The sequence below is a fragment of the Hibiscus syriacus genome, unplaced genomic scaffold (assembly GCF_006381635.1).
Source record: "Hibiscus syriacus cultivar Baekdansim isolate YM2019G1 unplaced genomic scaffold, ASM638163v2 tig00111318_pilon, whole genome shotgun sequence".
Taxonomy (NCBI): Eukaryota; Viridiplantae; Streptophyta; class Magnoliopsida; order Malvales; family Malvaceae; genus Hibiscus; species Hibiscus syriacus.
This window is the reverse complement of record NW_024063058.1, coordinates 359,481-476,882: the sequence shown is the minus strand read 5'-3', so window position 1 is coordinate 476,882 and position 117,402 is coordinate 359,481. Positions and strand designations below refer to the sequence as shown.

The 117,402-nt window shown below is 35.5% G+C and overlaps 5 protein-coding genes and 1 pseudogene across 6 annotated transcripts; 4 read left to right on the top strand and 2 right to left on the bottom strand.

The window, feature by feature from the left end:
* The first annotated feature begins 32,281 nt into the window (after positions 1 to 32,281).
* Positions 32,282 to 35,471, top strand: LOC120158499 (annotated as a pseudogene).
* Positions 35,472 to 49,202: 13,731 nt separating this feature from the next.
* On the top strand, positions 49,203 to 50,033 carry LOC120158513. The gene has a single exon (XM_039169332.1). It carries the CDS (start codon positions 49,203 to 49,205, stop codon positions 50,031 to 50,033), a length of 831 nt encoding a protein of 276 aa, XP_039025263.1.
* A 1,707-nt stretch (positions 50,034 to 51,740) lies between these two features.
* On the bottom strand, positions 51,741 to 52,754 carry LOC120158512 (proliferating cell nuclear antigen-like). Its single transcript, XM_039169331.1, has one exon. The coding sequence runs from the start codon at positions 52,752 to 52,754 to the stop codon at positions 51,813 to 51,815; it is 942 nt and encodes a 313-aa protein (XP_039025262.1). The 3' UTR covers positions 51,741 to 51,812.
* Positions 52,755 to 72,147: 19,393 nt separating this feature from the next.
* LOC120158503 (putative glucose-6-phosphate 1-epimerase) lies at positions 72,148 to 74,424 on the top strand. The gene is made up of 8 exons (XM_039169323.1): positions 72,148 to 72,701; positions 72,785 to 72,859; positions 73,009 to 73,065; positions 73,158 to 73,318; positions 73,416 to 73,550; positions 73,637 to 73,739; positions 73,995 to 74,094; positions 74,207 to 74,424. Exons 1-8 carry the CDS (start codon positions 72,591 to 72,593, stop codon positions 74,407 to 74,409), a joined length of 945 nt encoding a protein of 314 aa, XP_039025254.1. The 5' UTR covers positions 72,148 to 72,590; the 3' UTR covers positions 74,410 to 74,424.
* A 1,610-nt stretch (positions 74,425 to 76,034) lies between these two features.
* On the bottom strand, positions 76,035 to 77,161 carry LOC120158504 (NDR1/HIN1-like protein 6). 2 transcript variants are annotated; one of them, XM_039169326.1, is made up of 2 exons: positions 76,376 to 77,161; positions 76,035 to 76,243 (listed from the first exon to the last, which is right to left on the bottom strand). In XM_039169326.1, the coding sequence occupies exon 1, from the start codon at positions 77,114 to 77,116 to the stop codon at positions 76,382 to 76,384; it is 735 nt and encodes a 244-aa protein (XP_039025257.1). In that variant the 5' UTR covers positions 77,117 to 77,161; the 3' UTR covers positions 76,035 to 76,243; positions 76,376 to 76,381. The 2 variants fall into 2 exon arrangements, with proteins under 2 accessions (XP_039025257.1, XP_039025255.1); XM_039169324.1 differs by having other exon boundaries at positions 76,386 to 77,161.
* A 29,056-nt stretch (positions 77,162 to 106,217) lies between these two features.
* On the top strand, positions 106,218 to 107,296 carry LOC120158505 (ethylene-responsive transcription factor CRF5-like). Its single transcript, XM_039169327.1, has one exon. The coding sequence runs from the start codon at positions 106,352 to 106,354 to the stop codon at positions 107,294 to 107,296; it is 945 nt and encodes a 314-aa protein (XP_039025258.1). The 5' UTR covers positions 106,218 to 106,351.
* The last annotated feature ends 10,106 nt before the right edge of the window (positions 107,297 to 117,402 follow it).

Sequence of the window (117,402 nt, the reverse complement as noted above, 5' to 3'; positions counted from 1 at the left end):
AAAGACGAAATAAAACACAAACTTTCGGTGGGATTTTGGCAATGATTCTTTCGGTGCAAGTGGTGCAAATTGCAGCATGATTTTGATGACTTTAGGTATGGGTAAAATCTAAATTTTAGTCATTGTAATATAGGGTATTTACAAATTATTCCTTAAGCTTCAACTATAAATATCCTAGCTCATTTAGCTTCAAAACTATCCCAAATCATTCTAGCTTTCTCCCAATACTAGAGAATTTAGAGAGTTTCTTGAGAGCTGTTTTCCCCTATTTATTAAGGGAGAATTATCATTGTTTTCTCCTTGGTAGATCGAGAGAAGTTGTAATTCCTATTTTCCCATAGTGAAATTCTTCTACCGTTGCTCGTAGTTATTACCCTATATTATTTAGGAGTTTTCCACGTAAAATTTTTGTCTTCTTTATCTTTATTTTATTTTCTCAAATTATCAATTGCGATTTTGCTCTATTGTCTTTGTGGTTGCCACCAAAAGGTAGATCCTCCAACATAAGAAAGTAAGAAGGTATTACCCATTCTTTTAAGGTTCCAGAGAACTATTCACGATAGTGAAATAGTGGGATCTATCCGTAATAGAAGCTATGGCAACGAAATTTGATATTGAAAAGTTAAATGGGAGAAATTTCTCATTGTAGAAATTGAAGATGAAGGTCATCTTGAGGAAAGACGGTTGTCTAGCAGCTATCAGTGAAAGGCCAGTAGATTTCACAGATGACAACAAATGGATCGAGATGGACGGGAATGCTATGGCAAACTTTCATCTAGCATTAGCAGATGAAGTATTGTCAAGCATCGAGGAGAAGAAGACAACTAAGGAGATATGGGATCATCTCACCAAATTGTAAGAGGCCACATCGTTGCACAATAAAATTTTCCTTAAGAGAAAATTGTACACTCTCCGAATGTCAGAATCTCCTTCAATGACGGAGCACTTAAACACGCTGAACACTTTATTTTCTCAGCTTACATCTTTAAGATGTACAATAGGAGAACAATAACGTGTTGAACTTCTACTTCAAAGTCTACATGATTCGTATGATCAACTCATCATCAACTTGACAAACAGTAATGTCACCAGTCTAGTTTTCGATGACGTTGCAGCTGCTGTTCTACAAGAAGAAAATCGGCGCAAGAACAAGTAAGACAGACAAGTAAATCTGCAACAAGCAGAAGCGTTGACAACAATGAGAGGGAGATCAACATAACGTGGTCAAAGTAGTAGTCACAAACATGGTAGATCGAAGTCGAGGAGCATGAAGAATTTAAAGTGTTACAATTGTGGAAAGAATGGTCACTTGAAGAAGGATTGTTAGTGTCTAAGTAAAAACTCCAATCCACAAGGCAATACCGCATACTTCAGATGATGGAGATACTCTATGCTATGAAGCGTCAACCACCGTGGAAGATAGAAAGAGATATGCAGATATATGACTCATTGATTCGGAAGCAACATATCACATGACCCCAAGAAGAGAATGATTTCATCATTATGAACTTATCTCAGGAGGATCTGTGTATAGTTGCAATGATCATGCCTTAGAGATCGTTGGCGTGGGAACCATCAAATTGAAGATGTATGATGGAACAATTAAAGTTGTTCAAGATGTGCGACATGTGAAAGGCCTGAAGAAAAATTTATTATCCTACGGATTGTTGGATAATAATGCGAGCAAGATTGAAACACAGAAAGGAATCATGAAGGTGTTCTGTGGAGCGCTTATGGTGCTGAAAGACGAAAAGATAGCTGCAAACTTGTACATGCTGAAGGGAGAGACTTTTCCAGAAGCAGAAGCCTCTGTTACCTCATGTAGTTCAGATTCTGCAATGCTATGGCATCAAAAACTTGGACATATGTCAGAACAATGAATGAAAGTCCTTGTGGAGAAAAAGCTACTTCTAGGCATAACAAATGTATCACTTACTTTGTGTGAGCATTGCATAACAAGTAAGCAACATCGGTTGAAATTCAACACATCAAATTCTAGAGGCAAAAGTGTTCTAGAATTGGTTCACTCTGACGTATGGCAAGCACCAGTTGCATCCCTAGGCGGAGTAAAATATTTTATCTTATTTATTGATGACTACTCCATGAGATGTTGGGTGTACCCTATTAAGAAGAAGTCAGATGTGTTTTCAACTTTCAAAAACTTCAAGGCGCGGGTGGAACTTGATTCTGGAAATAAGATCAAGTGTTTCAGAACAGATAATGAAGGAGAATACACAAGTGAAGAATTTGATGACTTTTGCAGGAAAGAAGGCATCAAAAGACAGTTCACAGTGGCGAACACTCCTCAACAAAATGGAGTGACAAAGCGGGTGAACATAACCTTGTTAGAAAGAACAATAGCAATGTTGAGGGATGCAGGCCTAGAAAAATCATTTTGGGCAGAAACAGTCAATATCGCCTGTTATTTGGTGAATCGAGCTCCATCAATTGTAATAGAGCTGAAGACACCAATATAGACGTGGACTGGTAAATAAACTAATTATTCAAACCTCCATGAATTTTGGAAGTGTTGTGTACGTGATGTACAACTCCCAATAAATTTCAAAGTTTGATCCAAAATCCAAGAAATGCAAATTCTTGGGGTATGTTGATTGTAACACCCTCAACTCGTATCCGACCCGGATACAAGTCTGAGGTGTCACATTGACTTTCCAAACTTTTAACTTTTAACAAAAACCAATGAAATTTAAAACTTTTATTAAAATAACATTGTCACTGTACACGAGTTAACCAAAACAAGACAAAACTAATCAGAGCATTTGTAACTAACACTTTTCTTACATGCCAACACACTACATACAACAAAATACCTACTGTGACTTTACTTCTGATCTGATCGCTGAGTAGAGATATATTGATCTGCAAATTCCTATTCTTGATTCTCCTGCTCTTCGAAACCTACGTGTAAAAACACTTACACGCTAAGTCATAGACTTAGTGAGACATAATTACATAATAAAGAATTACTAAAAATATAAACATGTCGTCTACTATCCAAACGCAATTATACTATCATACCATCATTTATTATACCACATATGAGCCAATATAAATCATAATAATACCATATTAAGAAACAATTATATACATCCTCGTTATGTCTTATTTAAGCCCATATACACTATTGAGAACCCAAGATATACGAGCATTATGAGGTTGTGCACACGTATGATGTCACCACAGCTCAATGAATGTTCTGAAGGACCTATCCAGATGTCACAAAGATCATCGGTAACTATCCAGAGGTCATGAAGATCCTCGGTAACTATCCAGAGGTCATAAAGATCCTCGGTAACTATCCAGAGGTCATAAAGATCCTCGGTAACTATCCAGAGGTCATAAAGATCCTCGGTAACTATCCACAGGTCATAAAGATCCTTGGTAACTATCCAGAGGTCATAAAGATCCTCGGTAACTATCCAGAGGTCATAAAGATCCTCGGTAACTGTCCATAGGTCCCGAGGAACCTAGGTAAACTATATATATGTTCCTTAGAACATAGGTATACTGTCCATATGTCTCGAAAGACATAGGTAGTTCTTTGACTCTTGGCATGCCAACTATACCTACAGTTCTCATAACTCATATCATGGGCATTGTCTTTTACCTTATTACATATTCACACATCATATCACATTTTTCTTTTTCTATAGCTCTTTATCACATGTTCATATGATCATCTTATTACCTATACCTTTTCATATAACCATTACATACATACATACATACATGTCATCATTTATGTTTTTATCATACTCCTATAGTATTATCCTTCATCTCTTTTATCTCTTGTTCATTTTTCATCCAATAACTTATATATATATATATCAAGTATACTAGTTCCTAGGTCCCATCACACTAGCATATTTTCATATATTTGTAATCACGTAGTTTATTTTTCATATAATTCATGTCACCCCTCATATGATTTCATATTCATATGTTATATATTTCATATTCTTTCTTATGTCATTTCCATACTTTTTATTTCATATTCTTATGAAATCATATTGATCATTTTAACTATTTCACATATTTAACACATTTATCTACCTATTTACACAACTCATATAATATATATATACTGTAACATGTCAATACATATGCTCATTCATATAAACCATAACAAACACACACACACTTCATATACCTAATATAGATATCTCGTAACTCATTCAATCCCATATGACAAATACATTCATATATAAGCTCTAATCTGAAAAATAGACTTACCACAATCTGCATAGTATATCCCATAATGCATATGGTATGAATTCATATCATATTTAATAATGTTGAATGAATCATGTATCAAGATATTAAATATAAACTTATCACAAGTCTAGAACTGAATATACTAACATAATCATGTTATGCATATGCACTCACCTTAGCCTTTTTTGAATTGAATCAATTCTAACCCTTCGATTACTTTGAAGCAAAGGCACGTTCAATATCTACATAATAATACATTGATACATATCAGTATCCAATTAATATACTCTAATATATCATTTCTTAGACCAAAAGAAAGGTTTATTTCTATTTCTCTTGAAGTGAATCGATGCATTCAACAGTGCATCGATGCATTCTTTAGCATGTGCATCAATGCAGTACCTGTGCATCAATGTACAAATCATCTTCGATGTTTTCATTTTAAGGGGATGCATCGATGCACTCCTTATGCATTGATGCACCAATTGCATTCGATGTTTCCATTTTAATAGGTGCATCGATGCACTTCCTGTGCATCGATACACACTGAACAATTTCTAGAGATTTACCCTTGATGCATCGGTGCACCTTGAATGTGCATCGATGCACATAGCTCAGAATTCATTTTAAATCCCGAAAATCAACTCAAAACAACTCAAATGCTTCATATTTCATCCCCTTTCATGTTCTTAACTCTTATACACTTATTTAAACTAATTAATACCCATTCAATATCTCTTACACTTCAAAATCCATTCCTCCACATAGAATTTAAGAATTTCACTCAAATTCCCATATTATATAATTCTGATTCTAACCCTTCATATCCCTTAATCAAGTTAGGGACAAGTTAAATTCAACTTCCAATTCTCAATATAAACTTTATTTCGATATTTCATTCAAAAACTCCAAATCTTTAAATCCTCATAAACTCTTCATCTTGTTGTTCTAAAGAAAATTAATCTTTCCTTAATCGTACTTAGCATCTAATAATCAAAGCTAAACTTAAATTTCAGCACATAATCAGCTCAAGAGAAAACTCACCTTTGATTGGCTTCACACGTGAAAAAGAAGAATAAGAAAAAAGAAGAAAACTCTGGAAACCTCTAAACTTTGTTTCCTTCCTTCCACGTGTATCTATATATACCATATATTATTATTATATTTTTCTTTTCTTTGCAAATGAACATACTATCCTTTCATTCCTCATTCTTTTCAATTTGATCTTACACCTCATTTCTCATATAAGTTTTTAAACCACTCAATTATTCTAATTTAAATCACCAAATTTTAAAACCTTACAATTTAGTCACTAACCCGGTATTGAGGATGTTACAAATCTCCCCACCTTTTAAGAAAATTCGTCCTCGAATTTTCATTACACATACCAATAAGAACATATATTTCAATGTTCTCATGCTCCTTTCTCTACTTTATCCCATTGCAATTTGTAATCAATGATTTGCTTTCACTTCCCAAAGAACCCAATCCATTTCTAATTACCTTATAACCATACCCAATCTCTTATTCCATCATTCTATAGCTCAGAATACAACCCTAAACCTCTTCAAATGTTATTAAACGTATACTTTACGAAATCAATCAATCTTTTCATAACATTATCTACCATTTCCTTACCCCATATCAACTTATAATTCACACTTTACACCCTTTTTTTCATTTAATTCCCTATATATATACTCCTTTATAAATCACTATCTCCTTACTTATCCCTTGAGGAATATCTCCATTAGATTAACAGAGAATTAAATTCCCTGAATTCGAATGTAACACTTCTAATATATCTTGTTTACTTTAGACTGTACCTTAATGGAATTGTCACTTCACTATTTCTAAAAATGACTTCTAACTAAATTCTCAATTCTCTTACTCATTCTCTACTCATATATGGTTATACAAGCTCAGATCAACTAATATCATAAAGCATTTACTGTACAATAGAAGATACCTGCTATTATCTCTGGATCCTCATTGTCTTCACTGATATTGAGATTATATACTCTAGTCATAGAGCGTATTTCCTGTTGAGTAGAAAATTTTGTCTGACTTCTTCCTCTACCCCGTCCTCTCTGGAATATCGAAGAAGATCGCTCCGACTGCACAGGCTCTCCTGTCCTCAATGGACAATCTCTCATGAAATGTCTTATTTCCCCACATCGGAAACAGGCTCCAGATTCAACTCTACAAGCCCCACCATGATATCTCTCACAAATCTGACAATGTCTCTGTTGTGCTCTTCCATCACCAAACTTTCCTAATTGAGTCTGTCGTAACCGGTTTTCGTCCGGGCACGAAATATTAAATTGACGGGAAAAGTGATGTGAATAAATGGTTTTGAAAATAATTTGGGAGTCGCCATCGGCCTTTTGGGTCAGGTAGGTCGAATACCTAAAAAATATCTTTTAAAAGAGTTTTTAAGAAAACATCAATTAAAAAATAAACTGATCTGCGTTTTAACCAAAAATTCGTTCTTTTTAATAATAAAAAGAGATTCGTGGTCGGTTACGTTTAGGGAAGGATTAGCACCCCTACAACGCCCAAAATTGGTACTTTTTAATTATAAATTGTCTCTATTATTAAAAATTAAAAATTAAAAATATATTTAATTCATAATTCTATTGTTTCAAATAATTTTAAGAAAATATATTAATATACATAAATAAGATATTTACTTATTTAGAAATATCAGAAAAGGGCTTCTAGGTACTTTAAGACAGCTCTTTTCTTTAATGTTTAAAAATAAATATCAAAAACCTTTTATTTTAATATAGTAAGATATTTATTTATTCAAAAATATCAGAAAAGAGCTTCTAGGTATCTTAAGACAACTTTTTTCTTTGATATTAAAATAAATAAATATCAAAATATGATTATTTTTCTTAAAGTAATTTATAAAATTAAATTTATAAATAGGAAAATAAATAAATAAATATATATATTTATAAGACTATATATATTGACATAATTAATAAAGAATAATAATAATAGTAATGATAATTTATATATGACATAAGTATATAAAAGTAACATATGATTAAATAATGTTTAAAATACAATTAAAACATGATATGAAATAAAAAATAAAGCTTGTAAATGAAAATATTAAACTTAGGGACTAAATTATAATCTGATAAAATTAAATACCTAATTCACAATTAATTATTTAAAATTATAGGGATTTAACATGCTATTTTCCTTATTTATTAATTTGGTGACTAAAATATAATTATAAAAAAATTTGAATAACAGATTAAAATAATTAAAAATATATACTCGGGATTAAAATATGATTTTTTAAAACTAAAGGACTAAATACGTATTTATCCTAAATATTTATTTAATAGAAAGGACTAAATAAATAAATCCAAAATTAAAGAACCAAATTATAAAGATCTAAATTGGGTTTGTGACTAAAATATAAAGTTTACAAATTCAGAGGACTGCAGAAAGGATTTAACCTTTCTATAATTACGCACAGGTCCTCCCTTAAACGACGCCGTTTAAGAGAGGGTATAAATACCCTAGGCTGGCTGGCCCGAAGGGCCAGCATCTCATTTCTCATTTCTTTCTCTCTCTCTCAAACTGAGAGAGAGATTTCTCTCTCGCCTCTCTCTAGGTTTCCCTCACCGGAGGGAAACCGGCAGCCATAGGCCACCGTACTCCGCCGCCGGCCACCGCCGCCGGCCACCGTAACGGTGGTCGGAATTCACCAAAAACACTCCCAAAGCGTAGATCTAAATGCCCTAAGACCGATTCCAGTCTTTGTTTTCCCTAAAAGACTCCTAATCGGAGTAAATCTACGAAAATACCTTCGGTATTTTCTGTTCTCCGGCGATGTTTAGTGCTTCCAACGGTGGTCAAGGCTCCAAGGGTAAGTTTCTTTCTTCTCTTCGTTTCTGTTTTGGTCTGGTTGTTGGTTGTTGCTCGTATCTCTTTTTTTTTTTTTTTTATTTCTTCGTCTGTTTCTCTGTTGTACTCCGTTCCTCTCTGTGGCTGTCTCTCTTTCTTGCAGGTGGGGTGGCTTTTATAGCCACCACCGAGGCTCTCGTTGGACCGGTTCCAGAGATGAAAGGCCCGGTGAGTCACCATAGCTATGGTGGTGACTCACCATAGGGCTCAACGTGAGTAGCTTCGTGACGTTCTGGAGTGTTGACAATGGCGGTGGAGGCGTCGGCAGTGGGGCATTGGACCACTTGGCAGTGAGGCGGCGGCTGGGATTCTGGAAGCATCAGAGGCGGCTGGGGGTGGCTAGGGTTTAGAAACCCTAGCTGAAACCTTACTAATCGTTTAGGGTTTCTGGTTGTCTGGACCGGTTCTGGTTGGTTTGTAACTGGACCGGTCCAGTTGTAATTATTTATTAAATAATAATAATATATAATAATAATAATAATAATAATAAATAATGATAATAATAATAATAATAATAATAATAATAATACTAATAATAATAATAATAATTTTAATAATAATAATAATAAATTTAAATGAAAAAAATGATGTCTACAGCTGCCCCTCTTTGCTCATCCTTGTGTTAACAAGAATAGAGCAAAGACGAAAAAGACAATAATTTTTTTCATTTGGCTTCTTTCGAGCAGGATGGAAATGTTTGAAAACATCATGCACTGAAGGACTTACAGATGACCCGAAGGTTTTGAAAACATTAAAAAGCTCCTGAAGGCTTTTTGGAAATATCATGCACTGAAGGACTTATAGATGACCCGAAGGCTTTGAAAACATCAAAAAGCTCCGGAAGGCTTTTTGGAAACATCATGCACTGAAGGACTTACAGATGACCCGAAGGATTTGAAAACATCAAAAAGCTCCCGAAGGCTTTTTGGAAACATCATGCACTGAAGGACTTACAGATGACCCGAAGGCTTTGAAAACATCAAAAAGCTCCCGAAGGCTTTTTGGAAACATCATGCACTGAAGGGCTTACAGATGACCCGAAGGCTTTGAAAACATCAAAAAGCTCCTGAAGGCTTTTTGGAAACATCATGCACTGAAGGACTTACAGATGACCCGAAGGCTTTGAAAACATCAAAAAGCTCCCGAAGGCTTTTTGGAAACATCATGCACTGAAGGACTTACAGATGACCCGAAGGCTTTGAAAACATCAAAAAGCTCCCGAAGGCTTTTTGGAAACATCATGCACTGAAGGACTTACAGATGACCCGAAGGCTTTGAAAACATCAAAAAGATCCCGAAGGCTTTTTGGAAACATCATGCACTGAAGGACTTACAGATGTGGGAAATAGTTTACTAAGTAAGAAAATATGGAAATTGTTTTCTTACTATTCAACAATTTCATTTTCAGAAAAGATTGAATGAGAAACTATGGAAATCGTTTTCTCATTATGTTTTTGAAATAACATGTTGATTGGGTAACATGACCCAATCTCAAGATAATACTCATTCTTGTGGATTGCGTCCATCTCTTCTTCAGATGTTTGTGTGATTCCTGTATTTTTGGTTTTGAATACCTTCTTCTTATAAGGTATTTTTTTCTTTTTCGTTCTTCCGAAGATCTGTAAAACTTCATGTTTGAATGCACTCAGATGTATCAATGTAATGCATTGTCTATTGTGTAAATGATATTCTTATGAATGCATGAATGTTGATGCAATCTTCATTTGACTTCAAAGTGGTGAACTTGGTCATCCTCTAGTTCATCATTTATTGCCAGGGTTACCTCTGGATATCAGTGTAGAAACTTATGCTATCAAGCTTGCATTCATGCAGAATCATCTGATCAACTTGTATCTTTACTGTCTTCTTTGCTTCATGAAAGTCTTAGAAGAAATGTTTCACTTGTGGAACTCTTGTCGTAGTCAAAATTATGACCCTGATGCCCCATTTTGTCTTGGATAAAACCAACTTTATTTGCTTGGACTTGTGTGTAAATCCCATAAAGCTTTCATCTTTAAAAATAGAATCTATCATCTTTGAAGAGTGTAGATGTAGATATGCCTGACTCAGCAGGGATTAATTAGGAGAGTAGAGTATGTTCTTATTTAACTTCTTGAAACACATCATAAGGAAGATTTATTCCAATTCATTTCATGTCTCCACATATAATCAGATCTCGAATAAACAACTCAAACCATATCATGTAAAGATGTTTAACAACAACCTATTGTTTGATCTTAGTGGGCTCCACTAGTTTCTTGTTGTCAAAATTTTCAGCTTTCATTGGAAAGAAATCTTCATTATATCTCACTTTTAATCTTGGGGTTGAAGAATACAAACTTCATCTTGAATCAATAAATGGAAACCATATGATAGTAACATTGGTTCAGCATCAGAATAGCAGGTTCGTAAAACATTTGACAGTGCATTCATCCTTTCCTGTAGCTTCTGCTCAGATGTTCTCAAACATTGAATCTCTTTGCCTAGTGTCCAAAGCTTTTGAATGATGTCACAAGACCATTTGAGAACAAAAAACTCAGTGGGGATTCAAGGGTAATGTTGGTATGACCAAAAAGTTGGTCAAATTCACAAGATATGCTGGTGTCGAATTGAATAGGAGACACTAACTGATCTTGATATCATCTCGGGTAAAGACAAATGTGATACTGATCACATTTCCTTCTATAATGATCTTTGTAGGAAGTAACAACACATCAACTGTAGGATCAATGTACAGAAAGATATCCGTGGAATTTTTTTTTTTTTTTTTTTTTTTGCGGCTGGGGATGAAATACAAATGATAAAACCAGAATAGATGAAAACTCAGTTCATCTTGGCTAGCAATGATGATCCCAAATAACAACAGGAATAACAGTAATATAAGTGAGAGTCGAGTCTCCCTTTTCAATGTCATTAAGGAAACAAAAACTGATGTGAAAAACAGCTTCGTAACCTCAACAGTATGGTTGAAACTAACTGGCAGAAATCTCAAAGAAATATTTTCAACTATCACCGACACACAGAAGGCCAAATTCAATGCTGAGATCTTAAGGAACTGAACCCTGGATCGAGTAGTCTGCATGGGGATCATCTTTATTCATGCAACCGTAATGTAGTTTATCAAAGAACACACTGATGAACGAAGCAATTATGTATAGTCAGCTCGACTGTCAATGTTTCACCATTTTCATTCTTCATATCTTTGTATCTCATTGGAAATATTTGTTCAAGTCAATGATCTTTACACAGGATATTGTGGGCCTTCAGCATGCCCCAACATTGGCTAATACAAGTGTTCAAAATGCATCAACAGTTCTGATTCTGATTGAAATGGGTTTTCAGCATGCCCCAACATTTTGCTGATAAATATTCAGAATATTTCAACATTTCTGATTCTGTTTGAAAAGGGTTTTCAGCATGCCCCAATATTTGCTGATACAGATGTTAAAAGTGTGCTCAACATTACTTCTTGTTGAGATGAGCCTCCAAGAATGCCCAAATATTCATATTGCTGTGAGCCTTCAAAATGCCCCAATATTCTATCTCTGGTTAAAATGGGCTTTCAAGATGCCCCAACATTTTGCTTCTGGTTCACTCTCAACGTCTGTTTGACTGGAATATCATGATCCCCACGAGGTCCAATTTTGACAATGCACTATTGTAGGTACTTGTGGATTTATTCGTGCCCCAAATCTGTTTATCTTGAATGCTCTCATTAGGGTGTCAATAAACAACAGTGTTGTCAAGTAACTGGAGGAATTCTCTTCATGTTGTCACAAACTTAAGAAGTACTCAATCATTCATTCCAGGTTGACACAGTGGCTTATCATCTTTCAATGAAGGTCATCTCTGAAATATATTTTTCTGTGGGAGAGAAACCAATTTATGCAAACAGTAATCTGATGCAATACAAGACTACATATACAGTGATACAGGCTCTTCAAAAATCCACACCCATGCAACATGTTGAGTATGATAATAACTCATCTGATTATGAAGCGATCTTTTAGGATGATTTCACAGATATTGATAGTTCTTCTGATATCGAGGAAATCCTAAATTCTGATTCTGATGAGGAGAGTAAACTGTTATACTTGACAAAAAAGGGATTCTCAGAGGCTGAGGCTTCAATAGCCATGGAGATATGTGCTCCAAATTCATCAATTGCAAAGTTAACAGATTTTATATGTGCTGATCAAATGGCTAAGGTTACTGACGCACTTCTTATGGTAGAAGATAGGAAGCTATTATGCAATGATTCCAATTACAAGCAAAGGCGAAACTTGGGCTATGATTTGTGAAAAAGGAAGAAGTAGAGGAAGCTTGAAAAGAAGCTTCTTAATGAAGATGATCATGCAGTTTATCTTTCAATTCCAATAATCGGTTCTGGGGTTCCTACCGAATCAGATCAGATAACTCAAAGAACACTTCCAGAAGATGCTATTGGGTCTCCTTATTTCTACTATGAGCAAATTCATCTTTCAAATCCAATGATTGATTTTGGAGTTCATATCAAACCAGATCAGATAACTCAAAGAACACTTCCAGAAGATGCTATTAGCACATTCCTCTTCCAAATTCAATAACTGGTTTTACCAAACCAGATCAGACAACTCAAAGAACACTTCCAGAAGATGCTATGAGCATTCATCTTTCCAGCTAATATTTGGACTGGGATATCACAATACTTATTAGATGTAGAGCCAGAATTTGTAGATTCGAAGCATTTCCATGCTACTACATTGAAAAGGGCTATATTCATAATTCTGTCAATTAAGAACATATTTTCTCTTATTCTGCTTCCTCCATGTGCTGATGCTTTTCCATTGACAAAGAAATGATGGTTTTCATGGGATCCAAGAACAAAGTTGAACTGTTTATAAACATGTACAGGAAGTGCCAAATTGACATAAAGGATCTGTAAGGCTCTTGAAGATTATGACAATGAGCCACCTTCGAGTGTCCAGAAGTATGTTCTTGATGAGTGCTGAAAATGGAATCTAGTATGGGTTGGAAGGAATAAAGTTGTTCCACTTGAACCTGATGAGGTATAAACGCTTCTAGGTTTCCCTAAAAACCATACATAAGGAGCTGCTAGAGACATGTTCTCTGGTGATATCAATGTTCTGTCTCTTTTTTCCTTTTGGGATCAATAATGCAGAGGTTGTCTTCTACTGTCTTGGCATATTTTTGAAAACAGATGTGCAAGAACTGAATGATGATCGGTTGGAGCAATTGATGAGTAGATTTGTCGAATTTGACCTTGTTGTCGGTGACATCCAATGTAACAACCTTACTGGAAGAAATAAATATCATCAGGATGAAATAGAAGATTTTTGCTGGTGCATTTTCTTGCAATGACTGCCACAGTGACTGTCTCTTTTGCTACTCCAAAATACACATTGTCATATCCCACTCTTCCTTAACCAAGGAAAGGTTTAGTTGATGGTAAAACTGGTTATCTCAACTTTTGGAATCCTGTACGGCATACAAATGTAGAATTTGTTCCAATGTCTTGTTCTGTGCCCTAAGTCCTTAAATTCAAATTCAGCAATCTTCTGAAGGACATAATGGATATCATCTTGACAAAGAAAGTGATTGACATAGAAGAAGTAGCAATGATGTATCAAGACTTAAGTCAGCATCACGGTATAACCAGAGTGCAGGTAGTGACTTGTTCATATCTCTATGATGTAATCTTCTAGAGAACATGAATTAATGGTTGGGGAAAGTAATTTATCTGGCGATGTTTATCGACCTCGGCATGAGATAAACGATAATCTTTCTTGATGAGTTGCTAATAATGTCATAGGGGAGTGTCACAAGTTCAATTCTCCATACTTTCTGGCTTCTTGGACCACTTGTCTTTTAAAAATGTGAAGTGCTTCATTATTCTAGCCTCGTTCATTCTTCTTCTACAACAAAGGTAGAATAAGCAATAATTGCTTCAAAGATCTTTCTCATTTGAGACTGTATTGTTTGAAAATGTTTTTTTTTCTCCTTTCTTTATTGAAGAATGAAAGAATTTTGCAAAGTATTACCCCTTTCAGGTTCACAATATAATCAAATTATAAACAATGAGTTTAATGAATATTAAATAAATCAACTATACTTTTAAATCATTCAAAAATCATAGTCCTATGGCAAGTGTCAAAATTATTGACTGATTTGAGGTGTAGGTTGATTTTGGTAAAGTAGGTTCTTTCAAGTTGGTTCAGTATGTCGCTTCGGGCTTCCACTAACTTGAAGAAATGGTTGTTATGCTCATCTTGTAGAGATGCTTCTCGTTTCCAGAATCTCAGGAACGTTTTTGAGATGTGTGGTGCTTCATTAAGAGCTTAAGATCGTCTCTTATGTCGTTGTTGCACCATTCAATATTCGAGCCGCCTTTTCAGGTTTTCAACTCGAATCCTCCTTTGGTTTCAAGATGTTATTTAAAAATTTATATCTTGAACCCCCCCTTTATCATTTTTCATATCATGCATTAAAGATTTTTTTAAAAAACAATTTTTGCAAATAAAAATCAATCTTAGAAGGCTGAATGAATTCTAAAGATATCATCTTTTACTTAGAAATCCATGTATGATTAAAATGGACTTTTCAGGTACGTAACGTAGGCCATGGCTTATGGTTACGAAAGAAAGGGATAAAAAGGCCCAAATAAGTGTTTAAGGGTAATCAAACCAAGGATCAATTCATTATGATGCCATCAATCTTGTTTTGTTTGACTTGGATCTGCCTTGCTGGGGAATTTTCCATCAACTGGATCCCTCTAGACTGCCAAATTTTGGATTCATTTCCATTTTCTTATATCTCCAGCATTTCTTGCTCTTCTTGTTTGTACTTGATCAACCTTGTAACTTGAGACTCAATAAATCACCCATCTTGATTCAATTTTCCTTTTTTTTTTTTTTTTTTTCTTTCTTTGCTGGATGAGTATAATACTTCAATTGCTTTGAGCACCTCCTTTTCCTTTTGCATTTTGGAGATTTTCCATTATTCTTGATTGGATTGATCTTCAAGCACTCTGTATTTGACATACTTTGTAATTCAAAACTTTCTTGACTTCATGGAAACTTGTCTTCGTAATAAAACTGTATTGACAATCTTCATTCTTGTGAGCAAATATCCTTCACCTTGCCCCCTAATGTAGAGGGTGATCCTTGGTTAGGGTTGAATTAGAAGAAAAATTATTCAGGCTCAAGTGGGGACAACAAATGATATATTTATATATATATTAAAGGATAAATGAAACAATGCCGTTCATCATCTCATACACAGAAACCTTTGTAAAAAGAAGTATCCACAGGGGGATGAATATTCAAGATTAACTTTATTTACATGAAAAAAATGTAATTAATGCATGATATATTTATTTCAATCAATCACTTTCCCCTTCTTCTTTGAGTATGCCCTAATCACTCGAAATTATCATCAATGAGTTGGTCCATGATGCCTCATCTCGTCTCTTCTTGCAGTAAGATTCTCGGATAATTGAAAGTTTGGTTCTTTTGAGGTCTTTTGGTTTATGATGGTTTTGGAAGGACAAATGTGTGACTTTTGAAGTCGTATATATGGTGGAATGTAGTATCATCAATCAACTCTACCCGAAAAGGTAAACATCTGGAGTAGGTGTCTCAAAAATAGGTGAAGACATTTCTTCGGAATATTTGTAATGTCAAGATTTATTTTGAGTAATTGGCATTGGATGGGATATTGAAGATATAATTTTACCACTTGCCAATAAATCTATAACTCTTGAAAAATTAAAAGAATATTTAATCTACTTGATACTCAATAATTTCAAGATTAAAATTTGATTCCTTGCTCATAACCATAAAAGCAATACATATTTATTTATTGCACAAAAGGTGGAGAAAGAAACAAAAAACAAGTTCAAACAAGATGCTGAAAATAGAAAAGTACTACAGTGGTAGATAACACTTCCACTTGTTTATTTTATTATGCCTTATTACTCCTATAATGGTATGTAATAGGATCAAGGTTCTTTTCTTCATTTACCCCCCATTTCTTGATCATTTCTTGTGTCAAAACCCCTTTGTCAACAAGCATCTCAATTTCTTTTAACAATGGCCTACAATTGCCTGTAGAATGCCCCTTTACCCCCAAGTGGAAATTACAAACACTATCTTGATCATAGCTATGAGCAGAAGGGTTTGATGTCACTTTAGTTGGTCTTGGTGTGATGTATTGACCTTTAACCAAATGAGGGTATAAGTTTGAAATAGAAGTTTGGAACACTTCTAAAGTTTTTCTTAATCGCATGACTTTCTTTAGTCGATCCGAACAGTTACTTACTCTTTTTCTTTTGCAGTTGCGGGGATTCTGGATGCGACATTCATTCACATGATCAGCTTTTGCTTTTTGATCCATCGGGCTCTTGGATATGACTTTTGAGTTTTCTTCATTGATTACATTCTCAATTAAATCTCCAGTTGTCATAAGATTCTCGAATTCCTTTGTCGGATTTGCCTGCATCAACTCACGGAAAGGAGCGGGAAGGGAATCACGAAACATACGTGATATCTCTTCTTCTATCATGGGAGGTTGAACTTGTGCTGCCACTCCTCTCCATCTTAGGGCATATTCTTGAAATCTCTCATTGGTTTTCTTCTTTACTCTTCGAAGATCCATACGTGTTGGAGCTAAGCCTTTAACATACCGATATTGTCCCAAAAATGCATCAGCTAAATCTACCCATTTCTTGATCTGTTCTTGGGTCAACTGATTGTACCAGACTACTGCTGGGTTAACAAGGCTATCGTGGAAAGAGTGAATTAACAAGTCATCAGAATTTAAATATCCTCCCATTTTTCTGCAAAACATTCTCAGGTGGATTAAGGGACAACTTGTGCCATCATATTTCTCAAAATCAGGCATTTTGAATTCATGGGGAATAATCAAATCTGGAACCAAGCTAAGTTTTCTTGCTTCTAATTCTTTGTGGGAAGTATCAACACGTTTCATATTTTTGATTGCTTCATCCATCTTCTTGAATCTTTCCTCATATTGCGAATAATGAACAAGGCTATTCTTTGGATTCAATTGGGATGCCCCAGAGGGTTTTACCATTTTTGACTCTTCAATCTGACAGCATGGTTGCTCTTTATCAATTATCTCTTCTTTATCAGATGTCACATACTGGATAATTTGATTTGATCCATCTGGTATTAAATCTGATGTTTCTTTCCTTATATCCGGAGGTAACCCTGTCAATTGTTCTGGCCACTGATCTTGTAGTCCCTTATAAGATTGCTCCATTGTTTTCATGATGACAGTAAAGTAATATGAATGAATGACCTTGGTTTTACTGTTACAAAACCTTTCATTAATTATTAACATGTTTTTATAATTAAAATACATGACAGTACTTAAATAAAAATGTGAAAAATGCATAAATGGAAAAATAAGAATGCAAAATGTGCAATTCAAAGATATAAAAAGTAAAAATACAAAATGAAAATGCACAGATACAAAATGTAAATGCATGTATGAAAAGGTGTTACTTTAGAGTGATCATCTTAGAACAGATTTCATTGAACACAAAAGCTTCAGTACATCAAACAAAACTTTTACATGTAGGGGATTACTTTTAGTCCTAACTTCAAAAAAAACTTTACATATAGGGAATAACTTTCCCATTTTATTCTCTAAAACCAAGTTAGTTTATCAGCTTATGGACCATATAGCTTGTCTGAACTGCAACTTCTTCCATGACATTCTGGGGTTCTTTCATCTCCTATGTCAATTCTGGGAGTTGATCATTTTCCTTTGCGAGAGAACATTTGTGTTCAAAAAGTTTTTGGACAAAATCTTCCTGTATGTTGCAACTCTTTTTTAGTTTGGTGACCCCTGCTATCCACTCTTCTGGGGTGTTTCCTATACCAGCATTTTGAAAGGCTTGACTGACCTTCTGGAAGTCTTCATGTATGGTTTCCATTTTGGTACTCAATTTATCGTTTTCAATCTTCAAATGACGTATTTGAGCTTCAAACCTGAGCAAATCTTCTTCTCTCTGGGCGCCCCTACTGATATCCTTACCTTTGAAGACTTTTGGTATTAATCTATCAGGACCCTCGGTTACCAAACTAGGTCGATTATTTACCATAAATTGTAAGGTTCCATGATCCAAAAGACTTTGGACTCGGCGTTTGAAGGCAAGACAATTCTTGATGGTATGCCCTTGAGCTCCGGCATGATATTCACAATGAACGTTGATGTCATACCAATTTGGATACGGAGGTTGGAACGGTTTTATATAATATGGATCCACTTCTCGTGCTTCAAGTAGCTTCTCATACAACTCTTTATATGATATGGGGATAGTATCAAGATGAGAACCACCTTTTGTCTTGGATTGAACCTGAGTTTTAGACATCGGGAGCAGACCAAACTTTGATGATTTTTGATTACATGATTTCTTCTCTTGTCTGGGAGCTTGTACAGTCGTCATCATTTCTTTGGTATCTCCAGACGATTTGTGAATACGAATAATGACTGTCTGTAATTTCTCAAATTGGTTAAGAATCGAAATCCCTTGCGTATCTGAAACTGCAGAGTTAGGTTTATTGAGCTCTCTCTCTTTCTGTGCTGGAATCTCTTTTCCTTTGGCCAAAATAGATATTCTATCCATCATCTTGGTCATCTGCTCTCTTATTTCTCGTATCTCCTTTTGCTCTTCAATGGTCATATGATCTTTGGGTGCATAGCTTGCTTCTATCCTCAGAATTTCCTTAGGATGTCTTTCTTTGGCCGCATCATATTTTGTTTGATCATAAAACTTTTTGTCCATTTATGATTTCTTTCCAATATGATGAACAGTCTTTCAAGTAAACACCTTTTGGTCATGATCATGCAATGCAAACAACAGAAAATAATTTAAACAAATTAGAGAAAAAATAACATACATAGGAAAATAAAAAAATAAAATGGTTAATACCAACTAATTGAAAGAAAAATTTATTTATCATGGTATATAATAAATCCTAACCTCATGCTTTCTAGTTCCATGCTTTGTTTGGAAAAATTAACCTAACCGCATGATTTCTAGTTCGCATGCATTTATTCAGGGAGAAAAAATAATAATAAAATAAATTAAAATCTAGAACTTATTTCTCCTTTGTGTACACCTATGAATATAGGTTCAGTACTGTCTTAGATTAAGTGAATTTCTAGGGTTTATTATATGCAGAGTTTCAGTTCTAGGAGTAAAGGTACTCGAATTGTCCTTGTTGATGCCCCCTTGAGCTGTCAAACCTCAATCCTAGTCCATTACAGACTTAAACGGATCAAGTTCAATTCGAGGGGACACATTTCTCTATATCTGACACGGAGAATAAATTCTCACGAAGACATAGAGCATATGAACCCCGAAAGTTACTTGCTAGGTCTGACACGGAGAATAAATTCTCACGAAGACGTCGCTTTCACTCCCACTTAAAAGGGACGAACTCAATTATAGAGTTTTATGTTATGTAATGCAAGTGTTGTGTGTGAGGAGAAATATTCAAACCTCTAACAGATAAATAAAATAATTAATAACTGAATAAAAAAACAATATTAATAATAAATAATAAAAATTTGAAAGAAAAGAATTAAAAATTAAATAAATGAATTTTTAATTTCTAATTAATAGAGACAATTTATAATTGATTTTTAAAAGTTTGACAGGTCCCCAGCGGAGTCGCCAAGCTGTCGTAACCGGTTTTCGTCCGGGCACGAAATATTAAATTGACGGGAAAAGTGATGTGAATAAATGGTTTTGAAAATAATTTGGGAGTCGCCATCGGCCTTTTGGGTCAGGTAGGTCGAATACCTAAAAAATATCTTTTAAAAGAGTTTTTAAGAAAACATCAATTAAAAAATAAACTGATCTGCGTTTTAACCAAAAATTCGTTCTTTTTAATAATAAAAAGGGATTCGTGGTCGGTTACGTTTAGGGAAGGATTAGCACCCCTACAACGCCCAAAATTGGTACTTTTTAATTATAAATTGTCTCTATTATTAAAAATTAAAAATTAAAAATATATTTAATTCATAATTCTATTGTTTCAAATAATTTTAAGAAAATATATTAATATACATAAATAAGATATTTACTTATTTAGAAATATCAGAAAAGGGCTTCTAGGTACTTTAAGACAGCTCTTTTCTTTAATGTTTAAAAATAAATATCAAAAACCTTTTATTTTAATATAGTAAGATATTTATTTATTCAAAAATATCAGAAAAGAGCTTCTAGGTATCTTAAGACAACTTTTTTCTTTGATATTAAAAATAAATAAATATCAAAATATGATTATTTTTCTTAAAAGTAATTTATAAAATTAAATTTATAAATAGGAAAATAAATAAATAAATATTATATATATTTATAAGACTATATATATTGACATAATTAATAAAGAATAATAATAATAATAGTAATGATAATTAAATATATATGAACATAAGTATATAAAAGTAACATATGATTAAATAATGTTTAAAATACAATTAAAACATGATATGAAATAAAAAAATAAAGCTTGTAAATGAAAATATTAAACTTAGGGACTAAATTATAATCTGATAAAATTAAATACCTAATTCACAATTAATTATTTAAAATTATAGGGATTTAACATGCTATTTTCCTTATTTATTAATTTGGTGACTAAAATATAATTATAAAAAAATTTGAATAACAGATTAAAATAAATTAAAAATATATACTCGGGATTAAAATATGATTTTTTAAAACTAAAGGACTAAATACGTATTTATCCTAAATATATTATTTAATAGAAAGGACTAAAATAAATAAATCCAAAATTAAAGAACCAAATTATAAAGATCTAAAATTGGGTTTAGTGACTAAAATATAAAGTTTACAAATTCAGAGGACTGCGGAAAGGATTTAACCTTTCTATAATTACGCACAGGTCCTCCCTTAAACGACGCCGTTTAAGAGAGGGTATAAATACCCTAGGCTGGCTGGCCCGAAGGGCCAGCATCTCATTTCTCCTTTCTTTCTTCTCTCTCTCAAACTGAGAGAGAGATTTCTCTCTCGCCTCTCTCTAGGTTTCCCTCACCGGAGGGAAACCGGCAGCCATAGGCCACCGTACTCCGCCGCCGGCCACCGCCGCCGGCCACCGTAACGGTGGTCGGAATTCACCAAAAACACTCCCAAAGCGTAGATCTAAATGCCCTAAGACCGATTCCAGTCTTTGTTTTCCCTAAAAGACTCCTAATCGGAGTAAATCTACGAAAATACCTTCGGTATTTTCTGTTCTCCGGCGATGTTTAGTGCTTCCAACGGTGGTCAAGGCTCCAAGGGTAAGTTTCTTTTCTTCTCTTCGTTTCTGTTTTGGTCTGGTTGTTGGTTGTTGCTCGTATCTCTTTTTTTTTTTTTTTATTTCTTCGTCTGTTTCTCTGTTGTACTCCGTTCCTCTCTGTGGCTGTCTCTCTTTCTTGCAGGTGGGGTGGCTTTTATAGCCACCACCGAGGCTATCGTTGGACCGGTTCCAGAGATGAAAGGCCCGGTGAGTCACCATAGCTATGGTGGTGACTCACCATAGGGCTCAACGTGAGTAGCTTCGTGACGTTCTGGAGTGTTGACAATGGCGGTGGAGGCGTCGGCAGTGGGGCATTGGACCACTTGGCAGTGAGGCGGCGGCTGGGATTCTGGAAGCATCAGAGGCGACTGGGGGTGGCTAGGGTTTAGAAACCCTAGCTGAAACCTTACTAATCGTTTAGGGTTTCTGGTTGTCTGGACCGGTTCTGGTTGGTTTGTAACTGGACCGGTCCAGTTGTAATTATTTATTAAATAATAATAATATATAATATTAATAATAATAATAATAAATAATGATAATAATAATAATAATAATAATAATAATAATAATAATAATACTAATAATAATAATAATAATTTTAATAATAATAATAATAAATTTAAATGAAAAAAATGATGTCTACAGAGTCTGTTTAGCTCTCATCTAATTTGATCCTCTAGCAGAGGATACCAGTGATTCAGACCTTACTTGGTATTGGAACCCAGAATCTCTACCTCTCTTGGGTGGTACAGAGCTCGACGAAACCCCGTTCTTTTGGAAGATTGAGCTTTCTGATCCCCAAACCGCTCATTCTGAGCTCTTTCTAGAGCTTTAGCACGATTTACTACTTCCTGAAAAGAGGACAAGTTCAAAACAATCAACATCTCTTTTAGCCTTGGTCGTAGTCCTTCAACAAACCACTCACATGCTTCTTTCTCTGTCTAAATCAATTCGGCCGCAAATTGACTTAACTTGTTTAATTCACACTCATATTCATACATAGTGCGATTCAGCTGTTTCAAATTCAAGAATTCTTGCTTCATTTCCCTGATGAACTGATCTCCTATATACTTGTGCTTAAACTCTTCTAAAAATAAATACCATGTTTTCTGATCATTTGGCATCCTATGAATAACATTCGTCCACCAGATTCTTGCTTGCCCACGGAGCAAAGAGACCATCCCATCTAGTTTCTCCATATCAGAGCAGTGGAGTCCCTCTAACATGATCTTTACATCATTAAGCCAAAGGTCCGCAACAACAGGATCTTCTTCGGCTTCACCTTTGAACTCTGGGGCTCTTAATCCCTTTAACTCTTTGGCTATATTAATCCTCTGCGTTGAGGATACAGTAGTTTTGAAACGTGTCAAAATAGTGCCCAACGTCCTGAAGAATACATTTTGATCTTGTACAGGCACTCCAGAGGGTGCCTGTCCTTCACCTTGTCTGGCCAGGGCAGGTGAATTACTACTTTCAGCTAATCTATCATCTCTCGCTTCACCCCAAGAGCTATCTTGTCCGGACATCTAATAAGAGATAACCAAATATTTCTATCAGCGAAACAATATACTCATTACTCGTATCAGATCAGATGTTCTTACTACTGTGTTCGCATGAACACTTTTTAAGACACTATGGACTCCGGTTTATGCCGAGAATCGACTAAACCATATCTCTGATACCATTAAATGTAACACCCTCAACCCGTATCCGACTCGGATACAAGTCTGAGGCGTCACATTGACTTTCCAAACTTTAAACTTTTAACGAAAACCAATGAAATTTAAAACTTTTATTAAAATAACATTGTCACTGTACACGAGTTAACCAAAACAAGATAAAACTAATCAGAGCATTTGTAACTAACACTTTTCTTACATGCCAACACTCTACATACAACAAAATACCTACTGTGACTTTACTTCTGATCTGATCGCTGAGTAGAGATATGTTGATATGCAAATTCCTATTCTTGATTCTCCTGCTCTTCGAAACCTACGTGTAAAAACACTTACACGTTAAGTCATAGACTTAGTGAGACATAATTACATAATAAAGAATTACTAAAAATATAAACATGTCGTCTACTATCCAAACGCAATTATACTATCATACCATCATTTATTATACCACATATGAGCCAATATAAATTATAATAAAACCATATTAAGATACAGTTATATACATCCTCATTATGTCTTATTTAAGCCCATATACACTATTGAGAACCCAAGATATACAAGTATTATGAGGTTGTGCACACGTATGCTGTCACCACAGCTCAATGAATGTTCTGAAGGACCTATCCAGAGGTCATAAAGATCCTCGGTAACTATCCAGAGGTCATAAAGATCCTCAGTAACTATCCAGAGGTCATAAAGATCCTCGGTAACTATCCATATGTCATAAAGATCCTCGGTAACTATCTAGAGGTCATAAAGATCCTCGGTAACTATCCAGAGGTCATAAAGATCCTCGGTAACTATCCAGAGGTCATAAAGATCCTCGGTAACTATCCAGAGGTCATAAAGATCATCGGTAACTGTCCATAGGTCCCGAGGAACCTAGGTAAACTATCCATATGTTCCTTAGAACATAGGTATACTGTCCATATGTCTCGAAAGACATAGGTAGTTCTTTGACTATTGGCATGCCAACTATACCTACAGTTGTCATAACTCATATCATGGGCATTGTCTTTTACCTTATTACATATTCACACATCATATCACATTTTACTTTTTCTATAGCTCTTTATCACATGTTCATATGATCATCTTATTACCTATACCTTTTCATATAACCATTACATACATACATACATATATGTTATCATTTATGTTTTTATCATACTCCTATAGTATTATCCTTCATCTCTTTTATCTCTTGTTCATTTTTCATCCAATAACTATATATATATATATATATATATATATATATATATATATATATATATATATATATATATATCACGTATACTAGTTCCTATATCCCATCACACTAGCATTTTCATATATTTGTAATCACGTAGTTTATTTTTCATATAATTCATGTCACCCCTCATATGATTTCATATTCATATGTTATATATTTCATATTCTTTCTTATGTCCTTTCCATACTTCTTATTTCATATTCTTATGAAATCATATTGATCATTTTATCTATTTCACATATTTAACACATTTATCTACCTATTTACACAACTCATATAATATATATATATATATATATATATATATATATATATATATATATATATATATATATATATATACTGTAACATGTCAATACATATGCCCATTCATACATATAAACCATAACAAACACATCACACACACTTCATATACCTAATATAGATATCTCGTAACTCATTCAATCCCATATGACAAATACATTCATATATAAGCTCTAATCTGGAAAATAGACTTACCACAATCTGCATAGTATATCCCATAATGCATATGGTATGAATTCATATCATATTTAATAATGTTGAATGAATCATGCATCAAGATATTAAATATAAACTTATCGCAAGTCTAGAACTGAATATACTAACATAATCATGTTATGCATATGCACTCACCTTAGCCTTGTTTGAATTGAATCAATTCTAACCCTTCGATTACTTTGAAGCAAAGTCACGTTCAATATCTACATAATAATACATTGATACATATCAGTATCCAATTAATATACTCTAATCTATCATTTCTTAGACCAAAAGAAAGGTTTATTTCTATTTCTCTTGAAGTGCATCGATGCATTCAACAGTGCATCGATGCATTCTTTAGCATGTGCATCGATGCAGTACCCGTGCATCGATGCACAAATCACCTTCAATGTTTTCATTTTAAGGGGATGCATCGATGCACTCCTTATGCATCGATGAACCAATTGCATTCGATGTTTCCATTTTAATAGGTGCATCGATGCACTTCCTGTGCATCGATACACACTGAACAATTTCTAGAGATTTACCCTTGATGCATCGGTGCACCTTGAATGTGCATCGATGCACATAGCTCAGAATTCATTTTAAATCCTGAAAATCTACTCAAAACAACTCAAATGCTTTATATTTCATCCCCTTTCATGTTCTTAACTCTTATACACTTATTTAAACTAATTAATACCCATTCAATATCTCTTACACTTCAAAATCCATTCCTCCACATAGAATTTAAGAATTTCACTCAAATTCCCATATGATATAATTCTGATTCTAACCCTTCATATCCCTTAATCAAGTTAGGGACAAGTTAAATTCAACTTCCAATTCTCAATATAAACTTTATTTCGATATTTCATTCAAAAACTCCAAATCTTTAAATCCTCATAAACTCTTCATCTTGTTGTTTAAAGCAAATTAATCTTTCCTTAATCTTACTTAGCATCTAATAATCAAAACTAAACTTAAATTTCAGCACATAATCAGCTCAAGAGAAAACTCACCTTTGCTTGGCTTCACACGTGAAGAAGAAGAAGAAAAAAGAATAGAACTCTGGAAACCTCTAAACTTTGTTTCCTTCCTTCCACGTGTATCTATATATACCATATATTATTATTATATTTTTCTTTTCTTTGAAAATGACCATATTATCCTTTCATTCCTCATTCTTTTCAATTTGATCTTACACCTCATTTCTCATATAAGTCTTTAAACCACTCAATTATTCTAATTTAAATCACCAAATTTTGAAACCTTACAATTTAGTCACTAACCCGGTATTGAGGATGTTACATTGATGGTGTAAAGAGGTATCGCTTGTGGGATCCCACTGCCCACAAAGTGATCATTAACAGAGATGTTATCTTTGTAGAAGATAAGCTACAAAGAAAAGAAGAAGATGGTAGCACTAAAAAGTCAGAGACTATACAGATACATGTGGAAAAGGAGTTTGAACATGGAGGTTCTTCTAAAGCAGAACCAGCACATGATGAATAATAACCAGAGAGTTCTGAAGCTCTAACAACTCGTCAATCAGATCGTGTGAGAAGACGTCCCAATTGGCACTCAGATTATGTTATAGAAGGAAATGTTGCATACTGCCTTTTAACAGAGGACGGTGAGCCATCAACATACCAGAAGGCAATAAACTGCTCAGATGTTTCACTGTGGATGATGACAATGCAAGAAGAAATTGAAGCCCTTCATAAAAATAATACATGAGACCTTGTGCCACTACCACAAGGAAGGAAGCCAATTGGAAACAAATGGGTCTTCAAAATCAAGCGAAATTGTGACGATCAAGTGGAGAGGTATCGTGCAAGACTGGTGGTCAAAGGATATGCTCAAAAAGAAGATATTTATTTCAATGAAATCTTTTCTCCTGTGGTTCGACTAACAACAATTCGAGTAGTTTTAGCAATGTGTGCTACATTGAACTTACATCTAGAGCAGCTAGATGTTAAAACAAATTTTCTTCATGGAAATCTTGAAGAAGAGATTTACATGCTCCAACCTGAAGGTTTTGAAGAAAAAGAAAAGAAGAACTTGGTTTGTAGGTTGAACAAATATTTGTACGGTCTAAAGCAGGGGTCGAGGTGTTAGTATAAGAGATTTGATTCCTTCATTATGTGCATTGGATACAACAGACTTAATGCAGACCCGTGTGCTTATTTCAAGAGGTCTGGTGATAATGATTCTGTTATATTGTTGTTGTATGTGGATGACATATTGGTTGCAGGACCCAACAAAGATCATATTGAAGAATTCAATGCATAAATGGCTAGGTAATTTGAAATGAAGGACTTGGGATCAGCAAACAAGATTCTAGGGATGCAAATTCACCGAGACAGAAGTAATAGGAAGATTTGGCTTTCACAAAAGAATTACTTGAAGAAGATCTTGTCAAGATTCAACATGCAAGATTGTAAGCCAATTTCTAACCCTCTTCCTATTAACTTCAAATTATCATCCAGTATGAGTCCTAGCAGTGAAGAAGAGAGGATGGAAATGTTTCGAGTACCGTATGCATCAGTAGTGGGAAGTTTAATGTTCGCTATGATATGCACAAGACCAGGCATTGCACAAGCAGTGAGAGTAGTTAGTCGGTACATGGCGAATCCAGGCAAAGAGCATTGGAATACAGTAAAGAGGATCCTGAGATACATCAAATGGACCTCGAATGTTGCATTATGGTACGGATGTTCAAACTTACTAATCAATAGGTATGTAGATTCTGACTATGCAAGGGATTTGGATAAAAACAAATCTACTACATGATATGTGTTCAAAGTTGCTGGTGGAGCTGTAAGCTGGGTTTCAAAATTGCAGTCAGTTGTGGCTACGTCAACAACAGAAGCAGAATATGTAGCAGCTACATAGGCAGTAAAGAAGCAATTTGGTTGAAGATGATATTGGAGGAGCTTGGGCACAATCAAGAGTATGTCTCTCTATTTTGTGACAGTCAAAGCGCCTTGCATCTAGCAAGGAATCTAGCATTTCTTTCAAGGACAAAGCACATACGAGTTCAGTACCATTTCATTCGTGAAAAGGTGGAAGAAGGGACGGTAGATATGCAAAAGATCCATACCAAAGATAACATAGCAGATTTCATGACGAAGGCGATCAATACCGATAAATTTACTTGGTGTCGATCATCTTGTGGTCTGTCAGAAACGTAAGCAACATGAAGGTACAAGGTAAAACAGATGGTGTGAAGATATGATTGTTCCAATCAAATCTTCAAGTAGGAGATTGTTAAAAAGTCAAAATAAAACACAAACTTTCGGTGGGATTTTGGCAATTATTTTTTTCAGTGCAAGTGGTGCAAATGGTAGCATGATTTTGATGACTTTAGGTATGGGTAAAATCTCAATTTTAGTCATTATAATTTAGGGTATTTACAAATTAGTCCTTAAGCTTCAACTATAAATACCCTATCTCATTTAGCTTTAAAACCATCTCAAATCATTCTAGCTTTCTCCCAATACTAGAGAATTTAGAGAGTTTCTTGAGAGTTGTTTTCTCCTATTTATCAAGAGAAAATTATCATTATTTTCTTCTTGGTAGATCGAGAGAAGTTGTAATTCCTATTTTTCCATTGTGAAATTCTTCTACCGTTGCCCGTGGTTTTTACCCTATATTATTTAGGGGTTTTCCACATAAAATTTTCGTCTTTTTTATCTTTATTTTATTTTCTCAAATTATCAGTTGCGATTTTGCTCTATCCGATAGCCGTCTTCCGCAATATATTTATGATTCAGGAACAATGATGTGGACTACCTCCTTGACTGAGGTTTTGACAGGATGGAGAGGTGGAGATGAAAGTGATAAATGGAAATGGGCGCAGAAGTGTCCGGTATCGAAGAAGTTCCGTCTTCAGCTTTTCACTGGTTTCTGCTTCGAACCAAGACTCGAATTTGCTCCTTAATTTACTTCCCACTATTCGTTTCTTTTATTCACTTGGGCTTTCGTTTTCAGTTATTATGATACCACAGATTGTAGCAGCAGGTAAAATCTGGTCGTTTATGAAAATGGAAGAGAGGCATTCTTTTGCGTTGCCGTATACTGCATACATAAATACAAAGATTTTTTATCAACTCTAGTTCTCTAAATCTATAATCCCATAGATTAAACAACTATCCAGCTAATTTACCAAAAAACCTTGCCCAACATGCTACCTCCATATTAGTTCACCAAAGTCATTCATGTCATTAAATACATCAAAATCCTCAGGGGACCCAAAATAGAGCATAGAAAATGAGATCTGATCAAGATATATTTCTCACGATGTGAGTTGAAGAGAGAATGATAAAGTGTTTTACTGAAAATAAAACGGTAAAACATTGTACTGAGTTTGTAAAAGGAAAAAACATTGACCGTGAAAATAAATTGCTTTGACTTTACCTTTTACTTATATCAAACACGGTAAAAGGTGCAAAATAAACTACTGAAGTTCATTTTCCTGCTATCAAACAGACCCTATATAGAGTGGTTTCTTCTCTTTTATCTCAAACTAATTTTCTTTTAATATTTTCATGTCGTCTTTTTTTTTTGTTTAACTGGTAGCGAAATTAATCTTAATATTAATTGCCGACCATCAGAAAATATTAGTTCTCTTATTTTTTTATTTTATATCTTTTATGTTTTTCTTCTTCTTGAATCTTTTTAATTTTTATTAAGGATTATTGTCCTTGTGATATGATTTTTCTATGCTCTTGTGGCACGATACTCGTGTTTTTTTATACTTTTTTTTCGTATACTTTTAGGGTCGTTTTGGTTCTCGCACAAAAACCATCACGACATTTATTTTTTTGATTAGTTAGTCGATGGTCAAGTATTGTAAGATCCCCTATTTTGGTAAAAGGTTGGTTGCCAATGTAATCATAATTGTGTAGCGAAACATGCTGTCATATTATTTGGTTCGCCCTCCACTCTTTTATCACTTCATCAAGTGTCTCATTCGACAGAGGTAACGAATTTGCATGAATGTTATTAAGTTTTGATATTGGTCGTCATTCTGAATGAAATGTTTGAATTTTCTTTGTATTTTTAAGTTTATTATTTATTTTTGTATGAGTATTTTGGTGACTATTATATTCAAATTTATCTTTTTTCTTGATACGTTATAATTTTAATTTCTTTCATTTTTAATAAAATCTAGTTGCTATTATTAAAAAATATACATGGTTATTTGACTGCCTTTCCTTTGCCTAGTGGTGGGTTAAGTGGCAGAATTTAAGGCCAAAGGAAATGGAAACGTTGTCCAAATGGAAAGATAGGAGAAATTTTGGATACAATTTTTGCACAAAACCCCAAACCAACTTAACTGTAATTGCCGACTGAGATAATCGGACACGAAAATTACCGAGTCCAAGCCATGGTACAGCCGAAAGCACAGGCATTTCATCTTGATCTCGTGGGTTGCATAGGGTTCACTCCGATACAAAAGCAAGTTCAAGTCGACTTCTCTTATTTGAGGGGTTTAAAAATATAATTTGTTGATATAAAGTTAAAAAATTATTATCAGTTCTAACTGAAAATTATGTAAATTGCATAACTATTATAATTGTAATCTAAAAAGATACTGTCAAGAAACCTGTGTAACAATCTTGATTGAAACTGAAATTACTATCAATTGTGTAACTTTTTAGAATATATGGGATAACATTTCAGGTTAAAATTCTTTACAATGTAAGATTAACAATCGCAATCAAAATTATTACTAATTGTATATAATTTGGAGTAAACAAAACAATATTTTATATTAAAATCGGTCGCAGATTAGCTTTAGGTTTTCTCACAGGAAAGTATAACTACCGTACTTACAGACTATATAAATATTGCATTTTGCAGGTTGAAGATTGCCTTATTGAAGAAACCAACGACCAACCGTGCAGAGGGAGAAAAACCCTAACCAGCTAGATTTAGATGAACATATTCATTGATTCATGCTATGTCATCGGGTGGCTATACAAATGAGAAAAATGATTGCATCAACATGGTTTGGTATTTTTATCATATATACATATATATATATATATATATATATGGTGGGGAATTTCAATTAATTGTGTTTTGGAATGTGGTCGTGAATTTATGTTATAAAGTGAAACTGCGTGAGCTTTGGTTAGGACCACATTCGACGGAGCAACTTTTTCAAGTGGTCCATCGTTGGTTATCAGTCCTTGTGTTGTCTCCACAAGATTAAATTATGGGATTGGATGCGTTGATTGACTAGTAAAAACGAATTTGGGCATGCAGATCTTGTAAATAATATGGAATAGCAGCAGCAAGTACAGATAAAGTGTTTGTTTAATTTGCAGGCATGTCTGCTGTTCTGAATCACCATCATCATTTTCATCCAGGGTTTTCTTCCCCCCCCCCTCCCCCTCCACGACCTGGCTTCTTTATGTTATGTCAGGTTTATTTCCATCTTTGTCTAAGAATATCTTTATATTCCAGTTTTATCGAGACTAATTGGTTAAAAAGCTTTTATAAAATGTAAAAAATAAAATAAAAAAATCCAATTTTTAGTACAATAATAAAAAGAATTCAATTAGGTGGACCACCGAATTTGGTTGCAAGACAATATGTGGCACATACAACAAAGTTTCTGGTTTCAGCTGAGTTGTGAATATTGAAGAAGAGAGAGTTAAAAGGCCTGTGTTTGGAAGAGGAGAAGCAAAGTGGAAGCACAGGTTTCATGGACCATGTGGTTATAATATTTGCTAAGCCATAGCTTAGGGGTTTCGGTAGACGATGCATGTTTTTTGTCCTTTTGTCACACATACCGCGAGCCGCATTGCTTTATTTAATAAAATGCTTATTCAACGTCCTTTGTTCTGCATATTTAACTCACCATTTCATCTTTCACCTGCAAAATTTAATCAGTTTTACCTTCAATGCTCTCGATTCCCATGGTTACTATATAAGATGCCACCTTAGCCCCTTATTTTTTTTTTAATTCCAATTTTAGCATATGATTTTTCATTAAGAATTTATTTATTATTTTAGGGTTTTCTTTACTATCATATTTTGACCTTGGAAAAGGTAACCCGATGTTGGACGCCTCTTTGTCCTACCTATATGGTATTTTGACAAAAAGCTCAATAATTAGATTATTCGCTGGCATTCTAACTTTGATGAATGAATACATTTTATTTAACTTCAAGAATTATATTAAAATTAATATTAATTATATATTTAAACTTACTTCTATATGTTTATATATAATAACTTGAATAGTACAATGTACACATGAAAATAACAAAGAAAATTACACGACAAAAGGGAAAATAGAAAAAAAGAAACGAGGATATGATTAGATGAGTGAATGTCCTAGACTTGAGGGAATCCGAAGGCAATGAGTAAATAGTTATGTCGGTCCTAAATTAAAAGGAGGAAGAAAACAGAGGAAGAGCCGCACATGGCCACAACAGGTGGCTATGGAAATTTGAGTCTTGGGAGGCTGACCAAGAGAGGAACACGAGCGAAAAACAAAGAGCCAATAATATCAGTGGAGAACGAGTGAAGAAAGAACCCACGGTTTTAAATTTTGAAAACACAGATAGAGAGAGAGAGTGTGTGTGTGTACAGTGATGGAAAGAAAAGAAAAAAGTGAAGAGAGTGAAGGGGAAAATCAAGATTTCATGGCGAAAAAGTTGAAAGGCGGGATGCTGGTAGGGAAAAGAGCTGGCCCCTCTACTCCTTCACCCACTTGGAGACTCGAGTTCTCTCCTCAAAATTCCACTACTCCAGAGTTCCTCCAACTTCCCAATGGATCCTCTGTTTCCGCCAGAAAACTCTGTGCCAATTTTTGGGACCTTCAGCCTCATTACTCACTTCCCACTTTGCACAAACGGCCTTCCAAGCTTCGCCTACACCATTTTAAACAAAAGGGTTTTGACGCTGCTGCTGATCCTCCTCGTACTCCCCGTGATCAGACGGTTGGTTTTTTTTTTAAAAAAAAAAAGAAAATGATTTAAGCTTTTGTTTAAATTTTTATTATTTGTTAAAGAAAGTAAAAGGTTTTACTTTTTCTGGATTCTGATTGTTTGGTTGCTTTGCTGTCCATTGTCTTGGTGTCCTGTTGCTCTCTGTCTGTCTCAACTCTTTTCTTTTTCTTTCTTCTGCTTGTTCTTTGCTGTGAATGCGGAATATTTCGCCTCTTTTTGACACTAATTATCAAGATTCTTAGTTGTCACTTGTCTGGTTTTTCCGGTTGCTTCTGTGGGGAGCACACGTTTGGTCTTGAGTAACATGCTTTCTTTCTTTTTTATTCTCTTTAAGTTTCACTTCCAATTGCTTTAGTCACCATTGTTGCTCATTTATGGCTAGTTTGAAGTCTACCAACTTCTGTACTAATTGAACTCTACCTGGTGTGTTTAGTGTAAAAAGAGAGAGCACAAAATTGCTTTCTTTGCTGCTTGATTGGTGAGTTGATTTGCTTAGATTTTTGTATTTTATGTGATTCTTTTGCTGATTTTATTGTCTGATTTAGATGCATTGCCATTTAGTTGCGAACCGATAATCAATTTCTCTTCTCTGAAATCTGCCTTGTTGATATAAGGGACAACTGGTTATTTGTGTCTACCGTGTTTCCCTTGTTTGGTAAAATGGATGCATAGCCTTGAATTAATATTTGCCTTGAATCTAATGTCAGCCAGCAAGTGCAAGTAGCTTGAGGAAGCATAGTGCAGCATCACCGATGCAACACCGTCGATCAGTTGAAAGGAATGGCCGAGCTCCACAGTCTGTATCTCCAGCTAGTTGCGGACGCTCACTGGAGGTCACCATCTATCCTCGGTCATTAAGGACATTACCTTTTCTTTTTCAGTAGAAACAGATAATTTACTGCAACCATATCGCTTAAATGGATTCATTTTTGTTTTATTTGCAGATAGCACCTTATGACCCTGCAGTCGCTCCGTCTACTTCTTTGGATTTCAAGGGAAGATCTGAGAGATCAAAGAAGTTGCTCAAGGTACTCAACCGAATCTGGTCTCTTGAAGAACAGCATGTATCAAACGTGTCGTTGGTAAATGCTCTGAAAACGGAGTTGGGTCATTCTCGGGGTCGGATCAAAGAGTTGTTGCGAGAACAGCAAACAGAAAGACAGGAAATGGACAATTTGATGAAGCAAGTTACCGAGGATAAATACATTAGGAAGAACAAAGAGCAAGATAAAGTCAAAGCTGTCGTTCAGCTGGTGAGAGATGAGCTGGAAAATGAGAGGAGGTTACGAAAGCGCTCCGAAAGCATGCACCGAAAGCTAGCTCGAGATCTCTCGGAGGTAAGATCGTCTTTCGCTAATGCTTTGAAAGAACTCGAGAGAGAGAGAAAAGCACGAATTTTATTGGAGAACTTGTGTGATGAGTTTGCTAGGGGAGTTAGAGAATACGAACAGGAGATGCGGTTCCTTAAGCACAAGCATGAGATCGATCATGCTGATGGAAAAAAACCTGAGCGGCTAATTCTCCATATTTCAGAGGCATGGCTTGATGAGCGAATGCAAATGAAACTAGCTCAAGGTCAAACCGATCTTGCAGAAAAGAATTCCATTATCGACAAGTTAAGCCTCGATATAGAAACTTTTCTTGAAGCCAAACGTTCCACCGGGTCAAGGAAAAGTGATCTTAAAGGGAAATGCTCACATCAACATTCTTTAGAGTCTTTTCCGTTAAATGAAGCTGTTAGTGCCCTCATGGTGCAGTTGATGAACAATATTCCAGTGATAGCGATTTGCAGTGTTATGAACCGAAAAAAACTGCCAACAGAGTTCAAAGCAAGGGGAGCTGTAAACTTCACGGGGACAATGCTTTAGTATGTCGTGGTGAAGAATTAGGAAACCGAATTTCGATAAGGAAAAAGGCACAGTCTGAGGATGCCGTCAAGAGCAGTAAATCTCGCAGTTTCCGAGGCCGGTTTGACGAACATATGGCTACTGGAGATACTAGCCACGATAATAAGGTGAAACGGAACCGGAGCAGTGGACTGAGCTCTAGTAATGTGCTTGACAACTTAATCAGAAACCATTCCTTGTCCTCAGAAGGTGACAAAGTACATCCTGAGTGTAGCCTGAGGGAAGACTCATGTGTTCAATCCGTATTCAAAGGTCGTGCTAGTCCTGTTCGACAATGGGTCTCGAAGTTGTCGTCTCCAAATTTCGAGAAAACAGATTCTTGTCTGACATTGCCTCCAGGTTATAAGGAGAACACCCTGAAAGCAAAACTACTAGAAGCGAGACTAGAAGGCCAGCAATCTCGTGCAAAAGCCGCGAAGGGTTGATGTTAAATGCGGTTGGTTGAGACACTACATGATGGAAGATCTTCCCAGAGATGAGCAGAGACCGAGACCGAGGACTGTGATTCTAGTTTATTATTGTACACAAACTTTTGTTTTTGGCCTATAACCATGGGATTAGATGTGTAATGAGAAATTAAAATGTAGAACGCTTGCCCATTTGTTTAAAGGATGATGCTATGATCTGATAACGCCCAAGAGAAGATATAATCACTGTAGATAAAATTTGCAGTAGTAAACAGCATTAAACATTGGATTTTCCGGAATTAAACAAAAGAAAGGGATAAGGCTATGAATTTTTAAACGTTTCTTTGTTATAAAGCTTATTAAAGTTTAAATCTTTTTAAAAACTTGATCACTTTGGATAAATGAAATGTTCGGTTAAGCAGTAACAATGGAGGCATCTCCTGTGGCTGTTTGAGGGATCAAAACCTCGTCAGCTGCTTAGTAATATGCACAAACGAGAGAAATATTCGGCCAAAGCAATTGTTAGGAAATGAAAAGAAATCCAACTTTTATTTTGTTAATATTTGGATATGGATGAACACTATCTATGTATTTTGCAGGTCCCTGGTATTCCTCAAACGAGAAAACTTTGTCACTCATAATAAAAATTAGAAAAAAAAAAACTTTTTTTTTTAATAATGTTAGTATGACCATATTTTCTTAGTCAAATCATATTCTATAATTTATAAAATTGGAAGTGAATATATATTTTTTGAATGGTGAAAAGTGAATTTACTTTTTTTTCCTATATAAGCACCTAATTTTATTAGAACGATAAAATATCCAAAATTAAAATGAATGTTTACTATACAAAAACTAGTCATTTAAAATCACACATTACCATACAAAGAAAATATTTAAAACTTAATCAAAGAACTCGAACAAAACATATATAAAAGCATATCTAAATGTCGTCAAACGAACCACAAAATAGATAAAACTATTAAAAGATCACCAACAAATCGTAAATCAGAATAGAGTGAAGTGAACAAAATGATTATGAACGCAAATGGCATATCCAAATTCAATCTGAGGGTCCAAAGTAGGAGAGATCGATATGATAATAATTAAGCGTCATCTTGATCAGTAGTGACAATACCAGATCCAGTCCTGAGAAAAAAATATAAACTAAAGTAACGGTCAAACGACTTAAAATATGTTATAAAGACTGATAAAATTATACCACAAAAATAAAAAAAATATATCATAAAGTAGAATTATTAAAACTAAAAAAATAAGAAAAAAATAAAATAAAACTAATGATTGTCGGTGGTAGGTGAACAACACTAAGGCTGATGCCACCACTGACGTTGCAAAGATTGTAAAAAAAAGTTCAACCACGCAAAGAAAGAGAAGAAACTAGGGTAAACTTGGGTTCCAGTTTTTAAGATGGTGGAAAGTGAATATATTTGTATACAAATATAAAATAAAGTATATCAAAAAAATATAAAATAAAGTGATGGTAATTTTTTTTTCGAATTGAAATGAGCCGTGTACAAGGCAATTAAAGACGTAGGTAGGGAGGACCTAACAGATCGCGATCAAGGACATCTTGCAACCTAGCAGGGTCAGATTCAAAGATTTTGATTTCGCCATTGGCTCCTCTGGGAGCTTCGCCAAGAAATCGGCTGTCATGTTGGCTTCCGCCGAACGAGCTTGAAATCCACGAACCAATCTCTGTTTAGATATCCAAAGATGCAATGATCCAAACTTAAATGACAACTAGCCGTCGTCGAGTTGATCAACTCAAAAACTTCAGAGTTATCAACTTGTAGAATAATAGATCGAAGCCCATTATTTCAAGCTAATTCCAGTCCCAACAGAACCCTCCCAGAGTTTAGCCTGTGTGATAGATATGGATCCTTGCTTGTGGTTGAATCTAAAGACAAAGCTTCCATCGTGAGCCTTGACGAGGCCACCAGCCGAGCTTTTCCCATGCAGACCCACTGCACCATCAGTGTTAAGCAGAAAACATCCATAGGGATGATTCCCATTGAATGACGAGCATACGAGGCTACTGCAAGTCAGTGCCAGCCCCCGAATGATAAGTTTTTGCCCAGTGGAGACTTCGAGAAAGCAAGGTTGCAGTTGAGCAGTCGTTATTCTGGAAAATGCTTTCGTTCCGATGCTTCCATTTCTGCCAAACCAGTGAAGCGAAGAAGGTATTCCATGGAAGAGAGTCTCCATGGCGTGATGCAAAAAGGTTGAAGCCAAGTTCGCATAGAGCCAGTCATGGAGATTTTGCTGGTAGAAAAGAAGATCGTTCCATACTTGAGAGATGAAATCCCACATATCTCTTGCCACCCGACAATCTCGGAGAATGTGAAGGGTTGTTTCTTCAGAATCGCCATAAAGACTACAAGAGAAGTCTTGAGCAATACCACGTTTACACCGATTAGAATTCGAGAGAATTTATCGTGCGCAACTAGCCAAAGGAAGGCCCTCAGGTGTTCTGGAATAGATTGCTTCTGAATTAGGGACCAAATAGGGGCTGGCTGGTGCTAGGAATCCGCGGCAAGTATCCGATAAACATTACGCACAGTGAAAACACCGGTGTTCTCATGCAGCCAATAAAATCTGTCCGGACCAAAGTGAGGACTTGGTGGAGACTCGAGAGACGCCATGCAGGTGAGAGATAGCGGTTGCGTCGAGTATCAAGATAAGTCGGTCACAGTTCCAGTTTTCGGCAACATCTACCAAGTCTCAGACGCGATCATCATTGAATTCAACCATTGGTGAGGATCTCCAGAGGTGAAGTGGACCAATGTCAGGTATCCAATTATCATACCAGAAACTGATTGATTCATCATTCCCAATAGACTATCCATTATTTGAGAGAAAGAAAGGCCATGTTTTTGAAAACGTTCGCCAAAGTCTACGGCTGAGCGAAAGACGGAATGTTATCCGAGATGGAATACTTTTCACGCAAAATTTTGATCCAAAGAGACTCTGGGGACATAGTTAAGGCATTGAAAATCTTCCATAAAAAGGCCAGATTGTGAAGATAAGGCTACCGGAGATTACACCCCCATTCTTATAAGGTTGGCACAAGGTACCCCATCTCACCAAAGAGAAAGCAGTATCACTAGAGTTGGACTTCCAAATAAAATGTCCCATGAGCTGCTGTATACTATTACAAACGTGTTTAGGAAGCATGCAAGATTGTATAAAGTAGGTGGGGATTGCCGATAGAACAATGTTTGCTAGTGTAATTCGCCCGACTAAAGAAATAGTAGAGGAGGCCCAATTGAAGAGCCTGCGCCGGATCTTGTCCAAAATCACTGAATGTAGACGTAAGTTTGTCCCATGGTGTCGGAGCGGGGCTCCCAAATACATTCCCAGCTCCTCCACACAATGGAAACCAAGCTGAGTGCTAATATATTGACACGCAGGTGGGGGGGGGAGAAGAAAATCTTCGTTTTCCTCTTATTAACTTGTAGGCCAGAGTAATTACTAAAGATTTCCAATACCCGAGTAATTGAAGTGAATTGATCAACGCTGACTTTTCCATAATGAAGTAAGTCGTCAGCAAAGAATAGGTGCGACAGTGGCGTTCCTGCTCTTGCAATTCGGAAAGGGATACAGGCAATTGAGTTAACTGAGTGGTGGATAAGATGGCTCAAACGCTCCATGGCCAGAATAAATAGATACGGAGATAAAGGGTCTCATTGACCGATACCCTTTTCAGGAGCGAAAGCTGGACAAAGCTCCCCATTCAATTGAACTTTCATCGTGACAGTGGTGATACAGTTCATGATAAGATGCACGAGAGATGAAGAAAACGAAGCCTCAAGTAGCGTATCTCTGATGAAGTTCCATCTTAGGCTATTGAAATTCTTTTGAAGGTCGAATTTGATTGCCATCCATCCGAATTTATCCTGCTTCAGATTCATAGAGTGCATGACCTCTTGATTAATGATGATATTTTCCTGAATATTTCTCCCGACTATAAAGCTTGTTTCGTGCGGACCCACCAATTTCGGGATAATATTGTCACAGACCGCCAGCCCAAGACCGAGCCCAGTTCGTTCAAGGCTGCCAGAGACTACCTTTGCCATGTTTTGGGCCTTCTAGAAGACCCAGCAGAGCTGGCCCATCCACCTTGGAGAGAGAAGAGGCATGATAACTATTTGAAATTATCTTAGAGATAATTCCCACTAATTATTATTTAATTTAGAGTTATAGATAGAGTAGGGCTCTTTTCTGACCGTTGATGTAATTTAATCTTAACCGTTGATTGTAGGGGGCTCCAACTATAAAAGGAGGCTCACCCCCACCTCATTTACTTACTTCAGATTGAGGAATACAAGTTAGCATTCACTCTAAACTCTATCTTCTCCATTTGAGCGCCCATCTCTCTATTTTTCCCATTTCCTTTATTTTTGCAACGTTCTAAGCATTCTCGCTTAGTGAAGGTTTGGGTTACTTAGTCGAGTTTCGACCTCGAAAACGACTAAGGCCACACGAGCTTGCTAGCAGCAGTCTAGCCCCGTGACAAGTGGTATCAGAGCCTATTTTTTTTAATTTTCGTTGGTTCGAGATGGCACCACAACATGGTGAAGCGACGGGTTCAGATGGGAATGAAACCAGCAATGCTGAAAAGAAGAGAGCACCCTCGAAAGATGTTCTCACGTCCATCCAGGAGAAGGTTACCAGGCTCGAGGGTTCCATGACGGAAGCCAAGGTAGTGCTGGATGTGCTAGAGTCCGTAGACCTTGAAAGGCTGGGATCGTTGGATCTCGATAAGCTGGAGTCCTTGGAGAGTATCAGGGAGGAGGTTCAAGATTCACTCAACGAGTTGGATGTGAAGGCAACTGATCGAGGTGATTCCTTAGAAGCCATGGTAGTGGCTTTAAGGAAGAAAGTTGAGGAACTCAAGAGTAAGGGTTCCGATTCTGAGGTGGTCGAGCTAAAGAGGGAGGTCGAGTTGCTCAAGACCGAGTTGTTGGTGTGCAAAGCTGCGTTCGGGAATAGCGTAGCCACGGTTGCACCCAAAGCCTTGGGTGACATCCCTAAGCCGGAGAAGTTCAAAGGAACCAAGTCCGTCCAGGATGTTGAGAATTTCCTTTGGGGGTTAGACCAGTACTTTGCAGCCACGGGCATCACAGAGGATGCCAAGAAAGTAAGCATCGCTAGTGTTTACTTGTCAGAGGTTACCCTCATGTGGTGGCGACGCAGATGCAACGATGTGAAGCGTGGGAACGCTGCCATCGAGACCTGGGTAGAATTCCAAGCGGAGTTCAAGGAACAGTTCTACCCAGAGTATGCTGAGGATGAGGCGCGATCCAAGTTGAGGCGTCTCAAGCAAGAAGGGTCACTGAGGGAGCATGTTCAAAAGTTTGTCGAACTAATGCTCCAAGTCCCAAATTTGAGTGAAGAGGACGGGTTCTTCACCTTCATGGATGGGTTGAAACCATGGGCGAAGAACGAGCTAAGGCGACGAGGAGTTAAGGAGCTCTCGGTTGCCTTGACGACGGCCGAGTCAATCATTGAGCTTGGCGTCAAGAAGGTGGACTCCAAACCAAAGCCGAAGTTTCGAGGTAGCGGTGGTGATAGGGACAAGGCGTCCAAATCCGACAAAGATTCGAGTGGCAATGGCAAGCCATCGAATGGTAAGCACTCGGATAAGAAAGACAAGCAAATTATCCAGTGTTACAACTGCAAGGGCCAAGGGCATTTGGCGAGGGACTGTCCGCAGAAGAGTAAACTCTCGGCCATCAAGGAGAAAGATGGGGAGGAGAGTAAGACTCTAAAGCTTGGATCCATCCTTAGCACCATGGAGGTCAAGAAGGGTCGAAAGAAGAAAGGGTTGATGTTCGTTGACATCACCATTGCTGGCCAGAAATTGAGTGCACTAGTGGACACCGGTGCCTCAGAGTTGTTCATGTCAGAACCAGTTGCCAAGAGACTTGGTCTTCATGTCGAGAAGGCATATGGTTCTATCAAGACCGTTAACGCCAAAGAGGTTCCGATTGCGGGGGTCGCAAAGGGAATTGAGTTAACTGTTGGAGGTTGGTCCGGAACGGAAGCCATCAAGGTGATTCCTCTTGATGACTTCGACTTCGTGCTTGGGTTAAGTTTCTTGGACCGGATCAATGCTTTCCTAGTACCTTTTGTCGATTGTTTGTGCATCCTGGATCCAAAGCAACAGTGCATTGTTCCAGTGAGCCGAGGGCCCGGAGTAGGGGCCAAAGTTCTATCCGCAATTCAATTCTCGAAGGCGGTGCGCAAGGAGGAACCGTCCTTCTTAGCTGTCTTGGTGTGTGAGGAGCCAGCCACAACCAAGAAAGTTTCTGACGTGGTGAGCCACGTGTTGGCAGAATTCCAAGATGTGATGCCTGCCGAGTTGCCTAAGAAGTTGCCTCCAAAGAGGGAGGTGGATCACAAGATTGAGCTTGTGCCGAATGTGGAGCCACCCGCTCGAGCTCTTTACCGAATGGCTCCGCCCGAGTTGGAGGAGATGCGCAGACAGTTGAAGGATCTCCTCGATGCCGGGTACATCCGACCATCCAAGTCCCCCTATGGTTACCCAGTGATATTTCAAAAGAAGCACGATGGTTCTTTACGGATGTGCATCGATTACCGGGCTTTGAATAAGCTCACGATGAAGAACAAGTACCCGATTCCTCTCATTGCGGACTTGTTCGATCAGCTTGGTGGTGCAAGGTGGTTCACCAAGTTAGATTTACGATCGGGCTATTACCAAGTCAGGATAGCTGAGGGAGATGAACCGAAGATAGCCTGCGTGACTAGGTACGGTTCGTATGAATACCTTGTGATGCCCTTTGGCCTCACGAATGCTCCAGCCACTTTCTGCACCCTGATGAACAAGGTGTTGCAACCTTTTCTGGATCGATTCGTTGTTGTCTACCTCGACGACATCGTCATCTACAGCAAGACGTTGGAGGAGCATGTTGAACACTTGAAGCAAGTGTTTCGGGTGTTGCGAGAGAATGAGCTCTTTGTCAAAGAGGAAAAGTGCTCATTCGCCAAAACGGAGGTTCCTTTCCTTGGCCACATTATTGGAGGTGGCAAGATCTGGATGGATAGGGACAAGGTTCGAGCCATTGATGAATGGCAAGTGCCAACCAAGGTGACGGAGTTGAGATCGTTCCTGGGGTTGGCCAACTATTACCGGAGGTTTGTCAAAGGTTACTCAAAAATCGCAGCCCCCTTAACCGAGTTATTGAAGAAAGACAAGGCGTGGGATTGGGGCCAGAAGTGTCAAAGTGCCTTTGATGAAATCAAGCTTGCTATGATAAGCGAGCCAGTTTTGGTGTTGCCAGATCACACCAAGCCCTTTGAAGTTTTCACCGATGCATCCGACGTTGCCATTGGTGGGGTCCTGATGCAAGAGGGACATCCGGTTGCTTATGAAAACCGGAAGCTCAATGAGACCGAGAGGAGATACACGGTCCATGAGAAAGAGATGACTGCAGTTGTGCACTGTTTACGCACACGGCGACATTACTTACTTGGGTCCAAGTTTGTGGTGTTTACAGACAATGTTGCCAAGAGTTACTTCTTAACCCAGAAGAAGTTGTCACCGAAGCAGGCTCGTTGGCAAGAGTTCCTTGCCGAGTTTGACTTGTCCTTGGAGCACAAACCTGGGAAAGTGAATTCTGTGGCTGATGCCTTAAGCCGAAGGTGTGATATGGAGTTTGTGAGTTTACCGATGGGACAGATGCGGGAGCGCATCAAGGAGGGGTTGTCACATGATCCGATAGCCCCTTCATTGATTGAGCTTGCCAAGGGGGGCAAGACTAGAAAGTTTTGGCTAGATGGAGGCTTGTTGTATGCTCGAGGACACCGCCTCTATGTGCCACAATTTGAAGGATTGCGAAAGGAGCTCATGAGGGAATGCCATGATTCCAAGTGGGCGGGATATCCGGGGATCCACCGGACTTTGGCCTTGATAGCGGAGCACTATTATTGGCCGCACATGGACAATGATGTCGAAGCCTATGTGAAGACCTGTCTTGTGTGCCAGCAAGACAAGATAGAGCAAAGGAGACCAGCTGGATTGTTGCAGCCTCTGCCTATCCCCGAGAAACCATATGAAAGTCTTTCCATGGATTTCATTGTTGGTTTGCCTATTTCCGATGGATTTTCTAGCATCATGGTCGTGGTGGATAGATTTTCCAAGTATGGGACCTTTATTCCAGCTTCCAAAGTTTGTCTAGCCGAGGAGGCCGCTCGACTTTTTCTCAAGTACGTGGTGAAGTACTGGGGTGTTCCAAAGACAATTATCAGTGATCGGGACACAAGGTTTACTGGGAGGTTCTGGAAGGAGTTGTTCAAGTTGATGGGATCAAGCTTGAACTTCTCGACAAGTGTTCATCCACAGACGGATGGGCAAACCGAGAGAGTGAATTCACTCATAGAGACCTACTTGAGGCACTATGTGAGTGCCACGCAACGTGACTGGCCAAAATTGTTGGATGTAGCCCAGTTTTCCTACAATTTGCAGAGGAGTGAAGCGACCAATCAGAGTCCATTTGAGATTGTTATCGGGCAGCAGCCGCTTACACAAAATGCGGTTGTGACCGGGTACAAAGGGCCAAATCCAACAGCATACCAATTTGCCAAGGAGTGGCAAGAACAACATGAACTAGCCCGAGCTTGTTTGCACAAGGCCGGGAAGCGAACCAAGAAGTGGGCAGATCGAAAGCGTCGGGATGTAAACTTTGAGGTTGGTGACCTAGTCCTTGCCAAATTAAGTGGTATCTTGCGCAACCCATATCACAAAGGGCTTGTGCGAAGATACGAGGGGCCATTCAAAGTTTTGAAGCGAGTAGGCACCATGGCCTACAAATTGGAGTTGCCTTCGACCATCAAAGCTCATCCTGTGTTCCATGTGAGTTTGTTAAAGCCATACCATCAGGATGAGGAGGATCTAGATCGAGGCAAGTCACACCGAGCGCCAGTCGGGGTAAAGGTCTCATACGAGAGAGAAGAAGAAGCTATCCACGCAGAGAGAGCCGTTCATGGAGTGGGAAAACGACCAAGGCATGAATACCTTGTTCAGTGGAAGGGACTTCTAGAGAGTGAGGGAAGTTGAGAACCTTCCGAAGCCTTGTGGCAATTCCGAGATAAGATTGACCAGTTTCACTCTAGTCGCGCAAAGAGGGCGTCGCTAGAACTAGTGGGGGAGAATGTCACAGATCGCCAGCCCAAGATCGAGCCCAGTTCGTTCAAGGCTGCCATAGACTACCTTTGCCACGTTTTGGGCCTTCTAGAAGACCCAGCAGAGCTGGCCCATCCACCTTGGAGAGAGAAGAGGCATGATAATTATTTGAAATTATCTTAGAGATAATTCCCACTAATTATTATTTAATTTAGAGTTATAGATAGAGTAGGGCTCTTTTCTGATCGTTGATGTAATTTAATCTTAACCGTTGATTGTAGGGGGCTCCAACTATAAAAGGAGGCTCACCCCCACCTCATTTACTCACTTCAGATTGAGGAATACAAGTTAGCATTCACTCTAAACTCTCTCTTCTCCATTTGAGCGCCCATCTCTCTATTTTTCCCATTTCCTTTATTTTTGCAACGTTCTAAGTATTCTCGCTTAGTGAAGGTTTGGGTTACTTAGCCGAGTTTCGACCTCGAAAATGACTAAGGCCGCACGAGCTTGCTAGCAGCAGTCTAGCCCCGTGACAATATGCTGTAAACGACGAAAATATTTTTTGTCACCAGTTTGTATAGCACAAAACAAAGGCAAATTGATTGGAAGTCGTTGAACTCTTCAGGCGAATCAGTTTTCAGAATGACCACAAGCACAATGCAATTTAAATACGGGTCCAAATTACGGGTCTCGAAGATGTTTGTAACAAGCTTGCAAACGAGTCCCCTACAATATCCCAATGTTTCTGAAAGAAGTTGGCATGAAGCCCATCAGCACCCGGTGCCTTCGGAGGAGCCATGGAATTTAAAGAAGCTCGAATTTCATCCTTGGTTGGGATAAATTCAAGATAATTCCTATCAGTGTCAGAGAGCTTCAAAAAGCAAACCAAAAGCGTAAAGGTGCCCGCCGGTGGAGATCCATTGGAGAAAAGTGTACTGAAATGTCTAGAGGCATCCTTCTATATTTCATCATTATTGTTATACCATTTATTGTCATTTAGTTTGAGCATTCTGATAGTGGTAGGACGACGTTTGGCGAGAGCTTTGGCGTGGAAGTATTTGGTGTTCTTGTCTCCAAAATCAACCCAGTTAGTCGTGGCTTTTTGCTTCTATAGAAGTTCCTTCTGGTCAAGCAGCTGTTCAAGCTCGTCAAGGAGTTTTGCTTCAATTTTTACTAAGTAACCAAATCGATGTCAATCAAGTAGGCGTTGGACTCCCCAGAGACGAGCCATGATAGTGCGTTTGCGTTTCCCAATACTGTCGAAGGTGATTCCATTCCATTGTGGATGAAGTAAACTTTGCAATGGTAGCCGAAATAGATAGGGAGGGATCCCAATTTTCACACAAAAGACGATCAAAATCTGTGTGATCAGACCAGCCGATAAAGTATCGGAAAGGTGTCTTCCGGTTGGTGGACTTGTCCGAGATGGAGCATAGCATTATTAGGCGATGGTCCGGCTTCATTCAGAGTAAGTGCATGATAAAAGAGGTCGAGAAAGTTTCATACCATAGATTATTACTGCTAGGCTCGATGAAACTCGTTCGATCAACCGAAATATACCAAGAGGGGAGAATTGTCTTTTTGAAATTTAGGGAGTAAGAAATATAAAGATAGAAAAATTTGCATAATAATTTATAGTGGTTCAACTTTCGAAATGAAGTATACTTCACTACTTAAGCTCCCCATTTACGATTTTCTAACAAATTCACTAATTTGTTATTTCTTTTTCAAGGATAAAAAGATAACATTTATAAACTCCTTAGCTTTTCAAAGGATTAGCTAGAACCAAAACCCCTTTACAAAGGAAAAAAATTGTAAACAAAAAAACTCTAAAAAATAAGGTGTTTACAAATTAAAGTTCACAGAAACACAACTATTTACAAGAGAAAGAAAATAAAGAATGAAAATGCTTTTTCTTTTATTTGATTGCTTAGATAGGTGTTGTGTAACCTTTTTCAAGTGTCTTGAATTTTTTTTATATATTGGAATAAATTACTAGCCATTTCTAGCCGTTTGAGAATGTTTGGAGCCGTTGAAAGACTTTCCGCACACAAAATTTTAAAACTCTGGGAAAGTTTCGAAACTCTTCGAAAGAGACGTTGGAAAAATATGAATGTTGGAGCCAAAGTATCAAAACTTTTTAGGAAATTATCTTGGAAAATTTCGAAATTCTTGTAGAAATTTCGAAATTTCTAATCAAAATACTCATTTTAATGTTTTGATTTGACTTTAAATTATTTTGATGAAAACTTTGAATAATTTAAATTAGTCAAAAAATATTTTACTCTCATTTATTATATTAAAATATTAATTCTACAATTACAAAGACCCCTTTTAAGAATGATATGGCTGGCGCCTCGGTACCAGGTAAAGGGGAGCCAGAAAACCCGAGATCATAGAGTTTAGAGTCGGTGATAGTACTTTGTCACTTTGAAATGCTGCATCCGGTTTACTAGAAGGAGCACGGCCTTTGCGCTCATTATCAGAAAAATGGCGTTAAAGTCGCCAATAAGAAGACACGGTTCAGAAATATGTTGAGCAATCTACCGAAGATAACTCCATAAAGGTTGACGTGTGCTCTTAGATGGGCTAGCCTAGACAATCATGACTAGAGCAGAAGACCGAGCTGATGGATCAGTCACTAGACAGAGGACAAATTGAAAATGAGAGAAAATGATATCGAGCTTGAACTTTTCAGTCCAGCAAATCCAAATACCACCTGAAAAACCAATTGCTTCCACCCTGCAGGAGTTTGGGAAATCAATAAATGCAACAGTCCAGTCAACAGTCGAACTGCTGACACGAGTTTCAACAGAAGCAAAAATGTTAAGGCGGTTATCCCGAATATATTGTTTCACCACCCGCAAAATACTATTATAAAGTGATGGTAATTTTTATTTAATAGAATATTTATAAATCATAATTAAGTAATTTATAATTTTTATGAATATATAATTATATATTTAATAAAATTTATAGTTCAATGTTATTTTTTTTACTTTTATAGATAAACTTATTTAAAATTATAATTTAAACTAAATTATTTTATGTATTATAATTTAAATATCATTTAAATATATAATGACGGATACACATTTTGTTCGGGGTAAGAAAGTGTCTGCCCTAAAATTTAATTTTTTTTATGTTAATTATCTATTTTAATGATTGTGCAAATCTTAAACTTTTATATGTGTTCATCCACATACAAAACTTATATGTTGTTAATATATATGTATTCATCCTAAAAAGTATTTTTTATCCATTTTAAATACGTCTATTTTTTTCTTATAACTTCGTGTCCAAGATAATCATTTATCTTCTTAAAAGCACTTGTTGATAGTATCACTAAGCATTTAAATCTCAAATCAAACTTTTCAAAAACTTTTTCTCACATCACGTATGATGTTTAATTTTCAAACCAAGAGTGTTGAAATTTCTACAATTTCCATCTTAATGAAAGCAAGAAAATTCCATGACCGATGTTGATGAGTTAGGCCCGCATCTAATAAGGGGAAACTAAATCTGTGGTTCATAGGTACACTTTCGGTTCAGATTCCATTAATATTGCTTTGACCCTGTTTTTTCTTGTTCGTTTCTGGTTCAAAAATGAACTCCCTTGGGTGCAAAAGGACGACATTTGAGGGTGTACGTATCTGCTGGCTCGTGGTCCGGATACCTCTGGTTTTCTCGGGCAAACACGAGATGGTGCTGATTTGTCCGCCTGTACTGTGTGGATTCTTTTGATTGTTGAATGTAATTGGCAATCATGATAGATCCAGAGATATTGGAATATGGATTTTTTTCTGTATTTATATATTCGGATAAAATCTCGAAATTCAATGAAAAATATATTAGGATATAACTTTATATTTGAAAGTTTAATTTAATTTCCATAACCAATTAACCATTACATTATATTGATGTAATACTTACATATTGGACATGTGACGAGTTGCACACAATAATTTGTTACCGATGCTCACATAGTTGTTTAAGATGTTCTTTTAAAAGTTTTAGGTTTGATCAAACTACCTCAATTCATTTTGTACTGTTGAATGCAAGGATTAAAGTGTAATAACTAATGAAGACCTTCCCCACTTTAATTTTATAATCTACATATAGACTCCAATTATTCAAAGTGTTCACCTATTTTCTATATGTAAATGAGGAGCGAGTAGTTGAAAGTTATTTTAAAATTGCTCTTTTCCATATATTGAAAACTCAACTCCAATTTCCAGGCTACAATATGTGAAAACAACAATTTTTTTAAAAAATTAAAAAAGTTTAATTTTTCAAATATGGCAAGAAGATAATGAAATGAAATAAGTACCCTTGAGGTGGTGTACTTTGTAATTCTTCTCAATACAAAGTACCCTCTTTCAAAAAAAAAGAATTAAAGAATTAAATGTGATATTTGATAAGAGATGTTAAATGTTGAGTTCTTAATCAAATCAAATTAATCGAAATTTTAAAATATTTAAGCGTTAATTAAATTGTTTATTGAAATAATCGATCGAATTATTATATAGAAAAAGAAAAAAATTAATCCCAGATGGTTTAATAATTCTGACATCATATAGAGAAAAATAATAATTCCAAGTCGACTTGGAATGTGCAAATCGGTCTAATCTTCAATTATCTTAATATTTTTAGGAATGTGCATGGCCAACTATATCTGGACTTGATCAGAACAAGTTCAGATATATAATTTTCTTCTTCGATCACGTAAATCAAATTTAACTTAAATTTTGTTGATATTGAATGCATGGCCAACAGTACAGGCAGTATCGGGCTATTGTACTCAGCTTAAGATGTATTTGGGAGTGGTGAATGTTTATGCTCCGAATTTATTAAGTGAGAAAAAGGATTTCTTTGTCAACCTAAATGAAGTAATTGGAAATTTGGGTGTTCCAATGATTGTAGGAGGCGACTTCAATTCTGTTAGAGAGAGCAATGAGCGGATAGGGATATCTGTTAATTCCTGTGATATGGGGCCTCTGAATGAATTCATCCAAGCATGGAATCTGGTAGACCTTCCCTTTTCAGGAAGCTGTTTCACTTGGTTTGAGGGAGGGTCGTCAACCTCAGCTAACAGATTGGATAGGTTTTTAATCTCGACAGATGTTTTATGCAAGATTCCATCTCTCATACAAAAAACGCTAAAGAGGAGCTTGTCGGACCATAACACAGTGGTCTTACAAGAGATAACTATTCCGTCGAGGCCGAGACCATTCAAATGGTTATGTCACTGGGCTGAAGATAGTGGATTTAGAATTCTGGTTGAAGAGATTGTCGGGAGAAGTCAAAATATTGAGATTAGTAAACTTCTCTCTGAGATCAAGATGGCCTCTAAGACGTGGGCCAAAGTCATTCGGGATGCTGAGAAGGATTCAATTAAAGTAATAGAAAGCAAAATATCAGACCTTGAACAGGAAGCGCTGGTTGGAAATAACAATAGTGATGTCCTAAAAGAAATCCAAATTTGGAAAGTAAAGTTGTGGTCGAAATACAGACGCGAAGAGCGCGAATGGCTCCAAAAATCCAGATTGAAATGGTTTATTAAGCATTGCAGTAGGCAAAGCTTGAAACAAACAGAATACCAAAAAATATATTTCATTAAGCGTGTGTTATACATCACCTAGCCTTAGCTTCTTATAGCAGGTTCATAACAAATTTTAACAAACTACTGCTTCTAGAATAGTTTCCTAACAACCTTGACACGTATGCAAACTATATGCATTAGTTACAATCCAGCTCCCATGTATGCCATGCATGAGCTACTAGACCACGTGGATAGCACCCTCAGCTTCCTTATGTATCTCAACATTCTCCCTACTTCTTCTTCCCTTCCTTAAACACACTATTAAAGCAAGCTCTAAAAAAAACTAATTACAACTAATTTTTAATATTCAACCTTCTTGATGAAAAGATAAACATTTGAATCGAAAGTGCTGATGCTTACTTCCGTTCACTTGAATCGAAAGTGTCGATGCATCCTTTCGTTCTTCTTGAATCGAAAGTGCCGATGCTTCCTTCCGTTCACTTGAATCGAAAGTGCCCATGCTTCCTTCCGTTCACTTGAATCGAAAGTGTCTATGCTTCCTTCCATTCACTTGAATCGAAAGTGCCCATACTTCATTTCGTTCTTCTTATTCACCTTCATCTCTTTCTTCTTCATCTCTTATACGAGCAATCAACAGCTTTAAAAGTCTCTTGTAACATGTAATCAGAAACATCTGCAGCTAAATCCCCAAAGAAGATTGTGTATTCAGGACCCTCTTCTTGCCTCTTTTCTCCATATCCGAGTGCAGTCCAATTCATCCTAAAATTTTGCTCAGCACTTGGCATCGGTAACCCATTATACGACTGCAAACCCTCTCAGCTGCTGCATGTGTCACAAACTCGATAAATTCGTATCCCTCTGGCAGAGCCGTTTGCTTATTATTAATCACCTTAGTTGAAACCACCTCTACTGTTTGAGAGAAGATGTTGATGAGGTAATTCTCATTCATCCATGGCTGAAGATCTCCGATCCAGAGATACCGAATTTCGCCGGATCCGGTAGCTGGGGAACCGGCTGTGTACTGTTGAATCTGAGAGGGCGAAGGGACCTGTTGTGGATTCCAACCCGCAGGTGGAGGAACCGGCTGACCGGGCTGCTGTTGTTGAGGCATCATCATCCGCGACTACGACTGCGGTTGTTGCTGGTACTGCTGAGTTTGAGATGGATCGTTTGTCATGGAAGGCGGTGGTGCTACGGATGCCGGCTACAACGGAGGAGGAGGACGACGAACTTCATGCAGCGGACGAAAAACGAAATCAGGACCGTTTGGCGAATGATACCATGTTGAGTATTGCAGAAAACAAAGCTTGAATCAAACAGAATATCAGAAGTATTTTCATTGAGCTTGCATTATACATCACCTAAGCTAATTACTTATAGTAAATTCATAACAAACTTTAACAAACTAACAACTTCTAGAATAGTTTCCTAACAGACTTGACAGGTATGCAAGCTATATCCATCAGCTACAATCCTGCTCCCATGTATGACATTACACAAGCACTCTTCATTCACGTGAGCTTACATCATTCACTCAACATTCTCCCTACTTTCTCAACCTTCTTGATGAAAAGATGAACACTCGAATCGAAAGTGCGATACATCCTTCCGTTCAACTTGAATCGGAAGTGCTGATGCTTCCTTCCGTTCGACTTGAATCGGAAGTGCCGATGCTTCCCTCCGTTCGACTTGAATCGGGAGTGCCGACGCTTTCCTCCGTTCGACTTGAATCGGAAGTGTCGATGCTTCCTTCCGTTCGACTTGAATCGGAAGTGCGATGCATTCTTTCGTTCTTCTTATTCACCTTCTTTTATCTATTCTAAACTTATCTACTGCATGATTAGCTAATGGATTAGTCTCATCCATCCATTTCATCTTCAATCTTAGGTGCCAAGTAAAACCTGATATAACCCATCTCAGCAATCTTGTACTCAACCACAACAGGCAGTTCTGAAGACAGGCTGATTGACATTGTATTCGACAACAGGGTAGCCTTTGTAAATGAATTCATGTACCTCAATGCAAACGTCAACAATACCGGATTGTTTATCTCTATGATTGTCGCTTCTTCTGGTTTATCTACACTGGTGTTTTGCCTGAGAACAATATTTGTAGTCCCAATATCACCAGCTGTGGAAAACTTAACACCTTCTTTGGTTACAGAGATAACAACAGTATCACCAAGGCTAGCAAGATCTTTACAAACCCTTGCAAACTCAGATGAAGGCATCATAACAATAGCTTGGTATTCAACATCTGGAATTCCAAGGTGCTCGCCATCAATATCAATTAGCTTCAACTCAAAAACCGCTATCTTATCTTGTTTTGGGTTCTCGAACATGAAAGTAACAGTCCCCATTGAGAGGTTCCTATCGCAGCGATAGTGCTCGAACCCTTCCGATCTGAGCAACAGAGCCACCAACGCCACTTGGCTCGAACCCATCGCCTGTAACGAGAATCCAGTCGCCGAACAGTCGAAGTTCACATCCCCACTCTGCACTTTCTCTTTCCCTAATGCCTCGATCATCTTCGCCCCTAAATCATAAATTGTATCCATATCCGTCGTTTTAAGAGTCAATTTCCCAGTTTTTGAAGCCGCCCCAGAAACTGCCGGACCGTCTATTTGGATTTCAAAAACTTCGCCTTCGATCACTTCGATTTCTTCCTTGACTCTTACGCCGATGGACTTTCGAAACGCTTGCATTAGAGCTTCTGTTTTCAACATTTCCAGAGAGAATATTTCACTGCCATAGAGCACAGAGAAAGGGGTTTCAAGGCCAAGGAACTTTGTGATGCCCATGGCGATGGCAGTTTTGCCAGTTCCAGGTTGGCAGTTTAGGAGCGTGAAACCAAAATTCCCAGGACTTTGGCGAAAGATACCATATTAAGCATTGCAGTAGGCAAAGCTTGAAACAAACAGAATACCAAAAAATATATTTCATTAAGCGTGTGTTATACATCACCTAGCCTTAGCTTCTTATAGCAGGTTCATAACAAATTTTAACAAACTACTGCTTCTAGAATAGTTTCCTAACAACCTTGACACGTATGCAAACTATATGCATTAGTTACAATCCAGCTCCCATGTATGCCATGCATGAGCTACTAGACCACGTGGATAGCACCCTCAGCTTCCTTATGTATCTCAACATGGTTCAAGGTTGGGGACAGGAATACGAAGTTTTTTCACCTGACGACCTTGAGCGAGCTAGAGCTAACCATATCTGTAGCAAGACTAGCATTCGGGTTGGAGCTTCCGTGGTCTCAGGGATAAAAGATTTAACAAAGGCTTTCAAGTCCCACTTTAGTGAAGGTTTCAGCAGAATTTCTACCTTACCTGTAAAGGATCTGGGAGTTAATTTTAAGAAATTAAGGTTGTCCGCTAGAAAATCACTGGAAGCTCCTTTTTCCGAACTAGAAATTTGGCAAGCAATCAAAGCATCAGACGGTTCTCGAGCTCCCAGTCCGGATGGATTCAACATTGATTTTTTCCAAAGGTTCTGGCCTTCTATCTGTGGAAGTATTATGAAGCTGGTTGTTGATTTTCATAATGGGTCTTTGGATGTGAGTTCAATCAGTCATACCTTTATAACTCTAATTCTCAAGAAGCCAAATCCTGATGTTATCGAAGACTTTAGGCCTATCTCGCTAATTGGCAGTTTATACAAGATCATAGTTAAGGAAGTTGTGGGTGAGAATCAGTTCGCGTTTACTGCTGGAAAACAGATAGCAGATTGCTCTTTAATTGCGAACGAAGTAATTGACGAGATCAAGAAAAGGAAAAGAACAGGCATCGTCTTCAAATCCGATTTCAGTAAAGCTTTTGATTCTGTAGATTAGGGATTCTTGGGTTTCGTATTGAAGAAGATGGGATTCGGAATAAAATGGAGAAAATGGATTAGAACGTGTATCTTGACTCCATCCGTAGCGGTATTAATAAATGGTGCCCCGTCGGATTTTCCCCTATTAAGCACAGACTAAGGCAAGGCTGCCCTCTATCGCCTTTGCTCTTTAACATTGTGGGTGAAGCACTGAGTGGTCTATTGACTAAAGCGTCCAATAAAGGGATATTTAATGAAATTTCATTGGGGGTATAGCAGCGTTTGTGTTACACACCTTCAATTCGCCGATGATCTCATTATTTTCTTCGAAGCAAATATTGGGATGGTTAAAAACATTAAAAGGGTTCTAAGGGTGTTTGAAATAGTGGCGGGCCTATCTCTAAATGTCAAGAAGACCTCAATCTATGGCGTGAATGTGAAGCGGATTATATCAGGAGGTGGGCCGATCAAATCAATTGTAGCTGGGGATCTCTCCCTACTTCGTATCCTGGGTTACCGTTAGGCCAGTCTAGAAATTTAATAGAACTATGGCAACCAATAGTGAAGAAAGTTCAGTCTCATCTAGAAAGTTGGAAGGGTAAACTCCTTTCTTATGGTGGCCGTGTCACGCTGGGCAGATCGGTTCTGTCCAATATGCCGATATTTTATCTATCTCTGTTTCAAATTCCAGCAAAGGCTGCGTCATTGATAAACATAAGTGTCGTAACCGGTTTTCGTCCGGGCACGAATTTTTTACTTGGCGGGAAAAGTGATGTGAATAAATGGTTTTTAAAATAATTTGGGAGTCGCCATTGGCCTTTTGGATCAGGTAGGTCGAATACCTAAAAATCATCATTTAAAAGAGTTTTTAAGAAAACAACGATTAAAAGATAAACTGATCTGCGTTTTAACCAAAAATTCGTTCTTTTTAATAATAAAAAGGGATTCGTGGTTGGATACGTTTAGGGAAGGATTAGCACCCCTACAACGCCCAAAATTGGTACTTTTTAATTATAAATTGTCTCTATTATTAGAAATTTAAAAATTCAAAATATATTTAATTTATAATCCTATTATTTCAAAATTATAATTATGAAAAAAATATATTAATTTATATACAGTTATAAATAAAATATTTATTTATTTAAAAATATCAAAAAATGACTTCTAGGTGCCTTAAGACATCTATTTTCTTTGATATTAAAAAATAAATAATAAATTAAAATAATTAATATATAATTTATAAAATATGATATTTATTTATTTAAAAATATCAGAAAATGAACATCCAGTTGTTTTAAGACTGCCCTTTCTTAATATTGAAAAATAAATAAATATTAAAACATGATTAAAATAAGTTAAAAGTAATTAAATAAGATTTTAATAAATAAAATAAATATTATTTATTATATAAATATATATTTATGGCTAAATAATAATAGTAATAATAATTAAAAGTAAACATATAAAATTAACATATAACTAAACAATGAATAAAATTAAAACTATATATTTAAAATAAATAAAACTTGTAAATAAATAAAAATTGAAATTAGTGACTAAATTATAACCTAATAGAATTAAATACCTAATTCATAATTAATTATTTAAAATTTGAGTGACTAAACATGTTATTCTCCTTATTTATTAATTTAGTGACTAAACTAAAATTATATAAAATTCATATATCAAATTAAAATAAATTGAAATATGTTGTTCAGGGTTTAAAATATTAATTATTAAAATTAAAGGACTAAATATGTTATTTACCTAATATATATTATTTTATGTAAAGGACTAAAATGAATATATATAAAATTCGAATACCGAATTAAAAGGATCTAAAATTTGCTTTAGTGACTAAAATGTAAGGATTACAAACTAGGATGGCTGCGGAAAGGGTTTGGCCATGCACGAAATTACAGATATACCCCTCTCAAAACGGCATCGTTTGGGAAAGGGTATAAATACCCCAAACGGCTGGCCCTCCGGGCCAGCTCTCTCATTTCTCTTCTCTCTCTAGAGAAGAGAGATATCATTTCTCTCACTTCTCTCTAAAAGTCACCGACCGGCCACCATCAACGGCGCCGATCACCACTGCCGGCCACCACCAACGGTGGCCGGAATTCCCAAATTACCCTAGAGTGTAGATCTCGACCTCCTAAGGCCGAATATGGTCTTCGCTTGTCCTAAAACGCTTTAGATCGTTCTATATCTAAAATAAATCGAAGGTTTTACCTTCGATTTTACAATAATTCCGGTGGTTCCAGACGGTTTGGAGGCTTCTACGATGGTAAGATGCTCTTTTTCCTCTTCTTTCTGGTTATTGGGTGTTGATTTGTTCTCGTATTCTGCTCTCTGTTTGGTTGCTCCGTGGCTGTTGGTCTCCTCTTTTTTTTCTGTCTTTCTGTTTTTTTCTCCTCCTCCTCCTCTTGTTTGTAGGGGAAACGAGGCTTTATAGCCTCGGTGAGGCTCTCGTCGGACTAGTCCAGAGGATGAAAGCCTTGGTGAGTCACCAAAGCTATGCTCATGACTCACCGTAGAGGCGACGTGTGTGGCTGTCATCGTGGCAGCAGAGCTTCTGGAGGCTTCAACGGCGAGGTGGCGTGGCACTGGAGGCGGCGGCGGCTGGGACGTGTCCCTAGGGTTATGATACCCTAGGGTTTCCTTGTTGGGACCATCTGGGCCGTTGGATCAAAACTAGATCCAACAGCAGCAAGTTGAGGCGGTTGGATGATGATATGTAAACCCTAACTGAATCTAGAGTTACATATTTGGGCTCTGTTGGGATAGTTCAAGTTGGGTCACTGGGATTTTTATCCGTAATAAAATAATAATATTTTAATAATAATAATAATAATAATAATAATAATAATAATAATAATAATAATAATAATAAATATAATAATAAAAACCAAATGTAAAAAAAACTAATGTCTTCAGCTGCCCCTCTTTGCTCATTCTTGTGTTAACAAGAATAGGGCAAAGACGAAAAGACAATATTTTTTTTCATTTGACTTCATTTGATTATGATGGCAATGTTGAACAAGTTCTTCTTCTTTGGGATTAGTTCTTCTCATTATGAACTTTTCCACTGGGGATGACAATTTATCTCCTTTTGTGATGTAATCTAACAAAAAGTTGAACAAATTCTCCTCCTTATGAACTTCTTCTTCTTCAGATAAGTTCTTCTCATTATGAACTCCTTCTGGAAATGATGATGATGATATATCTCCTTCTGTGATAGAGTTATGCCAAAGGTTGAATAAGTTCTTCTCATTATGAACTTTCTCTGGAAAAGTTGATCCATCAAATGATGAATTCAAACAAAAAGTTGAACAAATTCTTCTCATTATGAATTTCTTCTTCTTTCTTCAGACGAGTTCTTGTCATTATGAACTCTACCTGGCAATGTTGATCCATTAAATGATGAATTTAAACAAAAGGTTGAACAAGCTCTTCTCATTATGAACTTCTTCTTCCTTCTTCAGATAAGTTCTTCTCATTATGAACTTTCTCTGGAAAAGCTGATCCATCGAGTGATGGATTTGAGCAAAAGGTTGAACAAGCTCTTCTCATTATGAACTTCTTCTTCCTTCTTCAGATAAGTTCTTCTCATTATGAGCTTTCTGGTAATGCTGATCCATCGAGTGATGAATTCGAGCAAAAGGTTGAACAAGTTCTTCTCATTATGAACTTCTTCTTTCTTCTTCAGATGAGTTCTTCTCATTATGAACTCTTCTGTAAATGCTGATGACCCGAAGGTTTTGAAAACATCAAAAAGCTCCCGAAGGCTTTTTGGAAACATCATGCACTGTAGGACTTACAGATGACCCTAAGGCTTTGAAAACATCAAAAAGCTCCCGAAGGCTTTTTGGAAACATCATGCACTGTAGGACTTACAGATGACCCTAAGGCTTTGAAAACATCAAAAAGCTCCCGAAGGCTTTTTGGAAATATCATGCACTGCAGGACTTATAGATGACCCTAAGGCTTGAAAACATCAAAAAGCTCCCGAAGGCTTTTTGGAAACATCATGTATTGTAGGACTTACATATGTGGGAAATAGTTTACTAAGTAAAAAACTAAGGAAATCGTTTTCTTACTTTTCAACAATTTCATTTCTAGAAAAGATTGAATGAGAAACTATGGAAATCGTTGCTCATTATTTTTCAAAATAACATGTTGATTGGGTAACATGCCCCAATCTTAAGATAAGGCTATTTTTGTGGATTACATCCATCTATTCTTCAGATATTGGCGTGATTTCTATATTTGAGGTTTTGAATTCTACATTCTTCTTGTAAGGTATTGTTCATCATGAATCTTCTTTTTCTTATGAAGATCTGCAAAACCTTATGTTTGAATGCAATCATATGTATCAATGTAATGCATTGTATATTGTGTAAATGATATTCTTATGAATGCATGAATATTGATGCAATCTTCATTTGACTTCAAAGTGGTGAACTAGGTCTTCCTTCACTTCATCATTTATTTTCAGGGTCACCTCTGGATATCGGTGTAGCAACTCATGTTATCAAGCTTGCATTTCTGCAGAATCATCTGATCAATCTGTATTTTGGTATCTTCTTTGCTTCATCTAAGTCTCAGAAGAAATGTTTCATTTGTGGAACTCTTGCCGTAGTCAGAACTATGACTTTGATGCCCCATTTTGTCTTGGATAAAACCAACTTTTTTTTGCTTGGACTTATGCATAAATCCGATAAAGCTTTCATCTTTGAAAAGAGAATCTATCATCTTTAAAAGAGAATCTATCATCTTTGAAGAATGTAGATGTAGATATGTCTGACTCAGCAGAGATTAATTAGGAGAGTAGAGTTTGTTCTGATTTGACTCTTGAAATAGATCATAAGGAAGATTTATCCTAATTCCTTTCATGTCTCCACATCTAATTGGATCTCGAACAAAGCAACTCAAACCATATCATGTAGAGATGTTTAACAACAATCTATTGTTTGATCTTAGTTGGCTCCAATAGTTTCTTGTTGTTAAAATTTCAGCTCTCCTTCTGTGAAAGAAATCTCCATCATATCTCACTTCTAATCTTGGGGTTGAAGAAGACAGACTTCATCTTGGATCAATAAATGGAAACCGTATGATCACAACATTGGTTCAGCACCATAATCGCTGGTTCATAAAACATTTGATAACACATTCATCCTTTCATGTGGCTTCTGCCTGAATTTCTGGTCAATGAAGCTCTTTGCATAGTGTTCAAAAAAAAATTTGTATGACGTTACAAGACCACTTGAGAACAAAACTCAGTGGGGATACAAGTGATATGTTGGTGTGTTTCATGACCAAAACTTGATCAAATTCACAAAATATGCTAGTGTCGAACTGAATAAGAGACACTAATTGATCTTGATATCATCTCGGGCAAAGACAAAAGTGATATTGATCACGCTTTCTTCTGTAATGAGCGTTGTAAGAAGTAGAAACACGCCCACTATAAGAGCCATGCATGGAAAGATATCCATAGAATTCTTGACGCTGGGGATGAAACACACATGATAAACCAAATAGATGAAAACTCAGTTCAGTCTAGCTGGCAATGATAACCCCAGTAACATCGGGAAAGAGCAATATACATGAGCTTCTCTCTTCAATGTCATCAAGTTAAACAAAACTGATGTGAAAAACATCTTCGTAACCTCAATAGTATGGTTGAAAACTAACTGACAAGAATTTCAAAGAAATATTTTCAATTATCACCGACACACAAAAAGCCAAATTCAGAATTCGAGATCTCGAGGAACTGATCCTTGGATCGAATGGTCTACAAGGGGACCATCTTTATTCATGCAACCATGATGTAGCTTAACAAAGAACACGATGTCATGTGATACATGGTTAAGAAGATTGGGTACTTGAAACCATACTTGCTGAGTAGATATTTGTTCAACAACATGATCATAATGTAACTGCTTGATGAACAAAGCAATTTTGTATAGTCAGCTCGACTGTCATTGTTTCACCATTTTCATTCTCCATATCTTTCTATCTCATTGGAAATTTTTTGCTCAAAGCAATGATCTTTCTGATATGGGCTTCAGCATGCCCCGACATTGGCTAATACAAACGTTCAAAATGTGCCAACATTCTTGATTCTAATTGAAATGGGCTTTCAGTATGCACCAGCATTTGTTGACATGAATATTCAAAACGTGACAATATTCCTGATTATGATTGAAATGGGTTTTCAGCATGCCTTAACATTTGCTTCTTGTTGATGTGAGCTTTCAAAATACCCAAATATTCATATTGACGTGGGCCCTCAGAATGCCCCACATGAATCATTTCTGTCTGAAATGGGCTTTCGATATGCCCCAACATTTGCTAATACAAACGTTCAAAATATATCAATATTCCTGATTCTGATTGAAAGGGGCTTTCAGCATGCCCCATATGGATCTGTCTGAAGTAACCTTCAAAATGCCCTAACATTGTAATTCTGGTTTACTTTCAATATCTGTTTGACTTGAATCTCATGATCCCTACGAGGTTCAATTTTGACAATGCACTGTTATGGGTACTTGTGGCTTTATTTATACCCCAAATCTGTTTATCTTGAATACTCTCATTCTGGTGTCACTAAATAGTAGTATCGTCAAGTAACTGGAGAAATTCTCTTCATGTTGTCACAAAATTAGGAAGTACTCAATCATTCTGACAGAAACGTCTGAGATATGTGTCTTCTGAATGAGGTGACCATTTTCTGTATCTGGAGGGATCTAGTCAGACAGAGTAGTATAAATTGCTTGGTAATCCGTTTCAGGCTGACACAGTGGCTTATCATCTTTCAGTGAAGGCCATCTCTGAAATATACTTTTCTGTGGGAGAAAAACCAATTTATGTGAATAGTAATCTGATGCAATAGCAAGACTACATATACAATGGTACATGCTCTTGAAAAATCCACACCCATGCAACATGTTGATTCTGATAACAAACTCATCTGATTATGAAGTGATCTTTCAAGATGATTTCACAGATATTGATAGTTCTTCTGATATCGAGGAAATCCTGAATTCTGATTCTGATGAGGAGAATAAACTGTTATACTTGACAAAAATGGGATTCTCAGAGGCTGAGACTTCAATAACCATGGAGAGATGTGATCCAGATTCATCAATTGCAGAATTGATAGATTTTATTTGTGCTGATCAAATGGCTAAGGCTACTGACGCACTTCTTATGGTAGAAGATAGGAAGCCATTATGCAATGATCCCAATTACAAGCAAAGGAGAAACTTGGGCTATGATATTTGGAAAAGGAAGAAGCAGAGGAAGCTTGAAAAAAAGCTTCTTAATGAAGACGATTATGCAGTTCATCTTTCACACCCAATGATTGGTTTTGGGGTTTTTACTGAACCAGATCAGATAACTCAAAGAACACTTCCAGTAGATGTTATTGGGTCTCCTTATTTCTACTATGAGAACGTGGCACTTACTCCAATTAATGTTTGGACTGTCACAGTACTTATTCGATGTAGAGCCAGAATTTGTAGATTCGAAGCATTTTCATGCTGCTACACTGAAAAGGGGCTATATTCATAATCTGACAATTGAGAACAGATTTCCTCTTATCTTGTTTTCTCCACGCACTATACATAATATTTTTCCATTGACAAAGAAATGATGGCCTTCCTGGGATCCAAGAACAAAGTTGAAATGTTTACAAACATGTACAGGAAGTGCCAAATTGACAGAAAGGATCTATAAGGCTCTTGAAGCTTATGACGATGAGCCACCTTCGAGTGTCCAGAAGTATGTTCTTGATGAGTGCTGAAAATGGAATCTGATATGGGTTGGAAGGAATAAAGTTACTCCACTTGAATATGATGAGGTGGAAATGCTTCTAGGTTTCCCTAAAAACTATACATGAAGAGCTGCTAGAGACAAGTTCCCCAGTGATATCAATGTCTTATTTTTTTTTTTGGATCAGTGATGCAGAGGTTGCCTTCTAATGTCTTGGCATACCTTTGAAAACAGATGTGCAAGAACTGAATGATGATCGGTTGAAGAAATTGATGAGTAGATTTGTCGAATTCGACCTTGTTGTCAGTGGCATCCAGCGTAACAACCTTACTGGAAGAAATAAACATCATCAGGATGAACTAGAAGATTTTTGTTGGTACATATACTTGCAATGACTGCTACAACGACTGTCTCTTTTGCTACTCCAAGATATATCATACTCTTACTGAACCATGGAAAAGTTTAATTGAAGGTAAAACTGATTATCTTCAACTTTTGGAATCCTGTAACCAATGTTACCCTATATAAAAGGCCTATAAGGGTAGATTCTGTTCCAATGTCTTATTATGTGCCATAAGTCCTCAAATTCAAATTCAGCAATCTTCTGAAGGACATAATGGATATAATCTAACTATGAAAATGATCGGCATGGAAGAGGCAACAATGATGTATCAAGACTTGAGCCAGCATCATAGTATAACCAAAGTGCAAGTAGTGACTTGTTCATTCCCATAGTACACCTTAATGGGACTTATGACTCTGTGATTGGAGAATATGATAGAGACGTGGATTGATGGCTGGGGAAAATAATTTGTCTGGTGATGCTTATCGACTTCAGCATGAGATAAACGATAATCTTTCTTGATGAGCTGCTAATAATGTCATAGGAGAGTGTCACAAGTTCAATTCTCCAGACTTTCTGGTTTCTTGGACCACTTGCTTTCAAGAAAGTGAAATGCTTCATCATTTTGGCATTGTTTTTTTTTTCTACAATAGAGGTAGAATAAACAACTTGCTTTAAGGACCTTCCTCATTTGAGACTGTCTTGTTTGAAAATGTTTTTTTTTTCTCATTTTTTTATTGAAGAATAAAAGAATTTTGTAGAATATTGCCTATCACAGGTTCACAATAAAATCAAATCATAAGCATGAATTTAAAGAATATTAAATAAATCAACTACTCTTTCAAATCATTCAAAAATCATAGTCATATGGCAAGTGTCAAAATTTATTTACTGATTTGATGTGTTGGTTGATTCTGATAAAGTAAGGTCTCTCAGGTTGGTCAAGCATATATGTCTTCTTTGAGCTTCTATTATCTTGAAGGAACGGTTGTTATCTCATCTGATGGAGATATTTCGTGGTTCCCGAATCTCAGGAACGTCTTTGGGATGTGCAGTGCTTTATCAAGAGCTTAAGATCGTCTCTTATGTCATTGTTGCACCATTCAATATTCGAGCCGACTTTTTAGGTTTTCAACTCGAATCCTCCTTTGGTTCTAAGATGTTATTTAAAAATTTACATCTTGAACCCCCCTTTTATCATTTTTCATATCATGCATTAAAGATTAAAAAAAACAATTTTGTAAATAAAAATCAATCCTGAGGGGCGGAATGAAATCTGAAGATAGTCCCTTTCACATATAAATCCATGTATGATTAGAATGGACTTTTCAGGTACGTAAAATAGGTCAGGGTTCATGGTTATAAAAGAAAGAGATAAAAAGGCTCAAACAAGTGTTTTAAGGGTAATTGAACCAAGGATCAATTCATTCTGATGCCTTCAATCTTGCCTTGCTTGACTTGGATCTGCTTTGTTGGGGATTTTTCCATAAGATTCCTTCATCTCCAGTATTTCTTATGCTTCTTATTGAATATAAAATTTTGAACTTATTGCACTTGATCAACCTTGTAGCTTGAGGCTCAATGAGTAACCCATCCTGATTCAATTTTTTTTTTCTTTTTTCTTTTTTCCTTTTTTTTATGAGTATAGAACTTCAATTGCTTTGAGCACCTCCTTTTCCTCTTGCATTTCAAAAAGTCTTTCGTTATTCTTGACTGGATTGATCTTCAAGCACTTTGTATTCGACCTACCTTGTAGTTCAAAACTCTTTTCATTTCATGAAGATTTGCCTTTGTAATTGACAATCTTTATTCCTATGAGCAGATATCCTTCTTCTTGCCCCCCAATGTGGAGAGTGATCCTTGGTTAAGGTTGAATCAGAAAAAATATTATAGGCTCAAAAGGGGACAACAAGGGATATATATATACATATATTTCAAAGGATAAATAAAACAATGTCGTTCATCATCTCATACACAGAAGCCTTTGTAAAAAGAATTATCCCCAGAGGGATGAATATTCAAGATTAATCTTTATTTACATGAAAATATAATTAATGCATGACATATTTATTCGAATTAATCCATCTTTTTCTTTTCTTTGAGTATACCCCAATCACTCGAAATTATATTCGATAAGTTGATCCATGATGCCTCATCTCATCTCTTCTTGCAGGAAGATTCACGGATAATTGAAAGTTTGGTTCTTTGGAGATCATTTGGTTTATGATGATTTTGTATTTGGAAGGACAAATGTGTGACTTTGGAAGTCATGTATATGGTAGAAGGTAATATCATCAATCAACTCTACCCGAGAAGGTAAACATCTAGAGTTGGTGTCTCAAAAACAGGTAGAGATATTTCTTCAGAATCTCAGATAATTGTAGTGTCAGGATTTGGTTTTAGTAAGGATCAAGTAATTGGCATTGGATGGAAGGTATAATTTTATCACTTGCCAAAGATATATAATTCTTGAAAAATTAAAAGAATATTTAATCTACTTGATACTCAATAATCTCAAGATTAAAAATTGATTCCTTGCTCATAACCATAAAAGCAACACATATTTATTTATTGCACAAAAGCGGAGAAAAGAAACAAAAAACAAGTTCAAACAAGATGCTGAAAATAGAAAGTACTACAGTGGTAGATAACACTTCCACTTGTCTATGCATCATTACTCCTCTAATGTTGGGTGTGTACTTGGCCCAGGATTTTTATCCTTATTTGCCCCCCATTTCTTGATCATTTTTTGTGTCAAGACTCCCTTTTCAACGAGCGTCTCTATTTTCTTTAACAGTGACCAACAATTCCCTGTTGAATGTCCAGATATCCCCAAGTGAAAATTACATAAGCTATTTTGATCATAGCAATGTGCATAAGGCTTTGGTGACACCTTCACCAATCTTGGTATAATACATTGACCTTTAACCAAATGAGGGTACAGGTCTAAGATAGATTCTTGAAACACCTTCAGAGTTTTTCTCGCTCGCGAGGCTATCACTTTCTTTGATCGTTCTGAACAACTGAATGCTCTCATGTTATCGAGGGGGTTCTGGGTGCTCATTTTAGCTATAATTGGGGTAGTGTTCACCAGACTCCTTAGATTGCCCCTTGGGACCAAATCTTGAATCTGTCTTGAATTACCATGCTCTCTAATAGGTTCTTGATCATCATACACTATCACATCGAACTCATCATTATCATTCAGAACCTTATTCACAGCCTTCACAGCGAGATCCTTTAAGTGTTTCTCTCCATGGAGTACAACATTTATCAGGTCCATCAGTTTTGTCATTTGCTCTTTTGAATCATTATGGGATTTTTTACTAGATCAATCATCTCTTGTTGAGTCTTGATAAGTTGCTCTTGTAGTTTCTCAATTCTACCAACCCTTGCTAAAATCTCATTCATAGTTCTTATCCTTGTTTAGGAAGACCAAGTTAGCTCCACTTTGATTTCAGAAATTCTGTCATGGAATCCTCCACGAATTACTCTCATGTTTTCATGTTTAAATGTATGTAAAATAGTTTAAAACCAAATGTAATTATGTAAAAATGAAAATGTAAGTACAAACATAAAAAATGAAAATATAAATGCAAATATAAATATGTGAATGTAACAATAAAAATGCAAATTGTATAATACAAAAGCAAATATAAAAGTATAAATGCACAATGAAAAATGCAAAGATGCAAAATGCAAATGCATGTATGAAAAGGTGTTTACTCAAGAGTGATCATCTTAGAACAGATTTCATTGAACACAAAAGTTTTGGTACATCAAACAAAACTTTACATATAAGGATATCTTTTACTCTTAACTTCTCCAAAGCCCAGTTAGTTTCCATTCATGCTCAAAAAGTTGAGTCTTCAGTCTGCTTCATATCCTTGTAAAATCAGCTAAATCTATCACTTAAGAACCATATTATTTGTCTAGACTACAACTTCTTCCATGACATTCTCTTTCATCTTCTGTGTCACTTCTCGGAGTTGCTCATTTTCCCTTGTAAGAGAACCTTTCTGTCCAAGAAGTTCTTGAACAAGATCTTCATATATGTTGCAGTTCTTTTTCAGCTTGGTGACCCCTGTGATCCACTCTTCTGGGGTGTTTCCTAGGCCAGCATTTTGAAAGGCTTGACTGATCTTCTGAAAATCTTCATGCATGGTTTTCATTTCTGTGCTCAATTTCTTATTTTGGTCGTTCAAGTCCTTCAAATAACATGCTTGAGCTTCATAAAAACCTCCACTAATCTGAATGCCCTGACTGATGCTCTTACCATAGACTGTTTTTGGTATCAATATGGTAGGATCTTTGTGTAATACTTTTGGTATTAATATAACTGGTTCTCTATGTACAGAACTTCCCTCGATCCTCGGAGTTTCTTCAGGATGTCTTTCATTGGCCACATCATATTTTGTTTGATCATAAAACTTTTTGTCCATTTACGATTTCTTTCCAATTTGATGAACAGTCTTTCAAGTAAACACCTTTTGGTTATGCAATGATTATGTAATGCATACAAAAGAATATAAACAAATTAGAGCAATGTAACATGCATGGAAAAATAAGAAAACAAAAATAGAATAATTAGTACCAATTAATGGAAAGAAAAATTCTATTTATCAAGGTATAAATCCTAACCTCATGCTTTCTAGTTCCATGCTTTGTTTGGAAAAATTAACCTAACTGCATGATTTCTAGTTCGCATGCATTTATTCAGAGAGAAAAATAATAAATAAAAAAATTAAAAGCTAAAACTTATTTCTCCTTTGTGTACACCTACGGACAGAGGTTTAGTATTGTCATAGATCAGGAGAAGTTCTAAGGTTTATTATATGCATGGTTTCAGATCTAAGAATAAAGGTACCCGAATTATCCTTGTTAGTGCCCCCTTGGGCTGCTAACCCTTAATCCTAGTCTATCACAGACTAAAGCGGATCGAGTTCAATTTGAGAGGATACACTTCTCTATGCCTGACACGGAGAATAAATTCCCACGAAGACATAGAGCATATGAACCCTGAAAGCTACTTGCTAGGTCTGACACGGAGAATAAATTCTCACGAAGACGTCGCTTTCACTCCCACTTAAAAGGGACAAGCTTGATTAAAAAGCTTATGTTATGCAATGCAAGTGTTGTGTGTGAGGAGAAATGTTCAAACCTCTGACAAACAAATAAATAATGAAATTTAATACTTGAAAATAAAATAAAAATATTAAAAAATAATATACATATAAATATTATGAAAATAATAAGTATATATAAACATTTTGAAAAGAAAGAATTATAAATTAAATGTATGAATTTTTAATTTCTAATTAATAGAGACAATTTATAATTGATTTTAAAAGCTTGACCAGAGTCCTCAGCTGAGTCGCCAAGCTGTCGTAACCGGTTTTCGTCCGGGCACGAATTTTTTACTTGGCGGGAAAAGTGATTTGAATAAATGGTTTTTAAAATAATTTGGGAGTCGCCATCGGCCTTTTGGATCAGGTAGGTCGAATACCTAAAAATCATCATTTAAAAGAGTTTTTAAGAAAACATCGATTAAAAGATAAACTGATCTGCGTTTTTAACCAAAAATTCGTTCTTTTTAATAATAAAAAGGGATTCGTGGTCGGATACGTTTAGGGAAGGATTAGCACCCCTACAACGCCCAAAATTGGTACTTTTTAATTATAAATTGTCTCTATTATTAGAAATTTAAAAATTCAAAATATATTTAATTTATAATCCTATTATTTCAAAATTATAATTATGAAAAAAATATATTAATTTATATATAGTTATAAATAAAATATTTATTTATTTAAAAATATCAGAAAATGACTTCTAGGTGCCTTAAGACAGCTATTTTCTTTGATATTAAAAAATAATTAATTAATTAAAACAATTAATATATAATTTATAAAATATGATATTTATTTATTTAAAAATATCAGAAAATGAACATCCAGTTGTTTTAAGACTGCACTTTCTTAATATTGAAAAATAAATAAATATTAAAACATGATTAAAATAAGTTAAAAGTAATTAAATAAGATTTTAATAAATAAAATAAATATTATTTATTATATAAATATATATATTTATGGCTAAATAATAATAGTAATAATAATTAAAAGTAAACATATAAAATTAACATATAACTAAACAATGAATAAAATTAAAACTATATATTTAAAATAAATAAAACTTGTAAATAAATAAAAATTGAAATTAGTGACTAAATTATAACCTAATAGAATTAAATACCTAATTCATAATTAATTATTTAAAATTTGAGTGACTAAACATGTTTATTCTCCTTATTTATTAATTTAGTGACTAAACTAAAATTATATAAAATTCATATATCAAATTAAAATAAATTGAAATATGTTGTTCAGGGTTTAAAATATTAATTATTAAAATTAAAGGACTAAATATGTTATTTACCTAAAATATATTATTTTATGTAAAGGACTAAAATGAATATATATAAAATTCGAATACCGAATTAAAAGGATCTAAAATTTGCTTTAGTGACTAAAATGTAAGGATTACAAACTAGGATGGCTGCGGAAAGGGTTTGGCCATGCACGAAATTACAGATATACCCCTCCCAAAACGGCGTTATTTGGGAAAGGGTATAAATACCCCAAACGGCTGGCCCTTCGGGCCAACTCTCTCATTTCTCTCCTCTCTCTAGAGAAGAGAGATATCATTTCTCTCGTTTCTCTCTAAAAGTCACCGACCGACCACCATCAACGACGCCAATCACCACTGCCGACCACCACCAACGGTGGCTGGAATTCCCAAATTACCCTAGAGTGTAGATCTCGACCTCCTAAGGCCGAATATGGCCTTCGCTTGTCCTAAAATGCTTTAGATCGTTCTAGATCTAAAATAAATCGAAGGTTTTACCTTCGGTTTTACAATGATTTCGGTGGTTCCAGACGGTTTGGAGGCTTCTACGATGGTAAGATGCTTTTTTTCCTCTTCTTTCTGGTTATTGAGTGTTGATTTGTTCTCGTATTCTGCTCTCTGTTTGGTTGCTCCGTGGCTGTTGGTCTCCTCTCTTTTTGTCTTTTCTATTTTTTTCTCCTCTTCCTCTTGTTTGCAGGGGAAACGAGGCTTTATTGCCTCGGTGAGGCTCTCGTCGGACCAGTCCAGAGGATGAAAGCCTTGGTGAGTCACCAAAGCTATGCTGGTGACTCACCGTAGAGGCGACGTGTGTGGCTGTAATCGTGGCAACAGAGCTTCTGGAGGCTTCAACGGCGAGGTGGCGTGGCACTGGAGGCAGCGGCGGCTGGGACGTGTCCCTAGGGTTATGATACCCTAGGGTTTCCTTGTTGGGACCATCTGGGCCGTTGGATCAAAACTAGATCCAACGGCAGCAAGTTGAGGCGGTTGGATGATGATATGTAAACCCTAACTAAATCTAGGGTTACACATTTGGGCTCTATTGGGCTAGTTCAAGTTGGGTCACTGGGATTTGTATCTGTAATAAAATAATAATATTTTAATAATAATAATAATAATAATAATAATAATAAATATAATAATAAAAACCAAATGTAAAAAAAACTAATGTCTTCAAGAAGTATAGCGAACTTTATTTGGGGTTCTAATTCCGGTAGGTCGATTCATAGGGTGAAATTTGAAAATATGTGCAAACCAAGGTTATTTGGAGGCCTCAGATTTAAGGATGCGCGACTGAAAAATCGAGCGTTGCTCAACAAATGGTCTTGGAGGTTTGGAAACTCAGAAGACTGCTTGTGAAAAAAAGTGATAGCATCAAAATACGATTTGGATCAGAGTGCTCTACTGCCTAAATCCACTACCAGACGTAAGGCATCATGGATTTGGAGGAATATTTCCTCTTCAGTGGATTCGGATGAATACCCATTCTTATCAAATATGAAATGTGCTTTGGGAGATGGATCAAAAATCAATTTTTGGGAGGACTTCTGGACTGATGTCCGTTCCCTCAAACATGCACTCTCTCGTATCTATAATCTCGCAGTGATAAAACATGGGAAAGTTAAAGATTTCGGGAACTGGATCAATGATGCATGGGTTTGGAATGTGGATCTTAGAAGGTCCTTATTCGAGTGGGAAAAAATAGTGTGGGACGATTTCATGTTAAAGATTTCCAGCGTGAAACCAATTTTTTCAAAAGCAGATTGTCTCAGATGGATTAGCTCTACGGATGGTGTTTACTCCCCGAAGATTTATTGTATCAATGTAGCTTGTGAAGGTGAAGTGGAAGACCGATTCTGGAATCTGGTTTGGGCGAATCTTGCCCCTCCAAAAGTTGAATTTTTTGTGTGGAGGGTGGTGCAACAGAGAATCCCGTCCCTTACCAAACTATCCAAGAGAGGTGTAGTTGGAATCGATTCCACTCTTTGCATGTTCTGCAACGAAGCACCAGAGTCTATAAACCATCTATTTTGCCACTGCAAGATCGTATGGAGTGTATGGAAAAGGTAGTGTAAACAATGGCAAGTTCATCTTGTGATCCCTGAAAATGTCCAATCCCTTTTGGTAGTATGGAGCAACCGGAAGTGTCGAACTGGGGCTAATCGAATGTGGTTATTGGGGTTTTTCGGTGCGCGAGGCTCTGAACGGGGCCACTGTTATTTCTTGTTTTTACTCCCGCCCTGATTGTTCCCTCCGGCCGCCGCCTTCCTTGCTGCCTTCTCTTGCAAGGCCTTTGCATCTCTTCCCATCGGACACAATTCCCAAAAGACCAGAAGTAAAGAAAGAAGAGGCAAAATTTATAACAAAATAAAGAAAATTGAAAGTAGAAAACAAAGAGGAAACCTTTCACGGTGTTGTTTAGGAGTTAACCCATCGTCTCTGGAGTTCTTGCCTTTGTGTGCAGCTCTGGCTTGAGCCCTTTCTCGATCTCGATCACTCTGGTTGCCCCGTTAGCTTGTGTTAAGGAAGAAAAGGCAAAACATAAACACAAAATTAAAAACACATAAATACAAAATTTCCTCCTATATTTTACATGAATCCTACTGAATAAGGATATGAGACATTGCTGATTCTCAGAAAATGAATTATAAGAATAAACGAGATGAAGATGATAGCGATGGTGAGAAATTGAAGGGCATGGACTCGAGGAAGAAAGGAGATGACTTATAATCAGGTATGTGGAAGACTCGAGAAGCTGCAACTATTCTGTTCTTACCATATTAATTAATTAATTAACTAATCATTGTTTATAGGGTTAAATGTAGCATTACCTCCTGAATTATACAATTTATACCGTGTTGTTTCTAAAATATTTTTCGAACTATAAAATCATTATTTTGTTTGTCATAGATTATTAACACCGCTAAAATCAATTAAAATGGGTCACACCATCATTTATTTTCAATTTATTTTATATGAATAAACAAAAATTAATTAAAAAACTAAAATTATATTTTTTTTGGATATCATACACCTTACCTTCGTGAATCTCGCGTCTTTCATGCGCCTCGCGCCTCCAGACTCCAGGACACTTTGCCCCTTGAACCTTTGATAACTTTGGTTATATAATAGCATACTACTATTCTAGTCTAATATTTTTTTAATGGCATTTTCGTCTAATATTTAATGATCAATGGCTTATTTATAAAAATATTTAATTAAATTACTTGTTTATAATTTTTTTATAAAATAATTTGTTTATTATCAAATATATAATGAAATGATCTAAAATATAGTTTACCCACATATATATATTTAATAAATTGATCATTTCATACTTATTTCTTTTAAAATAAATATTAAAAGAGAGACAAATTGTCATAATATTAAATTTTATCATTTTCAAATCTCGGGTATCGCACATTCTGTCTGTACAAAGGACATGTACTCGTCGTATCTCCATGTCCTAGATCATTGCAACAGGCAACACCAGCCTAGGTTGTCTCCTGTTCAGTTAATTATTTTTAATTACCTTCTTAAATCTTAATTAATGTCTCTGTTTTTGCTTTTTGTTTCCTTAATTTTTTTAGTTTTAAATCAACCTGGAAATGGGGTTGCTTCTTCTGGCAAATGGCTTTATTTAAACGTCCCCCATCCATGCAAAAACATTGCTCAAGTCCCATTGCATTCAGTTTTGCAGTTTCAAAGAAGAAAAGTTCTGAAATTTAGATTCTTTCTACTTAATTCTTTGAATAGGGAATTGGGTTTTATTCCTTCTATTTTTGTGTCTGGAAAAAAAGTATTTCTAGTACTGTGAGTTTGAGTGTCTAAACATGTTTTTTCACCGTTTATTGGAACTCACTCATATTGTCTTGTTGTGATGTGTAAATGACAAATTTTGATCATGATTTGTTTATGAATATGGGCCCTGTTTATATCTTTGAGTCCTTAGGGTTTCAGTGTCAGTCATTTTAGCAGCAATAATTTGGTTTTGGGTAAATAGAATTAAGGATCTTTAGATCTGAACCGTAATTGTCAACAAACCGGGAATGCTTGAGGTTTCGTAGTTGAGTTTTTTGCTTAAAGTTCACGAGATCAGAGGTTTGTCACAAGATAAGTGTTGTTAATGAGCTTCTCGGCAGGCAAAATTCATTGTTGTCGGCATTTCGGCGTGTTTATATGAATTCTAGAGAATAAATTTTTGGGGTTAAATTGTAGAATTCTTGAGTAAAAAAAAAAAAGCGGAACCTTTGTGAGAAATTTTGGGGTTTTAATTTCGAAAATGGGGCATTCTGCAGCAGTATGGGATTATAGAGCTGCAACTGAGATTACAAAGGATTGGAACGGGATTGATAAGATTGTTCTTCGTAACCCTCGAGGAGCTTCGGCAAGGGTATGATTTCTCATTTGTTCTTTCCCTTTTTTGTGTTGATTTCAGATTGATTTTCGTGTTAATTTTGTGTTTTAATGTTATAGGTTAGCTTATCTGGAGGACAGGTAACTTCATGGAGAAATGAACAAGGGGAAGAGCTTCTGTTTACCAGTAATAAGGTAGGGGAAGGGTTAAAAGGATGTTTAATTTCTATAGAAGTTGTCTGAGAAGCGGCTCGACTTACGGCTATAGAGTTCATGAGTTAAACTGTTCTGTCGTGGTGAAACGAAACCGGAAACTGATTCATGTTTTGTATAATGAATCTTAGGTGAGTTCTAAGCCACCGAAAGCTGTGCGAGGAGGAATCCCTATTTGTTTCCCACAGGTAGTCTTTTTTTCTGTCATTTAGTAAATGTATTTTTATGGTTTTTTATTCATTGTTGCTTATTGGAGTTCTTCATCTGGATGCTTGCTAAGTTCCGTAATTGCGGGTCGCTTGAGCAACATGGATTTGCAAGGAATAAGATTTGGACGATTGATGGAAATCCACCACCTCTGAGTCCAAATGATTCCCAAGGCAAATCCTTCGTTGACCTGTTGCTTAAACCGTCCGAAGATCTCAAATGCTGGCCCCATAGGTAAGAACTTGGATATTTAGTTCCTTTGTTGATTTAATTGAAAAATCTATAGGAGGTGCGTATATGTTTCTGATGTAGTTTTCTTTTCCTGTTTCAGCTTTGAGTTTCGCCTGAGAGTATCGCTTGCAGCAGATGGAAATCTGACATTAATATCACGAATTAGGAATGTCAACGGGAAGCCATTTAGTTTCTCTTTTGCGTATCATACATATTTGTCAGTTTCCGACATCAGGTATATTTGACAAACAATTTCTGTTTTTATCGCGTAGAAGTTAGAAGTTCTTTCTGGATTTGACATGAACATAACCGTGTCCACAGTGAAGTGAGGATTGAAGGGCTGGAGACACTTGACTACCTAGACAACCTTTGCCAGAAAGAACGTTTTACCGAGCAAGGCGATGCTATAACATTTGAGTCCGAGGTACACGAGTTTTACCATTCCTTTGAAGTGTCCAAATATGTATGGCTTTGTGGTATTAAGAGCTACTAAGACTGTTCGTTGGGTTAGGGAAAATTGAAACATTTCAAACATGGTATAACAATTCTGGCCTTAGGACTTTGTTCTTGTTTCCCTCGGAATACAAGCTATTATGCTCGAAGCCATTTGTCTTGCGAGAATGCCGCACGATGAGTTTTAAACAATGACAAATTAAATGTTCTTCAAATGTTGTGACAGGTGGATCGAGTTTATCTCAGTGCTCCAAACGTAGTTGCGGTACTTGATCACGAAAGGAAAAGAACGTATGTTGTCAGGAAGGAGGGACTGCCCGATGTCGGTAAGCAAGTACTTTTAAGGATGTTTTTAGGACAGGAAAACTATGAAGATTTCATTAAAGGAGCGCAGCTTGGTCTGTTTCTAAACAAAGATTGTGATTCTGTTGCTAACAGCGGTATGGAATCCCTGGGAGAAGAAATCAAAATCGATGGTAGATCTCAGAGACAGCGAATACAAACAGATGCTATGCGTGAACGGAGCAGCAATTGAGAAGCCGGTGACATTGAAACCCGGTGAGGAGTGGACAGGGCGGTTAGAAGTGTCGGTTGTAGCATCGACATTGAGCAGTGAACATTTTGATCTGCAGAGGATGTAGGATGTTTTTAATACAGATCCACATCCACTGGTAGGACATGTAGAATGGTTCAATGTTAATCAACAAAAGCAATGCCAAGGATATGCTTTTTTATGGTAGCATTGAGTTGAGTGTAAGAACCAAGTAGAAACCCTGAGATTCTCATTTTCCAAGGCAGAAGTCCTGCAACAAGACACAACCTTAAACATCCTATGTTTTGTTTTTGTTTTTTTTTTCCCTAAACATGAGATGGTGGAATCTTGGGTTTTTGTTGTTTCCATATCACTGAGAAATGAAAATTATGACATAGAGCTAAGTGCTAAAATAGTGATCTTTGTGCACATTAGCTTAGCTACAAAGCAACATAAGTAACTGCAATGGCTTTGCCTTTTAGGTTTACCATTAGGCAGAATGATGTTTTGGCCCGAGCACTTTTATAAGTTAAGTTATTTTAGTTTTAAATTTTTGGGTAAATTATACTTTAGTACTTAAACTATATGTTTTGATCCATTTTAGTATTTGAACTTTTAATTTTTCAAAATCAAACTTAAAGTTTAATTTTTATTTTATTTTAGTACATTCGTTCAAAATTTAACGTTATTTTTTTAGAAAAATTGAAGTTTTGGTACTAAAATGGACTAAAACTGATAGTATAAGTACTAAACACGTTAAGTTTTTAATGGTAGGGTACTAAAATGAAATAAAAATTAAATGTTAGGTATGATTTTGAAAAAATTGAAAGTTTAGATATTGAAGTATACCAAAATTAATAATTTAGGTACTATATGCATAGTTTAACCTAAATTTTTTGTTGAGTTTATTTTAACCTTCAAATTTTTACTTTTGTTCATTAAATTGGTTTAAATATAACAAAACAATATTGAACTATTCAATTGATATCAGCTATTTTTTCTCTTATTGAAACGTCAATGTCAATTATTTTATTATTTTACCATATTATTAAAAATAAAAAAAATTATATATTAAAAAAAGGCCAGCATTACATAAGAATGAAAGTCATTTTTTTCAATTTTTAAAAAAAATTATGATGTAAAAAATAATAAAACAATTAATATCAATGTTGATATCAATATTATTTCATTGCGAAAAGAAATTTGGGAATAAAAAAGAATATAATGGAAATTTAAGGATTAAAACAAGTGCATCCTTCTACTGTTAAAGTGAGATGAGATTTTTTTTATTAAGCTAAGGTGATTACAAAGTATTATCTATTTAAAATACTCTCAACCATTTAACAATAAATGTTCAATCATCCTACTCAGTCGTTGATGCTCGAACCCGTGAACTTTAAAAACAATAATGATTATTTTAACTACTGAGATAAATTGATTCGTAAAAAATTTTGAACGGCAATAAAGGGTCAATTAAAGAAAAGATGGGAATCATTTTGTCTAAGACACAAAGCAGATACCCTATATCTATCGAGGATTTGTCCTTACTTCACGAGACAGTCATATAAAGCATACCATAGTAATTTAAATATCCGACTTTCATCTCAACGTGACACCTTATTTCCCTTAAAGACCCACACCACCTCTCCATTTGTTCTCTAAAAAAAACAACCACCCAAAATAATCAAATGATTAATACAAATACAATAAGGCAAAGTTGCACGCGTTATGGCTTTTACTATGATGGATGATAACTCTTTTCCCTCAAGTATAATGTAATGTGTGAATAAATACTGATTATTAATTATATGTAAAGAACAAAAAATGAAAGCCGAACCTAACTGCTACAATCCAATCCAATGTGGATACAAAATGTAACCCCCAGCCCGGCCCAATCCATCAAATTGATCAGTACCTGTGATCAGTTTCAGTGAATGTTGAGCCTGCATTGAAGCAAAATTAGATCTAATCATTTTGGGGAATCGAAGGAAACTTGATGGACGAAAATGACAGAATAAGAGATTCTCCTCCAGCCTGCAAACCAAGTCATTATATTTTGTTTCAATTTCACTTACGTTGCCTTACCATTTTAGCATGTTGATGACGCATTTGGGCATGTCGCCGCCGTCAAGTTGTTTCTTGGACATCCCGTCGCACTTAACTGTGACGCCGACCATGCCGATCTTCAACCCCGCCACTCCCACTCCGATTTTCGTCCGAGCCTCCACGTTCACCGCTAAACTTTTGCTTCGGTACCGAACCTTGAGCTTGTTCCCGACCTCGTTGACCACTAACTTGTTACTCACCTTTGTTCCTGCCCTCAAAGTCCTCGTGCTCTTTTTCCGCATAGTGAACTCCGGCACCGACGTCGTTCCCAAATCGGTCTCGTACGCACCTTCCACCACGGTGACATCAACCTCCGTGTTGACGTAATAGTAAGTCATCTTTCCGTTTGGGTTCTTCACTTCCAGTCTCGTCGTCGTTTCGGCATCGAGGTAGGTTCCGTCGGGTCTTTTGCTGACGTTAAATCGGGAGATCCGGAACGATTGGACGTGGAATCCGGGTAACTTCGGGTCGAACCAGAGGTAAAAAGCGGCGGCGGAAATAATAATGAGGAGAAGGAAGATCAAAAAGAAGATGCAGAAACAGCAACAACAAGCGCGACCATAATTAGTCTTTCTTTTCTTGGGATGAAAAGACGGTGGGAGAATCGGTTTCCGCGGCGGTGGTCTAAACCCACGGGGACCGGCCGGGGCGTTTAGGTCGTTGTATCCGGGTGGCTTTTGGAGAACCGGTTTCGCCGGGGGTTCAGACATGGCTCCGATGTAGAAGAATATGCATGCAAAATTGGGTTGAATTGAAGGAATTCGAACAAAGATCAACAAGAAAAGAATCTAATCTCTAAAGATCCACGAATTGGATAAAAATTGAAGACAAACACGAACCTTATCAACCCGATGATTGATTGGTGCAGAGATCTGAATTGTTAGAATGAAAATGGAAATGTAGAGAATCCAACCACGAGCTTTGAACGGGAAAAGAAAAAAAGAGTTGCAGAGTATATATAAGGAATTGGGTGAAGAGAAGAATGGGAAAGAAAGGAGATTTGTCTCTTATAGGAAACAAGGGAAGGGTTTGGTATGGGTACGGGTACGGGTACGGGTGGTAGGGATGAGCTACCGAGATTCACGCGCGGCAATTTTTTCTACTTTTGTCTTCTACTTGCTTCATTTCTCACTTACAGTATAACTATTTTGGGTAAAATACATGTCAGGGTCATTCAATCATTAGTTTGGCTATAAATAGGTCATATTTTTTAAAAGTTATAATTTAATAACTCGTTTAGGATATTGTTACAAACATGTTATTCCGTTATTAAAATTGAAACATAAGTCTAATGTGATCTACTATAAAATTATTTTTAGTCATCAAAACTTATACATTGTTTTATTTTCTTCCGAATCTGAATAATATAGTAATGTAATCATTTGTATTCTATTAAGACCAAATTGATAAAATGTATAATTTTTAAGAAATAAAATTAATATTATATCATAACACATCACTATTCTATATTTTATTTAATGGTCATTGATATGTTTGCAATGACATTTAATCGAGTAACTAAATTGTAACCTTTAAAAAGTGCCTTGTTTGTAACCGAAGTTATAATTGACTGACCTGGTGTGTATTTTACCCACAGATTATATACCTACTGAAGATACTAATTTTTTATCCATATTATTATTATTATTATTATTATTAGTATTATTATTATTATTATTATTATTATTATTATTATTATTATTATTAATTATTAAATATATATTAAATAAATAATAAATTACAGACCAATTACAACTGGACCGACCCAGTTACAAACCAACCAGAACCGGTCCAAATCCAACCCAGAAACCCTAAATACTTGGGTTTCCAGTTAGGGTTTCCTAACCCTAATTTACCCAGCCGCCTCAGCTCACAGCCGTTGGATCTGGCAAGATCCAACGGTCCAGATGGTGCCAGAGGGAAACCCTAGGGTCTGATACCCTAAGGACACGCGGCCGCCGTTGCTATCTCGCCGCCTCCGCCGCTGCCACGTCCCAACCGAAGACTCCAGAAGATAATACCAGCCGTCCACGCCATGGCTACTCGGTGAGTCACCACTGGTAGTCCGGTGACTCACCGAGAGCCCTTCTTCGGACCGGTCCGACAGCTACAACGGTGGTGGCTATAAAAGCCACCACCCATCTGCGAAAAAAAAAGGGACAGAGATATAGAACGAGACAGAGAGACAAAAAAAAAAAAGAATAGAGAGAGACATAGAAAAAAAAAACAGAGAAAATACAAACTAATACCAACGATCTCAGCAGCAAGAAAACCAAGAAAAAAAAAGAAAAATGAAGAAGAGACTTACCGAGGAAGCCTCGACCACGGATCTCGCCGGATACAACAAAAACCGAAGGTATATTTGTAGATCTGCTCCGATTGGGAGTCGTTTAACGGAAAAAAGTATCGGGACCGTCATTAGGACGGTCCGATCTACATTTAGATGTAAAAAAAAATTTTCCGGCCACCGAAGACGGTGGCCGGCGGCGGTGGTTGACGGCGGATGAACGCCGGCTAACGGCTGCCGGCCGGCTGAGCTTCTCTCAGTTTAGAGAGAAGACAGAGAATTCTTCTCTCTGTTTGAGAGAAAGAAAAAAAAGAAAGAAGAAATGAAATGGCTGGCCCTTCGGGCCAGCCGATTTGGACTCTTATAGTCCTTCCCGAACGACGTCGTTTCGGGAAGGACTATGCGCGTAATTATGAAATAGTTAAACCCCGTCCGCAGTCCTTCGTATTTGTAAATTTTACATTTTAGTCACTAAATTGAATTTATAATATTTTTAATTTAGTCTTCGAATTTTAATTTTATTTATTTTAGTCCTTCATATTAAAATAATATATTTAGGATAAATTACAGATTTAATCCATTAATTTTAATAAATAATATTTTAATCCTTAGTTTATATTTTTAATTTATTTGATTCTAATATCCAAATTTTAGATAATTTTATTTTAGTCACCAAATAAAGAAATAACATATTTAATCCCTGTAATTTAGATTAATTATGAATTAGATTTTTGATTTTATTTTTTCATTTATTTTATATGTTTTCATTTATTTTATTGTTTTTAAATATATTGTTTTAGTAGTATTTGTATTTTTATTATATTATTAAATATTTTATTAAATATTTTTATAAATATATAATAAATAGTATTTTTTTTAAATATTTATTTTTAATATTGAAGAAAAAGGACAGTCTTAATACAACTGGATGTCCTATTCTGATATTTTAAAATTAAAAAGTAAACCATATTATTTAAATTAATATTTATCAATATCAAAGAAAAGAGCTGTCTTAAGGCAACTAGAAGTTCTTTTCGGATATTTTTAAATAAATAAATATTTTTTATATAATTTTGAAATAATAGGATTATAAATTAAATATATTTTTGAATTTTTTAAATTTTAATAATAGAGACAATTTATAATTAAAAAGTACCAATTTTGGGCGTTGTAGGGGTGCTAATCCTTCCCTAAACGTAACCGACCACGAATCCCTTTTTATTATTAAAAAGAACGAATTTTTGGTTATAAAACGCAGATCAGTTCATCTTTTAAATATGGTTTTCTTAAAAACTCTTTTAAAAGATAATTTTTAGGTATTCGACCTACCTGATCCAAAAGGCCGATGGCGACTCACAAATTATTTTCAAAATTATTTATTCACATCAATTTCCCCGCCAAAAATAAATATTTCGTGCCCGGACGAAAACCGGTTACGATAGCTTGGCGACTCTGCTGGGGATTTTTCAATCTTTTAAAATCAATTATAAATTGTCTCTATTAATTATAAATTAAAAATTCATATATTTAATTTTTAATTCTTTCTTTTCAAAATTTTTATATATACTTATTATTTTCATAGTATTTATATATTTTCTTATTAATATTTCATTTTATTTGCAAAATATTTTATTTCATTATTTATTTTTTCTGTTAGAGGTTTGAACATTTCTCCTCACACACAACACTTGCATTGCATAACATAAAGCTCTATAATTGAGTTTGTCCCTTTTAAGTGGGAGTGAAAGCGACGTCTTCGTGAGAATTTATTCTCCGTGTCAGACCTAGCAAGTAACTTTCGGGGTTCATATGCTCTATGTCTTCGTGAGAATTTATTCTCCGTGTCAGGTATAGAGAAATGTATCCCCTCGAATTGAACTCGATCCGCTTAAGTCTGTAATGGACTTGGATTGAGGGTTGACAGCCCAAGGGGGCATCAACAAGGACAGTTCGAGTACCTTTATTCTTAGATCTGAAACCTTGCATATAATAAACCCTAGCACTTCACCTGATCTAAGACAATATTGAACCTCTGTCCGTAAGTGTACACAAAGGAGAAATAAGTTCTAGCTTTTAATTTATTCATTATTTTTTTTCTTTTTTCTGAATAAATGCCTGCGAACTAGAAATCATACAGTTAGGTTAATTTTTCCAAACAAAGCATGGAACTAGAAAGCATGAGGTTAGGATTTATACTTTGATAAATAGGATCTTTTCTTTCCATTAATTGGTACTAACCAATTTTTTTTTCACTTCTCATTTTTTTCATACATATTGTTTGCTCTAAACTTGTTTATATTTGATTTCTTTTGTTTGCATTACATGATCATGGCATAACCAAAAGGTGTTTACTGGAAAGACTGTTCATCATATTGGAAAGAAATCGTAAATGGACAAAAAGTTTTATGATCAAACAAAATATGATGCGGCCAAAGAAAGACATCCTGAGGAAACTCCGAGGATAGAAGCAAGCAAAGCACACAGAGATCCTGTTATATTAATACCAAAAGTATTACACAAAGATCCTACCAGATTGATACCAAAAGCAGTCTATGGTAAGAGCATCAATCAGGGCATTCAGATTAGTGGAGGTTTTTATGAAGCTCAAGCATGTTATTTGAAGGACTTGAACGACCAAAACAAGAAATTGAGCACAGAAATGAAAACTATGCATGAAGATTTTCAGAAAATCAGTCAAGCTTTTCAAAATACTGGCCTGGGAAGTACCCCACAAGAGTGGATCACAGGGGTCACCAAGCTGAAAAAGAACTGCAACATATATGAGATCTTGTTCAAGAACTTCTTGGACAGAAAGGATCTCTTACAAGGGAAAATGAGCAACTCCGAGAAATAACACAGAAGATGAAAGAGAATGTCATGGAAGAAGTTGCAGTCCAGACAAATAATATGGTTCTTAAATGATAAATTTAGCTGACTTTACAAGGAGATGAAGCAGACTGAAGACTCAACTTTTGAGCATAAATGGAAACTAACTGGGCTTTGGAGAAGTTAGAAGTGAAAGATATCCCTATATGTAAAGTTTTGTTTGATGTACCGAAACTTTTGTGTTCAATGAAATCTGTTCTAAGATGATCACTCTTGAGTAACACCTTTTCATACATGCATTTGTATTTTGCATTTGTACATTTTTACGTTTGTATTTACATTACATTTTTAAATTTACATCATGCATTAAAACATATTTAATTAAATAATAATGTTTATTTATTTTCAATATCAAAGAAAAGGGCAGTCTTAATATAACTGGATGTCCTATTCTGGTATTTTAAATAATTTACATTTACAATTTTACATTTGCATTTGGCATCTTTGCATTTTTTTCATAATACATTAAAACATTCATTCATTAAAATAAGGATTCCAAACGAAGTGATCTTGGTTTTTCCTTGAAGCAAGAACGCTCAGCACGACACAAGAAAAATGTCTAAAGAAACTGAAGATAGGCTAGCCAAATTTGAGATAAAGCAGAAAGAAATACAAGAGGAACTGAGGAGCAAGTTGGCACAAATCAAAGCTAATTCTCAGATCGATCTACTGAACAATATGAAAGAAATGATTGATAAGCATTTGACTGCTGGAAAGAGTCTTGTTGAAAACCCCACAAATTCTTTGGGTGTTACACCTGTTCAGATTCCTGAGTTCACCTCTATACCTCAGGAAATTCAGTCACCAATTTATTTTGCTGTTAAGAACTCACCATATCAAGCTGGAGCATCATTCCCCACTAATTGTTCTACTACTTCTGAGTTGGAGCCTGATGAATTTTGTAATAAGGTCCTTGACCTAAACAAATCAGTTGAGAAGGAAAAATTCACTCAACGACTGGAAAATATAGAAGAGGTGATAAAATCTATAGAGACAGTTGAGTCATTTTATGGGTTTGATGCCAAAGAACTAAGTTTGGTCCCTGGCCTGGTTATTCCACCAAAGTTCAAGGTTCCAGATTTTGAGAAGTATAATGGGACCACATGCCCTTCATATCATATCACTATGTATTGTCGTCGTATGGCTGGCTATGTAGAGAATGAAAAATTGTTGATCCACTGTTTCCAAGACAGTTTATCTGGGTCTGCATCCAGATGGTATAATCAGCTAAAACGTACTCAAATACGTTCTTGGAGGGATTTAGCTCAAGCTTTTTTGGGTCAATACAAGCACATGACTGATATGGCCCCTGATCGAACAATGTTGCAAAGTATGAATATGAAGTGCAATGAAAGCTTTCGACAATATTCACAATGATGGAAAGACGTTGCTTCTCAAGTACATCCACCATTGACTGAAAAAGAGTTCACTACTTTGTTCATCAGCACATTAAAATTTCCTTATGTTAATCACATGATAGGGGTTGGCCCTAATAATTTCTCTGACATCATCATAAGTGGAGAAATCATCGAAATGGCTATCAAGAATGGCAAGATAAGAGGCTCTGACAATACTAAAGTCAAGAAAGAAGCTGGGGTTAATACAGTGAGGTCTTATTCAGTTAAACATGGTGCCAAATCTTATAGAGTGATCAAGAAGAAAAAGAATGTGCAGGGATTTCAATTTCCTCCCTTCCACTGTTCGAGTGAAAAGTTGCATCCAAAAATGCTCTCAGCCAGATCAATTACTCCACAACTTGATCAATCACAGTGGCCTCCAAATGATAATTGGACCTATAAGGAAGTTCCTTGGATAAATCAGACTGGAATTCCAAATTGTTCAGCTAAGGTTCCTGGTAACCTTAAGAGAAATTTCCCAGACCCTTTAGAGCAAGCAATTCAAAAATATAAGGTAAAAGAAGGGGTGAAGGTTCAATGTTCAGAAATTGTTTCTTCAACAGAAACTAATATAACCAAATCCTACGAAGAATATTGGGCACAAGAAAATGGGAAAAGAAATCAAAAGGCTCCCATGGATGTAATTCGAGATTGGCCTATAGGTCTAAGAAAGAATGAGGCAGATATAACCCAGAAGACACCTCAGATACATATATCAGATTCTCCAAAAACCAGTAAGGCAAAGGACAACTTAAGAAATCTGGTTAATATTACCCCAGTTATAGCTGAAATGAGCATTCAGAACCCCCTCGATAACATGAGAGCATTCATTCGTTCAGAACGATCAAAGAAAGTGATAGCCTCGCGAGCGAGAAAAACTCTGAAGGTGTTTCAAGAATCTATCTCAGACCTGTACCCTCATTTGGTTAAAAGTCAATACATTACACCAAGATTGGTGAAGATGTCACCAAAGCCTTATGCCAATTGCTATGATCAAAATAGCTTCTGTAATTTTCACTTGGGAATATCTGGACATTCAACAGAGAATTGTTGATCACTGTTAAAGGAAATAGAGACGCTCGTCGACAAGGGAGTCTTGACACAAGAAACGATCAAGGAATGGGGGGCAAATAAGGATAAAAATCTTGGGCTAAGTACACACCCAACATTAGAGGAGTAATGATGCAAAAACAAGTGGAAGTGTTATCTACCACTGTAGTACTTTCTATTTTCAGCATCTTGTTTGAACTTGTTTTTTTGTTTCTTTCTCCGCCAATTGTGCAAAAAAATAAATTGTGTTATGGTTATGAGCAAAGAATCAAGTTTTAATCTTGAGATTATTGAGTATCAAGTAGATTAAATATTCTTTTAAATTTGCAAGAGTTATAGATCTATTGGCAAGTGATAAAATTATATATTCCATATCCCATCCAACACCAATTACTCGACCTTTACCAAAACCAAATCCTGACACTACATTTATTTGAGACTCTGAAGAAATGTCTCTACCTGTTTTTGAGACACAAACTCTAGATGTTTACCTTCTCGGGTAGAGTCGATTGATTGATTATACTACCTTCCACCATATACATGACTTTATAAGTCACACATTTGTCCTTCCAAATACAAAACCATCATAAACCAAAAGACCTCAAAAGAACCAAACTTTCAACTATTCGTGAATTTTACTGCAAGAAGAGACTAGATGAGGCATCATGGACCAACTCATTGATGATAATTTCGAGTGATTAGGGCATACTCAAAGAAGAAGGGGAAAGTGATTGATTGAAATAAATTTATCATGCATTAATTACATTTTTTTCATGTAAATAAAGTTAATCTTGAATATTCATCCCCCTGTGGATACCTCTTTTTACAAAGGTTTCTGTGTATGAGATGATGAACGGCATTGTTTCATTTATCCTTTAATATATATATATATATATCCTTTGTTGTCCCCATTTGAGCCTGAATAATTTTTCTTCTAATTCAACCCTAACCAATGATCACCCTCTACATTGGGGGGCAAGGTAAAGGATATTGGCTCACAAGAATAAAGATTGTCAATACAGTTTTATTACGAAGACAAGTTTCCATGAATTCATGAAAGTTTTGAACTACAAAGTATGTCAAATACAGAGTGCTTGAAGATCAATCCAATCAAGAATAATGGAAAACCTCCAAAATGTAAAAGGAAAAGGAGGTGATCAAAGCAATTGAAGTATTATACTCATCCAGCAAAGAAAGAAGGAAAAAAAACAAAACAAAACAAAAAAAAAGAAAAGAAAAAAGAAAAAATTGAATCAAGATGGGTGAATTATTGAGCCTCAAGTTACAAGGTTGATCAAGTACAAACAAGAAAAGCAAGAAATGCTGAAGATATGAGAAAATGGAAATGAATCCAAAATTTGGCAGTCTAGAGGGATCCAAATGATGGAAAAATCCCCAACAAAGCAGATCCAAGTTAAGCAAGGCAAGATTGATGGCATCAGAATGAATTGATCCTTGGTTTGATGACCCTTAAACACTTATTTGGGCCTTTTTATCCCTTTTTTTTCATAACCATAAGCCATGGCCTACGTTACGTACCTGAAAAGTCCATTCTAATCATACATGGATTTCTAAGTAAAAGAGAATATCTTCAGAATTCATTCCACCTTCCAAGATTGATTTTTATTTGCAAAAATTGGTTTTTAAAATATTTAATGCATGATATGAAAAATGATAAAGGTGGGTTCAAGATATAAATTTTTAAATAACATCTTAGAACCAAAGGAGGATTCGAGTTGAAAACCTGAAAAGGCGGCTCGAATATTGAATGGTGCAACAACGACATAAGAGACGATCTTAAGCTCTTAATGAAGCACCACACATCTCAAAAATGTTCCTGAGATTCTGGAAACAAGAAGCATCTCTACAAGATGGGCATAACAACCATTTCTTCAAGTTAGTGTAAGCCAAAACGACATACTGAACCAACTTGAAAGAACCTACTTTACCAAAATCCACCTACACCTTAAATCAGTCAATAATTTTGACACTTGCCATAGGACTATGATTTTTGAATGATTTAAAAGTGTAGTTGATTTATTTGATATTCATTAAACTCGTTGTTTATGATTCGATTATATTGTGAACCTGAAAGGGGTAATACTTTGCAAAATTCTTTCATTCTTCAATAAAGAAAGGAGAAAAAAACATTTTCAAATAATACAGTCTCAAATGAGGAAGATCCTAAAAGCAATTGTTGCTTATTCTACCTCTGTTGTAGAAAAAGAATGAACGAAGCCAGAAGAATGAAGCGCTTCACATTTTGAAGGCAAGTGGTCCAAGAAGCCAGAAAGTCTGGAGAATTGAACTTGTGACACTCTCCTATGACATTAGCAATTCATCAAGAAAGATTATCATTTATCTCATGCTGAGGGCGATAAGCATCACCAGAAAGATTATTTCCCCCAACCATCAATTCATGTTCTCTAGAAGATTACATCATAAAGCCATGAACAAGTCACTACCTGCACTCTGGTTATACCGTGATGCTGGCTCAAGTCTTGATACATTATTGTTACTTCTTCTATGCTGATCATTTTCTTTGTCAAGATGATATTCATTATGTCATTCAGAAGATTGCTGAATTTGAATTTGAGGACTTATGGCACAGAATAAGACATTGGAACAGAATCTACCCTTATAGGCCTTTTATATAGGGTAACATTGGTTACAGGATTCCAAAAGTTGAAGATGACAAATTTTACTGTCAACTAAACCGTTCCATAATTCGAAAAGAGTGGGATATATTGAAGCAGCAGAAGAGACAGTTTGTTGTAGCAATCATTGCAAGAAAATGCACTAACAAAAATCTTCTAGTTCATCATGATGATGTTTATTTCTTCCAGTAAGGTTGTTACGCTGGATGCCACTTACAACAAGGTCGAATTCGACAAATCTACTCATCAATTGCTCCAACTGATCATCATTCAGTTCTTGCACATCTGTTTTCAAAGATATACTAAGACAGTAGAAGGCAACCTTTGTAGTTTTGATTCCAGCAAAAAGAAACAAGACATTGATATCACTGAGAAACATGTCTCTATACAGATCCTTGTGTATGTTTTTTTTAAGGAAACCTAGAAACATTTCCACATCATCAGGTTCAAGTGGAGTAACTTTATTCCTTCCAACCCCTACTAGATTCCATTTTCAGCACTCATCAAGAACATACTTCTGAACACTCGAAGGAAGGCCATCATTTCTTTGTCAATGGAAAAGCATCAGCACATGGAGGAAGCAAAATAAGAGAAAATCTGTTCTTAATTGGCAGAATTATGAATATAGCTCTTTTCAGTGTAGTAGCATGGAAATACTTCGAATCTACAAATTCTGGCTCTACATCAAATAAGTATTGTGATATCCTATTCCAAACATTAACTGAAAGATGAGTTTGCTCATAGCATCTTCTGGAAGTGTTCTTTGAGTTATCTGATCTGGTTGGACAGAATCAATCATTGAATTTGGAAGATGAATTTGCTAATAGCATCTTCTGGAAGTGTTCTTTGAGTTATCTGATCTGGTTGGACAGAATCAATCATTGAATTTGGAAGATGAGTTTGCTCATAGCATCTTCTGGAAGTGTTCTTTGAGTTATCTGACCTGGTTTAGCAGAACCAATCATTGAATTTGGAAGATAAATGTGCTAATAGCATCTTCTGGAAGTGTTCTTTGAGTTATCTGACCTGGTTTAGCAGAACCAATCATTGAATTTGGAAGATGAATTTGCTAATAGCATCTTCTGGAAGTGTTCTTTGAGTTATCTGACCTGGTTTAGCAGAACCAATCATTGAATTGGGAAGATGAATGTGCTCATAGCATCTTCTGGAAGTGTTCTTTGAGTTATCTGACCTGGTTTAGCAGAACCAATCATTGAATTTAGAAGATGAATTTGTTAATAGCATCTTCTGGAAGTGTTCTTTGAGTTATCTGATCTGGTTGGACAGAACCAATCATTGAATTTAGAAGATGAATTTGTTAATAGCATCTTCTGGAAGTGTTCTTTGAGTTATCTGATCTGGTTGGACAGAATCAATCATTGAATTTGGAAGATGAATTTGCTAATAGCATCTTCTGGAAGTGTTCTTTGAGTTATCTGATCTGGTTTGGCAAAACCAATCATTGAATTTAGAAGATGAATTTGTTCATAGCATCTTCTGGAAGTATTCTTTGAGTTATTTGATCTGGTTTGGTAGGAACTACAGAACCGATCATTGGAATTGAAATATGAACTGCATGATCATCTTCATTAAGAAGCTTCTTTTCAAGCTTCCTCTGCTTCTTCCTTTTTCCACAAATCATAACCCAAGTTTTGCCTTTGCTTGTAATTGGGATCATTGCATAATGGTTTCCTATCTTCTACCATAAGAAGTGCATCAGTAACCCTAGACATTTGATCAGCACATATAAAATCTGTCAATTCTGCAATTGATGAATCTGAACCACATCTCTCCATGGTTATTGAAGCTTCAGCCTTTGAGAATCTCATTTTTGTCAAGTATAACAGTTTACTCTCCTCATCAGAATCAGAACTCATGATTTCCTCGATATCAGAAGAACTATCAATATCTGTGAAATCATCCTGAAAGATCGCTTCATAATCAGATGAATTATTATCAGAATCAACATGTTGCATGGGTATGGATTTTTATGAGCCTGTACCACTGTATATGTAGTCTTGCTATTGCATCAGATTACTGTTCGCATAAATTGGTTTCTCTCCCCACAAAAAAAGTATATTTCAGAGATGGCTTTCACTGAAAGATGATAAGCCACTGTGTCAGCCTGGAACGGATTACCAAACTATTTTCACTGCTCTGTCTGACTAAATCCCTCCAGATACAGAAAAGGGTCACCTCATTCAGAAGATACATATCTCAGACGTTTCTGTCAGAATGATTGAATACTTCTTAAGTTTTGACAACATGAAGAAATTTCAGTTACTTGATAACACTACTGTTTAGTGACACCAGAATGAGAGTATTCAAGATAAATAGATTTGGGACACGAATAAAGCTACAAGTACCTACAACAAATCAATGTCAAAATTGGACCTCGTGGGGATCATGACATTCCAGTCAAACAGAGATTGAGAGTGAATCAGATAAATCTAGAGGGACATCTTGAGGGCCCATTTCAACCAGAAATAGATATTGGGGCATTTTGAAGGCTCACAGCAATATGAATATTTGGGCATTCTTGTAGGCTCATCTTAACAAGAAGCAATATTGGGACATTTTAGAGCTCACTTCAGACAGATCCATGTGGTGTATTTTGAAGACTCATATTAACAAGAAGCAAATATTGGGGCATGCTAAAAACCCTTTTCAAACAGAATCAGAAATGTTGAAATATTCTGAATATTTATCAGCAAAATGCTGGGGCATGCTGAAAACCCATTTCAATCAGAATCAGAACTGTTGATGCATTTTGAACACTTGTATTAGCCAATGTGGGGCATGCTGAAGGCCTATATCATCCTGTGTCAAGATCATTGACTTGAAAAAATATTTCCAATGAGACAGAAAGGTGTGAAGAATGAAAATGGTAAAACAGTGACAGTCGAACTGACTATACATAATTGCTTCGTTCATCAGGCAGTTACATTATGATCATGTTGTTGAACAAATGTTACTCAGCAAGTATGTTTTCAAAAACCTAATATTCTTAACCGTATGACAGTGTGTTCTTTGATAAACTACATTACGGTTGCATAAATAAAGATGATCCTCAGGCAGACTACTCGATCCAGGTTTCAGTTCCTTAAGATTTCAGCATTGAATTTGGCCTTCTGTGTGTCGGTGATAATTGAAAATATTTCTTTGAGATTCCTAGCAAATAGTTTCAACTATACTATTGAGATTATGAAGCTGTTTTTCACATCAGTTTTTGCTTCCTTGATGACATTGAAAAGGGAGACTCGACTCTCACTTATATTACTGTTATTCCCGTTGTTATTGGGATCATCATTGCTAGCCAGGGTGAACTGGGTTTTCATCTATTTTGGTTTTATCATGGGTGTTTCATCCCCAGCGGCAAGAATTCCATGAACCTCTTCCTGTACATGGCCCTATAGCTGATATGTTTCTAATTCTTACAACGCTCATTACAGAAGAAAACGTGATCTGTATCACACTTTGCATCTGCCCGAGATGATATCAAGATCAGTTGGTGTCTCTTCTTCAATTTAGCACTAGCATATCTTGTGGATTTGACTAATTTTTTGGTCATACCAACATCACACTTGAATCCCCATGGAGTTTTGTTTTCAAATGGTCTTGTGACATTATACAAAAGTTTTAAACACTATGCAAAGAAGTTTCTTGACCGGCAATCCAAGCAGAAGCCACATGAGATGATGAATGTGTTGTCAAATGTTTTATGAACCAGTGATTATGGTGTTGAACCAGTGTTGCAATCATATGGTTTCCATTTATTGACCCAAGATGAATTTTGTCTTCTTCAACTTCAAGATTAAAAGTGAAATATAATGAAGACTTCTTTCCACAGAAGGAGAGATGAAAATTTTGACAACAAGAAACTAGTGGAGCCAACTAAGGTTGAACGACAAGTTGTTGCTAAGCATCTCGACATAATATGGTCCAAGTTGCCTTATTCGAAATCTGATTATATGTGGAGACATGAAAGGAATTGGAATAAATCTTCCTTGTGATATGTTTCAAGAGTCAAATTAGAACAGGCTCTACTCTCCTAATTAATCCCTGCTGAGTCAGGCATATCTACATCTACACTCTTCAAAGATGATAGATTCTCTTTTCAAAGATGACAGATTCTCTTTTCAAAGATGAAAACTTTATGGGATTTCTACACAAGTCCAAACAAATAAAGTTGGTTTTATCCAAGACAAGATGGGGCATCAAAGTCATAGCTCTGACTATAGCAAGAGTTCCACAAGTGAAACAATTCTTCTGATACTTTCATGAAGTAAAGAAGACATAAAGATACAAGTTGATCAGATGGTTCTTCAGAAATGCAAGCTTGATAGCATAAGTTGCTACACTGATATCCAGAGGTGACCCTGGCAATAAATGATGAAGTGGAGGAAAATAGAGTTCACCATTTTGAAGTAAAATGAAAAATTGCATCAATATTCATGCATCATATTTAGACATTTGCAAAATAGGAGCATTTTCATTCATTTTATCCATGTTAAAATTTGACAGGAATTTCAAAGATTTTAGCAAAGATATAAATTCATCATTTGATGGATCATCATTACCAGTTAGAGTTCATAATGAGAAGAACTCATTTGAAGAAGAAGAACTTGTTCAACTTTTTGCTTAAATTCATCACCCGGTGGATCAGCAGTGTCAGTTAGAGTTCATAATGAGAAGAACTCATCTGAAGAGGAAGAAGAAATTCATAATGAGAAGAATTTGTTCAACCTTTTCCCTGAATTCATTACTTGATGAATTATTTTTTCCAGAGGAAGTTCATAATGAGAAGAACTTATCTGAAGAGGAAGAAGAAGTTCATAATGAGAAGAACTTGTTTAACCTTTTGCTCGAATTCATCACTTGATGGATTAACATTTCCAGAGAAAGTTCATAATGAGAAGAACTTATCTGAAGAGGAAGAAGAAGTTCATAATGAGAAGAACTTGTTTAACCTTTTGCTTGAATTCATCACTTGATGGATTATCATTGCCAGAGAAGGTTCATAATGAGAAGAACTCATCTGAAGAAGGAAGAAGAAATTCATAATGAGAAGAATTTGTTCAACCTTTTGCTCAAATCCATCATTCGATGGATCAGCATTTCCAGAGAAAGTTCATAATGAGAAGAACTCATCTGAAGAAGGAAGAAGAAGTTCATAATGAGAAGAACTTGTTCAACTTGTTGCTTAAATTCATCATTTGATGGATCAGCTTTTCCAGAAAAAGTTCATAATGAGAAGAACTTATCTGAAGAGGAAGAAGAAGTTAATAATGAGAAGAACTTGTTTAACCTTTTGCTCGAATTCATCACTTGATGGATTAACATTTCCAGAGAAAGTTCATAATGAGAAGAACTCATCTGAAGAAGGAAGAAGAAATTCATAATGAGAAGAATTTGTTCAACCTTTTGTTTGAATTCATCACTTGATGGATTATCATTGCCAGAGAAGGTTCATAATGAGAAGAACTCATCTGAAGAAGGAAGAAGAAATTCATAATGAGAAGAATTTGTTCAACCTTTTGCTCAAATCCATCATTCGATGGATCAGCATTTCCAGAGAAAGTTCATAATGAGAAGAACTCATCTGAAGAAGGAAGAAGAAGTTCATAATGAGAAGAACTTGTTCAACTTTTTGCTTAAATTCATCATTTGATGGATTATTTTTGCCAGATAAGTTCATAATGAGAAGAACTCATCTGAAGAAGGAAGAAGAAGTTCATAATGAGAAGAACTTGTTCAACTTTTTGTTTAAATTCATCATTTGATGGATCATTCATTGCCAGATAAGTTCATAATGAGAAGAACTCATCTGAAGAAGGAAGAAGAAGTTCATAATGAGAAGAACTTGTTCAACTTTTTGTTTAAATTCATCATTTGATGGATCAACATTGCCAGAGAAGGTTCATAATGAGAAGAACTCATCTGAAAAAGGAAGAAGAAGTTCATAATGAGAAGAACTTGTTCAACTTTTTGTTTAAATTCATCATTTGATGGATCAACATTGCCAGAGAAAGTTCATGAATGAGAAGAACTCATCTGAAGAAGGAAGAAGAAGTTCATAATGAGAAGAATTTGTTCAACCTTTTGTTTGAATTCATCACTTGATGGATTATTTTTGCCAGAGAAGGTTCATAATGAGAAGAACTCATCTGAAGAAGGAAGAAGAAGTTCATAATGAGAAGAGCTTGTTCAACCTTTGTTTGATACTATCACAGAAGGAGATAGATTAGCATTAGCCTTTCTAGAGAAAGTTCATAATGAGAAGAACTCATCAAGAGCATATTCAACCTTTTGAATGACTCTATCACAGAAAGGAGGTCATCATCATCCCCAGCAGAAAGTTCATAATAAGAAGAACTCATCTAGAGAAAGAGAATAATTTATTCAATATATCCATTATGATCAAAGTAAAGCCAAATGGATAAAAAATTTTATTATCTTTTCATCTTTGCTCTATTCTTGTTAACACAAGAATGAGCAAAGAGGGGCAGCTGAAGATACTAATTTTTTATCCATATTATTATTATTATTATTATTAGTATTATTATTATTATTATCATTATTATTAAATAAATAATAAATTACAGACCAATTACAACTGGACCGGCCCAGTTACAAACCAACCAGAACCGGTCCAAATCCAACCAGAAACCCTAAATACTTAGGTTTCTAGTTAGGGTTTCCTAACCCTAATTTACCCAGCCGCCTCAGCTCACAGCCGTTGGATCTGGCAAGATCCAACGGTCCAGATGGTGCCAGAGGGAAACCCTAGGGTCTGATACCCTAAGGACACGCGGCCGCCGTTGCTATCTCGCCGCCTCCGCCGCTGCCACGTCCCAACCGAAGACTCCAGAAGATAATATACCAGCCGTCCACGCTATGGCTACTCGGTGAGTCACCACTGGTAGTCCGGTGACTCACCGAGAGCCCTTCTTCGGACCGGTCCGACAGCTACAACGGTGGTGGCTATAAAAGCCACCACCCATCTGCGAAAAAAAAAGGGACAGAGATATAGAACGAGACAGAGAGACAAAAAAAAAAGAATAGAGAGAGACATAGAAAAAAAACAGAGAAAATACAAACTAATACCAACGATCTCAGCAGCAAGAAAACCAAGAAAAAAAAAGAAAAAGGAAGAAGAGACTTACCGAGGAAGCCTCGACCACGGATCTCGCCGGATACAACAAAAACCGAAGGTATATTTGTAGATCTGCTCCGATTGGGAGTCGTTTAACGGAAAAAAGTATCGGGACCGTCATTAGGACGGTCCGATCTACATTTAGATGTAAAAAAAATTTTCCAGCCACCGAAGACGGTGGCCGGCGGCGGTGGTTGACGGCGGATGAACGCCGGCTAACGGCTGCCGGCCGGCTGAGCTTCTCTCAGTTTAGAGAGAAGACAGAGAATTCTTCTCTCTGTTTGAGAGAAAGAAAAAAAAAAGAAAGAAATGAAATGGCTGGCCCTTCGGGCCAGCCGATTTGGACTCTTATAGTCCTTCCCGAACGACGTCGTTTCGGGAAGGACTATGCGCGTAATTATGAAATAGTTAAACCCCGTCCGCAGTCCTTCGTATTTGTAAATTTTACATTTTAGTCACTAAATTGAATTTATAATATTTTTAATTTAGTCTTCGAATTTTAATTTTATTTATTTTAGTCCTTCATATTAAAATAATATATTTAGGATAAATTACAGATTTAATCCATTAATTTTAATAATAATATTTTAATCCTTAGTTTATATTTTTAATTTATTTGATTCTAATATCCAAATTTTAGATAATTTATTTTAGTCACCAAATAAAGAAATAACATATTTAATCCCTGTAATTTAGATTAATTATGAATTAGATTTTTGATTTATTTTTTCATTTATTTTATATGTTTTCATTTATTTTATTGTTTTTAAATATTGTTTTAGTAGTCTTTGTATTTTTATTATATTATTAAATATTTTATTAAATATTTTTATAAATATATAATAAATAGTATTTTTTTTAAATATTTTTTTTAATATTGAAGAAAAGGACAGTCTTAATACAACTGGATGTCCTATTCTGATATTTTAAAATTAAAAGTAAACCATATTATTTAAATTAATATTTATCAATATCAAAGAAAGAGCTGTCTTAAGGCACCTAGAAGTTCTTTTCGGATATTTTAAATAAATAAATATTTTTTATATAATTTTGAAATAATAGGATTATAAATTAAATATATTTTTGAATTTTTAAATTTTAATAATAGAGACAATTTATAATTAAAAAGTACCAATTTTGGGCGTTGTAGGGGTGCTAATCCTTCCCTAAACGTAACCGACCACGAATCCCTTTTTATTATTAAAAAGAACGAATTTTTGGTTATAAAACGCAGATCAGTTCATCTTTTAAATATGGTTTTCTTAAAAACTCTTTTAAAAGATAATTTTTAGGTATTCGACCTACCTGATCCAAAAGGCCGATGGCGACTCACAAATTATTTTCAAAATTATTTATTCACATCAATTTCCCCGCCAAAAATAAATATTTCGTGCCCGGACGAAAACCGGTTACGACACCTACCTATTATTTTGCTTTAAGGTTATTTTTGAGTCGTTAAATGTTTACCGGTACTTGGGTAAGTAAAACTAATAAAAGTAAACATAGAGTACCGGTACTAGGGTAAGTAAAACGAATAAAAGTAAACATAGAGATTAAGTTAATTGAAAATGACTACGGAAACGTAACTAGCCAACAGTAGTGAAGACCGTTAGTAGAGGTATTTGGGGGTGTAAAGACTGTGTCCGAGCGTGGAGTTGAAATGGAAGCGCATGTTCTTCCGTGTGAGGCATAAGAGCTACGCTGCCGTTATCCACAACCTTGTCCTTTTCAAAACTTCCACCGACGCACAAAGCTGGAATCGCTGCTGATCTTTTTCCTTTATAACGCTTTTTTGTACAACTACGAGGACCATCCGGTGAAAAAACCGACACAAATTTGGGCAAATCTGGTGGGTGTTTTTGTGCGTAGTCTGAAGTCTTTCCAATACTAAACTTGACGTTCAACTGTTGATGTAAGTTAAAGCTTCATTGTCCCTTGTTAATCTTAACTTGATGTTACTTCCTCACCTTAGGATCGAGGAGGTGGGTATAAGCAATCGTTCTTTAAAATTTTTATTTTATTTTATGGGTAATCTATGTCAAAATATCACTCACCTTTAGGCGCTGACTCGAAATGTCATTGACGTTTCAATTTTTATCAATTTAAGCACTGACGTTTATGTTTTAATCCAATTAAACCACTCCGCCGTTAATCCGTTAACGGGACGATGACATGGCATGGACGGGCCGTGACGTGGATGCCTTACCAAAATGATGTCGTTTCAACACAACTATTTTGATGCTCAATAAAGACAAAACGACGTCGTTTTGCTTGAAAAAATTTATTAAAATAATATGCAACTCATGGGTTTGAACCCCAAACCCCTAGATATTAAACATAATATTTAACCATTGAGCTATTATATTTCTTTGTTGGTTTTTCTATAAAAGTTTTTAACGATGCTTGAAAAAAAACTGATGATATTGCACCGTATAAGATGTTGTGACTGAGATCTATAACTTGTAAGAACCTAATATTGTCGATGTTGTCTAGGTTATTGTTCCTCATCGAGAGCTCAACGAGAGATACTGGAAACGTTGATGGGACTTGGCCGGATACGTTGTTATCGCCAGCGTCGAGAAAGTAAAGCTTTCTGAGTGAACCCAGATCAAGAAACTCATCGGAAATGTAGTTTCGTTGGATTTCGAGTCGTTTCAAGCGTGTTAGGTTGTTAAATCTTGGAGGAATTGGTCCATATAGATGGTTGTTGTCAAGGTAGAGTTCTTTAAGGTGGGGGAGTGAGCCAAGAACGACGGATCTTCAACGGTGACTGAGTTCCCATAGAGACCTAGTCGAACCAAGCGTGTTAAATGTGCAGGAATAGATGGACAGTTTCTATCAGAAGGTGGAAGATGTAGAAAACTCATTTGGTCAAATTGCAATGGATGCTTCCTATGGTGATATGGCTAGTGAATCGGGTGGTAATATTCATTACAAGGGTTGTGGAGCTTTTTATTTTGGGGGTGGGTGGGTGGGGGATATTATTGTTTTGATTAGCTTTGAATATGCATTCGTGCTATTTTAAGGTGTTTTTGTTGCAAGTTGAAGCAATTAGAAAAACCTTCTGGCTTTATTAATTTCTGCCTTGAAGAGGTGCTGCACATTTATAAAGTTTAAACTAACAACTGTGTTGCATTGATGTACATTTTGTTGTTTCTTTGGACTTATTATTGAAGGCAAATGGTCTTTGTAAGCATGTGATCTTCAATTAGTCACTGATATCTGATTTTAGATTCAAGATTGAAAGTTCTTTGTAATTTGGAAATACCATATGCTTAGCTTCAGCATTGCGTATATTCATTGGGCATGGAGCTAGTTTAACCTTGACATTTTTGGTTTCTTAATGAGCTTGGATGCACCTGTGATGTGCATTTACCAGGAGCTTATAAATTGGAGAACGAGTCAGGAACTCGAAGCGAACCAGAGACGAGTACATCACACTTGAGGCCGCAAGTGAAGTGGTCAATGAAGATGTTATCGCATGGGTCAATGGAGAAATCCCAGGAGCTCAATCAAGATCCAGAGCAATGGAAGGAGGGTCCACATCATTTTTAGATCTTTGAGAACTTGTACATCTGCTGGGCGTGTTCTTGAATTTACTAAAAGCAACAACTTTGAGAATATGGTGATGACAACAAGAGAATAAAGATGGAGATAAAGGGTACTAGATATCGATGCTAGGGGTTAAGCAACAATTTTATTTGGAGTTCAAGCATTGTTAACTGGAGTTTTAAAATTTTAAAACTTTTATAGAAAAACCAACAAAGAAATATAAGATAGCTCGATGGTTAAGTAATATGTTTAATATCCAGGGGTTTGGGGTTCAAATCCCATGAGTTGTATATTATTTAAATAATTTTTTCAAGCAAAACGACGTCGTTTTGGTACGGCATCCACGTCATCACCGTCATGGCCTGTCCATGCCATGTCATCGTCCCGTTAACGGATTAACGGTGGAGTGGCTTACTTGGAGTAAAACATATACGTCAGTTCTTAAATTGACAAAATTAAAACGTCAGTGGCATTTTCGAGTTAGCGCCTAAAAGTGAGTGGTATTTGACATAGATTACCCTTATTTTATAAAATTTAATTATTTTTTTTAATAATTTAACCTTTCTTCAAAAATTTATAATTTATACCTTAAATTCATAATATAATTTATTAAATATAAAATTTAATTTTAATATAAAATCTTATACAATTATTTATGGAAGATAAAATTGTAAGTGTGGGTGGACACTGGACAGGGAGGCGGGGATGTGACGCCGAAGCTCGACCGAAAAACCTTGCTCTGGTCCAAATAGTTGTGGAGCCGCGTTCGCCTTCTTGTCGGTGAAGAATGGCGCCCACACGATAAAAATTTGCATCTATTTTGTGGGTATCAACTGTCAAATAGCCAATTATAGCCCCCCAGACTTCTTATTATGAATTAATTAGTCGCATCAGGTTGAAAGCATAACGGGCATGATTGACTTAGATCTATATATATATATAGGTACGCATCATCTATGCATGTAATTTGTGCGCAAATAAGCAGTGTAATTATTGATTTGAGGGATATTTTTGTATTTGATTATTACTTAAGTCTAAAGTATACTTAATGATTTTTTTATATAAAACTTACGTACATACCATGTAGTATCTGTTCAAAGATTTTTAATCATCAGATAATAAACGCTCATACATTTGACATTTGCAATGCTCGAACTCAAGATCTTAAAAATAACAATAAATTTCTTAACCACTTAGGTCGCTTAGTTCATGTAGGTAATGAATATTTTAAGTTTGTAATGTTTATGGTTATTATGGACTTTGTGATTAATTTTTAATATATTTATAAAACTATTTTGTGTTATAATATCTTAAAAGCCTACAATTTATGAGTTTAAGATTATAAATAGTTGGTTTCGACTTATGTTTGATAGTATGGTATCGAGAAAGGAATTAATGGACCATTTTGTGCTTCAGACATGGTTTGTAAGGGTAGAAGAGTGGCGGAATACAATTCGCCTAAGATTGGTGTTGTCGTGTATTACATCACACCACAGACGGCGGACAAGTAAGGATTGATTAATGGCGAGCGTGGAAAATTACCTCTCCTGAAAATTTAAAATTATTATTCCCAACATAAAGTTATGCTTTCATTCCGGCGTATAAGGATAGTTCCAATAGCAAAATTAGAGGATAGGCGAGCGTGAAACCTGTGTTTTGGTATTCGAACTGGTCATGAGAGGAATCGAGTTAAATGCACAACAGAGAATTAGAGGTTGAAGGTAAATTGTTTGATGATAATCATGTAGTAATAAGAATGAGTAGATGGAATTCGGAGGGTAAATTTGCATGTTCTAGGTAATTGTTTGAGTTGGTCTTGGGCTTCAGATACTTCTTTAGGTTTTCAGCATGCTTGGAGCTGGACCCAGAAATATGCCATGGGCTACTCTAACAAATGGTATGAAAAGCTACAAAAATGGTCCAATGGTCCAGACGGATAAAAACTAGTCCATTAGGTCATTTCTAAATTATTTTAGGATCGATGACAAATGGTACAATGTAGATGAAATTCATTATGCCTACATAATGAGTTTGTATAAATAATATTTTTTATTTAAATTCGTCACGTCGATATGATGATTTCTAATAAAAATGTATTTTTTTATTAAATTTTGTCATGTCATGATGACAATTTCTAATAAAAAAAATATATTTTATTAGAACTTATCACGTTAATGTGTTGAGTTATGGGTCAATGTGAAAAATGTCATATATCCTTAATTAATTTTGAAGATGGTCTAATGGGATAATTTTTTTACCCACATAGCCTATTGTACCAAATTAGAAATCAAACTGTAACAATCGACAAAGTGAAAGCATAGATGGAAAACTAACCACAAAGAATTAACATCTGGATTTTTTTTTTAAATACAGTAAGTCAAACCTAATTTTTTTCTCTAAAATATTCTTGTACCGTTTTTTCTTTTTCTTTTTTGTTTAGCCGCAGCGACATTAATCTTAATATTGGTTGCCGACAGTTGGTGATTTTTATTTTTCTTGTTCTTTTTCATATTACGAATTTTTTCTTGAATTTTTTCGTTTTTAAATAAAAATATATATCATTGTGACAAGTTTTTTTATGCTCTTGTGCCACGCTTTTTTATGCTCTTGTGGCACATTCCTTATAGTTTTTGGTAAGTTTTTCGCGTACTTCTGCGATTGTGTAGGTGCTTCTACAAAGATCCTCATGGAATTTGTTTTCTGATTGGCTTGTCAATGGTCAAATCTCCTCTTTTGTAAATGGTCGTTTGCCGATCAAATTATTTGGTTCGCTCACCACTCTTTTATCACGTCGTAAAGCGTCTCGTTCAACAGAGACAATGAGTTTTATGGATATTGCTGAATTATTTTAATGTTTGTAAGGTTTCATTCTCTTCGTATCTTTGGACTTAATATTTTAATTTTAAGTATAAGTTTTTTGTAACTATTGTCTCCTATTTTCTCTTTAGATGCATTATAATTTTGATTCCTCTGTTTTTATCAATAAAATTCAATTGTCATTATTAAAAAAATCTTGAATTTAAAAATCGACGATTAATTTAATTTAATAATAAAAAGGTAATAAAATGAGAATACAAATGTCAAAGGCAATAATAAAAGAATTACAATCGAGGAAGTCAAATCTGACCTCTTTTATGATGTAGACTGTGGTGAATCTTTTATGTTTTGGTTTCCAATTTTAGAAATTTTATTTGAGAGGATTCAAATATCTTTTAATTTGAAAATTTGACTAAATAGGTTACATGTAGCTTCCAAGTAAAGTCTTACGAGCTAGATGCTCTCGGTCACTATTCAGATTGGTAAGACAAAAAATAAAAATGTTAATAAAAAATGATATTTATTAAGACTGCCTTTACAAAAAAGATAAAATTATATTTAAAAAGTCAAGTATTAAATATTAAAAAAACATAATTGGGTATTTCTTAAAATAATTAAAGACTCTTGACTTGATGTTGAGGAATTAAGTAATAGAGAGGTGAAAGAAATGAGAGATAAAGGTGGTATGGTTTTTCGTACCTAACCACTTTTGACATTATTTTATGTGCCACTCCTGCTCTCCTCTTTTCATAAGTTGACAAAAAAATTTGAATATTCGATTTTATGTAAAAAATATTTAAAATTAAATTTGGGAAAAATCAATTTTTTAAATCGGATTAGATATTTAAAAATCGAATAGTATAACCGGTTTAAAAAAAATTAGACGGTCGATTTTTTTATCAGATTAAAAATCAGTTTTTATTCGAAAAAAAATCCGGTCTAGGGTTTTAAAAACTAGCCGTTGTAAGATTTTTGTGAGAGTTTTTTGACTTTTTTAAAAAAAAATCATCATTTTACCACCATAAACATGTATAAATAGGTTGGGGATGTATTTGGTTGATTACAACTTTATCAAATCTTATTACACAATACCTAAACATCTCTCAAATCTTATTTTTGTAATTTTTTGTTCATCATAGCTACAAATACCGACCCTAACACGGCTGAATCTTCCGTCGGGAAAACCTTGAAGTCGTGAGAGTGATCGAACACACACGAAACAAAGATATTTGGGATCACTACGATTTATGTGAGATGTCAAATGGCTCGAGGAGGACGAGTTATAAACTTTGTCTAAAGTTTTTTGCACCGGAAGGAAACATAACGTTGAAGAACCATTTTACAAAATCATGCAAGGCACTTCGCTCAAGATCGGATCCAAGTCAATCGAATCTTACACCGCAAGGTGGTGTTTTTGTTTACGACAACGAAAAATTGCGAGAATCGTTTACAAAGTTTGTGATTACAAAAGCATTGTCGTTCGACCATTTTGATGATGAAGATTTTACGGTAACAATTTAACAACTAATGCAACCACATTATACTCAAGTAAGTCGTACTACCCTTAGAAGAGATGTATAAAAATGTGGCGTACGGCGAGGGAAAAATGATTTTAGGATTCCAAGAATACCGTTATGGTGTGTCGCTTACATGTGACGTTTGGAGTTCCCCTCATAATACCGGAAAAAAAAATTTAGCCGTTACGGCACATTGGTTAGATCAAGATAATTGGAAAATGATGAAAAGAACAATCGCGTTTGAATTATTCGGTGAGCCGCATACCGATGCTAATTTATTTACACTTTTAAAAAGGGTAATTTGTCTTTATAAATTAGAAAATAAAGTTTTTTCTATATAATTTGATAATGCATCGAATAATACAAACTCAGTTCCAAGATTGAAAATATTATTTTAACCATTTTTAGACGGTGCATTTTTTCATACCCGTTGCGTTGAACACATAATTAATTTATCTGTGCAAGCCGGTTTGGAGGTTATTGAGCCGATTAGATTAGAATTTAAAGCAATGATAAAATCAGTTCTTTGTAACAACAACAAAATACTAAATGATTACAAACGATTTTGTAAGTCGGTTAATAAAAAAGCTTTGGGTCATAATTTGGATTGTCCAACTCGTTGGAACTCAACTTGGATGATGATGCATACCACATTAAGGCAAAGGGAAACATTGCAAACATTTCACGATCGGCTTTTCGAGAGGGGCAATGTCCCAAACATTTATCCGGATTCGAGTTGGGAAACTATAGCCAAAATAACCGATTTGCTTGGGGTTTTTAAAAATGCAACAACTTTTTTATCCGGTGTTTATTACCCTACTAGCCCGTTGGTTCGTAATCAAATATTTTTGTTGGCTAACTGACTAAATGATTTTGAATTTGAATCCGAAGTTTTTCAAGAAATTGGCTTTGCAATGAAGGAAAAACTTTAAAAATATTTTAAGGATATTCCCCCCATTTTTATTTGTGTCGCCGCTTTAAACCCAACGTTAAATGTTGGCGGGGTTGAAACACTAATCGAACAAATTGCGTTTACTTTTAATTTAACCGATGATGAACCCAACTTTGTCCAAAACCAAATAAATTATTTTAACAAATGTTTTCGAGACATGTTTGCATTTTAGTTAACTAAATACGGATCAAGTAGTGGAATACATGATCAAATGAGAACGAATGCGGAATCATCTAGTAGACGTCCAAGTAACATAAATTTGTCACTTTTTAACACTCTAGTAAATTCTCAATCCAAACGACCACATACTATTACCCCAAGTAGCGAGTTGAGAAATTACATGTCATGCGATTTTCTATAAAAAAAATGACATTTGAAGAGTTTGAAAGTTTTTGGATATTTTGGCTTGGTGGAAAGAAAATGAAGCACAATTTCTGATTCTAGCCGCCATGGCTCGTGATTTACTAACTGTCCAAGCTTCTACGGTAGCTTCAGAATCCGCTTTTTTTGTTAGTGGTAGGGTTATATCGCAACGGAGATCAAGACTAAGTCCCGAGTCGGTGGAAGTATGCATTTGTTTGAAGGATTATTTGGATGGAGCGGCTCGGAAGCAACATATCACCACCCTAGAAGATGCAATTGATGCCGATTTGGAAGCAAACTTACACATTGAAGAAGTTGAACTTGGAATATCCCCTCCAAACGAAGAAGGCGAAGATGATGAAGAAGAGATGGTGATGTAGTTTATTTTTAAACTTTGTTTCAATTATCGTAAACTTTTTTTCAATTATCAAACTTGGAAGTTTTTAAGTATTTGAATTTATCGAACTTGGAAGTATTTAAGTATTTCAATTACCGTAAACTTTGCTGCAATTAATGACTATTTAATTTTAACATTGTAATATTTAAGTATTTTAATTTATCGTTGATGAGTGTCTTGTGTATATGCTCTTCAGATGCATAAAATGTTTATAAATACACCTAATTTATTTAGAATTGTTGTGCTTTGATTAGATTTTGGTTTGTGATAGGTGTGCGTCAAATGGAGCTTAAATGAGGGTCTAATACAATTAAGTGAAAGATAATAAAAATTTGCAAGAAATGGTGATGAATGTGCTTTGATGAAAGTGTTTAAGAAGGAAGAACAAAGAAAACAAAACAAGAGTAGTGATGCTTAGCATTACTCTCAAAGCCTTCAGGAGGAGGAGTAGAGATAGATTGCACAAGAGTAGTGCTGCTCACCACCACCGGTTTTTTTATATCCAGATTTTTTTTTAAAAATTGGTATTTTTCAAACTGAAACCGGTTACACCATCCAGCCCTCCAAACCAATTAGAATCCTAACCGATTTTTTTAAAATCCGATTTTTTAACTATGTGAAAAAACCGGATCGATTTTTATCTGATCCGGATCGATTTTTTATCCGATCCAGATCAATTTTTTATTCAATCCGAATCAATTTTTTATCTGACTTTGTGCATGTCTAATCCCTTGGCCCCCAAGCTTCATGCACGTACGTAGCTGCTCTTGTTCTTATCACAAGTTTATCGCTGTTCAAGTGATGGAGTTTTTTTTTTAATAACTTCAAGTATCAAATTAATTTAAAATATTATATATTAAATTGAAAAACAAAAGTTATCAAGTTTACATACTAATATTTTTCATATTTTAAGTAATTTATATGTCAAAGGCAACTTGCTGACGTGGCTAGTGGTACTACGTGCAACGGGGCTGGTTCTTCTTCTCCGGTGACGGATATATCACCAGTCAGCGTTAGAGACACTAATCTCACATGCACTTAACGATCCTTGGCTCACCGCCAAATCAAATATCTTAATTGCGGGTAAGTAATCCAACGCGAATGAAGCGTGTGGTACACATGGATCATTAGAGAGTGAGAAAAGTTCTTATTTCTTGCAGACAAGTCCATTTCGAGGGAGCTCTAGGACACGTGTCACGAAGATGGAGATGCGGCAAATCGTTCGGGATCTCCAGGATTCGCCGGAACCGTCTCTATTCTCTAATACACTAATGTTAATGATAAATAATTTAATAATTGTTACTAATTAAATAGAGGATAAACTATAAAATTTTATTATTCAACTTACTCATAAAATCTATATTTTAATCACTCAAGTTTTGAAATATCTCTATTTTAATAATTCTTCCATTAAATTACAAATATAATGTGACATAATTTATTTGCTAATTTTGTATTATGACTTGAATAATTTAAATAATCTTTTCTACCTCATAAGATTATAAAATAAAATAAAAAACAAAATTAAATCTCACCAACTTCATCCTCATCACCATAAATCCCAAAAGCTCATAGCCTCAAACGACAAATCACTATTCTCATCGTCTCAAATCTCAATCTTTTCGATCTCATTTTGTAATAGTTATCTTCAATAATCATAAGAATCATTTTGATTTAAATTTAAATTTTTTATAGAGAGTTAAAATGATATCGTTTTAGTATATCAGTTAACTATCTCCTATGTCATAATGCAATCAAGTATTTAATGATGGAGCGACCAAAATAAAAAAAAATTAAAATTATTAACTTGATAGTTTTTAAATTTTAATGACTAAAATAAGAGTGAAAAAAGATAAGTGCATATAAATTTATGATTTACCCTTAAAATAAAAATTAAAAGAAAAATAAACTTATTTATAATAAAGTAGCTTTACTAAGGCGTTTTGACAAAAAAATACCCTAAGAAAAGATATTTTAGATCAGTTATCATTTTTTTAAATATTTTTTAATTTAACACTCTTTTGAAGAAGAGAGAAGGAGGCATGTTTGGTGAAAAACGTTTTAAGAGGAGAGAGAATATAATTGTTAGATTTTTCCTTGGAGGCGCATCCTCAAAGGTGGGGGTTCCTCATTTTTTAATTTTTTTATTAAATAAATTTTTATTATTTTTATTTAATTATGTAAAGACAATTAAATAAAAAATTAAAATTAAAAAACGTGTGTACTTCTACATCAGCTTTATGGTAAATGAGTAATCGGTTATCTTTTAATTCTAATAAATAAATTATAACAATTTAAATAATATATGATCAATTTCTTAATATTTCAAAATTTAAAAAATAATATAATTTCATATTTTTACCGTATTGTCAAAATGACTCGAAATATGATTAACATCCAATCACAACACCAGACCTTCTATTTTTTTAACTTAAATAATAAATACAAACTAAATAAATTTAGAATAAAATAATAAAATAATAAAAAATTTATTGAATACAAAAATTAATTAAACAAAAATAATAAAAATCTTATTGAATAAAATATAAATTAATAAAAAAAAATGGTAAAGACACGCTCTAGAGGAGAAATCTGGCTAAAGCTTTCCCTAAACCATGCACCTTCAAGGAGAAATCTTCTCTATCTTAGTGTTAAATCGAGAAATATTTGAGAAACGATGATTAATCAAAAATATTTTATTTTTAAGGTAAACCTTTATTCAAGATACTCCTATAAAACAGCGATTCTTGCCATTTTTTACTTCTCCCGTACAACTGAAACTCTCCTGTTTATCACCGGTCTCTCGCTCTTTACTCTCCGACAATTTTGAAAACATCGCTTCTTTTTACAGATTTTTCTCTCTCTTATTTTGTTCTTGAGAAAAAAACCCATTTTTGATTATTCAGTTCCGGAGATGAAGCCATCGAGTTGGTTCCCAGTGAAATATACAGAGCAAAGAACTGTAACTAAAAAGCTAGTAGAGCCATCCAGCAAGTGGTTTCCGATGCAGTCCAAAGCAAAAGCCCCTAAAATTGTCAGGATTTGTGTCACCGATGAGGACGCCACGGATTCTTCCAGCGACGAATGTGAACGGTCGAGGCATCGTAGGGCGAAAAGGCATATAAACGAAATCAGGATCGAAGATTGTTCCACTGTCAATTCCTCCAAGCCGGCAAACAAGCAAAACAGACAAATAGTTAATAAAAGCAACCAAGTAAATATGAGATCGAAGAAGAACAAACAAAAGCTGCAATCTTTGTCAAACGGCGTCGTTAAGTATCGTGGCGTTCGACAACGGCCGTGGGGAAGATGGGCGGCTGAGATCAGAGACCCCACGAGTCGAACCAGGGTCTGGCTCGGCACTTATGACACTGCTGAGGAAGCTGCTTTGGAGTACGACCGAGCCGCGGTTCGAATCAAAGGACCCGATGCTCTCACAAACTTTGGGAAACCTCCGGTGAGACCTTCTCCACCGGAGATTGGTCTTGAAATGATTTCCAGGTATGATTCGGCTCAAGACTTTCAGTCTCCCTGTTCACCTACATCAGTTCTAAGATTCCAGTCCAACGAAGAAGCTGAACTCCAAACGGACTCCAAAGATGGCTCTTCGGGGAACATCGAAAGCGAGTGGAAACCTGTCGACCAACTCCAAACAGAACCGAGTGACTTATCAGATGAGTATTTATTAACAGATCCGGGAGTTTTATGTGATTACTTCAATTCTGATAATCTCGAACCAATATTGTTTGATGAAACGAGGTTACCTGAAAACCATATGGAACTTGATTATGCTGATATTTCTGTAGAACTAGGCGTCGATTTCGGGTCTTGTACGTGGGATGTCGATAATTATTATTAGAATTTGCCAGGTTTCAACACTTCCCAGAAGTCGTCCTGGTAAGATACATGGTAAATTCCGAGTGGAATTTTGGATACGTTTTCCCACTTTTCTCTAGTACAGCGTGTAATGAAATGCGTTTCGGTTTCATTTGTGCATGCCTTATCTTCTTTTGAATTGTATTAATTTGGTTTGTTCAATTCTTCACTTTAGACCTTTTTTCTTGTCTGTGTCTTTGATGGGAGACGGTGAGATCTTTAATGTTTGGCATTTTTCAAAAGACTGCCAAGTTTAAGCTAAAGTCGAGGCTCCAATGTTCGAAGTTTCGCCACCTTAGCCACTCGTTAGCCATAAAATCATTTTTGTTTCTGGGTTATATTAGTAAACAAATAGCCCCATATTCAAACAAGGAAAAATTATAACGACCCTGTTGGAAATTTCATAACTTGATAGCCTCATTCTTACTGTATTGTTCCAAGCTACCATGAATGAATGAATATGATCTTTATATGAAATTAGTGAAGACAACAAGAGACACGTATTGTTCCATATTAAGATTGCATTTCATCGTTATCGTACCATTTACTCGATCGATGGGTTTTTCCCCCCTTTAGTTTCTAACACCAAATCAGTGAGTCCGATTGACAAGGACAATTCATTGTGCTTCGAAAACACATCTCGGAAAAGGATTGTGATGGGGACACACTGTGCATTTTCAGGCGATATCTCTTGCAGCTAGAGATGGTATCTTTTTTTTTCCCTTTCGAAAACACTCAGCCAAAAGCTTTACCTCAAAAGGATGTGTCGTGGCTTATGGAATTACAGGCTCCTGGGGGTTTAATGTATAAAGACAGTAGCAGCAGCAAACTCGGTTTCAAAACCAACAACTAATTTTCTGCCTGCATGAAACTTGATCTGCAAGACTGCACTTCTCTTTCCTTCTGGGTTAAAATTAAATGCATGGCAACAACGACAACCCAAGGCGTCGTTTCTTGGCGTTGATGACATGTCACTTTCATACAAGACACATTTGGCATTACTAGAACAATACATTCTTTGTTTTGTTGAACCTGTGAAGTGATTTGAGACGATTTTCGATTGGTATCAAAATATAGCAAAACATGAACGATACATGCTTTGTACTTTCATCTGTTTTCATTATTTCCATGAAATTCAAGTACGGGTTGAAAATAGTGTCACTGGTAAACGTTTAAGCACTTTCAGTGTAGAGTTTGAAGGGCTAATAAAGAGGATATGGCAGGGGAGTTTGAAATACAAGTATACAACCGATTAGTGTAGGGTTAATAAAAGGCTGCAATTGGTTGTAACTTTAAAATTTATCAAGTGTATAATTTTTAGTGTAAATTAGGTAGTATTTTAAATTAAAAATTGAAAATATTATATTATTTTCTAATAAATTATGTGAACTACATTACTATTTTAATTATAACTTAAAAGGTTGTCATTACAAAACTAATATAACATTTTCAGTTATAATTATATAATTTTTTAAAGTCGATAAAATGACATTTTAAGTTAAAATTAGTCATGAAAATGTTTTAAATTAAAATATATTGTAAATTAATCTTAAATTTTCCAGCCGTACAACAAAACTACCTATCGATGTATGGTGGCTTGCAACTTGCAAATAATAAAGAGGATGAAGAAAAGATATGGAAAAAAAAGAGAGGTTTGGTCAGTGGGGTTATAGGCTACAAGAACAAGTGGTAGCTTTTTTGTCGGCTTCAGCTGACCTACCTCTGATATTGTCAGTCTATGTTTCATGCGACGACCGTAGCACTTGCAGCGGCACCACTCGTCAGAATCCAGATCTGTAATAACTCATCATAATAAAGAGAGGTAAAAATTGAGAAGACTCGGCCATGGTGGAGCCGAACATGTAATATATACCTGCATGCGGAGTCCAAGGCAATGTTGTTGATGCCCTTGTCTTTAATATATATATTTCCAACAACAAAAAACAGTGTATAATTGGTATTTTTATGTAGCAGTTAAATTGGGTTTAAGGTATCGAAAACATAATAATATTAAATATTTGATGAAAGGGTTTTATTGTCTTCATCGTTCTTCATAATTCGACCAGGATTAATCAAATATTACTTCATGCTCTAAAACTAACCAATAGATGGAAGAATTTATTAGTTCATACATAGAAATAAGGGTTCACGCAATACATTCAAACAGAAAATGAATTTTTAAATTTATTATTCGAGATTCAGAATAGTTTACGTGTAACTCCATTTTAAAAAACCTCGACCGATAAAATTATTTAATAAAGGATGTGTTCAAAAAAGTTCAAGTTATTTGATTTGACAAGTCCTATTTTACAATTCGAAGTTGGTTTAAAAAAATTTCGAGTCGAGCTTATAAAATTCGAGTTTATTTTTTGAGTTTCTGTTTAAATTTAATTGTAACTATTTATAATATTATAATATTATTTATTCCAATTTAAGTGATTTTTTATAACCATATATACAATACAAATGTATTTATTCATATTTCTTTCACATGTGATATACATATATCATACAAAGTAGAAAGACTCGACTAAAGTTCGAAAATAAATCCACTAATTATTAAAAATTTCGAGTTATTCGAGTTGTATTTTACAACTCGATTTGAACTTAATTTTTTTTAGTCGAATCGAGTTTATGAAATTGTAACTTGAAATCAATTTGAGTCGAATCGAGTCGAAAAATCTATTTTTCTGGTCGAAAGTAAAATTGTATCATATTATTCATACTTTAGAAAACCATATTCGAGCAAATATATATTTACTTTACGTGCATGACATGAGTATATATTGTTTAGATAATTAATTGAGATAAAATGTTTATTCTATAGATGATTTATGTAAATACGATGGAAAAAAACATTGTATTGTTCGTTTAGGGGGTTGGCCCACAAAATCTCTGTTGAATCACATGAAAAAGAGAGGTGAAATCAAATGAATTCTTGTATGATACGATTACTATAGTCATATTAAATCTCAACCACTCATCATGAAAAACCAAACAAGTAGGACCAGATTCACCTACAATTCTCATTTTCAACATCATATCAAAGCCCTCAAAGCTGTGGGAGATTCTATGGTTGATGCTATCTTATGGGGCCTACATTTATTTTTATATTCTAATGATAATTGTTATTATTATACAATATGGAGAAGTTTGTAGGTATTGGTATTGATCATGAATCCATGTTTCGGTCAGTTGACCCACATTGCATTAAAATATTTTCCTTCTTCCGAGTGCGTATCTCATATTTTCTTCTTCTTCTTTTGGTCCCAACCATAATTTTTCCTTTTAAATGGTCTTTTACTTTCCGTTTCTTTGGATGGGTGACCAATGGAATCTAAGGTGTGTAGTTAGGGATGGGCATGGGTCGGGTTTCGGCCAACCCGTCCCGACCCAAAAAACATATACCCTTCACTTAACCCGAGCATGATCCGACTTTTTGAGATAAAATTTGAACCGATATGACCCGAATCAAAATAATAAAAAATATTATTTTTATCAAATAAAAACAATGATTTAATTAAAAAATAATATATAGAGGGGTATTATTGTAATTATTCCTAAATATATAAGGTAAAATTATATTTTTTTCGGGTTGGGCCGGATATTTTTTACCCTAAACCAGAATCTGACCAGACCCGAACATCACCTTTAAAAAAACTCAACCCGACACGAACCCGATTTAAAAAAAAAATCCGACTCGATTGGGTCGGGTTCTAGTCCCATGCCCATCCTTATGTGTAGTAACTTATATGACTTGTTCACTATGTAATAGTCTAATAGTGATCATCGTTTTATTCATTAAATTTTTAAAAATTATAAAATAATTATTAATTTTTTTGAATAATTATAAAATGATCATTAAATTTATCAAACTTCCATAATTAATTATAATATTGTAATGACTATTTTATAATAATTTGATAAATATAATGATCATTTTATAATTTTTAAAAATTCAATGATAAAAATGATACTTTTAACATAGTTCAATGACCACTGCTATACTTTACTTTTTTTACTCTGTCCTCCGGCTTCTACAAAGAACCAAACCAATGTGGGTAGTTCTGCGGTGCGACGCCTAAAAAACGGCTAATATACGGCGTGGCCGGTTAAAATTTAGACCAGTTATGTTATATTATTTAACCGGAAATATTATCAAGTACAATAACATATTAGGTAACGCTTATATAATGTAATAGATAGCGCTTATATAATAAAATAGATATTTAACGGGAAATATTATCAAGTACAATAACATATTAGGTAACGCTTATATAATGTAATAGATAGCGCTTATATAATAAAATATGTATTTAACGGGAAATATTATCAAGTACAATAACATATTAGGTAGCGCTTATATAATGTAATAGGTAGCGCTTATATTGACCTATTTTATAAGTAAATTGGTATATTTATACCGGTAACATTGCAAATTTACCTATTACATTATAATTATCGGTTTCGATATTTCATAAAGTGTCGAAACTTTTTATAAAAGTATCGACACTTTAAGCTTGCACCTCGTTGGGCATTAATATTTCATTCTGGACAAAAATATCGACACAAACTAAAAAAGTGTCGATACATGATTTAGACCTATTCTCTCATAAAACCAGTATAATTATACTGATTTCATTGATCATTTACCTATTACATTATACTTATGGGTTTCGATGTTTTAGGGATCGATATTTTTTTAATAAATGTATCGACACTTTTTAAGGGTACACCTTTTTTGGCATTCATTCTAGACCATAAGTATCGACACTTTATGCTTGCACCTCGTTAGTTTTAATATTTTATTCTGGACAAAAATATCGACACAAACTAAAAAAGTGTTGATACATGATTTAGACATATTCTCTCATAAAACTGGTATAATTATACCGGTTTCATTGAACATTATACTTATGGGTTTTGATGTTTTAGGGATCGATACTTTTTTAATAAATGTATCGACACTTTAAGGGTACACCTTTTTTGGCATTCATTATAGATTGTAAGTATCGACACAACTTTAACAAGTGTCGATACTATATGCTGACCTATTTTAGCATAAAACCGGTATATTTATATCGGTTACATTGTAAATTTACCTAATACATTATAATTATTGGTTTCGATGTTTTCGGGATCGATACTTTTAATAAGTGTCGATACTTTATGTTGACCTAATATATTATGCGTGCACCTCGTTTAGGTCGATACTTGTTACATTGTTAATTTACCTATTACATTATAATTATTGGTTTTGATGTTTTTTGGGTCGATACTTGTAGTTATTGTACATACCTAAATATGTACTGCAAATTTAATGTTGTACCCACCCTTTAACTACCACTACCAATACCACATCTTATTGAAAGCAGCACGACTGAAACATGTTCAAAATGAACCTTTGCTTACATCTCCATCAACTCCTGGACCACTGAACTTGCACAACAAAATTTTTGCCATGGATAATACTGATGTAGACAATGTTAAGCCAACCGAGGAATGCCATGAAGTACATAATGTTGATGAATCTGACAGATTGGTTGGTCAGCTCTTCTGTTCACGTGATCAAGCTTGGTACTTTTACAAGGGATTCGCACGGGAACATGGGTTTAGTGCACGTAAGGGAACAACACGGCTTGACGTGGAAGGGAATGTGAAGACACAAGAATTTTGTTGTTCCAAAGAAGGGTTTCGAGTATCAAAAGTCAATACTGTTGATCGTCAACGTGCTCATACGCCAGTCACAAGAACATGATGTAAGGCTAGAGTCGTAGTTACAGCAACAAATACAAACGATCAGTGGGTTATAAGTAAGTCTGATCAGAAACATAATCATGCATTGTGCACACCTGCTATGACACCATTTATGCGTTCTAATAGAGTTGTAAGTAAGGCTGATATCGATGAGGCAACAACATTGAAAGAGGTCGGTGTTGGCACGTCACAAGTAATGAACTATTTAACGCAGCAGGCAGGGGGTTATCATAATGTTGGATTTACACATAAAGACCTATACAATGCACTTCAAAGAGGTAAAGCAAAGGAAATCGTCGATGGGGATGTGAATGCGCTTATTGCCTACTTTGATTATAAGAAATATGATGATCCCGGGTTTTTTATGACATACTCGGTAGACGAATCGGGGGCATTGTATAATCTTATTTGGTCAGATTCTACATCGAGATCGGATTACACATGCTTCGGTGATGTAATTGCGTTCGACACAACATACAAAGATAATTTGTATGGTCGACCAATTATGCCTATTGTTGGTGTCAATCATCACCATAACACAATTGTGTTTGCCACTTCCATAATCGCTGACGAGACGTCTCAATCTTTCGAGTGGGTACTACATAATTTTTTAGAAGCCATGATGAATAAATCACCTATTTCAGTTGTCACCGATGGGGATAGGGCAATGCAGAGGGTTATCAAATCTGTTATCCCTTATGCTAAGCACAGATTATGTTCTTGGCATCTTTCTCGCAATGCACAAGCTAACATTGGTGACCCAAAGTTTACAGTAGCATTCTCAAAATGCATGGCTTCCTGGTGGACAACCAAGGAATTTGATATTCAATGGCGTTCAGTTGTTTCAGAATTCAATGTCCAAAAGCATCCATGGGTGATTGAGAAGGGAAATACACGACACTTATGGGCACAAGCATATCTAACCGGTCATTTCTTTGCCAATATTTGCTTAACACAAAGGTGCGAGTCTATGAATGCTTCACTAGCTATTGCACTGAAACACAAGAAGACATATTTAGGTGTTGTTCGTGCAATTGAAGATGGAATTAGTAGAATGCGTATGATTGAGTTGAAAGCGGATTACTTAAGTTCCCATACGAAGCCCTTCCAAATCACAAAACTGGTCGACCTTGAAAGCCATGCCGCTGCGATTTTTACCCGCGAATCTTTTCGTGTGTTCCAAGATGAAATTATACGGGAGACATTGTACCGGATTGAGGCAGAGATTAAGTCCTTATCAGATGAATGTCAACATTATATTTTGTCAAAGTATGCAGAAAAAAATAGGAAATTTGAAATTAGTTTTGATTCTCGTACGAAAACTCTAATTTGCTCCTGCAAAAAATTCGAGATCGTTGGACTTCCGTGTCGCCATCAACTTCACATTTTGAAGCACTTGGACTACACATATTTGCCCGGGACTTTGATTCAAAGTAGGTGGACTAATGATGCGAAGGCTTCTGCACCCAGTTATGTTGATTTGAATGTGTCTCCAAAAGTGATGCAAATGGCAAGGTTCGCTGCTCTACGTTCAACGTCAAGTAGGTTATGCTACATTGCATCAAAGACAGACGAGTCTTTCAAAACCGCAAGAGATGAGATGAAAAAACTAATAGATGAATTAGAAAACTTGTTTGGTTTGAATGATTCAGTCAACCAGAGCATTGTAGTAAACAACGTTCGTGACCCTCAACGAAAACAACGCAAGCGAAAAGAAGTGACGAAGAACAAGGTCGAGAAGAAAATTAGGCGATGTGGGTACTGCAACGGTGAGGGACATAACAAACTAACATGTCCTCAAGTCAAGCTCAGTTTGAGTACAAGCACACAGCCTACATCAACTGATTTTTTCGAAGACGGAATGGAATGACAACGATCTCCATATATCGTAAGTATCAACATGACTCCTATTGTGTATAAGAAACATGTACATATAAATATTTTGAATGAAGGAAGAAAAACCGTGTTACTTAAAATTAGTGACACAATATTAAAAAGTGTCGATATAGGTTGTAGACCTATTCGCTCATAAAACCGGTATATTTATACCGGTTATATTACAAAATTATCTATTACATTATAATTCTGGGTTCCGATGTGTAAATGTCGATACTTTTTGACAAAGTATCGACACATTTTTCTTCCATTCTGGACATAAAGTACCGACACAATATTAAAAAGTGTCGACATAGGTTGTAGACCTATTCGCTAATAAAACTGGTATACTTATACCGGTTATATTACAAAATTATCTAGTACATTATAATTCTGGACATAAAGTACCGACACAAAATTAAAAAGTGTCGATATAGGTTGTAGACCTATTCGCTCATAAAACCGGTATATTTATATCGGTTATATTACAAAATTATCTATTACATTATAATTCTGGGTTCCGATGTGTAAATGTCGACACTTTTAGACAAGGTATCGACACATTTTTCTTCCATTCTGGACATAAAGTACCGACACAATATTAAAAAGTGTCGACATAGGTTGTAGACCTATTCGCTAATAAAACCGGTATACTTATACCGGTTATATTACAAAATTATCTAGTACATTATAATTCTGGACATAAAGTACCGACACAAAATTAAAAAGTGTCGATATAGGTTGTAGACCTATTCGCTCATAAAACCGGTATATTTATACCGGTTATAATATAAAATTATCTATTACATTATAATTCTGGGTTCCGGTGTGTAAATGTCGACACTTTTTGACAAGGTATCGACACATTTTTCTTCCATTCTGGACATAAAGTACCGACACAATATTAAAAAGGGTCGATATAGGTTGTAGACCTATTCGCTCATAAAACCGGTATATTTATACCGGTTATATTACAAAATTATCTATTACATTATAATTCTGGGTTCCGATGTGTAAATGTCGACACTTTTTGACAAGGTATCGACACATTTTTCTTCCATTATGGACATAAAGTACCGACACAATATTAAAAAGTGTCGATATAGGTTGTAGACCTATTCGCTCATAAAACCGGTATATTTATACCGATTATATTACAAAATTATCTATTACATTATAATTATGGGTTCCGATGTTTTTTCAATCGACACTTTTTGAAAAGGTATCGACACATTTTTCTTCCATTCTGGACATAAAGTACCGACACAATATTAAAAAGTGTGAAAACTTTGTTGTGAATATCATGGAAAACAATGATATAGTAATGTGTTTCGATACATTTGCAAGCAGATGTAAAATACATTAATAACTAGTATTGATATTTCAACAATCCTCAAATGTATATGTATACAGAGAAGCAAATATGGAATAATTAATGAAAATATACACACAATATAATCACACCAAAATATACATACACAAGAATGTTCAAATAATGTACCGACAACCTCCTTCACCACTCCCTCAAATTTTTCACCCGTCACCATCTTAATATCACCCCTTAACACCCCAACTTCTTTCACCACTTCACCCCTCAACACCTCTACTTCTTTCACCACTTCATCTATTTTTCCTTCCACTACCCCCTTATGCCTCTCAAGTGTATCTTCGACTCTCTCAAGTTTCTCTTCGACTCTATCAAGTTTCTCTTCGACTCTATCAAGTTTCTCTTCGACTCTTGATTGTCTTTGCATGATATCAAATTGGATTTTTTTGATATCAGCCAATTCAGACATCAAAATGTCGAAGTTACTATGTTTTCCCTCATCGTCGTCCCACTCACCGTCATCCCCCAATACAACCATCTCTCCTTTCTTCTCCTCTGCCTCCACTGCTTCCTCTACATCCTTGCCAATAACCTTCAAAATTAAATTACAATATTAAGACATTGATTATATTCTTAATATTATTTAATTACATTTATTACCCTTTCTTGCTTCTTCGCTCTATCCAACTTCAACTTCACCATCACTCTAACCACCTCTTCCTTCCCCCATGCACGGATGCGTGCCACTCCGATTCTTTCATAAGCCGGCACTGCCTCACAGCCCGACCAAAAATCGAACAGTGCAACCTGCATTTATAATAAAATTTATATTTTTATATAAAAACACAAAAAAGTTCTTCAACTCATTTACCTCTAAGATTGCTATGCACCCTTTGAGGTATCTCTGGCTTCCCTTTTTAAAGGTGATTATTGATTCAATCAATCTCGAATGGATATATTCAGCCCAATTGAATTCACCCTTCAAGCCTTCATCGCAAATGAGCTTCATATGTTCCTTGTTCGTTGACGTATGACCCGTTGGACAAAGAAAGATACCGACAAGGTATAATAGAACTCTGGCCTTCAGCTCATCCCCAACGTAAGATCCACTTTTTATTTCCTCTTCAATT

Coding starts and splice junctions, on each gene's coding strand:
- LOC120158513 (XM_039169332.1), top strand. CDS start 49,203: ATGTATTTGGGAGTGGTGAATGTTTATGCTCCGAATTTATTAAGTGAG.
- LOC120158512 (XM_039169331.1), bottom strand. CDS start 52,754: ATGGGCATCACAAAGTTCCTTGGCCTTGAAACCCCTTTCTCTGTGCTC.
- LOC120158503 (XM_039169323.1), top strand. CDS start 72,591: ATGGGGCATTCTGCAGCAGTATGGGATTATAGAGCTGCAACTGAGATT. Junction 73,319..73,415: donor CTCAAATGCTGGCCCCATAG/GTAAGAACTTGG, acceptor TTCCTGTTTCAG/CTTTGAGTTTCGCCTGAGAG. Junction 73,551..73,636: donor TTGTCAGTTTCCGACATCAG/GTATATTTGACA, acceptor CCGTGTCCACAG/TGAAGTGAGGATTGAAGGGC.
- LOC120158504 (XM_039169324.1), bottom strand. CDS start 77,116: ATGTCTGAACCCCCGGCGAAACCGGTTCTCCAAAAGCCACCCGGATAC.
- LOC120158505 (XM_039169327.1), top strand. CDS start 106,352: ATGAAGCCATCGAGTTGGTTCCCAGTGAAATATACAGAGCAAAGAACT.